We start from the raw sequence: 144,179 nt of genomic DNA, 5'->3' as shown, positions 1-144,179 counted from the left end.
ATTTACTTGTGGTGGTTCAAAATGTCGAATAGGTTGGACGTAATTTCAAAAAAAGTTGAATGTCTTATATCATCGAAAGTATGCGAAATACAAATAAAGGTTTTATATAAAAGTTACTGTCTTTGATACGCCTGATTTAGAATTGATGTCAATAAAATTCAAGATGGCTACTTTTGAGAAACATTTACCAACTTCCTAAAGTTAAATAGGCGCCATCATATTAGTAACAAATCGATTTCGAAAATTAAATTTAAATAAAGTTTCAATTACCTCAGGTCAAATAATCCTTATCATCCGGTCATAAATGTGCTTCTCAGCAAACAGACACATACCACGAACACCAAGCTGAGTGATGCTTCGGAACCTCACTTCTTTGTCTTTACTTAAAACTCATTTTAGACGTCACTGCCTTCTTTGTAATTCCAATTATACTTCTGGCCCTTTGATGGTGGACAAAACTCCCTTTAACGAGTACTGGGAATCTTCTTCGTAACGTAAAACTCGCTGCCGTCTACGCACAACTAACGTTCATCTATAAAACTTTATAACTGGGAATGCGCTTAAATATACGGCTACGTTTCAACGTGCAAAAAACTCGATTCACGCCTTCCCCCAAAAAGAGTCACGATGTACGTCCGGTTCTCTTATTTAAAACTTATTCCCTTCCCTAACTTCCACTTCTCTAATAAAATACTATGTATTCCAAAGAATTAACATCTGTTTACGATAACAGGTGCGTATATTGAAACTAATTAGCTTACGCAGCGATAACGCCTCTTATCGCAGACGACGGGCAAAAATATGAGATAAACTTTCACAAATACTACGCAAATAATTCCAGATGAATTTCATAATTTCTTTGCAATTAAATAATACCGATGCAAAATAAAATTTTTGATCTAAAATTCGAATTGCGCTTAATTCCAATTTTACCAACCTATAACATCAAAAATAAATAATTGAAATTAGACATACAAGGTGACCCAACATTGTAATAGATTTGCAATATTGTTATAGAACTTAGGATAAAATGAGAGCTCCAATGGAACACATATCACATTTTCATCCGGATGACAAATTTGCTTTGCGCCTCCCGTTGAGGAGTAGGTACTTCATAAAGGAGTAGAACTTTGGGAACATTTTTACAAAATTTCAAAGAGCATAGGTACTCATAAATCAAGCCAACGGTTAATTCCTTTTTCCTTTCAATTCTGCACGCTGAGAAGTAATATAAATAAATAAACGTGTAAACAAATATAGAAAACGAGCTCCTGAGTATGGCTATAGCATGTGCAAAACCAAATGTTGAAACTGGCGTTAAATTTGCTTTTATTCCAAGTTACTATGTAATGCTTTCTTATATAAGAAAAGTTGCAATCCGGTTTGTAAATGGTCGAGATGCGAAAAGGGCACTGTGAATGTTGATCGATTAGGCTCAACTTTTGGAATTGCGGAATGGCTAAAGCTATACGCATATTGAATTTCATGCAATTCGGTTCATTACTCACAGAGATGTTAAAACGGGCCTTCCTTATTTTTTTGGGCTATATTGCCAATTCATGAACTCAGATCTACAAATTTGATAAAGAATCCAGCTAAATTTGAAATTGATTTTATTGAGTGCATGTACTTAAATAATACCAAACATAAATATCACAGGACTTCAAATTGCTAGTTCCTCAACCTTGTAAGTTTCTTTTTAAAGGTACCAGCAAGGACAGCAAAAAGTATGCAGGAAGAAGTATTGCAGCACAATTATGCATAATCCTATGTGTCGTACTGGGCGCCATGGTATGTTCTATAATAATACTTGTGGTAGTAAATAGTAAGTTGATTCGTTATGAATTGATCGATTTCTCATTAATTTGTCATTTGCAGACTCGGGATTGAAGACGCGTGTCCCACTCGAAATCAGCACCATTTCAAATATTGACTCGTTGGCATCCTCAAGCGCTTCAGTTGCTAACTTACGTTTCAAAGAAGCGGTTGCAAATGGTACTGTAAATACAACAACTGAAACAGACACTAACATTTTAGATTACAAAATAGTCAATGATACATTTAACCTAAATAATTTAACTATTTTGCACATTTGGAATGCAAAACGACAAAAAAGGGAGTCTGTTGGAAAGAAATATGTCGACTCTAATGTAACTAACAGGAGTGACATTACAACTTCAAAAACTATTGCTGAAAGCTTAAAAACGCCACAGAATAAGCAAAACATTTGTCCCACGTTTGGTTTGAAAATTTACCAGTCGCCCATTATGCCCCATATCTTTGATTCACATCCTATCACACAAGGAGTCTCATCTATTCAAAACAATCCTCAACCTCTATTACCGTATTATTTTCACCCACGCGACAGGTTTCAAAGTATGCTACAGCACTACGACCAACCATCCGTTACGAGTCGACCCATCATGTGTACTCCTGCAAGGCAAATTCCAGAAAGCATTTTGGGGACTGTGAAAGATAAAGAGGAAGCACCTCCCTTAGATAAGCGGTAAGTTCTAGTCCACTTGGACAGGGCCAATAGATTTACCATGTTTCAGAAACAACACGCGCTCGGCCAATCAGTGTCCGTATGGCGAAATCAGTTGCGAAGACGACTCCAAATGTATCAAAGTTCGGCAAACGTGCGATGGTGAGGTGAATTGCAGCGATGGTAGCGACGAAGAGTTTTGTCCGTGTAAAAGGAGATTATTAAAATCGCGAATCTGTGACGGTTACTTAGATTGTCCTAATGGTGAAGATGAAATGCATTGTTTCGGTAATATTTTCCAACGTCTACGTTTTTTGAGCTCACAGGTACGTTTAGGTTGCGAATCTGGAACATTTAGTTGTGACGATTGGTCACCTAGAGAGCGATTCTCTACATGTATACCAATTGAACAACGATGTGATGGAATTGTACAATGTGCTACTGAAAAGGACGAATTAGATTGCAGTATTATCGTTGATCACTTAGGGACTAAGGTATGGAAGTTTTTGCTAGTACGGTTTGTGATCGTTTTAATTCACAGGACTTCATGGTGACTAAATCTGTTGGTTTCCTGTACAGAAATTTTAAAGGCGGTTGGTACCCTACATGCAGAAATCCAGAAATATGGGCGAACGATGCTTGCCAATCTGAAATGGGACTTAGCGCAGTGTATAGTTAACTTTATTGCCTCGGTGATGTACTCTCATATTACTTTTCTAGTGCTCCTCTAACTCACCTAGTTCCGCTTGAAGTAGATTATGGTGGCTTCTACGTGAGTGCGACACATTCCGGTACCATAGAATTGGTAGATACATGTGAGAGAAATGCCGCTATTTATGTTGAATGTCCGCCACCGATATGTGGAATGCGTGTGCAAGAAATAAACCCCTTCAGGCGAGAAGAAGTAGATACAAGCGCAGAGAGGATTTTGGGAGAGCCCTACTACGCACGGGTTTCCGAGAGTCACCAGAACGAGAGTGACCCACTGTTAGGAAGTGGAAGGGTTGTTGGCGGTCTTCCGAGTCAACCAAAAGCTTGGCCATGGATTGTTTCTGTATACAGAAATGGGATGTTTCACTGCGGTGGTGCATTGATAAATGAAATTTGGATAGTGACAGCCGCGCATTGCGTCGACAAGTAATTGTCTTCTATCATAATAACCTTTTTGATGGGGTAGTTCATAGGTATTCTCGCTACTACTACGAAATCCAAGCAGGTGTGCTTCGAAGGTATTCGTATTCGCCAATGGTACAAAATCGAGTCGTAGATCACATAATATCTCACGAATTTTACGATCGTCACAAACTAAAAAATGACATCGCTCTGATGAAAATTTCCAAACCGCTCGAATTTAATAGATACGTTAGACCCATTTGTTTACCTTCCGAAATTACAGCTGGCAAAAACTATTTGTGGGGCCCAGAGCCGGGAACGCTCTGTACGGCGGTTGGATGGGGAGCAACTGTAGAGCACGGAACTGATCGTAAGCGGAAGTACTCGAAATTTTTACTCACTTACTGATTTTAGCGGACCATCTTCGGGAGGTCAAAGTTCCTGTTCATAAGAAGTGCAAGCATAGAGAAGACGAAGAAGGTCACGAGATATGCGCCGGTTTGAGGGAGGGTGGCAAAGATGCCTGCCAAGGAGATAGTGGAGGACCGTTTATGTGCAGGAACCCAAATTTACCAAACCAATGGTACTTAGCTGGTATTGTCAGTCACGGAGAAGGCTGCGCGAGGCCGGACGAGCCAGGCGTTTATACAAGGGTGAGCCTATTTGTAGGATGGATATCGGAACACATAGGTACGTGTGGAGAACTGTCCGCGAATGTCGATCACACGTTTGTCATTTTAGGTGCTGAGGTGTTTTCTGTGAGAAGGCCATTACGGCACTGCCCCGGATATGCTTGTGAAGCAAGTAAAAGATGTATAGGAAACAAAAGGCGATGCGATAAAGCTGTAGATTGTTTGGAAGCCGATGACGAAATGCACTGCGGAAGAAATACGTTTCCGGAGATTTTTAAAAACGCGATGAGACATATGTTTTTGCGGACCGGAGAAGAAAACCTGTCAATTGCACCCAACTTTACTACAAATGCAAGTGAATCTCATGGTACTAAGAAAATTACAAAAAGATCCAGTGATACCGCTGATGGAAGCATAATAGAATTTGCAAAAAATATTTTGACACCTGGCAATGATCCAGACACATCTACTATTTCCCAAGACAAAAGTGTTTCGGAAGATACACATTTAGCACAAATAGCAATTCCACCTCAACTTGGTGGGCTAACTGAACCAAACTTTCTCCCAGATCATCAAACAAGCTCCAACCTAATAACACAATCTTCTATTACAGAACCTATTTCGAGTTTCGAAAACACTTCTAACAATTTTACAATCAATCCAGTAGCAACTACGCAATTAAATGAACAGAAAACTGCGCATTCACAACTCCACGAATTAACCGCCCCCGCAACAACGTCGAGCCACGACGCTTCTGGAGAATCGATCAGTACAGAAACCGGATGGAATCTCCACCCTACTACAGTTTCAACAACACAATTGAATGAAAATCTTTTCAATGTTACGCATTTAGCAAAAACAGAAACCGCGTTTCAATCTACTGGTGAGACAACTGCGACTTCTTTCCTTCCAGAAGCAAAAGCTATCCCAGCGACAATAAATTCCGAAAATACTGAACAATGGTCCAGTACAGAAGTCATACCTAATTACGAAATCATAACTTCAGAGTTGTCGCTTGATATTACTGTAAATGCGAGTGAAAGCACAACTGTAACGATAGTAAATCGACTTCCAATCGGTACAGAACGAGACCAAGCAACCCAGGCTATTGAAATTTCCACACCAATTCCAAACATTTCAGTAAGCAATTCCACCACATCAATGAATCCTACACCAGCCCGTCCTACATGGAAGATTCCTACAGTACTTGAGTTTCATTGTAAATTGTAAGCGGGAATCAACAGCTATATGTTCTCAATTCACGAAAGGTTTTAGAATCAAACAGACCATTGACATAACTAAGCTTTGCGACCGCCACGCTGACTGCGAGGATGCCACCGATGAGCAAAACTGTCGATGTGCAGATTATCTAAGACACACGTTTCCCAGCACATTGTGTGATGGTATTACACATTGTTTGGATAAATCGGACGAAGAGGACTGCCGTACGTAGCCTTTTTGTAAAGATAATTAAATAGAGAATTCTTTCAGATAACTGCGACGAAAATCAGTATCACTGTCGAAAGAGTAGAACTTGTATTAGTATTACCAAAAGATGCGATAATAATCCTGATTGCCCTTTGGAGGATGACGAAATAGATTGCCGTAAGTAAATACCACGCATGAATTTGTTGTCACACTCGGTGATCAGTGCAGCCGGTTATTTTTCATGTTGGTGGATTCTCCATCAGATTTCGAATTATTATTATTTAAAATAAGAAAGGATTTCTCCACATCTGGTAAAACCGGAAGTGAAACGATCATGAGTAACCATTGTTGCATGGTAAGCTCGTGAGGGCTCTTAGGACTTTTAGAGTCCAAAAGTCTCCAAAACACCAGGGACCATAAGAACCGACAGATCAAAGGTCCTCAAGTCTTCCATTACTCAGTTACTGTGGTTCCAAACTTTCACTCCAGTATGATGTTCCAAACAGTCCAAAATCAATTCATCCAAGTAAAAGATGAAAAGGGTACGTGGTAAATTTTGATCTACCATTCCCTACCCTCATAACTACCATTTGGTCCAGATACAGCCTACTTGCCTATCAATCTCTTCCCGTTCCAGTCAACGCCTTTTCTCTTCAGTATGCTCATCAGTTTGTCCCACTTGACACAATAAAATGTTTTCATGGCATCTATAAAACTAAGGTACACTTTTTTCTATCTCTCCATTTGCCTCTGCACCAGGGATCTCGCAACACCTACTGTATCACCAGCTCCAACCCCTCCTGAATACGATCTATTTTTCTGCCAATCTCTACACCATCACATAGTACGGTGCTCTCTGCATTTCATTGCTCCCACTCTTTTATCCAGTGCAATAATTTCCGTCTTCAAGAACTCATCTGGCCATTCCCCGCTCTCATAAACTGCAATCTTACAAACCACCTTCTGTCAAACCACTTTACTGGTATCTCATCTACCTCGGCTGCCTTTTCGTTCTTCATTTCTTCAATTGCCAGCCTTCTTCCCCTATTTCAACCTCAAGATTTTGTGGTTAGCCCTTTGTTTTATACATATCTTCCATATACTCTTTCCATCTATCTAGTATATCTTTTTCATCTTACCACATTACTTCACTCACTCCTATCAGATCCACATCATTCTTAATCATTTCCCTTATTAGGTTTCCCAGTTTTTCTTTTTTGAGCATGCTTCTTACGTTCCAAGTTGCAACTCTTAGTTTCCACTTATCGATTCTCCTCTTGCTGCTGACTTTCTCCCTTTTGCTTCCAAAAGACATATAATTCTTTTCAAAATGTTTCCCCCCAGGTATCCGATTGAGAAACTCGCCCAGAATACAGAGAAAAATTTCGAATTTTCTTTGTTATCTCCTGCGCCTTTGCAAATTGCCTTTAATGACGCAGTTTCCATTTGCTTTTCTCATCCTTGTTTCTTTACGTGGTATTTGTTAGGTAAAGAATAATACTTCCTTTAAGACTTGTTTAATTTGCCTCTACGAAACGCTACTTACATTGTGCATCTAACCACTAGTTCTCAATATTGTTGCCAACTTAACTCTAACTAACTTAAACCTATACAAGGTACTACAACAATCCTCTTGTCGTTAATCTTGGTAGACTCCTCCGCGTTTGGGGGCCATTTACAACTCCCTGGATAACAGAGTTCCTAGCTGTCCACTCGCTCATCTGAAGTCCAAAGAGGCCGTTGGCACGTGGTAAAGATTTAACTTCTTATCCCGGATCTTTCGGTCGCCATATCCTCGTCAGTAAAAACAGGATGTACGCATCCCAACACCATGTAAATCATACAAACTAAACGATTAATGCAAAAACCAATCCAACGCAACTTTTAATTCAATCAAATTGACGTGTTTTGGGAATTTGTGTTTATGACAACCCTATTTCTTTTGTTTCTGGTTCAATCGCCACCCTATATTATATATAGAAAATGATATGTGTGTGCAGCGGGTCCTACGTTGGTTGAGACAGCAGTGTATCTCAGCTAATAGAGACGCGACCCTGTGTCACTTTTTTGTGAACCTTATGATACCACAAACCGCAGCCTATGTATGTGCACACCTGATGTTTAAAATATGCGATATGTTAGCCTTTACTAGAAGAACCTTTTCAAAAAAATCTCTACAATTAAGAAAGTCGATATTGCGCAGGTTGCGCATGCACATATATAATTTTTAAAATATACGATATGCTTTTCAAAAAAACATCTCCATAAATAAGAAAGATGACATTGCACAGTTTTCGCATACGCACATTAACCGTCAAGATTTTTCTTGGTCGAGGTTCCAGAGCTGTAAGCTACCGAATGCAAAAAGAAAGAATTAAATATCTTGAAAACTGTAGGAGTAGTTAAGGCCTCGGACGAACGGAGAAAGTGGCCACAATAGCGCCTTCCAACATGAGTTGAAAAATCCGCAAAAAAGTACAAACTGCCTATTTTAGATATTTCACGTAGAAACCAGTGACGTAGGCAAAACAACTTGTTTGGGCCACAGTTCCCGAGATTGCATTCAATGTTGATATTTTTTAAATGCATCACCCTGTATATCTTAACATCAATTCTTTTTCATTCTTTTCCTTGTTTTGATGTATCACAACCTATATTTTAGGGTATTTTTAAAGAAAAAAATTGTTTGTGTTGTGTCTGTTCGTCCGTCCGCATCCACTTCTGCGCTTTTGAACTACTTTTAGGGAAATTGTCTCAGAGGTCTGTATTTTTGTTGCAATACATAGGGCCCCCCCCCCCCCCATTAATTATAACTCGAGATTTTGTTTGTGAAAGGAAAACGTCCATAACTTTTACATGAGACAACCAATTTGTCTCAGATTTTGCATACTCATGCTTCTAGTGGTTCAATGTAAAACTTTTAAAAATGGGGAGAGGGGAAGGAGGTTATGTTTTTCATGGTACTCTAATGAAAGGTCTTATCGAAAGGAATCGGTTTCTACAAACTATAACTGTCTTCCGCGATTTCTTTTCGAGATTCATGGGATTGAAAGGACGATTGGGACATCTGGAAGAAATATATCCATTGGTGAGGTCAAAACTTTAAGAGCGAATATCTCGAAAACGGTTTGTCGGAGCGGATTACTCACAAAGGCAAAATGAATCGTCTGGACAAGCTATATAATGCAGTTCATGTGAATATCTTGAAAACGAAGTATCGGAAGAGAGTACTCATAAACGGCAAGTGGAACGTCTGCACGAGACACATCTACTGGTGATGTCAAAACTTTCAGTGCAAATATCTGCCAAACGGAACACGATGGTGGAAAGATCGTTTAGACGAGAAACTTTGTTTTTTACTGTTATTAAACGGTAGACCATGGATTCATGGAGATTTTGTTTTATTTATTGTATCCATGGTAATTAAAGCAGCTGATATGATGTCAGGTTGTGATCAACAAAAAAAATACTTTTTGTTCTAACATTATAAGTAGTACTTAGCTAGTGCTTGTGTCAGCTAAAACCAAACTATATCTCAAGTTTCATTGTTGTTCTTAGAAGGTCGTCAATTTATATCCTTCCTCTTAACCTCTTAATCGCATCTCGGGGACTGCAAGTAAATGTAACTCGTATGATGTGCACGGTATGCCATTTCTCTCTCCCATTTACCCACGGCCCACCAGATGTCAAGCGATTTTTCTGATTAACAAACTCGTCCGAGCTATCTTTTACTGAAAACAGAATTCCAATATTCGCTTGCATTCTCGATTTATCACGCGGACGGACGGACGGACGAACACACAAACACAACGAAACCAAAAGCATAGTATGGTGTATGCTAAAATTGCTATTGCTCAGCATGCTAATAATCTCATTGACGTAATAATCATTGTCTGTTGCAGTGGCTCTCACAAATGGTAAGACAATTTCACTGGATGAGGACTTCCGGCCACTCATTAATAGAAATGGTGTTGTATCCATAAACCGAAAAGGTGTATGGCGCGTGTTGTGTACGGACCAAACTACCCAGAAGGCAAGCATTGCCGCCGACAGTTGTTTTTATCTGGGATTTAGTGATTACGATAACTACATGAGCTCAAATATTAACGATGTCGCGCTCTCAGTGCAGCACAACAATATGCCCGTTTTACCTCAGGCCATGAGCAACCATAAAATAGAAAAATGTATGGGAATATTTGTCAAGTGCTCCAATAATATCGACATACAACATCACCCCCATTACCTTCCTTTCAATTCGAGCAAAATTTTAGAAACACCATGGAATGCCGAAATTTACATGGAAGGAACTTACAAGTGTTCTGGAACTTTGATAGAGACCGAATGGGTGATTACTTCATCTTCTTGCCTTGACACGCAGTTTCGGTAAGATCTATGACCACTTTTTCCTCACCATCAGCAATAATTTTAAATTCATCAGCTTGCACAACCACTATATCACCGTTTTGGTGGGTGGCACCGGTCACCTACCCGTTATCAGCCCCTACGAGCAAGTTCGGCAAGTCGCAGACGTGCTACAAGTAGAAAATTCAACCATAGTGCTCTTGCGGCTTAACAAACCTGTTAAGATAACTCGATACGTACGACCAATTAGTTTAGATGTTAAGTAAGACACCCTTCACTTTTAAGTGCGCATCTGATTGACTAATGTGATAGGAAACATACCGTCAGTGAAACAAGAATATGCTTAGCTCAACGCGCAAATTCCCCAGACAATTCCAATATTATTTATTTGAAACCACTGCTGGATTGCGCATATGGACTTCGATGTTTTCGAAAAGGGCAGAGTTTTCTTAACTGTCACGTATGATTCCCTTATCTAAATATTGTAGTACTAACCATGTACTTTAGGGTAAGCGTAAACGCTTGTTTTGGAGCGGATCGATAGTGTGTCGGTCTATTCATGGATGGTACCCAGCTGCGGTATATTACGCGCCATTGGGTGGTTGTGATTTTCCAGATAGAATTTCGGTGGATAGTGTTCAGTATTGGAAATCAACAATATTGAGATTAATGAGTAAGGTTGGCGTCTTAGCAGGCTTGGGGTTAACGAATTTTATTGCAGAACAAGCTCACTTTCACATTATCCCTCCAATTTGTAAACAGATTCGCTGTGGTTTAGGTCAGTGCGTTCCGGAAAAATCCGTTTGTGACGGAGTTCAAAATTGCCTGGATGGCGCCGATGAGGACCCTAAAATCTGCTCCAAATTTCTAAATTACTGCTCCCGAAACAGTAGTTGCCGTAATTATCGATTTTAATTGGTGCATTTTGGTTTAGTCCGTTTTTAGAGTGCTCCAAGTCGGAATTGAAATGCCGCAATGGAAAATGTGTACCCAAAGTTGCGTTTTGCGATAAAAAGGACGATTGCGGTGATCAGTCGGATGAGCCAGCTATTTGTAACTGCAGAGCGTATCTAACTTTGGCCAATCCGCTTAAAGTTTGCGATGGAGTGAGAAATTGCCTGGATCGTTCAGATGAAGACCCTGAGGATTGTAAATGTACACACAGTAACTTTGCTTGTGGCCGGTAAGTATCTGCACCCATTTTTCTAATCTAATTCCGTCCGAGTTTAGTAGCGGTAAGTGCGTTTCCCATGATGTCGTTTGTGATGGATTTCGTGACTGTCCTAGTGGCGAAGATGAAATGCACTGCATTGCCTTAATTTCATCCCAAATAAGGTAGGTGTACACAGCAAAATACAGTAAAAACGAAGTGTTCTTTCCCATAGCTCACTTACCGAAGTACAGGAACGGACATCCGGCGTATGGCATCCTGTATGTTTCTCTAGAACCGTCACAACCTTACAATTGGAGGAGATTTGTAAACAAATTGGTTATACAGGAAGGAGCGCTAAAAGACTAATTCCTGGTGAAAATGTTGTAAGACACGGCGTGCGTGCAATAACTCACAACTTCGAAAATATTTGGATCAGACCCAATGAAAAAAACAAGTTTTTATTAGCCTTTAGGTACGGAAATGAACCGTATGTTACATTAAAGGCAGACGTAAAGTGTTATAGACTGTTTCTGCAATGTTTATGATGATTGTTAATTTAATTTGATAATTAAACCAGAAATTTTTAATTTGTCTTCCACGTAAAATGTACGTCTACATCTATTGACAGTTTCATGCAATTGCAATTCGGTTCTACACCGGTTAAAAAAGAAAGGTTAAATCGATTTTCTCTTGCACTGTAACCGAAGCACATTGAAGTGTATGTTAACGGTGAGAGATGGCGCGGCATACTTTATTCTGAATCATTCCATTACCACATAAAAGCATAAAACTCTTCCTGACGTCGCTTCGCGTCGGGAAACAACACAACCTCGAGCTAAAATCTAATACTTTTTTCCCTTGTATAATAAATAACTATTTTCAAAGCAATTGGAACCGCTTATTTAATACACAACATTTGGCGACGAGTTGTAAACAGAGGAATACAAGCCACATAAAAAGAAAAATCGCTAAATATGGATGGAGCACAGTTTGAACAATTAATGAGATTATTTAACGAAACGCAGACAAGATTAGGTAATCGATTCCTATAAAGTAACATCAGGCAACACAACACATAGCGCAACAAATAGCATTATGCGAGCCACTCTGTAATTGGGCGCATGCCTGTTGAGGGCCCAAAACAAGAGAGGGATAATAAAATAAAAAAAATAAAAATAAAATAAAAAAACAAACCATGGGAACAATAGTTCCTTTTGAAATTCAATTGTTATATGCAAATGAAAATATAACTAGAATCTCCTATTTAAATAGGTTTGATCTTTTTTAATACGCGTTTCGGATCATAGCACCATTAGCCATTTGAGACATATCAGAATCGGTAATGCTGGCCACGGTGACACCTTCCACGCTACCTTCTCTTGACTGTGTAAGTGTTGCAGGCAGCGGCCAGCGGTGACAGTGAAGCAGGCAACTGTGAAACCTGCAGAACCTCTTGTGGACGATGACGCTTGACGTTTCTGGGGAGCGAGGATGAGCGTAAGGAGGTATAGAGGTTTGTGTCCGCGACTTTTATTGACAGAACTGCGTGCAGTGACAGCCGCAGACGTCAAATTCAGCTGTAAGGTGATCCTATCCTATGGGTGAACAATCGAACCTGGAGAACCCTACGCTATGAATGAAAATTAGGACCTGGGGCACCTACGCTACGGGCAAACAGTCATACTTTATAGGTAAACAGTAGGACCTAGGAGAATCTTCTTCGCTATGGGTGAACAGAAGTTGACTGTATTCTTATGCGTTAGTAAAGTAGTAACTTGTAGGTACAAGTACCTAATACTTGCGCCAGTAAATAGGATTGTTTTCTATTCACTCGACTCGCATTGGTACTTGAGTGGCAATTTAGTACTACTGTAATGGAATAAGAATATTAAGTTTTTAAGTCATCTTCAAGAGTGGTTCTTTTCCCTAAATGTCCTCTCCACCAGAGAGAACATTACACTACGTTTTAGCAACTCGTACGAGTTACTAGTGCCGTGTAAAGCAGCCTTGTGATGTCATCGACGTGGTCGGGTATGTCACTGTCAGCTGATCGAATTTTCACATTGCAGTCTAGTGCAGTATTGGCCCGTATGAATAAAAGTAAGCAAATGCTTATACTTGCAAAATTCAAAGTAAATACTCGTAAGTGCCCCTTCATACTGGTCTGTTTAGCATGGTTTAGCAGCGCTGCACTGCGTCTTGTCCTTCTGCTTAGAAGCGCTGCTAAGTCGCCCAGTACGAAGGAGCACTTACGAGTATTTACTTTGAATTTTGCAAGTATAAGCATTTACTTATTTTTATTCATACGGGCCAATTATCTAGGCGATTGGGTATCTGCCAGTTGATCATAAACAGTTACAGTACCCCCCTTCTAGTGACGGAGTTACAAAATCGGACAACTTTCTTCACTTGTCTTCCGCTTCTTGCTGTCTTGGTAACTGGGGTTACTATCTGTGGTACTGTATTGTTGATTTGAGGTGCTAATTGCTTGGTTGATTTCGGTTTCACTCGTGAGTTTCTACGAATGCGGGATTAGCTCTGTCTATGGTGACTTCTTTGGTTGCTTTCTGTATGGTAATGAGTTTCCTCCTTTCGCCTTCCGTAACGTGGTTGCGGCGAACGTTTTACCTTGTCTGTTCGAACGAATACATCAAAATCTATATCTAAATCTTTGAATTGAAATGCTGTTTGTGAGTCATGCTACGTAATTGTCTGGTTAGTTCAACATCTTGATTTCCGGTGTGTGTGGCTAGGAATTCTCCGGGTAGAGCTGTACCGTAGAAGAATTTTGCACTTGTGGTTTTGAGATCCTCTTTCCCTGCTATCCGGATCGCTAGAACTTATGTCCATTTCCGTTTGTTGTGGCACAGGAGGGCTTTGGTTCCACCATTCCATTAACTTTTGGGTGATATGCTGTTGTGTGGGCCTGCTATATTTGTCACCGTTAAAACAAGCGAGATTCAATTTGTCTTCTTTGGTCCGTGGTTACTCGAAGCGGTGTCCCAAATCGTGCGATCCAGTACAGTAGGAACACTTGGGCAACGATGTCAGCCTCAATGTCTTCTAATGGTATAGCGGATAGCCGCTGGCCACCGTGTGTGCTGGTTGATACATGTCCAGGATCTTTTTCCTTGTGATACTGGAAGCGGTCCTACCAGGTCGATGTGGACGTGTTCGAACCTGAAGGTTGTACGTGGGAATGTGCCTACGGCGTCGTGGTGGTGTCGTGTTATCTTTGCTCGTTGGCATTGCATGCATTGTTTGACCCATGCTCTGCAATCCTTATCACTTTTGGCCACACGAATTTGTGTTTGACTGTTTTGGTAGTTGCTTGTGCGCCTGGGTGTGAGAGTTGGGCTTCCGAAATCTCTCTGTGACGTAGAGTCTGGGAATCGTGAGATTGCGTCGGCCACGACGTTTTCTTTTTCTACATGTTGTATGACCGGCTTTATGGTTCAGTGGTAGAGCGTTGGACTATAAATCCGGAGGTCGGGTGTTCGAACCTGGGTTGAGGTGAATTTTTCATCTGTGGCAGAGATGGGAATTACTATAGACCAGTTTCGAGCATTCTGCCGGCTACTCCGAATTAGGTTTTCCTGCAGTTTTCCTAATTCGTAAGGTAAATACCGGAGCAGTGTAGAACAACTTAAGACCTTTTGCAGAGGCACCTTGTAACGCCACTTCTATTATTCGAGGGCAGTTGTTCCCCTAGGAGCCAAAGTCGTGGCAGAAGGCATGGCCACGTTCCCGCCAACTACGACAGGCGTCCCATATTGTTATGTTTTGTTTTTAGAGAGTTGTCAAATAATTAAGAATGCGTCGCCATTAATAAGTATGTAAAAGTGTTGTTCAAAACAAATTATTATAACGTGGTTATTTTTAATATCAGCGTTATAAGTGGCGCCCAACTTAGTGCCATTTTTTTTCAAAATCCAAAATGACTGGAACTGTTAAAAAAGTGTACCGAACCTCTAATAAAACCTTAGTGAAAACTATAATTAAACCTAAGTGTAGTGCATAAATTAGAACTGTAAGTACCACAACTCTAATTTCTATTGTATTGCTGCATGCATCACGGCATTACTTCGCGCCTTACGTATAATTACTTGCCCACGTGATTTACACACGTGCTCCTGGATCTTCATCAAACGTGCTCACACTCCCGGAAGTGCTTAATCTCACTTTGATGCCGCGTAAGCTACGCAATCGCGAATATACGCCACAAGAAGTCGCAGAAACTTCCGTTGATCAATCAAATACGCAACAAACAATGAATCCAACTACGGTTACCATGACGAACGAACAGTTGCAGCAACTCCTTGCTACTATCACTAATACAAATCGAGAAGTCGCAAGCCCTTCACCTGCACCAGGACTCGGTGGGAATTTTTCAAAATGCGCGTCTCGGTTTTCGGGTAACAAAGGCGACGATTGCGATGCATTCATTAATGCGATATCGGTTTACAAGGAATGCGTAATGATTACTGAGGACAATGCTCTTAAGGGCTTGTCAATGCTTCTTGATGGCCAAGCCGCTACTTGGTGGCATGGAGTTCGAGATACAGTCTCTACGTGGGAAGACGCATAAAAATCTCTTCGCCACGCGTTCGGGTTCAATAAACCTCCACACAAAATCCATCGCGAACTATTTTCTAAAGAGCTGGGGGAACAGGAACAAACCGATATATTCGTAGCAAATGCTCGCTCACTGTTAGCACGTCTCGACGCGCTAATTAATAAAGTTCGGTCGATAGAAGAGAACTTTCTGAGTATCTCTGGCTCTTTGATTAAGACATCGAACCCGTCTGTTATTCCTGAGGAAAAACCAAATAAACCTCGGCCTAAATGTGAATTTTGTCATAACTTTGGGCATTTAAAAAACCAATGCAGGAAGTTTGCTACCAATACACGTCCGTCGGCCCCACCTGTGGAAGACGACGCTTATAACTCGATCACCACTCGGATCCTAAATTGGTATGTTTTGGCTGCGGCAGTCCCGGTTACCTTCGTAGCGGCTGCCCCAAGTGTACGTCCAAAACAAGAGTCATCACATTCTTCAACGTCCTCAATGATGACATTCAATATGCTCAACGTTTCTTCAACTACTGACCAGGAACGGCCAATGTTACCCATCAGAATTCATCAATTTCATGGGTCAGCATGTTTGGACACTGGTTCTAAAACCAGTATTGCTGGAGCACAATTGTATAAACTGTTAATCACATGTGGAGAGCCATTCATAGACAAATATGTCACGATTAAGCTTACGGACGGAAATGAACGACGCGTGATCGCCAAACAGTTTAACATTGCCATTCACCTCCAGTCAAAGAAAATTCAAACATCCATGTTAGCTATCCCTGAATTTGTTAATAGTCGGACATTGTTAGGCGCAGATTTTATCAAGGCCGCGGGTATGATTCTGGACTTCGCCCAGAATAATTGGTTCTTTTCGAATAACCCGGAAACCCGGCATGGTTTTCTAACCAAGGAAATCGCGAATTCCGTGCCCATAGGCGCAATACAAGGTTCCGATTTATCGCTTAGAGCGCACGAGGGAGAAACGCTACACAACAACGAACACGATCGTATAAATCCATTGTTGAATGAATTCGCGGATACATTATCCCGTCCTCCGCGCCAATCGGATTCCACAGACATTTGCACGGACGCAGTCGATCTCTCGGTAACAGATGGCAGTAAAATTAGATCTCTACAATTGGAAGATGCAGACCTGCGTAAGATCATCAAAGCTTTGGAGTCTACAGATGATCCCTTGAATACTACAAACTGGTCTGAACGTGGTTACGTTATGGTGAAGGTATTCTTTTTCGTTACTCTCCGGATAGCGACGATGAAGAAACTCAACAACTCGTTCCACAATCTCAAATCGCTAAGGTTCTGTACGAGTATCACGACTCGCCGCTTGCAGGACATTATGGAGTAGAGAAAACTCTTCAGAAGATAATGAGTCGATACTATTGGCCTGGAATACGCCGGACAATTACTCACCACGTTAAAGGATGCACCGAGTGCCAGCGCTTCAAGCCTAGCAATCATAAACCGTCGGGATTGCTGCAGACGCCAATACAAAATCAACGATTCGAAACCTTGTCCATTGATCTTTTTGGGCCTCTACCAGAAACGCCCGAGGGTTTCAAGTGTATTTTAGTGGTTGAAGATACCAGTACCCGTTGGTTGGAATTATTTCCGTTACGTAACGCAACTGCGGAAACATGTGCTCGGATGCTCGTTGATGAGGTAATTTTGCGCTACGGCACCCCCAACCGCGTAATAAGTGATAATGGTCCTCAATTTGTGGGAGAAGTTATGCAAGCCGTATCGTACTGTCTTGGGTTTAAGCAAGTTCTGACTCCCCCTTATCATCCTGAGGCCAAACCTGTTGAGCGCAAGAATCGCGATATTAAGACGCAACTTGCCATACTCACGACCAACTCCCACACTGGGTGGAAAGACCATTTGCCCAGCATACGATTTGCGATGAACTGGATATACACCAGCCTTTTTAACCTTTGGAAGGGAATTACGTACTCCGGATGATGTGCAACGAGATCTTCGAGGAATCATTCTGAATGCTCCTTTTGTACCACAAATTACCCCATATTTAAAAACCTTTTCGGAAGTACTAGCTCGTGTTCGAGACCACGTTATAACGTGAGGTTAGTTCGGCGCTGTAAAACTCAAACCCCGCCGCATAAACGGCCAGCTAGCTCAGATTCTTAATTAAAAGAAGGGCTCGAGATGAGAATCTTCCACAGCGGTTTGTTCGTTTGGGCATATAACATAAGTTTTTGATCTTTGGTAGTTACTAGAAATGATTAGTTGAGCGCCACCCAATTTTGCACAAATTCTGACCTCTCCTGTATAGAAATTGGGAAAACACAAGAGAGCCAAATAATAAATTCACTACGAGCAATTCTGATTTATTAATCCTGACAAAACGGTGCAGGATCGGCAAATAAAATGTATCTTCAATACGACAATAACAAATACTTTAAATGACAAAAATAATCCCCAAATAAATTCATGAACACTTCCCTAATAATTACGTTACCAGCCCCTACAACAATGATCGAGCAAAAATGTAGTTAAGATTTCAATGGATTCAAAGATTGAATTAAGTTAACCCGAATAACAACTCATATAGGCAACACTGGGTACAAGTAAATTAAAAATCTTACCTTGAATAACACATAAGCTGTCTTCTCCGAAAAAGAGCTCTCCTTCGAAGTTCCAGTTCTGTAACACAAAAACAAACCCCAAGCTACAACGCTCGGAACGATTATATGAGCCAGAAGGGCCAAAAAAAAAGCTTACTCGTAGCCGGCTCGTTTACCCATACGTTAAATACAGGTGCGTTGCTCTTGAAGAGAGTCACGACCTCAAACACTTGATGCGAACAAAATACAAAGCTCCGATCATAAATCGTCGGAAGGTTACACTAGATTAACGGTACTATTAAAGCAAATAAAAAAAAGCGTAAAAATTCGTATCTTCCGAAAATTCCACCATCAGCTGGTCGCTCCCGGTATCGTTTAGGTGTTAACGCTTATCTACTCGGTGGTACGCCGGATAGCTGCCGACAATCAACAGGTGTTCGTACTCCAGAATATTCGCAAGATGCAAATTCATTTACATACAAGAATTCATCTACTACATGGATTGATCGGTACAAGAATTCATCTACTACATGGATTGATCGGTACAAGAATTCATCTACTACATGGATTGACCCCTCTACTACATGGACCCCCTAAAAGTAATGAAGATGTAAAACTCCCTTAACGAGATTTTTAATAACATACCTGAAATCGTCAGGAGGGTAATGAAAAATACTTAAATCAATGAAATATGGAAATTATCCAAGAGGTTGTGAATCTGAAAGAATTTTAGATAACATAACGTAAAAGAAAGCCAACGCCATTTCACTTACATGTAGGTAGGGCGATGAACTTCCACCAGATAATAGCCTCACAATGGAGAAAACGGCTTCTGAGTTACTCTACTCGACAACGCCAATAAAACAGGTAAAATTGCCAGAGATTTTACGTGAATGATGGCAAATATTACCCACTGGTTTTAGAAGAATTCACAATGCCACGCTCTACAAGTACAACCTCGTTGGCTTTAAAACGGAAATGAAGTGAAAAAATTACGCGATTCTGCGCGAGGAAAGAAGCACGCGTACAAGTGACGCCATCTCACCTATATCCTGCCTAACGTAGCAAGCGGTAATTTTGAAATTTGAATATAAATAAACTAAACTGTTACAACGTCTACAAGGAACAAGACCACGCAAAATCTTATGCGGATACGAAACGAATCCCTGGTCCAAATTACAAAGTTGGAGATAAGGTACTGGTGGCCACCCATGCACTGAGCAATGTGAAACAAGGATACACCGCAAAGTTTGCTCCTCGTCGAGATGGGCCGTATGTGATCATGAAGAAGGTCTCTCCTTCCGCGTTCCAAATATCCTCCCTTGAGAGTCCAGATGTTCCTTTGGGAACTTACCACACTTCCTCACTTACACCATTTACTAATAACTCCGTCAATTCGGACCCCGCACCAGTTCAACCTATTCGTAAAAAAGGTCGCCCAAAAAGAATTTAATGATTTAGGATGTCGTCCGGGACGGTTCACGCCATCCTAAGGGGGAGGGTGTAACGCCACTTCTATTGTCGCACTGGGAATCAAAGTCGTCGCAGAAGGCATGGCCGCGTTCCCGCCAACTACGACAGTTGTCCCATATTGTTATGTTTTGTTTTTAGAGAATTGTCAAATAATTAAGAATGCGTCGCCATTAATAAGTATGTAAAAGTGTTGTTCAATAGTACATTATATATCAAGGTAGAGAAGTACAGTATTATTGCCTTAGCACCAAGATTACATCTCGAGGCGCTTGCGCCGAGGGGTGTAAGGTGCGAAGGCAATAATAGACTTCTCTACCGTGGTATATATACTATTTTTTTCACTACTAGCACTTGAAGTCCTCTAAATTAACATATTATATTGATAAGAAAGTGAACGGTTGGACAGAATTTTTTGTTTATTAATTTAACATGTCAATCAAGTACGTGGAAGTACAAGTCTTACAGGCCGTATTTTGTTCTGTCATTGAGTTATTTTTAAAGAGTAATTTCGTTGAAAATTTTTTCAAAATGTGATAATTTTAGGTATGTAATTTCTCTGGAAATGGCGGATGGTGGCAATTATTCATTTTAGAGAACTTGTCTAAACGTTTATTGAGCGAAATTTCGGGTTGTGTTTTCTAAAAGTGACAGCGTGACAGTTCTCATTATTGACCACTAGTTAATAATGTCCACATTATTAGCCACTTTGAACAAATGCCGAGAAAGCCTACTTTACAAGTGGAAAAAAGGTTAATAATCATGTCATCAGACGCTAGTAGTGAAAAAAATAAATTATTATAACGTGGTTATTTTTAATATCACCGTTATAACCTCTGAAAAGCATTATGCGGGTCACTCTGTAATTGGGCGCAAGCCTGTTGAGGGCCCAGGACAAGAGAGGGATAATTAATAAATAAATAAATGTCGGTTGTATACTGTGATATAAAATCCAGGTGGCGTGATTGTTTAGATTCTAAGCGTACTTTTCTCTGGCTTTTGCTGGAAAGCGTACGTTAGTGGTTTGTGATCTGTATAAATCGTGAATTGTGTAAACTCACGGTCGTACATGCGATATTTCTGTTCCGCTAAGGACAGTTTTGTTGAGAAAAATGCTAGGTGTTTCCATTGCTTGTACTCGTGTTGCTGGATGGCACCTTGGATAGCTAGTGAGACTCCCTGCTTGGGATGTACGGGTTGTGTTACTTTGGCCAGTTGGGCCTTGCATTCTTTAAAGCCTTCCTCTGCGGACGGGGTGATTCACTTTTGGATATCCTTATAAAAGATCATGTATCGGTGCCTGAATTCGCGCTGCTGCTGGAATGATTGAAGGGCCTTTTTTGTTATGTCGGCGAGTATAAGGTTTCGGATTGCTTCAGTTTTATCATTTAGTGGACGGATTCCGTCTCTCAACACCTGATATCCTTGCCTTGAGATGTTCTGTGAACAGCAGTTCGTCACTCTCCGACGCGACTAGTATGTCGTCGATCTATGCGTAGCAGAATGGTAGATTTCTAAGAGTGAAGTCGATAAATCTTTGGAAGGTGTGGGCTTCATTCCTTAGTCCAAACGTCATGTACGGAAACTCGTAGAATCAGAAAGGTTTGGTTATCGCCGTTGGATGGATGTCGTCGTCTGCCACTGGGATCTGGTAGTAGGCTCTGACGAGGTCGATTGTGGAAAATATTTACCGTACCGGATATCAGGAACGGTCCTTGCGTTGAGTGCGCGGTAATCGCTGCATGGTCTCCATTCCTGTGATTGTTTAGGTACCATATGTAGCGGAGCTCCCCAAGGACTGCTGGGTGGACGTGGTATTCCTTGTTGAATGATGATTTGCTTGGCGATTTGTTTAGAGTTAAACGCAGAGGTATATGTGCTACCGGCCGGCCGTCCGTTGTTTTTATGAAGTGCTTGGTATTATGTATGCGGAGTTGTGGGCTGGTATGGTTATCCCTGGGAAATGTTTCAGAAGCTCGTGCCACTTTATTTTCCAGTGCTCGTGTGGATATAGGTGTGGATACTCCCTTGGCGGAATTTAATTTTATTCCCATTGGTATGCAATTGAGTCTGCGGGTGTATTAGGGTTCTGCACGTGATGTCCACAATTAGTCCATAATAGGAAATCTGGTGCAATGATTGGTTTTTGTTGACGTCTACTATGATGAATCTTCAAGAGAACTGCTTTCATATAAGTTGAGATTCATGTTTAATATTCCATATGTCTTGAGGCAGGTACGTATAGTACTGGAGAAATGTTGAGCTCACTGTGGGCTGTTTTACTCGTCGAGAATGTGCAAACATCGTTTTCGGTGTCTATTAAAAATTCTATTTTTGATTAGCGTGTGCGTTCATTTCATCTATGGCCGTTAACGACGGACTTGTTCGTTCCCCTGACTCTTCTTGCACGGTGCCTCACATTTGCAGGCCTTGTTGCCGAATTTCATATGATACCGGCAGGTATGTTGGTTCCGACTGCGTTACCTGCCCCTCTCGTGCACCTTCAGTTTCAAGCCTGTCCCCTCTTGTGCTAATTTTCGTAGGGTTTCCTGGAGGTTGGAGTCTGCTGTGATTAGTGAACATGTGTAGTTTGGATTGTATTGGATATTACGTCCGTAAGCTCGGGTGTGTCGTCCAGGATGGCTGCCTTTTGTGTGACGAGGATGGCCTAGATGTTTGTTGGCAGTTGACTGGGCCAAATGGATCGTGACCGCTCATTTGAGACTATCGCTTCAGCTATAGGTTCTATAAGTGCCGAAGATACTGTGATGGTTTGCGATCGCTTAGTTCGTCGCGTTCTACTTGTACTCCTATTATAGGTAGCCGTGAGCGCGTCGCTCTTTGACATTTTAGACGTCTGTCTATTGGCAGCGTATAAAAAGTACTCGTTGCTATTGACACTGAGTTGAGAAGTGTCATGTTTTGTTGACATTTGAAGAAAATAGCTATTTATACAGGGTGGTGACTTGCGTAACGCATCATAGGGATTTCAATGTAAAATTCATAACATGCGATTATTGGCTCCCCAAATTACTTTGGAGCAAAAATGTATTAAAGTTTTTTGTAGACAACATTTTTTTATGGCACTCAACCGTATTAGTATTTTCAATTTTTTTCATATAAAGACGGAAAATTGAAAAAATAAAACTCGCATCTTTTTCAATAATCTGCGATGCCATGGAATTTTCTAAAACAAAAAGATATCCAGTTATCAATTAGCAGCAACTCGAAATGGATTTTATGATCGACTTGGTTACTGTCTTGCAGTTAATGGTGACTTATTCGAACATTTATTGTAAATTGTTATATTAGGAAACCGTTTTTAGTAATTTGGTCTTTCTTTATGTTGAATTCGCTGGATAGAATTTGATTTGTTTTATAGCAGACATTCCATGGCATGACGGATATTGGCGTAGTTTTTGTATTATAAAATTTCATGGCATCACAGATTATTGAAAAGATGGGGGTTTTATTTTTCCAATTTTCCGTCTTTATTATGCACAAAATTGAAAACTAATACGGTTGATTGACGTAAAAAATTTTTTTCTACAAAAACTATAAATACATTTTTGCTCTAAAATAATTTGGGGAGCGAATAATCGCATGTTATGAATTTTACATTGAAATCCCTATGATGCGTTACGCAAGTCACCACCCTGTATATCAAGTAAGTACATAAACTGGGTCTTTATGGACGAGCCGTTTATTTAGCCGAGCGAGCTTGCGAGCGAGGCACAAATAAACCAGGTGAGTTCCCATAAAGCTTATTTATGTACGCGATATATACAAAGCTTTATGTACGACTGCAACAACGCTTAAAGAAGAAAATTTCATGGAATTCAAAAAATGATAAAATCTATATATCATTGACAACAGATGTCAAGCATTTGTCAAGTATTTCTAAATGCTTGCATGTACCTTGGATCGACACCTGACTACGACTGTCACATTGACAGGCGGCCTTTTTACTTTATCATTATGGACTAGGCCATAATATTGCAAATTATAACCGCTAATTGCGACTTTAATCACCGTATTATCAAGCAGTCCTACATAAAGTACTTTTCGAGTAATATTAATTAGCAACAGAGGCAAGGTTATCTTGAGTTAAAAATTTGTCCAATGCTGCAGCTTTTGGTTCCATTTCCTACAATTTAGCTCCCCCAGTTAACCGATAACCTACTACTGTCAACAAAAATGTATCCCCAGTCAAATAAACTTTTAATTTTGAGGGGGATGGGAAGTGAATTAAAAACTTGAATCCACCGATTCCTGGGTGACAAGACGACATAAATGAACGGGTGCATTATCGTGATGAAACTAGACTTTCTTTTTCGCTAATCCTGAAAACAGTTCAAAAAAATGTTCCCTTGATTGTTTTACCCCATTCAAGGTAGTAGAGCAGTAGAAAATCCTTTGCGTCCCTAAAAACAGATGCAGTATACTTCAGCTTTTCACACTTGAACATGTTTCGGCTCCAAGACATCTCGGCTCTGAGACCACTCGTACATTTCTGCTACTTGCCTCGAAACTAAAGCGCAATGGAAAAATTCGTATTCATCAGCGAAAGAGTACTTCTAGATCTTTATTATTCATTGAAACTGGAAATTTATAAACCTACAATACATTTAATAAATTTGTAGACCTGTTCTTCTGAATGTTCTATGAAAGTAATAGCTTTTTATATGTTTTTTATTGTGATAGAAAATATAAACAATATAGAATAATACTAGATGGCACTAGCGGCCTTCGCCCAGCTTTAGAAATTCAATACTCATGAATCCAATCAACACCTAGTCTTAATTGAAATTTTCCGGCGCAACAACTGTTGCCGTTACCTACACCCCGGTATCTCTGCAAGACTGATAACTTATAAACAACTAGTTTCTATCCTGGTTTTTGCTTATTATGGGAATCTAAAATGCTTAATAATTAATTAACGGCGTTGAAATATCAAAATATTAATTATTTCTCTTCTTCTCTGGCTCGAGAGCTTCCGGTGATTTATTAAATGTTCCTACCGGAACGGTGGAAAAACTGTTGATTACAAAACTTACGTGCTGAGACTACTGAGATAACAGAAATACAGGAGTTACCTACCCTATTATGCCATAATATAATTATGAGAAAGGGTACGCAGGTAGGTACTTTACCATCGTGATACTTTCTTTGGTTAAGGATTAAACTCCCTCACCACCTAAAAAGTAGTATTACTGCATGTTAAAAGCATCGTCTCGTGATGTGAGTCAATTCATCAAGTCATTCAGAACGGATAAGTTTCGCTATCCAGCAGCCGAATCCCTAATTCCAAACTGTTTCGCCAAACCATCGTATCTGAAACGGATATTTCCCTCATCATATAAAATATTCCATTTCTTCATTTTTTTTATCTCTAGTCAAATACCAAAATGAATCCAACTTTATTAGCCAGCTAAATGAGTGGTTCTAAACTTCTGTTTATATTAAATAACAATAGTCTTTGTAAAAATATACAATTCCGAATGGGTTGATAATGTCGAAAATATGACCAATTAATACTTATTATAACGAAATTGCTTTCTAGTAGTAACCACTTAAGTATGCCTCTTGCAGAACATGCATTCTTGGTCCTGACTGTTGAAGAACGGTTTTTCTTGGGTCAACGGCCGCCCAATACTCGCAACGCTAAATCGCCGTTTAAATAAGTGTTAAATAAAATAATAGAGATTTTCAGAACATACACCTGACTGGTTGTCGTAAATGGAAGTAGGTAAATGTGGTATTCTAATTTTTAGCTATACAAAAATACGTCATGAAGTTATTGACAATACCGGATAATTGAAATAATGAAAGAGTGTAATTTCCTATTAGTGAATTCTTAGTAAATCCTGTTTTAAATAAGTGGTTTTAACGAGGCAATTCTTAAGAATTTAAAGACTCATTCCTTTCTAAAATATTTAATGAATCGTAGCTATTTGTGTAATGGTCTTCTTTGCTGGTAATGGTATAGAATAAAATGCTCTTTTAAGAAGAAATTAGGTGCGTCATTAGTTTAATAATATTCAAACATTTTCACAGATTATATGCTGTTTATCATCATAGGTGGTTTGGGAAAAAGTAAGAAATTATTATATCAACAGTCAGAGCATAGCATAACTAAACGTATCACAAATTGCCTTGATGTGCTTATAATGGGAAGACACACAGCCAGCATCTCCCGAAATTAGTGGGTATCCACGATCCTAATGTAGTGTAGGTACTTCTAACTTTCGTAGATAACAAAGAACTTAATGATATGTCAATTTGGAGCAAATTTAGAAATTTCACTCGATTGTACCACCTTGTTTACAAGCAAAGTTGCGACATTTGTAATGCTTTTTAGTGTTTGGCCGAAATGGCAAGAATGGGCGAATGAGAAAAAATAAGTACAATTAACTCGTTAAACGTATAACATATTCTAGCTAGAAAGTGAGAATGTCTAAAAACTGCTGCACATGAAAACAACAAGAAAGCTACTGAAATGGGTTAAACAATGGTACTGATAGCTAGGTGGGATATTTATAGTGACTATGTTCTTTAATTGGCAGAGTTGGAAATAAAATTGAAAAGGATGAAAGTCGCAAAAAGGGTAAAGGAGTTGGATCTGGTAAACTTAAGGGAGATGGATAAGGAATATAATAGTAAGGGCAATGGGAATTGAAATGCAAAGGAACGTTGCAATGATGACACATGAAACTACAGAAGTGACTGCGATGGAGGTGGGGGGGGGTATAGGAGAGGAAAAAGACGCAAAGAAGCCATGGATAACATTTGAAATGATTGAAAATATGGAGGAAACGGGGAAGTATACGCGGCAAAATGCAGCAAAGGAAAGAAAGAAATACCGACGATCGAATAATATCTAAAAGGAAGCAATATGTAGATGCTAAATGAATGCAAGGAGATGAAGAGCTCAATCGAACAGGAAGGCATACTACATCGTGTTCAATAAAGTAAGAAACATGGTGTGGGATAAAGGAAAAACTCAAAGCAAGATACCTATTGGGATCGAAAGCGAGAACGGAAAGGTGGTAACAGAGGATAACCAAGTACTGAATAGATGGAAAGAATACATACCAAAATTATACAAAGCAAATAAAAAACCTGAACACTTAAAAATAGAGGAAGGATCGAAAGTAATAGAGGAAGATAAGGATGGGAGTATTTTGAGATCAGAAATAAAGGCGGGATAAGAGATATGAAAAATGGTACGGCTACTGGGATAGACGGGATACCGGTAGAGTTAATAACGTGTTTAGAAGGGGGTTCAGAGGAAGAGAGAATGAGGATACTGAGTATTTGTGTGGGATTTACAAGATTGTGATCCGAAGAACAGTTATGATACCGCTTCAGAAAATCAGGGAAGAAAGAAAAGCGAGAACACAGAACCATCAGTGTTATAGCTCATGTTGGAAAGATTTGGTGCGAGTATTAGATAGGAGGTTGAGGAGGATGATGGAGAAGACAGAAAGATATATAGAACGAGGAAGAACTGTAAGTCTGTGCCTATAGCGCATTCGTACCTCCAGATGCAATATGGGGTCTTGTGGACTAAATGCCTCTTTTACCACTTTGCATCATTCTTCGCTAACGCTATTCTTGTTGCTCAACGCAATGATGCCAAACTGACTTGTGCTGTCATTGTCACGTTTGTTAATAATTTTGGCAAGCATATACGATATGTCCATAATCACCACACTGCATCGGGAAGTATGAACCGAGGCGTTCGAGATATACAGGCCTAGATCCACTACCTCCCTAGTACAACTCAGTAAAATCGCTCGTATACAGCTACAAATTCGCTATTCCACTATTATAATATTGCTGTGGCCCCACGTTGGGCGCCAAATAAAAAATGCTGTGTGCACCGGTCCGTAGGCCAAAAAGACCGTACACAAAACACCTAAACAGACCTAGCTACCTCAAACCTTTATCTTCCTCGGACAAAACTTCTCCCCAGCACAGAGGAGGAATTCGACTCTTTTCTCAGTTCTACCAGATAGTGGGTTAGACCAAATACCTTAAATTCCAAATCAATCTTAAGAATTTTGATTAAATAAAATGGACCTTGGGCAAGTATCCAAAGAAAACAGTAAATTAAAGGAAATGAAATCGTTCGAAAGACAAACACAGAAATTAATGTGAGAATTACAAATTTCAGTTTTAATGGTTACACAAATAAAAAAAACAACAAGGAAAACAAACAATTATTACAAAGAAAAAAACTAAAATTAAAACTTAACCTTACTTACATTCGGTACATGTCCAAAACTGCTAATCCCAAATACGGTACACAAAAAAAACAACATTCAAAATTACACAAAAAAACACTCAAGTCGGCGCCGACCACACCTTAGTGACGCACTTTACTGAAGGTCCAAACTTCCAAAACTGCCGCAACACAAACCTGCCGCAACTCGGCTTGCCACTCCGTAAAACGGAAACTCCACCAACTTCCAAAACTGGCTGGCCTCTACACAATCCAAACTACTGCGGTAACTCGCCGAAGCGAAATAAACAACTTCACTCAACTCAAAAACTGCCCTGACTGGCAACAAACTGACGATTAAAACTTCAAAACTCCCAAAACAAACTTCAAACTTCTGCAAATGTGGATCTGCTCTCAACTTGGCAAAAAGCGAATGAAAACTTCAAAGAAACGTAGTTCTGCGTTAACTGTGGCAAAAAGCGAATCAACACTTCAAAGAAACGTAGTTCTGCGTATGAACTGTGGCAAAAAGCCCTTCCTCTTCTCAGTCCGTTCTAGTTAAGAATCCCAAAATTTCGTCCTGCCAGACAAAATAACACAGCAATATTTATAACAATTTTACTTAATAATACTGTTAGATTGTGTTATATGGTGATGTGCTTCTTTTATTGTTGATCGGTTAGTATTCTCAGAGTAGGTTAGTAAACATAGGTGGCAAAAATGTAAGGGTGGTATCAGGTTTGCTGATGATATGCTCATATGTGTGGAAAGCACGCGGAAAAACGAAAATTAATCACAAGAAGTCGAGGGGAAAAAAATTGGAACAAGCAAAAACAAGTAAATACTTAGGCATGGTAATATCACACGATTGGTTGTCTAAAAAGGAGATAATAAGACGGCGTATATGAAAAATAAAGTTGTGCTTATATGGATGGATTTAGAATTGAGAAAAAGGGTAGTGAAATGTCTTGTTTGAAGTGTCTGTTGTATGGGTGTGAGGTATGTACCTTAAATAAATAAGACTGCCCGCTTTCGATATGTGGACTTGGTGGAGGTTGTTAAAAGTAAAATGGCGTGATAAGGTTAGAAATGAGGAAGCCATAGGTATACCGCTCATAGGTAATTCGACTACGGCAAGTTCTGATGTAACACGAAAAATTCCATTCGTTCCGCAAAGTTGTCCCATACCATTATCCAAGAAAGAAGCTGGGCAGGAAGAAATCAAGAGTTTGTAGGAAAATAACGTAAGCGAACGTTCAGATTCTCCATTTTCAAATTCCATGGTTGCAGTCACCAAAGCCGATGAATCGGTCCGATTGTGTTTGGATACGAGGAGGTTTAACAAAATCATCGAAGAAAATAGGAATGCAGCACCGTTATTAGAAGAGAAGAGACCCTAGAAAAATGTGGAAATCCTAAATATTTGAGTTCAATTCATTTTACAGCGGACTATTGACAGGTGCTACTTCACCCCAATTCACGAAATATACCGGTTTTTTTTCGATGGACGAAGTTGCCATTTTAAGGTGCTTTCTTTCGGATTAAACATTTCTGTAGCAGTTTTCAATCAGTGTTTAGACTACGTTTTGGGGCCCGAAGTGTTGGCTTTTGCTACTGCCTATATGGACGACATCCTTACAGCATCGAATACCTTAGAAGAATATGAAGAACAACTCCATAAATTATTCTCCAGCAAACATGACCGTTAATTACAAGAAATGAAAATTTTTGCAGCAGCAACTGAAATATTGAAGAATTAATAATATTAAGAATTGTACACCGCCAATGAATAGAAAAGAATTGCAGTCATTTTTGGGAGTTTGTAATTTTTACAGCAGATTTAGAAATCACTATTCCGAAACAGTCAATAGATTTTCCGAAGAAGAAGAATACTCCATGGACTCGGAACCACAGTCACTAGGGGAAGCCTTTGAAATAACATTCATTCAAATATATAATGTTCCGAAATTTACACGAAACAAAAATGATTTAGGTAATTCCTGTACTTTCACCGTTATTTAGGAAAGAAGTTCTTAAAAAACTCCCATATAAAATATATATCTTTCATTTTTATCACACACTGATAATAATTTGTTATCAAAATTCATTCACAAGCTTAAACCTTTAGCAACCATCGGTCATTAACAGAAGTTCATTTTTTTACCTCGAAACAAAGTTATTGAGGAAATCGAAAGGCAACTTTTGCACTTTTTGTAAACGCCAGCTTACGTTTACAAAAAGTGCAAAAGTTGCCTTGCGATTTCCTCAATAACTTTGTTTCGAGGTAAAAAAATGAACTTCTGTTAACGACCGATGGTTGCTAAAGGTTTAAGCTTGTGAATGAATTGTGATAACAAATTATTATCAGTGTGTGATAAAAATGAAAGATATATATTTTATATGGGAGTTTTTTAAGAACTTCTTTCCTAAATAACGGTGAAAGTACAGGAATTACCTAAATCATTTTTGTTTCGTGTAAATTTCGGAACATTATATATTTGAATGAATGTTATTTCAAGCAAAACTGTATACCCACAAGGAAGTTATTGTGGAAACAAATTTCCACTTTTTCAGTGTAAACGCCACAATGTTTATTAAACCGTTGTGAAAACACATGATTCGACCTGTAGGTAGCTAGCCTACTACAAATTCGTTATTCCGTGTTTATTGCTATTAAATGATAAAAAATTACTATAAATTGTATATCTGCCTACTAAAAATAAAACTGATCAAAAATTAACCGAAGAACTACTCTAGCTGCATTGTAGGTCCAAAGTAATTAAGTTTATTTATTGCTGTTTGTTGCTTCATGTTCATACTTCAGCTTATCGTAAACCGCAATCATCTTAAATTATTTAAAAAATGTTAATGATTTATTTCTATGTAGTTTTTATTGCGTCATTACTTTCACTCTCTTTAAATGTAATACTGTTTAAACGTTTTGCCTACAAAACGAGTTAATTTAACGTTTAATTGAGAATATAAACATTTTCTAATAGCTAGCTAGCATCACAGAAAGGTCGCGTTCAATAAACAGGCTTGTTTTCTAGAAGTGAGTGTTATTAGCATATATGTATAAAAGACTATACATATATGGTTATTAGTTACCTTCGCATACCAATTACACACACTACTTACGTCGTAACTCAATTATTTCAGTCCTTGGAAGTTTTGCATCTCTTTACATTATGATTGACGCTTATTAAGTTATTACCTACGTTTTAACTTCCAATACCATGCGGTAAAAGTAAAAATGTTTCCTTCGTGGCAGGGTGAATCAACATGTATATTGTATAGAATACCTATTCCGTTTCTCATGATTAGATTAATAACTATGAGGGGCGAAAATTGAGCTTTTTTTTAAATGTGAGTTTCAATTATAAAAATTGCCAAATTTATGGCATTCTGCATGGAAAATTTTAATGGTTCTGAAAGAATACTTTTACACAAAATATACCTACTTTATCTAACCAAACAAAAACCGTATGATTTTACCTAAAAAATGTTTTAAAGCGTAATTTCGAAACATCTCCATGGGTTGAAGAAAGATTCGAGGTAGAAAATTTGACTACTCTTCAGTTTTCAAGATATTGACTTGTGTTGATGTGTTTCTTAGTGGGAAGCTCATAGCTGTGATACGTAAGGGGACTTGATCGCCTTCTTTTATTTATATTTTTAAATATTTTGAAGGATAATTTATAGGGATTAGTCAATTTAGTGCAACATTCTGTACAGCTACTAACAAGAATGCATGTCTCAATTTCCAGCGCAATTTTCCAATTTCTTTCTTCAAATCTAGAACTGCGATTTTTGATTACAGAAACCCCAACCTCAACCGTATATTTTCGAATATTGAAACTGACAGTCTACTTTAAAAAGTCTCATTTCTACTTTTTGTTTCCGTTTCCTGTGCCTACAATCTCTACTCTCTAGTTTCATAATAAAAAACTCGAATCCAAAAACCTGAATATCGGAGCTTTATTTTTTAACCTCAGGGCAATACCCAGTTCAAACAACAAAGTAAAAGAATTTGGAATCATCAACAGTTATTCCAACCAAAAAAAACAACACATGCCATAGTTTACTTCGAGGTTTACTTACAGCTGAATTTTTTCGTGACGGCATCAAGGCAAATTTTGAAGGTTTGCCCACCAATACACAATTTCAATTATATTAATACCATTTATCCTGATAATGTTATCTTTAACTTCAAAGAAGTTTCATTTATTGAAGCAAGAGACCTAGTTCAAACTACCAAAAACTAAATCTAAAGACATACATGGTCTTCGTTCTATGATTATATAAAAAAAAATGTATCGAGTTTAATCATTCCTATGACCAAATTAATCAATTTGTGTATTACTGAAGGTACATTTCCTGATGGTCTCAATGTGGCCTCAATTCTTCCTTTACATAAAAAGGTGATATCAACGCTCCTTCGAACTATAGACCACTGCGATCTTACCAGCAATATCAAAGTTTGAAAAAGCTCTGGCCAATCAAATAATTACACACTTTGAAACAAACTACTTATTTAATGATACACAGTTTGGCAAGAGTTGGCATCTCCTTCGAATTACCAGATAAAGTGTAGATTTCAAGATTAAATCTGTAAATTAACAAAAAATAAATTGTCTATCCCTCCTAGTCTTCTATACGAAGTATCTAGGCCACTGTTCGTGGTTATCAAGGCTTTTGAAAATACTGGAAAGCACTCTGAGGCTTTTCCTAACTTTTCCGGCGGTTTCCAGTGCTCAATAGTACTTTATTGATGTTCTAGAACTTTTCGGTTCCTTCATAGAGTTTTAAAGGCCACGCTAGAATGTTTAGATTCTATACAGAGCTTTCGACGTTCATTCCTGAACTTTCTAAGCACTTTGTAGGCTTTGCCAAGTCTTCCTGTGTTTTTTGAGAGCATTAGAATTTTTGGGACGTATACAGGGTGGTGACTTGCGTAACACATTGTAAAATTCATAACATGCGATTATTGGCTCCCCAAATTATTTTAGAACAAAAATGTATTAAGGTTTTTGTAGAAAAAATTTTTTTATGTCAATCAACCGTATTAGTTTTCAATTTTTTGCATAATAAAGACGGAAAATTGGAAAAACAAAACCTCCATCTTTATCAATAATCTGCCATGGAATTTTATAATGCAAGCCAATAATCGCATGTTATGAATTTTACATTGAAATCCCTATGATGCGTTACGCAAGTCCACCCTGTATATTTATATAATTCTGAAGAGTACCTACACACAATATTCTTGAGAGCTTACGCTGAAATGTACTTTCGATTTTCTGATGGATGGCCAATCTTTATAGGAGCATTCTAGGGCCTTTACAGAACTCGTTAGCCATGCCTAGCAACCGGGAAAGTCAAATAAAGTTTTGTGTAAGGAGCATTTAAGGGACGCTTTCTCGTGCTATTGGTGCTATTTAGGCCCTTACTAGAGCAGTCTAGCCGGTGTAGCGGCTTTTGAGGGCTTTCGGGGCATTTACCGTTATGGCACTTTCTACTTTCGTTCAATGCTTTTTATACGCATCTATTTATGGTGTATGTAAGTATTCAAAGTGCGCTTGCAAAAAAATAAAAGCAGTCCTGCAAAATCATAGAGAGCAGGATACAGTGCAGTGTTCGAAAACTTTCTTTCGAACTTATTTTTCTAGGGTTTCTATACCCTTTTGCCTCTACGTCTTTCTAGAGGTTTACTAAGAAACTGGAAGATCATTAAATTAATAATAAACCAGTTGCCAAATTCTTGACTGAACAGCTTCTTAGCTGGAAGCAAATATATAAAAAAAAAACTTTTTTAACATTCTTACATCCTTTATGCCTAATATACACTGCCTGCAGTCACATTAATTTGCTGTATCTACCGTTTTATTACTAAAAACTAAATTGTTCAAATTCTCACAGGAAAATTGTTGTTAATCTCTTACAGAAGTCAAGGTAAACGATTATTAATTCCGGTCAATTTTTATTGGTTTGGTGAAAATTGTTTTGTTTTGGATTCATTCTATTGTTTTGTGCATCTTTTTCTTAACACAGGGCTCAGTTAGTTTTGGCGAAAAAAAATTTTAGTTTTTAACTGTGACTTTTTTTTCTCAGTTTTTTTTGTTTGAAACCTGCCACATTTTGTGTAGGTTGTACACAGCATCATAATGGTTATTTATCATACAAGGGAAAAAAGTAACATTTTTCCCGTGTGTAATACATTATTTTTTTCTGTGACGGGGAAAACGATATATTGAAGTTTGAAGTTTTAAACTGCAGATAGGCTGTTGTACTTCTCGCGACAATACGAACTGCGTTGCTAAGGAAACCTTTACTCAAATATCTGTCAATTCAGTTTTGTCATTTGATTTAAACATTTCGAATTTACTAATTGTTTAGTAGTTATATTGAAGGATACAAACTTAAAATTCGTTAAGCCGCTTGTGAGCAAGAGGCGAAGAGTGGACTTTCAAATTTGTTTTTTCGTTTTAAATAGCCCTTATGGACATTTCATGCCTTCACAAGAATACAAACATGAAATTATTTTTAATTTAGTCGAATGACACACCAATACCAAGTCTGTAAATGGTGTAGTTCCGAAACCTATGTGACTCAGACCGACAGACAGACAGGCAGACATCAAGAGCGAAAAGTATACTTTTTATTTTTTTTAAGTGAAAGTGCACCCAAAATGTCTGATTCTGAATTTTCTCTGACGTCACCTGAGTTAGTAGAGGCAGTGAAAGTAGCTTCACAAAAATTGAATATCTATCTGTACTTATGTGTATATGCGAGTATATCCGGGAAAAAATTATGAAAGTCCTCGTGTGAGATCGAAGGGACTTCAGCGCATTTTTGTGTGGCAGATCAGTATTCTATTAGCCACTTTTGACTCAACCATGAATAAAAGATCTTGTCGAAGGCTACCACATACCCTTTGACGGTACCCACTTCCGACGTCCCATTCACCCGCAATTCGCGTTTGAAGATTTGACTCCACCATCAGTGAGATCGTGACGGGGGCTACCACATTCCCTTTGACGGTACCCACTTCCGACGTCCCGTTCACCCGCAATTCGCGTTTGAAGATTTGACTCCACCATCAGTGAGATCGTGTCGGGGGCTACCACATTCCCTTTGACGGTACCCCCTTCCGACGTCCCGTTCACCCGCAATTCGCGTTTGAAGATTTGACTCCACCATCAGTAAGATCGTGTCGGGGGCTACCACATTCCCTTTGACGGCACCCACTTCCGACGCCCCGTTCACCCGCAATTCGCGTTTGAAGATTTGACTCCACCATCAGTAAGATCGTGTCGGGGGCTACCACATTTCCTTTTTCGGTGCATACTTATATTACACCCACATTTTGGTGGATTTCGCTAAAAACCTTCCACAAGATATATACTTATACTTAATTTTTGGGGGGCACTTCTCATTGCTCGAGCTTCTATTGGCGACACGAGAAAGAGAGACAGCCATTCGAGATTTACGAAACGTTAAAACGCGTGACAGAATTCGCAACGGAAGGTAAAAGGTGCCCGAAGTTGACTACCTCTCGAAGACGCGCGCGCGCGCGCCTTGCAAAAGGTCGTTAATTTCGCCCCTAGGACAAAAAACAAAATTCCACCACGTAGGAGTTTTGCGCGTTTACAACATCTTTCCGACGACACCAATTTGGAAAGAATCGGACCAAAACTGTAGTAGAAGATAAGAAAAAAACTGAAAAACCTTCACGTTAGTATACTACGCTCGAGGATGACGCCCAGATGTCGCCAACCCCACATCATGTACCCCTGTCCCTAAGGTTGTAAAATTACACGGCCTTGTAGATACACGTACACCCGTTGCCTTTCTACAAGAGTTCTTCTACGCGCCCCCATTCGCTGCCAGCCAGCCAGCCAGCCAGCCAGCCAAAGTGAGATTAAAAGCTACTTTTTACAAATAAATTTGCAAAAATGCGCTAAAAAGTACTCACTTTTTTCCCCGGAAAAGAAGTAATTTCGTAAAAAGTGACATTTTGTTACCTATCAACAGAGATAAAATGTCAAATGTTTTTCCCGTCGCAGAAAAAACAATATTTTTTATCTTGAAACGTCAGTTTATAATAGTTTAAGGATGTCATTATCATCTGGTTTTTTACACGTCGGTAGTTGATTATGATCATAATTATAGTTAAACCACTCACAGTAGGTACCCCTTGATTTTACATTCTGAACATATTTATCATGACATGATCATGATGCATGACAATTGTCTCAAATCTGTCATCGAAGATCGATCTCTCAGATTTCTCTGCGAACTCAAAATGATATACCTACCATATACCTACTATTATTACATGAGCGTATCGTAAGCATACACAAATGCGATCCCTTTGACCAGTGTTGCAAGTATTTGTAAAGTATTTGTTAAATGACGTCGTCTGAGTTCGTTTTTAGACAGAACCATTCCATCCATTGACTTTTGTTACGGCGCGGCGGTTACAGTTGAAAAATCCAAAGTTTCTACCTCCGTTCATTTATAAAATGCAGATACATATTTACTGTATTAGTGGGCACTACGCGAAATAGATCTTCGGCCATTGTATGTTCAAACTGAAATATGCTCTATTACCCCATTTGGAGATTTTTAGTTTTTTACTGCTACTTAGAACCTAAAAGCCTATCTAAAATCGCTCTAGACCTTCCAAAATATAATTACCGGTAATTTGGAATTTACTTTTGACAGCTCATTTACAACAAAATATCTGATTGCGATAACTGATAATATTTAAATGTTGTATGCATAGCAAACGAGAGTTTTCACGCCTATTGGTATAAAAATGACATAATAGATTTCCTTTTCATGCACGCACATCTATATAAATACAAATACCAACGAGGAGGTCTAATCAGTATGATCCAATGGAGGATTTACCAAAACGTTAAATCGTGCATTTTTCTATGTTGTACAATGTACATACATATTTCGTTGATGAGTTTAATGTCTAAGGTTAAGAGATTGTGTAATGAAGAAGGAACAAGTACTTCGTCGCACCTATCGTTGAAATCTCTACTATACGGCGCTCGTTATATGATTTAAGTATAGCACCTAAAAGATGATTAAATGGACCACACTGACTAGTTTCAGCACCATCCTTAATCTTGAAATTATTTGGTTTATACCAAAAGGTTCAGGAGAGTTATTTTGATGATTGAAGAATACAAAATAGGGACCTATACCGAGCGTACCCAAACCGAATCAGTATTTTGCATAAAACCTTTTACCTATCGGCAATTAATACAAATGTTACATAAAGAATTCGCATTCTTGGGGTGAATTAATATAGGAAATGTATTTCTCGACCTTAAAACTAAAAGAAAAAGTAGTAGCTCAATGACTCGCGATACAGAAATAGACAAAACTTGTTTCTCCCACTTACCTGTACCGGTAGACAAGATGCCCACCTGAAACCCCAGTATTGAGTTAAGGTGCCGAAGCTTAAGAACTGCCGCGAGTGTGTGTTTTCTTTAGCATTTTGTGCGTTAAATAACAAAAGTACATGGGACTACCAGTTTAATCACTTTGTGCGAATAATAGGATTTCAATTAGCCATACATTTTCAATAATAAACGGTGAGTTATTTTGCAAAGAAATTGGAAAAACCTTTCCTTCAAGTAGTCGTAACTGACCTCAATAACTCAAAATTCTGACAACCGAGCCTTGCGTTAACAAGAAACGTTAGATTAATTATAAGGCTTGCCGATTAATAATTACTTTATACGTCAATTAGATCGCCAATTATTTTAAAACGCCAATTTGCCATGCTTATTGATTGCTTAATGCAGGTCAGTTTAACAGTTGTCAGTCTTGTCCATAAAGAGAAATTTCACCACTATTCGTCAGAATTCGTTCGATCTTCCACGATAATTTCGATCGAAATTGTATCGCCATCCCTTGGGGCAAAGACTAATTCAACGGTCAGGCCTTTAAAATACAACCCAAAGGTGTTATTTGCTTGAATGAAAGTTCTACCTGCAAATCCCAAGTTAACAAGTTTTAGTAATCCGTTTACAATTCGGTTTTCTTGTTGAAGGTAGTTTTGTACAAATTTATGAGACGGTTGAAATGAACCATGTTGCAAATCCATAATTTTGTTGAGCATCTCTGACTCATGGGGTAAACGCAATTAATTCTTGAGAGATTTTTGTTTCTAAGCTCTTTTTAATCATCAAAATTTTGAAGCACCTGGTGATAATATGCAATAAGAAAGAACAGTTCTTGAAGCGTAATAAAATTGAAAATACTGTCACGAAAAGTAGGCGTTTAAAAAACGGACATTGCTCTTCCTTGGTCTTCCGTTTTCAACGGTATTCGAAGTAAAACTTCCATATGGGGACCGGAAGGTAATTGTTTTTAAACGACAACTTCCATTTCAAATAGAAGGAATGGCGATAGAATCACGTTCCTTGAAGCTTCCTGTTTTATAAGACTTCCACGGCACTTTGCGGCTTTCGATAATATCGGCTGTCACTTTGACCTCTTTCTGTGAAACTGTTACCAGGGTCAACGTGGTGTTTTTTCGAGACAAGGAATTTCCATAAATTATTCAAAGTGGCCAGGTTAATCTTTTAACCAACCGGTTATCTAACTGATCGTACAAACGTTCTAATTTCTCGAATGTCTACACAAATTGTCAATTACATTAAAAAGTAACATTATTTTCAGGTTGTCCTTTTAAATGGTTAATTACGAACGGTAACATGTATTTTCGCTTAGCCAAGAAATTATACTTTCGCACAAAAGAATTGGGGGAATGTAGTGCGAGTAACGTAAACTTGGTTTAACTGTGTTTTGCTTAGTAAAAAATTGGACTATAATTAGAACAAATTACTACTTTTTTGTGGACTCGTGTATCCTCACGTGAAACTTATACCTATAGGTACCAATTTTCTACATCTAATCTAATTGTTCCCCGCCTTTTTTTCGCTAGGAAAATTTAGCGTCCATTGATCCTTAATATTTGCATATAATTATGTGCACAATGGATTGCAAGCTTAGCTCAATCGATCTCTCGACTTGACCATCCACTAGGCACAATGGCAGACGTCAATCGGAGAACGTTCAAAATTTCTAAAATCGTCATATAAACATTTCACTTTTCACAATAAAAATTACACCATTGGCAATGCCGTCGAAATCGGTATTTGCGATTTCTATGAAATTTACTCGGAAATTTATAACATTGCTTTCTCCAATTGTAAATGAGTAATTAATATTCTTGACAGAAAAACCGTTAATGCGAACTGCTTTCATTCGATACACATTTACAAATGTGAAAAATTTGTTTTTCAAGCTGCGTTTCGGCCCAAGAATGCGGCTAAAATGTCAACATTGGCGTGATACGATTTCTTTTGCAGTTCATTTAACTTGATTCAGGGTTTTTTACTTCTTGTATGTCTTGCAAGACATACATGCCTTATTTCTTTGAATATAAAATTTTATATTCAAAGCTTATTTTCAGTATTATAAGGTTGGCCAAAAACGATCTCAATTTTTTGTACTGCAACATAACCCTTTTCTGAATGCCAACATCTATCGGTACAAGGTACAACAATTATTACCACATTACCACCAAACAAAACAGATATTCTAAATTAGCTGTTTCAGAATGCAACAAACTTTGCCAGATTCCGTTGAGGACAATCCCGTATTGTAATAGTAATTTAAGTGATATGACCCATATGACACCATTTAGGTGTGCTATAAACAATTCTACTGAAGTGTTATATGTTGAGGTAATTACGAGAGCGTATTTTAAATAAACTGCCCTTAATTGTTTGTAAGTGCAACTCAAAAGGAACAAAATTTGAATTGGAATCCAAACAATAATTTGGAGTGTTTTCCCTTGTGTATCAACAAATGATGGTACTAGACTGATATAGTACCTAACCTTGAGTAAAACTAATCCTTTTTAGTTAAAGGTACAATGCTCCATTATAATTTTGTCTATCTTTGTCACCTATCACTTCGACAGTACGTGAGAGGGAATTATTTTAAAACTTGCGTGTAGATTTCTATTATGTTATATCCCATTATTAAAAATTAATACCCTTGCGTGATCGAAAAAAGCCATGTTTCACCTTCTGACGAGCAGGTACAAAAATCTGCAATTTCAATTTCAAAAAATTTCAAACCAGCGAATAGGCTTTTCCGGGGCTTTCCATTAGTGATGATAGCAAGACACTAGTGTGATAATAAATAAACGTGTAAACAAATATAGAAAACGAGCTCCTGAGTATGGCTATACCATGTGCATAACCAAATTTTGAAACTGGCGTTAAATTTGCTTTTATTCCAAGTGGCTATGTATCAAATTTCATTTAAATACCTTCATAAATAAGAAAGTTTTCATTTTTGCAAATGGTCGAGATGAGAAGAGGGCACTGTGAATGATGTTCGATTAGGCTCAACTTTTGGAATTGCGTTTTATATGGCTAAAGCTATGCGTATATTAAATTTAATGCGATTCGGTTCATAACTAACGGAGATGTCAAAAGGGCTTTCTTATTTTTTGGCCTACAATACCAATTCACAAATTGCGATCTACAAATTTGATAAAGAATCCACCTGCATAATTTCATCGTAATCGGTCCATTTGTTTATGAGATATCGTGGTCATGCTAACCGACGGACGGGTGGGCAGACGGACAGACAGACGAACAGACACCGCAAAATTATAAACTCGCTAGGAGCTCGTTAATAATGAGCAGAAACACGAAATTCAAAGACAACTCAGGGTTAAGGTTATTACCTAAAACAAATTTTAATGACACACGGTAAATAAAAATTCCCACTACAAATAAAAATTGTGTAAACGAAGACTCCGCGTATTAATTCATCAGATGTTCATCTCGATGTTCATGTTAGCTTTGCATTTTAGAAAAGATATTTGCTCGGATATTTTGATCCAAAGACTACGCATTAAGGCTACGACAGATACGGCGGTAATGCCGATACGGCGGTAATGCCGTGTCTGAACGCAGCCTAATTAATAACTAATGGAATATAATTAATGTTTCTCAACTTCCTCGTAATTGCACACGAAAATTGTACTGACTGGCTTATGGTTAACGTTTTCTTATAATCTTAAACAAGTTCGCAATACATATTTTAGTTAGGTAATTGTTTAATTTAAGTAGAGTTGACACATTAAGTTTAAAACGGCAGACCCTGTTAGACAAATTTTAATTTAACTTAAATTTACAAGCCAGATTAAACCACAAACTAAGTAAAAAATGGCAAATGGCGTACATTTTGTTGAAATAACGTTTATATTTCTTCATAAAACCTTTCCCGTAAACGATCTTCATAATTTTTTCCCCAATACAATGCAGGGTCCCCTGATGCTCTGCAACAACACAACAGCAATAAGTTAGTGTCTCAGTAATTCCTTCCATTGTCTTTCGATCTTGTGGATACGTATTAACATGTTACATCATGGAAAAGAGACAAAAAATTCTATAAAATGAGGGTAATGAAAGGGTGCATTCCTATTTAAAAAAATTTAATTGTCGTTCGTTACTCATTTGTTTTCTGAAATCAAAATAACTGAATGCTGCCTTATTATGAGAAATAAAATGGTAAACAACTTTTGTATAGAAAATATTGTATGCAGTCGATGTTTACGGAGATATATACTATATTCCATACATCATGGGACCTGTATAGTGTATATACAACAGCTGACTCATTCGTAAGATTAGTCTGTAAGCTCATCCGCCATTTTGGAGCCTATTGACAATGAAAGCTTGCAAAACATTGCATGTCCTGCATGTATTGTCTATAATCTATATCATTTATCTACAAAAATCGAGACAAAAATGCATCAAATTCATGAGTATTGAAATAATACTTTTGGTCTTCTTCTCAAGGGTCTTCAAACAACGGCAAAAATGCAAATTCATGTCTTGAACATTGAAATAATGCATCTTTGAATCAATCATACACGGTTATCAAATGGGCATGTGATACAGTCTCTCGGCATCAATATAATGCGATTAATGGATTTGAAAGCTCCAAATTCATGTGAAAAGAATAATTTTGAGTACATTTTACTCTAAAACTGTTGCCTTAGACGACAGAAAGGAGTTATGTTGAATTGTTACACATCTAAGAGTCATAGGGTATAATTTAGCGAAAGTCCGAACCCGATACATGACTTAGGGTGAAATAGTTGATTTCTACTATATTGAACCCACAGTTTTTCCTGTTCCCGATTCTCTCGAAGTCATAACTTTTGTTCCTGTTAGCCAGCTTCCTGAAAATTAATAGCGTCCTACCATAATTTCCCAAGTAGATACCCGCAAATCAAATCGGACGGACTATACAAAACTATAAATGCTCTGAGGATCCTTTATAAAAGCACGAGGCGAATGCTGGAGCAGTACCCTTCTCCCTCAGCACCCTCCCTCCGTTCCATCCGTTCCCAACCAACATATGCCTCTCACATCGGGCTACCACAGTTGCTTCCCGGAGGAGATACTTTAATTTGTTGGTTCGCATTTCCAAATTGCGAAATATATTCAAATGTTGGTTACGTATGCTGCAGAATTTACCTATACGGCGATCATTACTTTTGTCAATGACTGTACTTACGTAAGAGCTACTAATGAGCTCGTAATTCGCGCATAAAATTGAAATGGATAAAAGTTATGCAGAAAGGGGGTTCGACGAAATAAACTTAGCTTATGTATAAAGCTTAATTTGAAATGGGTAAATCTAATTGTATTGTTGTTGAAGGGAGCACTAAAATTTTATTTTCCCGATAACAAATGGCCCAATATAGCATGAAATTTTTAATGGCATCCTATAGTGCTTATTTCTTACTTTCGCCATTGAATTCTTTCGCTTAACCCCCAGACATGAGTTTCGATAACAAGACGACAGAAGCAAGTCAGTCAAATTCAGCTAGTGCTGAAGTGAGGGATCTTTGTTTCTTTTCTGTCAATGTTTACTAAGCGGTTGCATTTCAATGAGCGGTCTTGTCGTGGTAAAGCAAAATTTCTTTCTTTGGTATTTAGCGCGGGCATAAGATGTAACAAGTAAAAAGGTTTTCGCCCTAAGGCAAGTAACTTGAGCGGATTTTCCATGAATTCACCAGTATCCCCAAAAAGCAATACCTATGTGAGCTATGTTTCTGTTTACGAGAAGTATCTATGGTTAAAATTTCAAAGAAATGTCTCCATAAATTAGAAAGTTGGCATTGCGCAATCTGCCCATGCGCACGTCTGATTTTTGGAATATGCGATAGTTACCTGCCTTTACTACCTATGGTTAAAATTTCAAACAAGTAGAAAGCATCTATGGCCAAAATTTCAAAAAAAATATCTTCATAAATAAGTTGGAACTGCGCAGAATGTGCATGTACTGCGCATGCGAACACCTAATGTTTACAATACGAGATATCTTTGCCTTTAACAGAAGCTGTGATTAAAATTTCAAAACGATATCTCGATAAATGAGACAGTTGATATTGCGCATGCGTACATTAATCCGATGTTTACAATATGCGATACGTTTGCTTTTACTAAAAGCATCTTTTGTTAAAACTTCAAAAAATATTTCCATAAATAAGAAAGTTGGCATTGCACACTGCACAGACTGCCCATGTCTAGGCCCATGTGCACATCTGATTTTTATATATGTTTGCCTTTACTAGAAGTATCTGTGGTTACCATCTGTATCAAGTGATAAAGTCACTTGAAATAACTTTACATGACGTCTGAAAAATCAACTCAATTATTAAGTTTTTTGGATTAAGGAGTTTTCAAGTCACGTATTATTTTAACTAATAAGAGGTAACTCTATATCAGATTAATAGGAGGTTTCCTTACTTATTATTCAAGATACTCAATTAGCAAGATGCGTCTGAAAAACCGATTCCACTACATTTCCAGTATAAGCGCATTCAATACACTGATTTGACTGCATCTTTGTTTCTAGTACCTATATAGTACCGCATCCATATTCCATTGATCACTAATTGTCTCTTGAAATTTGTTAGATTCACCTTAAACACGTACAAATGTTCGAACTCGAAGGCGTTTTCACTGAGAAGTAACAATGTGCGGTAAAGCTTGTTCTAACTCAATCCCGCACGTAAAATATGATCTTCCGGTTTCCACTGGCGAGATGACCATTTTTGGAGATATTCACACTTTTCTGCATACGGCCAATCGCAAATCCAAAAACCTTACACGGAAGAGTAATAATAGCACAGTATCCCATTGCAGATAATATCTAATCTATATCTAATAATGCATTTCCGCGTTTTCATTACCGATCCTCGATCGTTTATAATTTTATATTGCTGTCTGTCTCTCCGCCTGTCTGTGTGCACAATAACGATAACGGTATTGTAGACTACCGAGCCAAAAAATTACAGCCCAAAAACGATCTTGAGTATAAGTTCGGTATCGAGTTGCATATTTTTTTCACTCCACACTTTGTTACCGTAACACTGTTATTTCTACTGCTGCAATAAGCGTTCAGAATTCTCTAGTAATGAAATAATAAAACCGGTCAATTTTATTTTCCTAGCGGATTCAAAAGCAGCTGGTTATGTGGTTTATGGTACATCGTGCAAATCTTCAAAGAATTTCTTTAATCTCACTTACGAGACTTTTCGGTTTAATCCATGATCACACTCAACTGGACCTGTTCTTCCTCCGATGACTCAAATCGAATGCAAAAACTTTCTCATTGCACATAAATGTAAGATTTATTTTTAACTATTACTAGCGACGACCATACAGTTTGACGCAGCTGTTGATGATTCGATTATTAAATCACAGGTAAAAAGCGCTCGAGGGAAATTCTTTTAATTTTTAAGTCCAACAAGTTGTTGACTTCTTGAGTCATGTTTACGGTACGGGTGCGCGGCAAACCAGAATTGAGCGAATGTCAGTGGGTCATGTGATTAAACATTTTACTCTTCCCGGATCTTGCCTTCGTAGACCGATCGTTTCGCCCAAAACAAGATCTCTTTTTTATTCGTGTTCGAAACGGACGACTGCCTTGCCTTGCTCTCGCCATTTTTCGGAGAACACATTGCAGCCGCATATCAATTTGCGAGGATGCCTAAGGCGGCGAACAGGTAGTGAAAAATGAAAGAATACCAGAGGAATGTTTTGACCTACATACTTTTACTCAAAGCTAACGTGTAATTTATAAACCAGAGTCGTAAATAATTATCAGACGGGCAGTTTTTTAAGTTTACGAAATCGGGGGGACGGCGGTAATGTCTTTTTATATTTGTTTTGTATCGTTACACTGAATTCTAACAAGAACTATTCCCTTCTAAGAAATTGATAGATGTAAGGTACTCAGTGTATTGCCATTTATCCTCATCTTCAACATTCGTCATCCATTTGCAAATTTTTGTAAGTAGTGTTAGGTAGATTTTGGAGGGACATGTAACGTTGGGTCGGTATTTAATTAATAGGGAACGCATTATAATAGGTCAGATATCAGCCTCTAAATCTAAACTCATGATATAATTATTAATCTATATCGAGATAACGTATTCGCTTTAGGGGACACGAATGGGTATCTCGGACAGTAACAACCATGCACCATTACCTACAATGAATTAAGTATCTAACCGGGGCCTCTTCGGGTCCTGGTCATCTACGACGGGGTTCACACCTGTTGCAATTAGAAGAATCATAATAGTTCGACTATGTGAGAATACACCGAAAAAGTTTGGTGCATGCTGTATCGGTATTTTGTATACAAGCCCGCCCTGAATCCCAGGAAAGACCAAGAGGCACACTCTCACTCCTCAGCTTGGGCAGCACCAGGGCATCAAAATGAAACTCTCGCTACCCATTTACCATTAAATAGAAACATTACATAGTGACCGTCGCCCTTATAGCACCAATCAAGCCATTTTCGCACGACCAGCAAAAACTGACGACGTAAACAAATCACAACCTTCCTTACACCATTAACGCTACATCAACGGCTGCTTCATTTGACCAAAATACATCTTTTCGTATTGGTTTAAACCGAATAAATGGACCTTGATAATTCAAGAATCCGCGTATAATAAAACTCCAAGGTTGTGAATTCGAGCGTTGAGTCTGGGGTTGGATTCTCCGCCAAACACATTCATTATAAGAACTTGTGTGGTTCCGCTATTTACGTTCCATTCTACTGATCAAATTCATACACACGAAAGTCTGCCTATAATTATCATTTTATTTCAAGCCTCGATTTAATGAACTGTCCTCATACCCCTCTAATTTGTTAATAGGCGCTAAGCATGCATGCCACATAACAGAGTAACATATTAAAAAAGCTACTCGCGATCCAATTCTTCTGCAATGACCTCGTGAACATGCAGCATGCAGAACGAAAATACACCATGTGGAACTGTTCTAACTAGCCATCAGAATTCTACATATAAGGAAGAATGGGCATTCTATTCTTTATGAATAGACTACCTGTCTTTGTATAAGGTTATTGTATGGAGGACTTAACGGATATAATATCGTAGTTAACTTCTGAGCTATTTAGATGCAATTCAAAGTGTAAGTATAATTCTAAGTTACTAAAAAAAATAGAAAGTGTTCAGCTATTCTAATTAGGTATCTTTCGGGCCACTAAGAGAGTCCACTTTTCTTTTATTATTGCGTAATTTCAATGCAACTAATTAGTGAATCCCAAGTTTTGCTGTAATTACATAATTACTTGTACTCAGCTGCTAGGTAATCCTTTCCTTCACGTTTTGTCCCATTCGGCTTTCACGTTCTAACTAAAAGATTCTTCTAGGTCGCCTGTGTCTCCACTATCGAGTTCGTGTAGTTTTATTTTAACTTTGACTTTGACTCGTGTACCTGCAAATACAAGTGTCGAGAAATTAGCAATGGCGTCTCCATTCCTGGAATTATGACGCAAGCTTTAGCATTAATCTATCTACTTGACCGGCTAGCCAGGGAAGATTTGGGCCTCCGAGTAAAACAATCCTGAGCAAACCCGTACGGCGGGGTGGCGCCAGACAAAATCCTGCCAAACTGAAACTAAAAATTATTAAAGTGTCCGTATCTTAGTAATATCAATACTATAATCAGAACAGCTGTTCCTGTAAGACTTTGTTTCCAGAGAACCATTACAGTAACGGAATTGGCTTTGGAATATAATCGATAAAAAGAAAGATAATATAATCTAGAATAGATGATATATTAATCAACTTCGAATTTGCCAGGAACATGTGATATTTAAATATTTAAATTGTGTTATATCTAAAAAGGAAAAATCAACTCTATAAAATAGCAAATCAGAAAACTTAATTCCGGTTTCAATATGATAAACATGAATTTGCTTCATATGTTTACCGCGTCTTAAATGTTTTCCATCCCTCTAATCGCAGAGTTCAAATTGCCGGGACGACCGAAGCCAGGATTGCTCATCGCTGGGTTTAGAGCGCCGGAATAACCGAAGCCGAGAAGTGAATGGTCGCCGGGAAATCGGTGCCGGGATGGTCATCGCCGGGATGACCATGGCCGTGAAAAATATGCTTACCTAGATTAAGGTTAATTATTAGAAAGTGAACACAAAAAATAATAGATTAAGGTTAGCAAAATCCATTCACGTAAATACGTTTAGATAAATAATTTCGACAATTTTAGCTTGATGCCTCAGAAAATTCATAAGATTTAAACATCTTTCGCAAAGTACCTGTCATTGCAGCAACAAAAACCAAAGTAAAGTTTTCCGCAATCCCAATAGTACCAACTCACACTCTCTATTAGCACGAAACGTTACAATACACCTTAATGAAACAAAAAAGGTGGCAACATTCATCCTCCCTCCACAACAACGTACAAATGCTTCAATGTGCGTATCAGGATAAAAGACATCCTTCCTACCAGGGATTTTACGGAAGTTGCTACATCGGAACCGAATTCGAAAGCGGAGTTTTTAAATCGTGTTTATCGGAATCGGAACCGGAATGGGAAGCAGGAGAGAGATGTCAAATCTTAAACAGTAGGTGCTAGTAGTCAATTAAATCAAATGAAGTGACTTCAAAAGAAGAAAATTCTATTTAAGGAACAAAACAACAAGTTAAAGAGTAGTCGACTCACTAATTGCGCTCGCACCCCCGCTGTGCATCAACCTCCGATATAACTTTCGATTAAAATTTGCCGGAACCAAAACCGAAATCGAAAGTGCAAAATCAATCAGAAACTCCGAACTTTCGGAATCGGAATCGAACCTCCTTAGCATCTCTACTTCCTACACATCCCTCACCAAAGAACTTACAGCCGACAAATTTGGGATCAACCCTAAAACCACCTTACTGCTTAAACGTCCACTATCAGTCACGTTATAGAGTGATTCTTTCCTATGCTTACAAAGGTAAATGCCAAACAAAAAAGAGAGTGACGGATAAACAAGTAGTTTAAAATCTCTAGATTCCCTAAAGGGTCCCCGTTATAGCTGCGCATTCTAATAGAACATGGAACGTAGTAACGATGCTAATTTAAAAATATTATCAACCACTATTCTAATTACTTTCAAATACAAACCGTATTTTAATTTGCAGGGATTGATTAATTATGTGTTGAAATAGGCAGCAAAGGCGCATTTCCATTTATTATAGATTATTCAACTCATTTTACGACAAAATTAAACATTCACAGATCTCGCAATTCTTGCAACTATCGGAAGGTGTAGGAAACAAACACACTATTACATAATATAATGAACAAGACGTTAAAAAATGAGAATGAATATGCCAATAACTAATACAAAAATTCACAGAATTCGCAATGCATAAGAGTATAACGCCATAATATGTGAACCACAAATAACCATCAACCATTCAAGATGATAACATTCGAGCGCTTCATGATTTCGTTACAAATAAACTTCGAAACTAACATCATATAAGTGTTTTGAACACTAAAAGATCGCCATGCGATAGAAAATCTGGGATCTTATGAACCTGTGTGCCCTGACGATGATAGTTTACTGTCGAAACGTTATTTTCGTAAAGCTTTGTGATGTGAGTGTTGGTTTTTTTTCTGATCGTGTTGCACTGAATAGATTCTGTGGAATTCTACAGGCAACTTCATTAGAATTTAATCTACAATATTCTAGAGATGGATATTCCACTTCAACTTTTACCACTGCATTTTCACCAACATACTTTTTTTACCGCTATTCTGTTTCACTACTAATAAATTTTACCATTTTTGATTAGGTTATAGATTAGTAAACACGTTGGTGGTAAAAAGAATTGATGGTAAAAATGGGGGCGAATCGAAGGGTGGCATATGTTGTTCTCCTAAACACAGTAATCGAAAACCTTCGACGCCTTCATGTGTGCATCACTTGGGGGAGAGATGTTGAATCCTTGATCTAGGACCTGATCTAGGATTACCAGCTATTGTCTTTTGTACCAACATGAATGAAATCGATCTCGAGTACTTACTTATTCACAAAAATCAAAATCAAAATTTTCATCATTCTACACAACTTGTGGTTGGAATTTTGTAAAAAAAAAGTAGTAGCCTAGGTAGGATCTCTACAAATATGGTTTTTCTTTATAGTATAGCGTGCCTTAGTCCTCTATTAGGGATGCTGATGCCGCCCGAAATTATATTATTTTACATGTAGTTTTTGGAGGACTCACCTGTACAGAGTTAATTGGGCGCCATGTTGAACATTATCTATTATTATTTTGTGCATTTATGAGAGGGGGGGGGGCGCATGGTCCTGCCCAATTCTCGCTACGCCTCTGAAGCAAATGTATCGATTTTTTCTTAATCCGTATAGATGTCTTCAGTAATTACGTTAATAACTAGATAAGTAGTAGTTCCACAAACACATCTAAGGCGGCTGGAGGTATATGTTGCGTTACAATTCGCAAAAGTTCCAATTTCAGGAGGTTCTCCTGAAGTATGTAGGTATTTCCTGTGCCCATAACCCCATACTCTCGAAACAAAAAACAGCAATTGTTCAAAATATTCTTGAAATACATTGGCGTGCATATTCTCGTGGTAGTAGCCCCATAACCCCCACTCCCGCTTATCCTTTTTTTTGGGATTTCATTCGAAAAATTAAATGAGTGTACAATTCTTTGAAGTAGCACTTTAATGTCCCCCGGTTTTGATGTGGCTTTCAAGTTTCGGGTTTTATATTTGGGCTTTCTCAAATATTTAAAAGACATAAGACGATCAAAACTTCTCATACGGGGAATTCATCCAACGGTATCACCGAATCGTATCGTGTCATTAGCAACGGAGACATGACGTATTTTGGAGAACGAGATACAGACTTACAGAGTACTCACAAATTGTTCTTTGCTCAGATAAGCTTTCATCGAAAAATTCCCCTCCGGAAAAAGGTACATTTAATTTTTAGTGCAAAATAGTGATGTATTATTCGCACTTACAAGTTTCTATTTAATAATACAGTGGGTTAGTTAAAATACATTAAATCTCAATAAATCATTGATGTAATTATTTAGTAATTAAGTTTGGAAAACCATTTTGGTGTTCAATGCTTTGGACTAAAATAAATTAGGCAAAGTTTTAATTTTCATTAGTAAGCTCTGTAATTCCAATGGTATAATAGTAAATACATTCATAATATTTATATTTAATTCCATATACATAAAATGTTATGACGTTTTTTTAAAAATACATTTCAAGTTACTCGAAGATGACTAGCAAAAAAGTAATTTTTCGTATCTATCCATAGATATTTTATTAAAATCATTTTATTAATTAAAAAGACCCAAGAAACTAGACCAAGAACAATCGAAAATTCTAATCTTACGAATCCAGGTCCTCGCATCTCTACATATAGAATTCTGAATTTCACATGGAATCTCATGGTAATTCATAGTGTTTGTTTGTTAAATGTGGTTTCTCGAGGTCAAGCTAAATTTGAAAATGATGATCAAAAACAAAAATAGGATTATAGTGAAGTGCCTACTACTGGAGTGGGGTGGTTTTGATGCTGCTATTCGAAAATCATACGATCACGACTTTTTATCTACCTGTTTCATAATTTTATTTGTCAATTTTTAACACAGAAACATGGCTACACTTTGTCAAATTTTTTGGTTTTAGGACGTTCGTAGTCTAGATTCTCTTCATTTCTCTTCCGTTTCCCCGTCATGGATCGTTTGCAATCGTAATTTCCAACGCCGTGTAAGATTAATACGAATGGAGAAAATGATGTCTCTTGAGATGAATGTGACAATACAGTTTTCACTTCTCGTTACAAATCACTTTAAAGCATCACTTTCGTTTTGCCATTTGTCATCTTAAGAATTACCGTAACCTTATTTATTGGACATGAAATTGTCGCGTTTTGATGTCAACTATTTACCATTAAAACTTTCCTGATATTATAACCAATCATTAGAACAGCCATACAAGCCAGTTGTTGCGAAAATTTTGAGCGGCATGAAACGAATTAGCCAAAGTGTGTAAAGTGAATCACATGACTACACTGATTACCATTATTGTACCAAACCAATTGTCTGCTGGTTCACATGATGTTCATTTATATGTTGTGCATTCTTACGTTTGTCTTTGTCTAGATGTTAATCCCATTGACTGCCAGTTGTGACTTGTAAGTTCCATTACACAACGCTGGATTAGAAGTTTTACATTGCACGTTGCTTGGATATCTACATAATCTGGACAACACACACCTATGTATGTCATTTTGCGACACGAATGTTATTATTTATGGGTAGTCATTTAAAAGCGAAACAAAACTTACATCATACTTGTGATGATCTTTACCTTTCGTGTTCAAAGTAATCGGTTTTCCTAAAAAATTAATTTACATTTAAATAACAAACACATTTTGCTGGCCGATGGATATTGAGATGCCAACGTTTTTACAAAATTTCTTGTGTAACATTATTAAAAGTTAACCAAACAGGTATAGCTATTTTACAAAGTAGGGTGTAAGTTAAGTATTTCTAGTTTGATTTCTATTTGTCTTATAACTTTCACGTTAGCCAAATATGTCATTCTTTACTAGTCGGTGAATATTCCAAGTAGAAACATAATACGCTTTGTACTTCCCCCTTTCGTTTAAAGTACCCATCCGCACCCTATTTTAGAGAAAGTTATCATTAACAGATTCACGTAGCATCATTATTCCTTATATTTCTGATATAATGACAGTAGTGTGCATACGTATTTACCGTATTATTATTTATTTTGCATACAAGTTTGATCTTGAACAATAGTAACTTATACCGACCAATCGACAAAGAGAGGTCATTGCGTGTGTTTCCCACGCAACAAAATCGAGTGGGACAGGACAAATTTGGTTCTTTTGAAGTGTGACATAATACCTACAGCTTTAAGCGCTTCGTAGGAAGAATTCAACAATTAGGAACACCCCAACAGTACTTAAACAATGCCCCAACCTAGATGAAGCCCAAGGTTCATCATAGTTTAACACTGTCAAGGTGATGAATACTGGCAAAAACCTTCAAATTGCATCAAATTACGAGGGCGTTTTATTTTTATTTTCTACTATGAAGAAACCGTACAATGTTTAAAACAATGTGTATCTCTACGTAACTATACTAACATTTAGCCTAGCATTTTCCCATATGCTTCAGTCCATAAAAAAATCATTTATTTGTACTTCAAAAAGTGACGCCACTGCGCTATCAGGTGATCATTTGAAGCAAATTTGTGGTCCCTTAAGTATTTGAAGAAAAAGAAGTCGCATGGTGCTAAATTTGAACTGTAGCGTGAATCTGGTAATTCTGTAAAGCCACCGTTTGCCATAATGGCTTGAACATGGCGAGCCTTGTGGACTCTGCAGTTGTCATTGAGTTTGTCATTCAACAGAGCAGTTTTGTTCGGCCAGGTCGTTTTGCTTTACAGGCGCGCTTCAGCATTCAATCGTGCGCCATAATCACCATACATCTTCTAGACTAGACGAAGGGTTTATGCCTTTTTTGGGAGGGGAGAGCAGACTGCATTGATTTCTGTTTTGTGAGGGGATCCCAGTGAAACCCCCATGTTTCGTCCCCCGTGACAGTCAGTTAAAAATAACTATCGTCGTTCTTCCAAAGCGTTTTCTTGACAAATTTGAGTTTCTGCTCTGGCGTTACCGCGAATTATACCTAACAGGGGGTTCAGCTAGCACTGCTTTAGCTCAAACCGGCGTCATAAACGACCAGCTAGCTCAGGGATGGTAAAACACAAAGACTTTCACTTCGGTTGATTCGCCCTGGGCGTGTACTTCGTTGCAGTGTACTAGGGTTGAGCTTCACTCCGTTTCTAACTTAACTCCCCCTGTATAAAACTGAGGAGATATGAGGGAAGTAATAATAAAATTGGCTAAGGAAATGCTGGTTTATTTTTCCTTAACAACCAACGAACCTTGCTTAAATAAACTGAAATTAAATTTCTCCAAAATAATACATACGTCGAGACATACGTTAAACTTCAAACTTCCCCCAAATTATGAATCCCTTAATCCAATAATGATCGCATAAATTGATTGCCGAATCTCACAACGATTCCCAACAAGTAAAATGAAATTCCGAGCAAAAATTCTCACCGATAATCCCAAATGCACTAACAATATATAGTCCAGGTTAAATAGCTCTAAAATAATTTATTTTCAAAAAAAATTAGTTACCTGGCGAAACCGGGTTTTTCAGGTAGATAAAATGAATAGAAATTGGGAAAAAATAATTAAAAGAGCGAAATTTCTCCGCGGGTAAAATCCCGGGGGTTGAAAGGGGTGGAAAGTGGTGTTTTGCAAATTGTGGCAAAACTATTAATTTTAGACGAAAATGTTTAATGTAAAAGTTGTAGAGATGAAAAAAATGAGCAACTTTTGTATCTACACTATTTTCACATAACCTCCAATTTTTCTAGAAAAACCGGAAAAACTGTTTTTTTCGTTGTTTATTCTTATTTTTGCGAAAAAAAGTCGTAGGCGTATGAAATTTGGAGGAAACAGCTTGTTTTATGATAAAAAAGAAGAAACTTTTTTGGGCCTATAAAGTTGAACCGTTTCCAAGATCTCACGATTTCTGAAAAAAACCACCTCTTTTTCAAGGGGATGAAAAATTTATTTTTTTTCATCGTAAAGAGGTGCGCGGAGTAGCAAAATTTTCGGGAAGACTTACATTTTAATAATCAAAAATAAAAAATATTATTCCAATAGAAAAATTTTAAGAAAAGCAGCAAAAACTGGGGGAACAGTTTTAAGATATACCGTTTTTGACAGTAGGTAAATAGCTTTTGTTGCAACTTAACGTATTGGATCCGCGCCAATAAAAAGTTTTTGAAGTCTGTCTTCTCTCTCCTCTTTAATGCTGCTAAAATATTTTCTTTTGTTTCCCAGTTCTCAACTGCCTTAATTAAAAGATCTTTATTATTTCTTTTTTCTGCATTTTTACTGCAATAAAAGCAATTCGAAGTAAAATCGAATTCTTTTGCTTCCTGAACAATTTGTTTTTGTTCACTAACTCTTCTTCCTGCCTGTTTTACAGCTGATGGGATTAAGCTGGGCCTGTTGATCGTTAATTTACAGGAATGATGAATAAAATCCTCATAAAGTTTATTCCAGGTTTTACATCTCAAATCATTTGCTTTGGCCGGTAAAACTAACGTTCTTATTGCAGATTTTGCAAGTTTATCAACAGGCCCAACACAATTGCATCAGCTATAAAACAGGCAGGAAGAAGAGTCAGTGAACAAAAAGAAATTGTTCAGGAATCATCAGGAAGCAAGATAATCCGATTTTATTTCGAATTGCTTTTATTGTGGTAAAAATGCAGAAAAAAGAAATAATAAAGATGTTTTAACTAAACCAGTTGAGCATAAGATAACAAAAGAGATAATTTAAGCAAACATTAAAGAGAAGCAAGAAGACAGATTTCGAAAAAATCTTTATTAACATCCAACATGTTGATTTATCATGACAAAAACCATGTATATCTTAAAACTGTTTTTTCAGTTTATGGCGATTTTCTCGAATTTTTGCTATGGGAATATTTTTTTATTTTTGTTTATTAAAATATGTCTTCCCGAAAATTTTGCTACCCCGCGCACCTCTTTACGATGAAAAAAAATAAGTTTTTCATCCCCTTGAAAAAGAGGTGGTTTTTTTCAGAAATCGTGAGATCTTGGAAACGGTTCAACTTTACGGGCTCAAACAATTATCTTCTTTTTTATCATAAAACAAGCTGTTTCTTCCAAATTTCAAACCCCTACGACTTTTTTTCGGAAAAATAAGAATACGAAAAAAACAGTTTTTCCGGTTTTTCTAGGAAAATTGGAGGATATGTGAAAATAAATTATATACTATCAATGTATTTATAAACGAAATACAATGATACTATACAGTATAGATACAAAAGTTGCTCATTTTTTAAATCTCTATAACTTTTACATTTTACATTTTCGTCTAAAATTAATAGTTTTGCCACAATTTGCAAAACACCACTTTCCCCCTTTTCAACCCCCGTGATTTCACCCGCGAAAAAATTCAGCTGTTTTAATTATTTTTTCCCAATTTCTATTCATTTGGCCATTTTGCCTGCCTGAAAAACCCGGTTTTGCCCGGTAAGTAATTTTTTTTGTAAAAAAATATATAGCCTGGACTAATAAGAACAAGTCTTACCTTCAGGACGCTGACGCCGGAAGTGAGCCCAATTCCAACGTTCTGCACGGGAAAGCTAATACATATAAATCATCCTTGTCCGGCACGTTCTTTTGTAAAACGAATAAACGCCACTTGAGTGAATCTACCTCTACCCATTTCTCTCATCACGGTGCTCTTGCAACCATTGTGTACGGGTGATGCCACTCCAGTTAGGAATATGTATTATAAATGTGTTACCCAAGAAATCCAATCTGTTTTTTGTGTATATCTAGTGGTGGCAACATTCAAATGAGCTTGAGTTGTGATACATTTTTTAAGGTTATTTGGAAATAGCACCACAGTTTTACTATCTACTGTCCAAGTATTTTTGAAACATAAATGTAGCTTTAGCAGCCTTCAGTATCGCATATCTACAGGCACTTACGGATTCTGATGATTAACATAGAAGACCCTTTGGGCAGGTTTTTCCCGCTCCAAACACTCGCGCGATCCTTATAAGAAAGAAATTGAACAATCATTGTCCTGGGGCGTTTTTTGTCAGCTTGACTCAAACAGTGACATTTTTCAATTAGATGATGCAAAATGTAGATGTTTAAAACATACATTTGATGAAAGCTACGGAAACGATTTCTTTCATCTACCCCATGGAAAAGGAGGCTATACCAAAGAGAGTAATTTTCCAGGTGGTCCATTCGGTAATCTATTGAATGCAGATGTGTTTGCATATGGACAATCAGTTTCAAGAGGTCCTACTTAAATGGCTCAAAATGCATTTACCCTATGCTCTAACTTCGAATTCGGACATTCTTGACGTAAACCAATCACAAATCATTTTCATTTCAGAAGCACTCATTTTCGTTTCGCAGCATTTTTCTCTTGAAAGAACATTACCTGATCACGATCAAGTTGACCATTAAGTATTGATAATATAATAATTAGCTTCAAATTTGTACAAGCAGCTCCATTGCGACTTCACAAGACAATCGCCATAATTTCAGTTCATAAAATGAAACCATCACCCACGGTGCCAAAGGAAACGAGGCTTATGATAACCAAGCAATTATAATCCTAGTTGAACGCGAAACGTCATTATTATTATAGAATACTAGCAGACCCCGCGAAGTTTGTACCGCCTTTGGGAAATTTCGTATTCTAGGATGGGAGATATTCTCGGTTTGCGGAGGCCGCATCGCCCCATTCAACCCAATATCCCACACCCGGATGGGGCAGAAACTCAGTCCCGCTCCCTGATGAACCATAAACTCGGTTTAGGCGGTTGCGCCGCCTCACCTCGCCCAATATTTATTATAAGCTTTATGAAATGTGCGTTACGACCTATTCTCATACCTCGCTCCAGGATGGGACATAACCTTGAGGCACCTCGTCCACTGTTATTATTAGCCGTATGAAATATACTTTGCGACCTATTCTCATATGTACCAAATATACAAAAAATTCATAAAAATCGGTCTAGCGGTTTCGGAGGTTGTGACCACAAAAACCGTGACTCAAGATTTTTATATATTGGGTTGGTTAAACATTTTTACGAAAATGTATTTGTCTAATTTGTTTATATAAGCCATAGTAGCCAATTTAACTGCTTCTGGCTCAATCTTATCTCATTCAGCACAATTATCTGAATTAATTCATTTTTTCAGTACGGTGCAGCTATTATTATGATTAATTTGTGACCATTAAGTTTACTTTCTAATGTTTAAAAACTCTAACAAAAAACCATTTTATCATAATAAGGCGGTTAAAAATTAAATTTACCGCAATGGTGCATAACGCATTATTAAAACTTTCGCTTTTATTTTGATCTGTTGTCGTCTGCAGTAATAGAAACAGTTCCAGAATTGATTGCGTTTATATAATAAGTAATCGCAGCTATAATACTCTATTGTTGGGGTACTCACCTATTGGTGAGAATTGCTTACAAAAGTAGTTCCTTTTTACAATATAGAAAGCCACTATATTACACCACAAATTCGGTTTGGGAAAAATATTTAGTAATATTATACAATTAATGTTTTGTTCCCATGTGTGAATGCCGTGATCTGTATTCCATATGGTGTAACAATAATTAGCGATTATTGTTACAGATCTCAGGTAAAGATGAAAAAGACCTATAAACAAAAACCGCTACAGTGTTGGGTTAATTATATGCAAATGTTCACTGATATAACCAATACGCTTTATAGCATTCGATTATTAAAATAAATTCTTGTTTCGTAACTGTTAATCTTAAGGTGTGTAGCCGCATGAACATACATGTGTGCCTTGCAGTTAGAAATTCCGACATATTTACTACCTACTACTTACATACCAATACATACCTAATTAAACTTTTATGTGTACATACCTATTTAATAGTTACTAAACTTACGATATTGTTTCAGGGAATGTTGATACGGTTACAGGCGACCCTTGCGGTCGCCATTCTTGGCTTCATTAAGGTTACCTTAGCTCAGGTAAGTAATTTAAACTGTAATTATGCAATAAGTTAGATGAAAGATTAACATGTGTTCAATTTCTTAATTGCTCGTATTTAAAAAATTGCACTTCGCGTTATTAGCGCAGCAGTTAGAGCAAGTAAACCATCACCATAGCGGAATAGGTTACGGTGAAGAATCTTTTATGTTATGATTCCAAACAGCTTCCATGTTATCTCACATTATTTCTAAGTGAACATTTTACCATGCACACGAAGGTGGTAATCTTTTTAGAGAGTGTAATGCAATTCTCTCCTTCTTTAACCTTGGGAATGAGAAGTATCCCTTACCTTCCGAAGAAAATGTATACCTTTGTATAATTTAACACTTTCTTTTTCTTTTTCTTCTTTACAAAAAGGTCAGTAATGAGTTACCATTACGTGCCTAATCACAAACGTACATGAAGTTCTGTAAACTTCCCAGTAGCTGTACTACTGGGTTAATAATAATATTGTTTACAAAACAACAAAAATTTAGAAACGGAACAATTCAAAATTCTTCTGTACCCGAGTGTTTTGATACGCGGGTAAATTGTCACATTGTTTGATTCTTAACCTCCTCTGCTAGTGTCTTATTTGAGCACCTCCAAAATATATATAAATATTAATATATTTTGTATTTTTTTTCAAGTTGTTTACACGAGGTAACACTTTCCATTCAAAATTGAATGTAAAGTTTGTAATTTGTTGTAATTGTAAGACGGGTGCACAACGTTGTAAACCTCAAATGTTGCCTTATTAATTATTGTTGAATATGAGCTCAAAAATTATTAAAAATGTTTTATTGCCATTCTCAATTTAGCACACAAAGTGGCGCTCTGGGCATAACTCGGGGCGTGTACCAACCCGCTCATACAAATAGTGAAGAAATGGCCTATTAAATTCGATTATTTATGCAATCTCATTTAGTTTGAATGAACATGAACCCTACGCGTCCGCTATAAATGTGCGCTGGGGTAAACTTAAAATTTAATGGTCTCCAAAATGCCACCAGTGTTTCAAAGTCTCTTTGCATATAGGTACAGATAGTGGTGATAAGTAATCTATTTTGAAATAAATATTAAATAACAATGATGCAGACGTAGTCCCCCGAGGCTCAACCGCAACACACTTTCAGTCAACGCTTCAAACTCCACGATCCCCGTCCGAAAGTGCTGGTCCTCGGTCTCCGGAAAAGGTATTCACCCGCCTCCAGTCAGTCCATAAACTTTTACTGTTGGGAACAGTTGGAAGTCTGGCGGGACCAAATGAGGCGAATAGAAAAGGGGAAGGGGGTCACTTGGAACTTGGATAAAACAAGATTTTCTTATTCCATACAGGGTGGTGACTTGCGTCGCGCATCATAAGGATTTCAATGTAAAATTCATAACATGCCATTATTGGCTCCCCAAATTATTTTAGAGCAAAAATGTATTAAGGATTTTTATAGACAAAAATTTTTTACGTCAATCAACCGCGTTAGTTTCCAATTTTTTACATAATGAAGACAGAATATTGGAAAAATAAAACCTGCATCTTTTTCAATAATCTGTGATGCCATGGAATTTTATAATACAAAAACTACAATATCCGTCATGCCATGGAATGTCTGCTATAAAACAAATCAAATTCTATCAAAAAGTATTATATTTAGAACAGCGAATTCAACATAAAGAAAGACCAAATTACTAAAAACGGTTTCCTAATACAACAATTGACAGTAAATGTTCGAATAAGGCACCATTAACTGCAAGACAGTAACCAAGTCGATCATAAAATCCAGCTGCTAAGTGACAACTTGACATCTTTTTATTTTAGAAAATTCCATGGCATCGCAGATTATTCAAAAAGATGCGGGTTTTATTTTCTCAAATTTCCGTCTTTACTATGTAAAAAATTGAAAACTAATACGGTTTATTGACGTAAAATAGTATATTTCATTAGGAGTCCGGAAAGCAGGCTTTTTCCGTGCGCGCGTGGCAAATTCCCGTGTGAGGCGTAGCCGAACACGGGAAGTCATGCAAGCACGGAAAAAGCATTTCTGGACGTGTAATGAACGATATTTTTTATTATACTTCTTTTAAATCGATAACATAAAAAACAACAAACTCGCTAACATTTTTATTTTGTAACAGTTATAGAAAATGCGTTTTCATGGTTACTCTCAAATCATTTCAAAGGCGATTTGTTTAATTAGTTTATTTCAGATAAGGTTGACGAAACGTCAAAAAATGTCACAAATTCTCAAAGAAGTTTATCTAAATATTCAAACATCTACGAATTAAAACACAAAATACTTACATATGAAACATTACAACGCATATAGAGTTTCTGAAAATTAGTTTCCTTCCCTGTAAATTTGTATTTTAAAGCAATATTTTGGGTATTTATATTCAGCGCACGGAAAGAATCAAAGGGACCGGGAAAAGTTTTTCCGTGCGCTAGCCTGGAAAAGGACAGATACCATTATTTCTAATACAGGTGTAAATAAGGTGATTTCAATGAAGTATAATAAAAAAATTTTTTCTACAAAAAACCTTCATACATTTTTGCTTTAAAATAATTTGGGGAGCCAATAATCGCATGTTATGAATTTTACATTGAAATCCCTATGATGCGTGACGCAAGTCACCACCCTGTATAGGCAGTTGAGTAGCAGACCGCCTTTTTCCTCCCAGAAAACTGCCATCAGCTTCCCGGCGGACACAACCGTCTTCGCCTTATTCGCAACCGGTTTGCTTACCTTAGCCCATTGCTTTGACTGCTGCTTTGGTTTAGAAGTGTAGTAGTGAAACCAAATAAGATAATACCAAAAGCCGGGATCAGCAATTGTAGCGCACCCATCGCACGCAAAGCTTTTACTTCTGCAATTTATACTGGAATGGTGGATTCTGGAATATCAGCGTAAATCGATGCTTCGGGACGCGGCGCGTTGGTAATTTTCATTCTGCCCATTTTAAACTCGTTCAACTGTTTCGTAGGAAGAGGTTGATTGGCAAAAAAAAGCGGATATCCTTTCGCAAATGTCCTTCAATGCAAAAAAATGTGTGTACAAACGAAATTATTAAGAATACCTCTATATTAGATTAATAAAATTCATAGTATATGTATATACTTAATATGTACCTAGTTTAATTATTAAAATATTAAAAGTTCCACATTATGCCGACAGAAAAGTGACACTAGTGAAAAACACACCCTAACAAGTTTTAAACATACGTATCGGTATGTGGCAGCAGATGTTACATAACACATAAACGGTACCACGTATATCTGTGACGGTACTTTAAGTGATCAAAGTGGGCACAGGAAATAGACCGTATCCTATTAACTAGCAACCACTTGTTTTCCTAAGAATAAAACTGTGAAACAGTTTCCTGACACTACCTTTAAAAAAAGTTGTTAGGCGCGTTTTATCGCCGATTAGAATAATGGAATACATTTTTGGTGCTACCTAGCGAATCCCTAGCGAACTTCGTCGACATCGGCGTGTACACCTTAATTGTTACAACCTGTATATACATGGTCTTTTACGACGAACGTCAGTTATGCGTTTTTGAGAAACCATTCAAGATAATTTTTTTAAGATTTTCCGATCGAACGAAAGTTTCCGCTTAGATCGAAAGTGTAACACATTAGATATCTAAAATACAACTTGGAAGTTTACACTGTTTTATTAGAAAACCTTCATTCATCATTTCTGTAGGTATCTGATCTGATGTTGGAATATTTAGGGTAGAGGCAACGCTTAGCAATGACCCAATTACAAAAACAACGATTTTTTTTAACACTTCCCCTCGAGTCGATTGTTACCAAGTCATGACAAATCGATACAGCAAACATTTAGTCCAAAAATCTGCAGCTTGCTCCACGGTAGGAACATAGACTAATCTTAGCTCCTCTCGCAGAAAGTGAGGGCGAATATCAATGTGATCCTTACTTATGGAATAATGATAGGTTTGATTCCCTGCTACAGCCAAGAACCATAATTATCACCGTGGCTAATCAAATCGTATGTTGAATCCTAGTTGGGCAAGGAATTTCTCAAAATTATAGCATCTTTGACACCTTCAGATAAGGCCATATATTTAGCTTCAATCGTTGACAGGGCAACGGTTCATTGCTTCCGAGAATCCCAGGCCACCGACCCACCGTGTCAGCATGAATAAGTAACCAGTGTAGGATTTTCTATCCTTAGAACAATTCCCCATCATCATCAGGCCTCATGTTAATCCCATGTTAATAAAACCTTTCAGGTACCGTAGGACCCGCTTGGTAGTCTTGCAATGATCGGCACCAAAATTGCTTGAAGCTTGAAGCCTGGATACCTTCGATTGTTCGAACTCTATCCCGAGGCAATATTTGAGGTGCTCTAAATCCTTAATTTTAAAATTGCTAGCCAGTCCATTAATAAGTTCAGTTACCTTCTTTCCGTTTCGTGACGCTAGAATACCATGGTATTGTGCCATTCATTCTCGTCAGGCCCGCTCAAAACTTCTTTCATGGAAATTTCCGAATGATGCACTAGTGGGAAGATGATTTCTCAGATAATTTACGGTGTTCACTGCCTCTGCCCAAAAAGAGTAAAGTACATAGAATTCCCTAAGAACGCACCTAGCGAAATTATCAAGGTTCGATTATTTCGCTCCGCCGCACCGGATCATTCAGTTCTGTCAATCTTCTGACAATTCCTCGTTTGTTCAGACAATCGCTGAACTCGTTGCTGGTATACTCGCTGCCATTTATCGGATTGCAAACATTTTACAGTTGGCTGTCTCTTGCTTTCGACTTCAAGAATTTTACCTTAAACCAATACGAACAATCGTCGATGAACTCGATAAAATATTTTGCCCCTGCAAAGCTGCCGTCTTCATTGGACCGCAGTACACTAACTCCAAGATCTTCGTCAGAAGCTCTGATTTGTCGCGGAAGGGCGTTCATCATCTTCCTCTGGACAGGTGTCACAGTTCCATTTTTCAATGTCATCTATCAGTTTAGCTTCTTTTACGATACCTTTACGAATACTATCTTGGATATCTCGTACGTTGGCGTGAGCCAGGCGTCTGTGTAAAGTCTCGAGCGATACCTTACCTTCTTTCGAAACGGATGTAGCGAATCTCACGTCGCGACTGAATTTCATCGAACTACTGCGGTGATCGCACCACTATCCAGGCACCATTTTCTGCTCGGGTCATTTATCTTCAGTGTTGACGTTGAAACAGACATCATCCACGACCACTTGCACGTTTGCTTTGTGTGCTGGATTTTTACATTTAAAACAACGAATCGTTCCCTTTTTGTCCTTTTGTTTATCGTCGTTACGCGAAAAAATTCAAATTTGACACGGGATCTGTTTCTCTGGCAAGAAAACCAGGGTTTTTGTGACCGATAAGACCATGAATTCGAAGGTATATAAAAGGGAGTGCCTCAACAAACGGATTTGGCCCTTGATTAAGTCCCATGATGGTCCAGTTATGGTTTGGATCTAGCCAGCTGCCATTACAGCAAGGAGGTGCTACAATGGTACAACGACAGTCCAGTTCATCACAAAAGAGACGAATCAACCAAATTGTCCGCAGTTTGGTCCAATAGAGAAGAATTGGGCGCTAAAGAAGTGGAAGCTCAGAATGAAGGGATTCGTTACACAACTTTTTCGAAATATTTGACTACAGTTAACCTAGAAATTTGCTCGTTCCATTTGAAGTGTCCAGCAGTTTATAATACGAAATTTCGTACGATATAAATGATAAAAATATAAAATTTAAAAAAACGGCATCACATCATTGTCTGTTACGTACCTGCACTGCACATGGATAATTAGCCATTCTTTCAACTTCTAATATTTACCATCTTGAAAACCATCGAGAAACCTTTCGTAGAAATTAGTTTGAGGTTTTGTCGAATTTTTGCCTTATTTTACTGCACTAAATAGGCATAAACAAAATAAGTGAGATGCTACAAATGCGAAGTATTTCAATTTAGAACGTTTTTGTCAATATTACGGACATTGCTTTCGACATTTATCGGCATCATATTTAGCAAACGGTGGTGCGTATTATTTAATTACAATCACGTAGCCCGTGGATGGAAGACTGCTGTTGCAAAGGGATATGTGGAGCAATCTAAAAAGAAAAAATAGAAGTGGAGAGGACGAACCTCAAACAGGACTATCCACAAGACCATTTAATGTTACCATTGGAAAAAACACCATTGTTATAAATTCTCTTCAAAATGTACCGGGAATCCTTCGGCTGGGCACTTCAGATATATTACACGGTTTGGCACTTGGGGTCTTTTAAGACCCCTGCGCATTTCTGTCTTCTATATACGTTTTTAGGCAAATATAACAAATATAAAAAAGATTATTTATTTAATAAGGCTATATTGGACATATAACAAGTTTACAGTTATAGTTTACCCTCACAAGAATTACAAGAAATAAGTTTATCGCTGTGAGCTCCGCAAATATGTACACCACAATTATTGCACTGTGTTTTTATTTTTTTGTCGACACTTCGAGGGCACAATTGACATCTACTTCTCTTCAAGGTGTTCACTTTTTCTGGCTGATGTTGCTTTGGAGTGTCAAGATTGTACCCTAAAGCAAGCAATCCACTTTTTGCCCCTTTTTGTATGCACCGCTTGTTTTGTAAACGTCGCTGAATATAAGTTTCTACCAATTCACGTCCTAAATCTAGTAAGAAAAAGCGTCTTTTCTGAGCCTTTCGTCCAAAGCTTTCGGGATTATGGCACAGCCAAATTACCATTGCAGCTATGCCGGCTACGTCGAGCATGTTAAAAAATAGTACCAAAGGCTTTTGGTATTTCTCTTGCAGCTATATGTAGCAACCATTTTGTCTATTGTATCCACTGCTCCCTTGTTCGAATTATAATGCAAAATTACTTCTGGTTTTTTTTCTTCACCAATAACTGTGGCATCTTGATGCATTGTCGAAAGCATAATAACCGCATTTGATTTTTTTGGCACATAAGATACCACCGTTAACTCTCCTGAAAACCCGAACAAAGAAGAAAATACTTCACGGGAACGATGAGGTTGCATTTCCTTAGGAATTTCGACTTTATTTTTCCTCAAAGTTCCCACGTATGTTGTTCTCATTGATAATAGATCCTGCACGAGTGGTATACTTGAGAAAAAATTGTCAGCAACTACATTGCGCCCTTTTTTGGTCCACGTAGCCATCAAATCCTTTACTACCCTTGCACCCTGATTAACTTCTCTCTGATTTTGTGGCTGCTTTCCCAAATATACTTGACCTTTCAAAGGAAATGCTGTAACAGAGTCACATATCCAAAAGATCTTGATGCCGTATTTTGAGGGCTTGCTCTTGATGTACTGACGAAAAGGACAGTTTCCACGGAAGCCTAGTTGCTCATCTATAGTCATATCTAACCCTGGAGTGTAACTATTAGATAGTTGTTGAACAAACATATCCCAAATGTCGCGAATCGCTGCCAATTTATCGATGGATTTTCGTTCTGCCCTTGTGCATCTATTATCGAAACGGATAAATCGCATAATTGCCTGGAAGCGTTTGAGAGGCATAGTTGCTCTAAATAGAGGCCTTCCATGCACCTCAGACCATAGCTCACTTAGGTCTTCTCGTCCTGATCGATAAGCCCCTGCACTTATAAGCAATCCAAGAAACGCTTCGATTTCCGTTTGGTCCGTTTCTTGCCAAGTTTTCCTTGGTTTATCCTTGTTGAAGCTGTTCCATTCCGCATAAACCCTTTTAGCTTCCCTATTGGTTTCCCTAATTACAATATCCATAATTTGCTCAGTGATGAATATTTTTATAGAATCCTTTAGTGAATTAGGACGATTTCCTTTTGGGCCCGCTTTTTCTCGTACAATATTACGTGCAGGAGTTTGTCGTTTTGTTGGTGGATGTTTATGCCATTTCATCCCATTCTTTGCAGTAAAATACTCATCACAGCAATTATCATCGTCTTGAATTTCGTCGGAATCGCTATTCGCAATCACGTCATCGTAAAGTATCTCCTCTTCGACCACGTCTTCATCACTGTCATCCTCTTCTATCGAAGGAACATAATCTTCGTCGTCGCCAGTATCGCCAAGGTTTTCATGAACAGATTCTGTTTCATCCCCTATTTCAATTTCTTGATCCGATACCTCATCTATCATGCTTTCCAATATCTGCCTCGCCTGCTCGACGCTGTATTTCCTTCCATCACTAAATATAAACAAAAAGATGTAACTTACATTCACGGAACATGCTGTTTGTCTTCCATATTCAATAAATATAAATAATCCCGCCAATAAAAAGAAGCACAAAATGTATACTTACATAGTATAATCTATTTTGATAGAATTTACAAAAAACACACTATCTCCACTGCCGTCTTACCTAACACGCGCAACAAGTGTTACTGAAGTCAGTTGCACCCCCCTGCAAGTAAACCTACTCCCACCACCTTGAAATGAAAAGCAAATAGGCGGGGTCGTAAAAGACCCCAAGTGCCTATGCGCGTAAATTTTTACTTTTTTATTTTTTTTTCGAGTTACTTTTTCATTCTGTGGAACTAAACAGTAATAGATACATTTTATAGATCATTTGGGAAGACATTTAAAAGTATTGGCCCGAAATAGCTTGTTATCTTAATCATATGCAGACAAATATAGGGAAGGGGTCCCAAAAGACCCCACGTGCTCAGCCGAAGGTTATGTAAATGCTACTGACAACTCTACGGTGCTGTACAAACTTATAATAATTGTGCGTTTAATTACAGCCGTCTATAATTACAAGCCATGTTGAGAAGTTTGGCAGCATTGTCCGAAAGTCAATCGGTGCGCTGATGAAAGTTTTAATGGCGTCTTGTTGCTCTTGAAAAATTGCATTTTTCCTTTCTTTTGTGTTTCGCCTTGGTGGTTTTAATACCGAAGAAAGATACTTAGGCAGCTTACAATTGCACATATATTTTATTCATTTACAAAAATGGATAATAACATTTTTATTTGACTTTAAAATTTGGAACGCTGTAAATTAGTAACTGCATCATATTGCTCTTCCGTCGAGATCCCCGAAATTGGTGAACTTCTTGTAATATCCCTTGTATTTACTATACCTCAGGTATCTAATTTGACAGAAAATAATCGGTGAACAAAATGACCCTATCGAAGTAAAAATAAAATAAATTCAACTTCCACTGCACTCACAATTAAACTTTTTTCTTTTTAATATGAATCAAAAAATTACAACTATCCTGAATATGAATACGATTTAAATTTACTTAATCTACTACTTAATTAAATATCTACAGCCATGAATATAATGGTTACTAACTTAAACTAGCCTACCTATATAAATCCATTCGCCGAAAACAATTATAAAATGACAAATCAAAAATTGAATATAAATCAGTTCCTATAGTTAACTAACTTTTGAGAAAAATTACTTGCAATTTATACATTGGTATTCCTCTCCTTTTGAGATGGGGTGCTTAGTAGTGGATGATGATTTAGATTATGTTGCCTCAGATAGGTGACTTCTGAATATAGTTGATAGGAACCGTTTTATCGTATAACAAAGGCAGTTCGTTTTCCCACACTCGTAATGGACATCAAATAAAAAACTGCCGTGAATTAAAAGTGGCTCCGACACGTTAGTCTATTTTTAGACAAGCACAATTACTCAGTTTCTAACGCCCATTTCGCACGCAATTACATATTCGCCTTTTCACTATTTCAGAGACCTAGGTTTGTCTCGGGTCAAAATACATTAACTCAAAATCAAAACGCGCGACAATTCTATTTAGTTTAATTCGACCTTTTTACTTCAGTAGTTCGTAGCCGCGTTTTCCGCAGCGACATTCGCCCGTGCGAATATCTGCAAACAAGTCTATAAGTGGCCCGTAGCCGCGTTTTCCGCGGCGATATACACGCTCCACGTGAATATCTACGAAAAAAGCCCTCAAATTTCTGATCATTTTGTTTTTATATCGCGAGTAAACCAACGCCCGTAATTAACACTCCCAACGAGTTACTGGAAATAAACAAACTCATAATTTTTTAGCCTGTCTGTTTTATTACATCGATTGCGTCTTTTAACCGGTGACCTTTTTTAAATCACCTACTAATCGTTAACTAGCCCAAAATAGGAATATTACACCCAAAATACACCTGAAATTTGTCAAGTTGATTTCGGAAATCGGCACTACCTGCAGTGTTACCATAATTCTCAGCACGGCTTGTAAATATAGAGCTTATATAGATGGTTGTGGTTTAATAAAGCTTTAAGGTTAGGTTTAAATTATGACAGTCGGTAATTCCATGTGGTGCAATAAAAGAGGTGAATTCATTACTGTTGAAAAAATCGAGACGACGAGAGACAATGAGATATTCAAGATGATTTTAATAAAAAATAAACGTACAGTTTTTTATAAGAGTCAATAATCTTGAATATCTCATCGTCTCTCGTCGTCTCGATTTTTTCAACATGGTAGCAGAGCGTGGTTTTTCTTACTAGCCATAAGTGCAACTAACTCATCTTGTTTTTCAATTCGCTGTCTTTGTCGCTTGTCTTCCGTTGTCAAAAGTTCCACTAGATTGTTGAAAGTTTGCTGGTTTTCTGACCTTGCCCACCAAGCTTGTCGTAAACCTTCGTGCAGTATTTAATACAGAGCGAGAAATACAAAAAAAAAATGTTTAGTGTGTTTGTGTGTAATGTATAATTAATATTTACATAATATTACCATTGTTTAGTTACGTTTATTCGTTTAATAAGTAATGCTAAATCTGGAAATGAAAACACCTCCTTTAGTAGATACCTTGCATCACTGTTTTGTATGATCAATCCGGTATAGCAAATATACCAATCCATGACTCCTCATCGTAAAAGAATGAAATAAGTTATACCAAAAATAATGCGGGAATGAAACTCATTCCAGCATCAAAATCGTTCCCAGAAGAACGACTTTCTATAATTATGCGAAACATAGAAAAATTATTCTACTAATCGTTCAAAAATGTCACATCATGTGAGTTGATTAAGATAAAAATATGAAAAATAACCACAGCGCCGCGTGTATTTTATGTAAATTGCTCAAGAAGAAGAGGTCTTAGCTAAAGCATTGTTATGTATTAATGGTGAAAGAGAGGTTTTTGGGTCATCAGTTAACCTTTACTAGTTATAACATAAGAAAAAGTAAATAAGCTGACAAACCTATTAGTCGAGTATAAAAGATTAATAAAAACGAGAAAAACCCGTTACAATAAACGCGGAGAATGTTAAAATGGTGAATCATAAGAATATTTTTATTATAGAATAGCCGTTAACACTTACCTTGAAAACTGAAATGCTTAGTATGTATAAGTAAACCTTATACGTAACAAGTGGTTAACCACTGTATCGAATATTAAATTATAAAAAAAATTGATATCATAGATAATTGTACTTACTAACTGTATACCAGCTTGCATCGAAAAATCTCTGTAAACAAAAACCATGGTAATTGGATATAAATTATTAGGTGGGAAACCGCTTTAAGTTGAAGATCGATTAGCTACATTTTAGTTTAATTAAATACTAGTTTTTCGGCGATTAATTAAATTAGATTTGGTTAAAGGCGACTATGACGATCCTTCATTTTAAGGAGCTACAAGCGTTGATTTTTTCTTTTCCGGGAACTGGAATTTTTGAGAATCACTGTTACAAATGTGGCAAACACCATTTGGTATACAAATATGTTGAAACTAGCTGAACTGATGCATACTGTTCACTGTTCCACAAGCTTGATTAAAATCCTCAATCTAATTGATGTTTTTGTGTGTTCTCATTCACATTGTGTTTTATGAGTGGCTTAATAATAATTAATAAATAATATTGAGAAGAAAACGAATTTTATTAACTTTAGAGCGAGTTCATAAAACAGTTTTTGGCATCACCAGGTCCATCAATCAAAAACAATTCAGCTCCAGATCCGTCAACCTCAAGTTTCCTTTTTAACAATGACATGGACGAAAGTCCTCAATTTTTGTGAGCAATTTAAATAAATCTAATTTTTTTCAAACACTCTCGCTCCGTAATAACGTCTCAAAAAATTATAATTAGGTTGGATATTGCGATCTCGAAATCTAAGGTAGAAAAGTCGCGACCCGCCGCACCGCCCTTCTAAAATACCTTCACAACCTCTTTTCGAATTACATCGAGTTACATTACTGGACTAGGCATGAAAACCAAAGACATACCAACAACATTTAATTTTTTAATGTAGTTCCCCTGCTTTTGAATACAGGTATAACGCTGTTTGAATAACATGTTTAATCCAGTTCCTCATAATGGCCCTCATCAGCTGCTATAACTGCGTCATTGTCCCAAAATTTTGTTTCTTTTGAGATTTGGGACCAAAAAATTATCACTGGATGCTAGATCCGGACTATGAAGCGGATGTTCATTTTCTTCGAAGCTACAGTAGCTTTTGAAAGTCTGAACTTGTGCACTGGATGCATTGCGGTAGAGCAGCAAGACACCTTGCGTCAGTTTTCCGGAGGAAACCAGATTCACGCAGCATACTCAAGCTTGGATCTATAATAAACGCATTATATAAGGTTAGCATGGTCTGTATGTTCGTGAAATTGAGTGTATTTCTGATAACGAAACCAAGAAGTTTGTAAAAATCATTTGTTAGGTATTCAATGTGTAAGTTGGTATTGAAAAACACGCCCAGGTCCTTAACGGAGGTGACTCTTAGTAAGACCTTTCCATTCATCTTCTAGTCAAAAAGTAAGGGATTTTTCGATCTAGTAAAAGTTAGGACTTTACACTTATCGATATTTAGTTTCGGTTTATTTTTGATACACCACTTAATTACTGAGTTAATATGCCCTCTTGAATATTTAAACAGTCACTTGCGGATTGCACTTTATTAAAAAGTTTTAGGTTGTCCGCAAATAGTAGTGCTTCCGAGTTTTTTATCACTCGGGGTAAATCATTTATGTATAAGAGAAACAGAAAAGGACCAAGAACTGTTCCCTGGGGAACGCCTGATGAGGGATAAAATTCGGCTGAATTCACACCATTGAATTTCACTCTTGTTTTACGGAGAGATAAATATGATTTCAGGAATTTGACGGTCGGATTTAAGAAGTCAAATTCTAAACCTCTGGCTTCTGGATTCCCCCCTTAAATCTGAAGTATACAGAATCAGGTAGCTGATATACTGTATTCGCAAATCTTAAAAATTCGAAAAATGTATTTATGGCAAATTTGCTCAGTTTAGTTTTTAAAAAAAGTGTTTACTTTAAAACAGCGCCTGGAGACATTCGTGTACCATCAGTTGGTATGATGGCAGTGCAGAAACACTACACCGATGATGTGGAGAAACTGGAGCATCACTTTATTTTCCACCCTCCACGCCCACTGACAAACAAACTGCTATCCATCGGTAGTAGCCCTGAGATTAGCTGCTACATGACTATAGAAATAGAAATTTAAAAAATCACGGCAACTCATTTGGTGAAGTTTCTGTAAAGCGAAAAAACAAAATGCAAACATTGGCATCAATGAGCACTTCCATCAAAGTGAGAAACAAGTTGTAAATCAGTATATGCATGATGAAAGCGCATTTTTGGTAATGCAGATCAGTATTTCATTAGCAAAGTTTAAAATTATCGATCTCACGAGTAATCTAACTCAAAATAGACTAGAGCCTGCACTACACTGCACTACGCAATAACAGAAAGCTTTTAGTGAAAATTTAAAATCTCTAGCAATTGTAATTGCTGAGATCTCAGCCAGGCAGTCAGCCATAACGAATATAATAGCGTATTTTTTTCCAAAAATGCGTTAAAAACGCGCGGATATAATCAGTGCCAATATTCCAGCGCTTCTTTTGCATTTTCAAACAGTCACATTTACAAAAAAATTCGCCAAAAATTTACAAATTTTTAAATCCGCACTGGCCTCTTATTCCGATAATCTACAATCTACATAACATCTACCATCTTACCTACAACAAACCTTATTCGTAGCTTTCAACATTTTTAGTTTGGTTTGATGATTCCCAAGAGGCTAACGAGACGAGCCTTTGCGAAAGTTTCGTCGAGTTTTGCACAGTACCAAACGATTTCGTCCCGCAGCAGTCTCAACTAAGAAAATGTTGGTATATATTGAGATTTCAGTTATTTAGTTCCCATTCAACAATGAAATGCAATGCAATGGATTCGTCAAAATATTCTAGGCGTATTTGATCCACTATACCTATTTTAGGTCCGTGAAGATGATCTGAAAGTTGAGCCAATTGTGTTATTTTACAATGTACCTGTTTGTTTTTAGTTGGTTTAGTTTAGTTTTGACAAGATTAACGTTAGTTTCTATTTGTCACTGATGTTATCTCAAAATCAAAAATTTCCCGGGCGTGCTTCACGTAACATTTGCTTGAATTGTTAGTTCAGAGGTGATTTTCCATAAAGTTGTGTAAGTTTCTGTAAGTTTTCATTAAACCGTAGTTTGGCTTCCTTGTGAAAAAAATTAAATCTTCCCTGGCATTTCGTTGAATACACTATTTGCAATTGAATGGTGTTAAGTTTTCTTAAAATCGTCGTTTGTTTCCCCCTCATTGGTAAAAAAATTGAGGTTTGTCCGGGAAAAGCCGCCAAAATTTACTGAACTACTAGAAAACAACGAAATGGTATCAATATTTTTTTCGAATAAATTCTTATCAACTGGATTGAGAGGAATTTTGTTCATAACCATTTGAAGATTGAATAAACCAGCGACTTTATACCCAAACACAAACTGTTAGGTGACTAATGAACCATGATTTGATTCCAAATGAAGTGTTACTAATGGTTATTTATAGCTGTAAAAAATTACTAATGTAGAGAAATTGTTTTATTGCACTATATGGTCAGGTCACAATAATACACGGGTCAGTGGTTTACAGTGCATAAATACTCGCTTAACCACGTTCAAAAGTAGAACGTTATTAAAATGTAAATAGCTCTCTTTGCATGTAACCTATTTCTACGTGATGATGGAGACTTCAAATTTCATAAAACATTTAATTACAAAGTAATTAGCTAATGTGATTATTATTTCCTCTACTTGACAAATAGGTTGTAGTTATAGGCAAGTAGGCAGCACTTTGGCCGATATAATTAAATTCTTTAATTGCGTATGCAGTAAGCATGAAATAATAAGACCATGCGTCGCATAAGATGAAGGTACCAAAAAATATTCGCTGTTTACTTAATCATTTTTGAAGATATTGAAGTATTTGTTACTCGGTAAAAACTACTTTTCCAAAAGCTTTATTTACCAACTAAGCGAGAATATGAGCACCATTTCATTTTTCCTAACCTTACAAATTACAATTGTCGTTTATGGTAATGTAGTGTGCGATCTTACAAAAGACGAACAGTTTAATTTCTGGTAATTGAAAAAGTATGTAACCAACAACTCAGAACTCAAAATTTGTACAAATGCATGATGCATTAATGTAGGACACCGCACTTCATTACCACAAATCTGGTCTATTCACTTGTTAACATGCTGTTTTTAATTTCAGGATCCAAATAGTTTATTCACATGTCCAAATGGTAAGTACATAATTTACATAACGTTACAAAATAAAAAGCTTACGTTACTTTCTATTTCTTCGGAGGAAGTTATATTGACACATTTCCTGGCTGTATGTACAATCTTTAATGTTCTAACTTGTTATATTATGTTATATTTAGGTTAAATAAGTAATTAATGTAGTCAGTTGGATAATCTCGTACACATCTTTTAATCTCAACATTTGCACTTTTAATAACTCGATCATGGGCACGCATAACCTTATTTTCTTTTACGGTACAGAACCTATTGCTGAATCATCTAATGACACTTGTAACACTATAGTAATATTAATCTAGATCATTTTTTGGTAATGTTTACGCACTACTTGGTCATAACCTTAATTTTAGTAGGTATGTTGCGTAATAACTGTAAAATATTAATAATAGTGTCTGATAGAAATGAAAGAAAAATTAAGGAAGAAATGATCTATGAAGTAACATATGGTATTTATTATGTTTATATTGAGTGGAAACAACAATTTTGTTTTGATCGCTGTGGGAACTGGGTTAAGTAGTTTCAATTCATTCAGCCAACATTAATATTCATGTCTGTGCAAAACTAGTGCGTAGCCTTTAATTTAAGTATGGATCTCCAACCATCAACAGATGCTTCTGAAAGGTATAGGGATTAATTCCACTAATTTACGACTTTTTTAAAAGAACAGGACTACAAAGCATAGCTTACGTGTTATTTATTGTAAGCGAATTCTGAAATGGTGCGTTTCATTATCCAGCTTGAGAAGCTTTGTGATACTTTGTAGATCTTATACTTAAATTATCAGTGTATATATACACAGCACCCCATGGGGTAAGGAATAATGGACCTGCAGGCTTAATTAGCCGTTATATAAAAAAAAGTTACTTGACAATTTTTTTCACCTATCGACTGAATAATGAAATAGTATTTGTATACGCGGGCTGCGAAAAGATTATTGATGGACATCTCCATTGTCGATAAACGTTTTGAGTAGAATAAGTAATAAAATCGAAGTTGTATAACGTTTATTTTTAAATTTTTCTGTGGCTATCCATTTCGGCAAAATGGCATCATCAGGCCTAGCTATAATATATCCATCCACAGGATATATAAAATATCTATATATATATATATATAAACGTTATACAACTTCGATTTTATTACTAATTCTGCGAAAAGATTGTTTGGTGTACTGAGAGAACAAGTTTTGGGCGAGGCGTAAGCCGAGGCAAAACTTCTCTCGAACTGCCCATTTCGCAGCCGATTACACAAAAAGGATTTTCTCTATACGCATACTTGCACACAGAAGTGTTGTGAGCTACTGGACTATAAAATGCATTTACTTACGTGATTATCAAATTACTGAGTCGGTAAATTTTGGATTCATACGATTCGATCGTATTGTATCATAATCAGCTTTGTTTTTATGAACCTTTCCTTTCCTTCCACTAGAAACTCGTGTACTTTTATTTCCTTGTTTTGAGAGGTTTTGTAAGATTTTGTGATAATTTTTGTCGAAACCTCAATTGGCAAAGAAAAATGATTTGCAAACTTTTTTACTTTGGTCAAATTGCCACTAAACTCCATAAGGCGACACACCACACGCTTGCATTTAAGTAAAGGCAACCTAACAGACAATATAACCGGATGTTACGTGTTCTAAATTATCGTGATAGTAACTCACCTGAGTACCTGAAACCGTCTTAGGTTTCGTCGAACGTAGACAATGGTTTTCTGTAACTTATTTAGGTAGGTGCCTATACTGCTCACACCAGCTTGATATATTAACCCGCCGACCGTACCGACCGCAACGACATCGAACTCTCCATGTTTAGGGCCAGATTTTATTGACTTTGTTTGCCATTTTATGTTTCTCGGGCGGTGTGGAGCCCTTAATTTTAGGTCTCCTTACGTACGAGCGATAAATTACAGTACTCGAGACCGAAAGTCCACGGGAACGTGTAACTGGTATTAGGGGATGTAATCTCCTGCGTTTTACAGAACCAAAAATATGAAGGCTCATTTTTGACCACACCAACAGTACGAAATCTTGTCGACTGTCTCCCCCCCCCCCCTTCCAGGGTCTTTCTGTACAAGTTAAATATCCATTCCTTAAGAACAACAACAACAATAATTGTTTACGTTTCTAGCATGACTAATTATTAGTCATGCTAGAAACGTAAATTAGTCGCCTTTAGTCTTGTTAAGATTTGTACCTATCATATTAGCGTAATTTAAAGTAATTTAGTATCAATTCTTGCTTAAATTTTTACTTAGTATCATTTAGGTTACATTCTCGCATACAATATCATAAAAACATCTACTTTTTCCGAAAAAAATCGGAAAAACACTTCGCCATGTAATATTTTAACAAGAACTATGCGTGCTGGTCCGAGTCGAAGACGAAATTAAAGCCTAGCTAAGATCGGTAGTTCCCTTATTATATGCGTCATGGGTGCAGAGAATCATTCATTAAAAAACAATTTAATATGAGAGAAATAAAATTAATTGAGAAACGCAATATTTGGGACTTTAAATTTAATGTAAGATTAATTTAACTAGTATTATAAAGGGTGCTCCTAATATGATGTACATACTAAAGGGACTAATTTTTTGGCTTACATTAGAATTAGAACGTTTCGTTGCCGATCTACAGGGTGTTATAGTTTCACCGTACACTTTACAAGTTAAACCTCTAATTTATAAACACATGCAAACACAAGATATATCAAATCCGAACTATCAAAACAAATATAAACAAAAGATTATCCAAATATAGCCAGGGCCTACTGGACCTTTTTAAAATGTTACTTTCATTGAGCTACCTAAGTAAAATTAATTTTAATATTTTTTCTTGATAACGGTCGCAAATACGAAAAAATTACAAGGGACCCAAAAGTTTCTAAATAAACCAGAAGAAAAATTTTTACAATCTACCATCGGTGTACACAAAAAAAAGTCCAGGGGTAGAAAATGAAACATCAACATGGCCTCTGAAAAAACCATCACCCTGTAGATTCTTACTACCATTGACATGACCAATCCAATGATGTAAGCCCTTCGGTGTAACATATTGTAAATCTGAGATACATATTCCAAGAACTACAGGAGGTATAAAGAAAAAATTTAAAAATCGCGAAGCGTTTGCGGACCTATGTTTATATCTCATAAAATGAGCCAACGAATTATCCCCCTCCATAGGTACAATAGGTACCTATTCTATCAATACTAGGTATGCACGAGTACAAACATTCTAAATTGCATATGACCTCACTGCTCAAGAATGGGACACGTTGAACTATAGAATCCCCCAAGGAAATCTCTTGTAATGATGAATAACATTAATAGTTTAATCAATCACTTAATTAAAACTTACCAACAAAATTCATACAAAGGGGATCGATTGTAATGCAAATCAAACACCCTCCTAAGTGTACTATATGGAGTCACTACTGTAGTTAATAACATTCTTCAATCCTCAAGGTATCTGCAAGGATTCCTGCTTATTTTAAGATAGCAGTGTTGGTGCGCTTAAAATTTTGAATGGCAAATTAAATTCAAGTGTGTGGATGAGAATTTTTACAACCCACCACTACACTTCCCAAACGGTCGTGTCAACAATGACAATGAAGAAACCTTTTGCAATGTTGCAATCGTGACTCATTCGTTTCTTATTTTTTGCCATTTAATAATCGATGATAGGTACCATCGTACGAATGGGCTACGAAGACATTGTTAACCGAAGAGAATTGCTAAGCGAGGATTTGTTACCTGCACCAAGTTACACTATTCTCATACCGAATCTAGGACTACGAAGGAGATCGTGTTAATTAACTAATATAACCAGAAGATTATACTAAAAAATTATTTACATTTGGAATGTGAGAATGAAAGCTAATGAAGAAATCATTTAACCGCTCCCTAAAATATCTAAATAACTGCGCCTTTCTTTGAAACGATTGAACTTGAAAGCATAAGAGAAACCCATAGTAGAATCTTTGATCATATGCATGATCTACCAAACCAACCCAACAGTCTTAGTTTTAAGTAACAATTCTCTTTTTTGGAATTTGTTTCTTTGTCCACATAGAAAGTTAACCGCATTGACATAATGACTATTGAACTTGAAAGTTTTATAAATTATTCTGCTATGAATCACTTTTATTAGCATATATGAGTATGTACCTAATGCAGGAAAAATGTTTATTCGATAATGGATTTTTACTTATGGCTATGGATGAGACCTTGGGTTTATTTTATTTTAAAGGAATAGAATTTTAGAACACGTTGTGACAAACGTGGGTTAATGATAATTCTTGATATTTTAAACATAGTGAAGAATTCAAGTGAAAGGTAAGCGTCCATGTATACTTGACCTTTTCAATTACGAGACAGTAATCTGGATATTCAAATTTGTCTATGCTTAGAAAAAACTTTGTTTGTGTCGTTTTAATGACAATTACGAATTAAAAGGTGCAGTTCAAATGCATAAATTTCCAATATGGTTCTGTCACCACCATTTTTCCTTCTTTTATGAAAAAATCAAATCTAACCCATTGCGAAATGTTTGTCCTCTATAACGGTTCCAATGTGATGGGACGTCGAATGCTAGTGCGTTCATTAGTCAATAATTTTTTGCCGCAGGCATCCTTTTCAAAGGCCACGCCACAAAGAAATTACTTTCGCAGTAAGTATATGAAAGGCCACATTTTCTATGAAATAACATCATCAAATGAGTTTAGGGAACTATAACCATTAATAGAAAAGTTATATTTTTTCTACATTCTTTTCATACGATGAAGGCAAAAACCTTACTTAGAATAACAGTAATTCTTTTGATGGATCATTTGGAACAAATTCTTGGCACATTCATCACATGATTACTTTTTTTTATATTCATAAAAAAAGCCGTCATATTGGATTGTAATTTAATTTACACTTGCTTCGATATTTAGCAGAAAACGACACCTAAAAAAATTGCTATTTTACCAGCTGAAGTTAATCGGCTTTTCCCTTTTTGAATTTGAATATATAGCTAACTATACAGTATGGGCCATTAGTGTATGGGTGGAAGATTGTGAGTTTATTAACGCGCATATTTAAAATTCATGGTGGGGGAAAGTTGAAGGGCTCTACAACCTAAAAATATTTTCAACGAAATTGCAATTGTTATACAGGGTGATTTATATCAAAGTTGCATTTTTTTAATGGAGCCCCTTGTATATTGTTACATATTTCGATTCCTTGGTCAATTTTAGTGTGACTATGTATTACACGTGATATCTAAAATGAGCCGTTTAGCCGCAATTTTTTCAAAAAGTAGATGTCCAGTAAAAAATGAATATCGCAGTTATCATAAAACTTAGAAGGCCGTGCCCGTTACTTTGCAGTGGTACTAATCATGAAATGCACAACATACGCCGAACGGCTAAAGTTAAACTTTATTTTATTTGTGTTCAAGAAATCATTCCGCAAATTTTCAAAATTTTGATCAAAGGCAACTTGATTTTTTTATATCATGTGTAATACATAAAGTGACACTAGAATTGACCAAGTAATCGAAATATGCAATAATATAGGGAGGTTCTATTTAAAACAAGTTAAAAAGTAATCGTAAACGATTTACATAAAGCGCATTTCCACTTGCATTCATTTCCCATTTGTAAGATGCAACTTCTATTAAAATCGTAAAAATCCGGCCAGAAATATGAAAGATAGCGTTGCACATGGGCAATCCATTTTTGACGTGCTACTTCAATTTCAGTTTATGAGAAGAATTTCATTTCAATGTTTTTCTAAACAAGGAAGTTGGAACTGCGCATGCGCAAACCTAAATTTTAAAACTAATGTTAGATTTTCCTTTGTTCCAAGCGCCTAAGTATCAAATTTCACTTAAATGCTTCCATAGATAAAAAAGTTGGCTCTGTGCATGCGCAAAATAAAATTTTGAAACTGGCGCTAGATTTTCCTTTATTCCAAGTGCCTATGTATCACATTTCATTTAAATTCTTCCATAAATAAAACAGTTGGCACTGCGCATGCGCAAAACCAAATTTTGAAATTGGCGGTTGATTTTCCTTTATTCCAAGTGCCTATGTATCAAATTTCATTCAAATACTTTTATAAGTAAAAAAGTTTGCAATTCGGTTTATAAATGCTCGAGATGCGAAAAGGGCACTGTGAATTTTGAATCGATTCGATTCAACTTTTGGCATTGCGTATTATATGGCTAAAGCTATGCCCATATTGAATTGCATGCAATTCAGTTCATAACTAACGGAGATGTAAAAGCGATCGAACATTTCTAAACAAAGTTATCGTTCACACGGACAGATAGATGGACAGACAGACAAAGGAACAGACGGACAGACCAACAGGCAAACGACAGATAGCAATGCAAAATTATAAACGATCTCTAGGATCGTTAATAAACGGCAAAAGTGTAAAATTATGGAACATGTAAAAAATGGTTTTTTTGTTTTTTTTACAATAACTTTTTTTGTAAGCGGTACAGAAAAAATGCCTTCCTTGGTACAAGACTCGACACCATAACGAACCAAATAGCGAAAAAAGTAGAACAATAGCTCTTAAGATAAAGAACTAGTAGCGTCGCAAAACGAGCGGACGGACCGACGGACGGACGGACAGCCGGACGGACGGACGGACAAAGTGGCCACAATAGCACATTTTTTTTTAAATTTTTGTTGAAATGCGCTAAAAATATAGCTGATATAAATCACTCTGTATAACAATTGCAATTTCGTTGAAGTTGTTTACGTTGTAGCCTTAAGGGTCCTTCAACATTCCCCCACTATGAATTTTACATATGCTCGTTAATAAACCCACAATCTTTCACCCACACACTAATGGCCCACCCTGTATATGTTTAAAAAGCAATTTTATCGTTTAGTGCCTATAGTTCTATTATTATTGACTTTAGCAAAAATGTGTAAAGAAAAAAGTTGGGGATAATTATGGGCTCAATAATGCAGTATAATCAAACTTTTTATTGAAGCTCTAGTTTTTCAGTTATGACATAAACCTGCGTTTTTTTTCTAATGGAAACCGTATTTGGCCATGACTTTATAAAAAAGGCTTTTTAGCGATTATAATAACATGTCACCTCACATACTTATTTTCATAAACATAGAATTATGGGCTTTTTTCGTTTGTAATGTTTAAATAGTGGGTTTATAGAAACAATGAAGAAATGTGCATAGTGTTTAATAATATAATTTAAGTTGTAAAATAAATTGTTGTAATCACGAAACTATGAACATGTTTATATTTGCATATTACAATATAGCTACAATTATTATTATTATAAAAATACAAACTTTATGCAGAAAATGACAAACGAAAACAAAGAATATTAAAACGTAAATAAAGTGGTGTTTCAAAAACACGAATTGCAGCATTGTTTAATATTAAGAATGTTCAAAAGGTTCTCCATGATGATAAATGCACAAACGGAATTCATTACTTGTCAGAATGAACGTCCATCAATATTAGCAAAAGTTTCTCGCACAGCTTCTCTAAGGTTTTTAAGTATGTCATACGATTTTTTTACAACTTGTTTTTAACCATTCTCAATAAATAAAAATCCAAAACAGAAAGACAGAAAGATCGGGAATCGAGCTGGCTAAGCAACAAGCGCGTTCCTTCCTATCCATCAATTAGGAAATACTTCGTTTAACTGATTTAGTACTGTCATTTGATTATGTGATGGTGCCCCATCGTGTTGAAACAATTTGAGTATATCATATTTTCAAAATCGTTCTGCGGAAAGTGAAGATAGAGATCGCCAGTTGTATCCTTAAAAATGTGTTGTCCAAGTATTGTTGAACCAATGATTCCGCGCTACACATTTCACACATTTCTTTGTTCAGCATGATGGGGATTTTCTTGGGGTCTGTTGGGTTGAGTTTTAGGTTTTTGTTTCTATTTGATCCAAATTAGCATCATAAAAGCTATCTCCACATAATCCCACACTATAGGGTTCGACCAGGGGTTCGACAGATACCTCATATGGATTCCCACTTCCCAGTAATGATTGACTTTCCACCCAACCACATGGCATTGCTACGCACTCTTCGGCCTGGATTTCCCTTCAACCTTGAACATTTGGGTCTTTGTTGACTAGCCAAAACCCCGGTTGTAGACTGCACAACTTTCCAGAGCCACGTCCTGCTAGAGTCATTGAAGTACAGACTTCAGTAACGGTATTAGGGAGCACCTAACGCCCAGTCGTCTCCAACTAGGACGTCCCTTGCTTCCAGTGATGGTTTTATAGGCCACGAACAGAAGTAGGTGCACAACTGGAGGAGCATAGGAAGAAACAGAAAAAGTGGAAAGAGTTGGCAAAAAGAATGGAAACCAAGCACCACCAAGGCACTACGAGCTGAAATCATAGAATGTAAATACTCCAATCAATGAACGCTCAACAATGCTTCAAACCCGAACATTCTAAGGTGATTCCTTGGAGAGTTATATTTAAAAAACCTATGCAGCCGACCGACCAACACCCTAAGCGTTACTTTTTTCTCAAAAACGCTCTAAAAAGATGTTACAGAACCGCATGAAAGAATACATTTCTTCCGAACTATAGGTTTTTAATCAATATATTAATGCAAAACTGAGGAAAGATACAATCAACCACACATAAAACGTAATCTAGAGCCAATGAGCTTTTCTTCTCATGTCCCTTTGAGGTGAAGATATCGTAGATTTTTTGTTAAAAAAACACAAATAGAGGGCACCACAACAAACACAGTCAAGGCATCTCCTTCTTTATTTTTTATCTCACCCAAACCCTACCTGGGTTTTTTCTATATTTCTTTCCGATGTTGCATACAGCTTTTTCAAATTCTTTTCAGACACGGAGATATTTCGGAATGGACATAACAATAACGAATATAAGATTTTGAAAACAAATCGTTTCAATTCTTGATCGACCAGTATAATAGACAAGTGTAAGATTCCAAATTGAGCTGCAATGCAGTATTTAATGTGCATCACGTCATCTCCTACGATCAATTATTCCGACTTTGTTTTAGTACGCACAATAGGCGATGAATATGTGACGAGATGAATACTGTTAAATTTTATGTGCAAAGGCTTACTGTTAGGCTATCAGCCACTATATCCTTACAGCTGAGATATAGAAGAAGTTGCTATAGCATCATCTGCTTGCTTGCGTCCCAAAATTGCAGGAGTGCCTTTTCCAACAAGATTATTCTGCCTTCTTACATTTTTTAATTTCTTTAACAAGCCCTGTTTCAAACTTAGTATCGTATTGTATTTCGTATTTGTATTTCCAAAGTCAAAGAGTGAATTAATAAAAAAAACTTCAGTTAACAATTGTGTATTTAATATTTATACTTTTTTATCTTATATAAATTATACATCAGACTCAAAGTACTTTAATTTCTAATTTATTCAACCGAACGAGAGAACTACCTACTTATGCAATATTGTTTAAAACATTCATGTAATCGAAACGGAATCAATCTATTCCATTACCTGCATACCTTCACAGTTTATTCATCCGTTGGTTAATGTTCATTTTCAAACGGAGTTAATATAGCTTTCCTATAACAGTTTACCTATATATAATATATGGGTCAAAGACATGCTTTTGGAAATTCATTCAAGATGATACACCGGCGATTAAAATACCATTTTGAAGGTTTCTTAAAAAAAGACTTAGGGAAACGTGTGTAGGCCGATAAATGTTGATTTTGTAATCTTATATAGTTTTCGTTTAAACCAGTTTGCATTCTTTTGTGCATTTTAACCAGTTTTTCATTACCTACTGCATAAGTAGGTTAAGAATTTGCAAATACGTTAAACACTAATTTATGTGTAAGTAGCATTAATACCGTTTTATTTAATCAACAAAATATGCCGTTATGGTTTAGTGTGCCAATCCTAGTCATTGTAAAATTTTTACGCGCATATTTTAACGTGTATGCACACGTCTTACATGGTTCTGCGATAAATTGATTCACCTACAAAGTGAAACTTAAATTGTTCAGGTATCCGCTTTATTACCTTGTCGCAAACTGGCAACTGATGTAATTCCGGCTGTAATTTAATTTTACTATTATTGAGGTTTCGATGTCCGAAAATGCCTGGACGGGTTGTGGTCTAAATTAGTTCACAAAAAATGCTAGTTTTCTCACACTGCTTTGAAATAGATACTTTTTCTGTATCCCACTAACTTATAAAATGCACCTAGGTTTAGGTTATGGGGACGAATTGTTTGGAAACTCGACTACAAACTGAGAGGATGAGAGATCCATTCCCGGTCCCGTCAGGCCATGTTAGACACCTTCTCGTCCGTGGGGTCCACCCTCTTAAATTGAGTACCTTGAGGTAACAGTAGGTGACTAAGAAGCGTAGGGGTAGACACACTGCATCCCTGGAATTCATTCCAGATACGGCCGGGCGAGGGTAAAATAAACCACTAAAGAGCATCTAAAAAAGCGACAGAGCACTTCGTTGTGACCCTACGGGGTCATTGGATTTGACCCATTTTCAATAGGCTTATTACATGTGGCATATACCTAGGTCAACTGTGCAAAGTTTGAACCAAATCGGTCCAAGCGTTTGACAGTTATCGTGTTCACGGACAGACGGACACCATCGACTCCCCTATCAAGCATGCATCGTTTCGCTCTGCCGCTTAATAAGTGGCCCTGACATACTTACACCGCACAAAGGCGGGTATTTTAAGGCTTATTTACTGATTACTGACTGATGTTTGCACCAGTGTCTCTATACCCACTATCTCCTAGTGCCCTCCAGAGGTTCCCAGTACCTTTTGTTATAGGTTTATGTCCTTTTTGGAACTTTGAAAACCCTGAGCGTTTTAGTTTGTCTTAAGGCTTTTCTCGAGCTTTGTAATCGATTGGTTATGGAAATGGCGACTAATGTGTGATTTTTACAGCAATGGAATATAGAACATTCAAAAGCTTTATAGAACATTTTAAGAGCCCCTTCTTAAGTACCATTTTTGATGCGCTGTAGATTAGCGAAACATTGTTTTATATCGACGACTTCACACGGAGCGGTGCTGTTGTACGTCTGCGCTACTATTAGCGAACTGGTAGCGCGACCCCATCACACGGCGCGATTCTGAAGCGCCACCATACAAGGCAAGACAAATTTTGCGCGGAAAGCTCACACAGGCGTTCTTTTAAAAAATGGCGTCTTAGCAGTTGTGCCCGTGAGTAGCGCAGCAAAGACGTGCCACACAATCGCGTACCCTGAAACTCGGCCGCGTTGTACAAAGACAAAGACAGTGATTATAGTCGTTTTTTTTGGTAACTCATCTCTTAAGTTGGCAGTTACTAGATAGTACAAGTAGGTACTTCGTTGGGTACTTCCATGTTTGAACTTCAAAATGTCAGTCTTACTACGCTGCCAACCTAAAACTTAACGGCATAAAAAGTGTTTCCAACATAAAACATGTTAGTTCTAATGTTCCCTATAGTTTCTGATAATGATTTTTTTAATTAAATTAAAGCACCGAAATAGAAAAAATAGTATGAAAAACGCGTGTTACAATGCTTTATTGTAATACTCCTATCTTGCGGACAATCGTGGCTACGCTTCGCGTCGCCACTCGTGCCACAATAGGTCGCATTGTAACACTTGTCTTTCAATATACTATTATTTTGGCCTAGAGATGACACAATGTTCTTTGTGCATCCGTTTGCGCTTATAGCTGTAATGTCTGAACTAAAAAAAATGTTTCTTACTCCATTTTGCCTTGCCAAAACAAAACTGTGCGTTTGTTTGTTGCGCAATGGTGCAGGTAGCAAGATAATTTGTCCTACTCGCTCGGATTATAATTGGTACTGTCTTTTCGAGTCATCAAGAAAAGAAGAGTATTGATTGATTGATCTACCCACTTCCGTAACATCTTTTAGCAAATCTTCAACTGCTGAAGTTTAGGATTACACCATCAGCACACTTGATGTGAACAAAACAAACACATGGATGGACAAACAGTAAGGTCTCGAAATAGACCCTTTTCTAAGTTTTGCTTCCTACTAAAAAATCCTTCTAAAAATGTGTCTTCTGCCTCAATAGCTCACTTGCACCAGAAAATGGAGGACAATGAAGCCTGGTTCATATTTAGCAACTCTGCCCCAATTTAACCAATAATTATCCTTACATATAAAAATGAACACCCTACCGATAAAGTTCACACTTCCAAACTTAGACGGTCGGATAGAGGTAGACCATTTCGCAAGGCAAAAAGACTGGCAAAGCTAAATATCTGGAGAGCGAGGCGCCTATAAAGACCAGGTAGAATTCGAAAGCTGGTTATTTTTACATTGGGACTTTAAAAATCCCTTGTTTTGAGTAAAATAAGAAGTACGCATTGCAAAATAATGAAATGCATTAGATCTTTGAATATAAAATTAGGTTATATTCAAAGATTAGATTTACAAGATCACTTGACCAATCAATTATTTATTAATCTTCAGAGGAAAATCCCCGATAACTACGAATTTTGAGATTGAAGAACTTAATCACGACTATAATAGTATTGTAACATAACGGCGCCATTATGGCATATTATGTATGTCGAAATAGTATATTAAGATACAAGTGTATAATCAAGTCTTTAAAGCACGCGCAACGAGTTTAAGGGCACGACGCAAAGCGGAGTGCCTTTAACGTTGCAAGTGCTTTAAAGACCAATTATACACGTGTATCTTATAGTATTTTTTATTATACCTGCAGTATAATTTAAAAATAGGAAATACAATGAAGTCATATTGACGTTATACTCGAATACATGTCTAATTAAGTGGGCTGGGTGTTCGTAATTTCACGATTGCCATGGAAATGTCACTTGACGTTTGCTTATAAAAATCATCGTCTTTGTGAATTAAAACGATTTCCGTTGAAAAAGATAATACACCGTCCATTAAATCGATTGTTGTAAAATCTAAACAAACGTTGGTAGGTGTAAAATCCAACTCCAGTAAAGCCTATTATAAAGAATATGAAAAGTTGTTTCCATGGATGAATAGGAAGTTACTTACGAATACAGTCTTAAATGCATCCATAATGCTGGCATATATGAAGGAAATGTCAAAGGTATTTAAATCTTCTATATTTTGGTGCATTCATTCAAAACTTTAAAGCAATGCTGCGATTAAAAAGTGGAACAGATTTGGAAGCATACCCTAAATTACGCGCGTTTGTGAAAGCTTCAACCAAAGGATAGGTACAAAAGCCAAAGAAATGTTCTGCATTTACAGAAAGCGACCTAAGAGGATTTTTTATTTCATCCAGATGACAGTTTCAAAAGTCATACTTGAAGTATCGTTACTTAGCAACTTTAAAGCACGTGTGTTTTAAAGGCCCTTTTTCGCACGCATTTGAGTGTTTAAAACGGAGATTGTGATTCAGGTATAATAAAAACGAAATTATTCTACATAGCTCTGCCATATACCGTTTATCGCCCTATTTAAACTCGAGAAATGCGCCAAGTAGTCTCGGTTTTTCATTATTGACATTATTGTTGTTAGTTATTTTAATTGTGTGATTGCTGATTTTTAGTTTAATAAGCAATAACAAAATCGTATCATGTGTTATAACAGTAACTCTTTTATATACAAAGTTCCGATCTCTGTTTCTATTATGATGATCAGCCTGGGTTACACGTACCTATTTACTATAAACTGAATTGGATGATACACTATCCCATTCATATATAATCGTAATTACATAACTCACATTCGTGGCACATTTGAATACATGAATACCTTGGATTTTGGGTCAATGAGTTGTAATAATTCCATAGTTAGTTATTAACGATTCTCCCAAATTATTTTTATCCTCTATCTAAAATTGTGTCTTTTTGTTTCAGGTTGGGAACTTAGAGAACTACATTGTTATAAATTTTTTAATATTAGGCATTCATGGGAAAAGGCGGCGGAATTGTGCAGAAGGTCAGTGTTACAATTTATACTAAAATTTTATGACACGACATTACCGGTAATAATTTAAATTACCTATGTTTGTTGAGATCAAGAAACCGTAAATAATACATAACCGGCTAATTTTCTTTTATTATTCATTACGACAAGTTCATTGACGATTTTAATTGCGATTGCTTAATACATGCTAGAAACGGACTTGGTCTGTGAGGTATTTGTTAACCAAATTATTTAATCCATCGAACAGGTAAGTTGTATTATACGATTTTACCGTTAATTTCTGATCAATTTGTCATACTCATAACCTACTTACGAAATTCAACTCACGTGGAATGCCATTTTTACTTTTAGAAAGTCGAAATGATGTCATCGCTAGTTCTTTTCAAAAATGTGAGCTTTACGTTTATCAGAGCTTCATGACTAATCTTTACAGATTAAGTAAAACGCAACAGACAGAAACTAATACTTGCATAGGTACGTTTATAAAGGTCAAGAACTTCAGTACTGGTTTCAGAAATGAGGTTAACACTCTTACCAAGTACCTATCTATATCGCAAATACACAACCACCAACAGGCAACAGGCGTACTACACTAATACCTGTAGTTTGAGTAAAATCCGTTAAGAAAAATTTTGGTTTTCATTTGCAGATATGGAAGTGACTTAATAGTAGTGGAATCTTACACGGAAAACAATTTAACGTCGTTGATAGCGTCCTCATCAGTACCATTAGATCGGAGAGGAAGCAATCACTATTGGTTAGGGTTAGCATCACTCGATGATCTTAGAACAAACACGTTAGAATCCGCGGCTGGTACCTTGGTGTCGCAATATTCAGGTAAGACAGGAGTAAACATTTCCAAACTTCACCGCGATATCAAAATTATTCACGTTGGAACGATTTCACTTAACTATTCCGTTAAGAAGATCACTACCACTATGGAATTTTAATTAGATATCGATTGTTTGGTTAAACTATTCTACCGTTAAGTGCCTTCCCAAATTGGTTAGGTTTGCGAAGGAATTATACGTGACTTCTGCAATTTTAGGCTTCTGGTCCCTTAATCAGCCAAATCCAAAAGCTGGCGAATGCGTCAACGTCGCTATTTCCGACGAAGCTCAATCATGGGAGCTGACAACCTGCGAGAGTTTAATGCCATTTATGTGCAAGACGAAAGCGTGTCCTTTAGGAAGTTTTCATTGTTCAAACGGAAACTGTATAAACCAAGCCTTTCGATGCGACAAACAGGACGATTGCGGAGATTCGTCGGATGAAATCGACTGTACGTCAAACTGTAACTTTTATATGGCGAGCAGCGGCGATGTAGTGGAAAGTCCCTATTATCCACATAAATATTCACCCTTAACGAACTGCAAGTGGACTTTAGAAGGTCCCCAAGGTCACAATATACTACTACAGGTAAATCCGCGCCTTTTACTCGTGCAGCAACTCCAACCTGTGTTTTCAGTTCCAAGAATTTGAAACAGAAAAAAGTTTCGATACCGTTCAAATCCTTGTGGGCGGACGGACCGAAGATACCTCCGTGAACTTAGCCACACTTTCCGGCAAACAGGATCTAACCAATCGATCATTTGTCTCCGCATCCAACTTTATGATAATTAAGTTCAGCACCGATGCTTCGGTTGAAAGGAAGGGATTTAGAGCTTCATGGAAAACTGAACCTCAGGCGTGTGGGGGCATGTTAAGAGCCGCTACCCAACCGAATGTGCTAACATCTCCAGGTTACCCCGAGCAATATCCTGGGGGCTTAGAATGTCTATACATAATCACGGCTCAGGTTGGAAGAATAATTACGTTGGAGGTAACGGACCATTAGAAAATGGAAGAAAAATCAAACATTGCATTTTTAGGTCGACGATCTAGACTTAGATTTGGGTCGGGATTACATCTTGGTCAGAGATGGGGAATCGCCAAAGAATCAACCAATTGCTCGACTAACCGGTGACTTGAAGAGTAACAATAGGGTTATAATTTCGACAAAGAATCATTTATACGTTTACTTTAAAACTAGCCTGGGCGATTCAAAGAGAGGATTTAGAATTCGATACGCACAAGGTTTGACGGTCCCAGTTTACACAATACACTAAGATCTTATTAGGTTGCAGAGCCACAATAGTCGCCAGAAATGGAACTGTGACATCTCCAGCTTTCGGTTTAACCAATTACCCAAACAATCAAGAATGTTTGTATAAAGTTAAGAATCCGTCAGGTGGCCCTTTGTCTTTAAATTTCAACAATTTTAACGTTGATAAATCCGATTTTGTTCAAGTGCGTATTTTACATCAAAATTTTGTGAGTTATTAACGCATTCTGATCAGGTGTACGATGGATCAACAACCAGTGGTTTAAGATTGCATTCGGGCGAAGGCTTTTCCCAAAACTCTCTTCCAAAGATTACTTTAACCGCATCAAGTGGCGAAATGCTGATTCGTTTCGCGACAGATGCCCTGCACAGCGATAAAGGATGGAGCGCCACGTTTTCAGCAGACTGTCCATCACTGCAACCTGGGAAGAGCGCGCTAGCTTCAAGTAGGGATACAGCTTTTGGTACCATCATCACTTTCAATTGTCCCGCCGGCCAAGAATTTGCAACCGGGCGATCGCGATTAACCACCCAATGTTTACCCGGAGGCAATTGGTCCATCAGTTACATTCCAAATTGTCAGGAGGTGTACTGTGGTCCCGTACCGCAGATTGATAACGGTTTTTCTATCGGATCCAGTAATGTGACCTACAAAGGAGAAGCCATGTATCAATGTTACGCCGGTTTCGCATTCCCAACTGGTCATCCCATTGAAAAAATCTCTTGTCTCGCTGATGGCCGTTGGGAAAAGAAACCACTGTGCCTAGGTTAGTGTATATATCACTTTTTCCCCGTTTGACATCAACTTAAATTGTAGCGTCTCAATGTGCTGCGCTGCCCGAGGTACCCCACGCTAATATCACAGTACTCAACGGATTAGGGCGAAGTTATGGTACGATCGTTAGGTATGAATGCGAACCAGGGTATATTCGTACCGGACATCCGGTTATTCTTTGCATGAGTAATGGAACGTGGTCTGGTGATGTTCCCACTTGTTCCCGTAAGTGATTTCAATACTCATGCTTCCATCATAACGTATGTCCCACTTAGGCTCAAGATGTCCTACATTCCCAGAAATAAAGAACGGGTTTATTACCGACACGTCTAGAAATTACTTCTTTAACGACGAGGCAAGAGTTCAATGTTTTAAAGGCTACAAATTAATTGGAAACGGTGTAATCCGTTGCGACGAAAATCAGCAATTTAATAGCCCTCCAAAATGTGAAGATATCAATGAGTGCGTAAACAGTCAGTGCGATGTTGCTTCAACAGAATGCGCAAACACAGCGGGGTCTTTTTCCTGCAAATGTCGTAAAGGGTTTACACCTACCGTTGAATGCAGGCCTGTAGGCGATTTGGGTCTAATTAACGGTGGAATTCCTGACGATTCCATAACGGTGTCGGGTTCCGAAAGTGGATATAATAAAGGGGTACGTATAAACTTATGTTTGTTTGTCAGTCGTTAACGTGACATTACAGATGGTAAGATTAAACAGTGGGAGTGGTTGGTGCGGTAGTACCGCAGAGCCTGGTACTAACTGGGTTTTAGTGGATTTGAGGGCGCCAATGATTATTAGGGGTTTCCGTACAATGAGCGTACAACGTTCCGATGGAACGCTAGCGTTTACTTCTGCTGTAAGAATTCAATATACGGACGATCTAACCGACATTTTCAAAGACTATCGAAATCCAGATGGAACTGCTGTTGAATTTAGAATATTAGAACCCACTCTGTCCGTATTAAATTTACCGGTGCCCATCGAAGCGCAATACATTCGGTTTAAGATTCAGGATTACGTCGGAGCACCGTGCGTGAAGTTGGAAATTATGGGTTGCAGCAGATTAGAGTGTGCAGATATAAACGAATGCACGGATAACAATGGAGGGTGTGACCAAAAATGTTCTAACACACCCGGTGACTTTTCTTGCAGTTGCAATGTTGGCTACGAATTGTATACACAAAACGGTACAGCCGGCTACAGCATTGAGTCCTCTGAGAATGGATTACGCGATGGAGATGTATTCCAAGTAAAAAAATCTTGCGTGCCAGTAATGTGCCCCAGTCTGAGCGCGCCCGAAAATGGATTACTACTGTCAACTAAGGTGAACATCGCAAACTTCATCATTCCTGGTTAACATTACAAATTTTTAGGATAATTATCACTTTGGAGACTTGGTCAGGTTCCAATGCAACTTTGGATACATAATGTCAGGCTCATCTTCCTTACTTTGTACTTCAACAGGCGCCTGGAATGGATCTGCACCAGAATGTCACTGTACGAATTCTCTCTTTCGCTGTTAGACCCACTTTGTTAATTAAACAATTTTTAGATGCGCAATGCGTCTCATTGCCAGACCTGAAAAACGAAGGGTTAGCGGTAATTCGAGCCGATGAATCTAGCGTCTTAGTTCCATTTCGTGATAATGTAACGCTCATTTGTGGAAGCAGTGGACGCTATCTTCGTAAAACTACAACAGCCGGGTTCAGACAGTGTGTCTATGATCCTAAACCAGTAAGGGATGTCCTTAACAAAGCAGTTTTTATCAAACAAGTTTTAGGGACTGCCAGACTATTGGCTCAGTGGTGCTCAACCTTCATGCCCCAAAGTTAATTGTGGCGTTCCTCAACCAACCCCAGGAGCTGAATATGGCCAATATGCCGATACCAGATACCAAAGCTCCTTCTATTTCGGTTGCCAAAATACATTTAAGTTAGCTGGGCAAAGTAGCAAACATGACAATATCGTTCGCTGCCAGGCAAATGGAGTCTGGGACTTTGGAGATCTACGGTGCGAAGGACCGGTTTGCGATGACCCAGGTCGTCCTAGTGACGGTCACCAAATTGCCCGGAGTTATGAGCAAGGTTCAGAGGTTTACTTCGGTTGCAACAGGCCGGGATATATTCTCATAAATCCACGCCCACTAACATGTATTCGTGAGCCAGAATGTAAAGTCGTCAGGCCGTTGGGTCTTGCGTCTGGAAAAATTCCAGATTCAGCTATTAACGCAACTACAGAGAGGTATGCGCTCAGTAAATAAATTGTGAACGTATTTCTATCCGCAATTATTTTGCAGGCGCAATTACGAAGCCCGCAATGTAAGGTTAAACTCGGTAACTGGTTGGTGCGGTAAACAAGAAGCATTCACTTACGTTAGTGTCGATTTGGGAAAAGTGTATCGCGTCAAAGCCATTCTTGTAAAAGGAGTAGTGACCAACGATATTGTTGGGCGACCCACTGAAATCAGATTCTTCTATAAACAGGCCGAAAATGAGAATTATGTCGTTTATTTCCCCAATTTTAACTTGACAATGAGAGATCCTGGAAATTATGGAGAGCTAGCTATGATCTCCCTACCAAAATATGTTCAAGCTCGCTTTGTTATATTGGGAATTGTGAGCTACATGGATAACGCTTGCCTAAAATTTGAACTGATGGGTTGTGATGAACCGTCAGTGGAGCCACTTTTGGGATATGATAACGGATACTCTCCGTGTGTTGGTGAGTACTAAGGGAAGCTATTTGGTTACGGAATACTTAATTTGATTTCAGATAACGAAACACCCGTATTCCAAAACTGTCCCCTGCAACCTATTTTGGTGCAAAAAGACGCTAATGGAGGTTTACTTCCTGTAAACTTCACCGAACCCAGCGCTGTTGACAATTCTGGAACAATAGCTCGGTTGGAAGTGAAACCTCAAAATTTCCATACACCTTCCTATGTCTTTGAAGATCTTGTAGTTAAATACGTAGCATTTGACTATGACGGGAATGTCGCAATCTGCGAAATAAACATAACTGTACCTGGTAAGATTCTTTATTTAGGTATGCTTAAAGCTAATGATTGCTTTGCAGATAACACACCGCCTATGTTGAGTTGTCCTCAAAGCTACGTTATCGAATTAGTCGATCAGCAGGAAAGTTATTCGGTGAACTTTAATGAAACACGTAGAAGAATTGAAGCTTCCGACGCGTCTGGGGAGGTGCACTTGCAGTTTAAACCCGACAGGGCCACTATCGCTGTTGGATCATTTGAAAATGTTACGGTTATTGCCAGTGACAAATATGGAAATCGTGCAACTTGTCACTTTCAAGTAAGTCGTTTTCATGTGTGCAAGCTCAGGGCGCTACTTGCAAAACAATCAAGCTGTGGTTCTTTCTACCTCATGAGTTGATATTAAGAGTCGAGATGTCCACTTCCTAATAAATTTATTCCCTAAATGAATAACTTTGTCAGTAATAGTATCCTCAGTATTTATGCGGTGAGTGAGTGAGTTTCAAGGGTATCTACAAAGTTAGCACATGATTATTGACATAAGTAATTGCAGCTCACATCTAAAGACATTTTTTAATAGGGTAACCTGATAAAAATTACTTTCAAAAATCACGACCATTTCATTTTCAAAAGTTGGTGGTTAGTGCGCTATTTATAACTCCGATTAATTCCAAATTAACATTTTCCAAAAAAATTTTTGTTTGTTCCCTATGCACCCATAATAGGCTACGCTACGGTTCTAGAGAGTCTTTTCGCTTGAAATGATCACAGTGCAAAATATGCGCCCACTTCTTGCAACACTTGCTTTAAAGATCTATACGGATTTGAAAAAATCATCATCACATAAAAACGATCAATATTTGAATAGATACTGTAACTGTGCTTAAGAATCTAGAGTACTTTTGGCGTCAATTTCGTTTCCAAAACGCGAAAGATCTGTTCAGGGGTTAATTGTGTTACTTTCAGGTTCTAATACAACCATCTCCTTGTGTGGATTGGGAATTATCACCTCCTGTTAACGGCGCCTTAAACTGCTTGCCAGGAGATAAGGGATTACAATGTATAGCAACGTGTAACCCTGGGTACCGATTTACCGATGGAGAGCCGGTAAAAACATTCACATGTACAAAGTTGCACTGGAAACCCACAGCGGTTGTTCCTGACTGCGTCTCTGAAAGTAAGATACGTAACAATGACACAAGAGTGCCTCACAACTCATTTTTTAGATACCGAACAGGCTGACTATCACGTAACTGCCACTGTCAATTACCGAGCTAATGGCGCTGTGGCGAGAGCCTGTCTAACTCAATACGCCGATTTAGTCACGCAGTATTACACCAACTTAAATGCGATTTTATCCCAACGGTGCTCAGCGGTAAACGTCGACATGAGCGTTTCATTTATAAAATCCGTTCCATCACTCATTGAAGAAAATGTTGTTAAGATCGACTATATTGTCGCTATTTTACCTGCTATTCGTCAGCCTCAGCTATACGACTTGTGTGGTTCAACATTGAACCTAATCTTCGATTTATCTGTTCCTTATGCTAGCGCGGTTATTGAACCTTTACTGAACATATCGTCCATTGGCAATCAATGTCCACCATTAAAAGCACTAAAATCCACAATCGCTCGTGGGTTCACTTGCAATATAGGCGAAGTACTAAATATGGACACAAACGATGTACCTAGATGCTGTAAGTATATTGATAAACGTTTACTTGATACCTACAATTGATTTTTATAGTGCACTGTCCTGCTGGAACATTTGCCGGAGAGAAGCAAAAAGAATGCACATACTGTCCTCGAGGTTTCTATCAAAATCAAGATCGTCAAGGCTCTTGCATACAGTGTCCAACTGGTCGATACACAAGAGAAGAAGGTTCCAAAAGCGTTCATGATTGCATACCGGTTTGTGGTTATGGCACTTACTCACCAACTGGCTTGGTACCATGTTTGGAGTGTCCTCGGAACAGCTTTACGGGCGAACCTCCGGCTGGCGGGTTTAAAGATTGCCAAGCTTGTCCCGCCAATAGCTATACTTACCAACCGTCTTCTCCACGAAAAGATCTTTGCCGACCAAAGTGCAATCCCGGTTATTATTCGCCAACCGGTTTGGCCCCTTGCACTTTGTGTCCCAGAAATTTCTACCAATCCCAAAGCGGGCAAACGACATGCTCAGAATGTCCAACAAACATGTTGACTGAAGCACCAGGAGCAACTGGTCGGGAGGAGTGTGGAACTGTGCAGTGTACAGAAACCGCTTGTCAACATGGCGGATTATGCGTTCCTTTAGGTATTTAAAAAAGATTTGTCATCATTTTGCTAGCTAGCTCTTACAGGTCACGACATACAATGTTTCTGCCCTGCCGGATTTTCTGGACGACGATGTGAGATCGACATAGATGAGTGCTCGTCACAACCCTGCTACAACGGCGGTTCCTGTATTGATCTGCCACAAGGTTACAGATGCCAATGCGCTCCCGGTTATTCAGGAATAAACTGCCAGGAAGAAAGGTCAGACTGTAGAAACAACACATGTCCAGAAAGAGCAATGTGCAAAGACGAACCTGGTTATAACAACTACACATGCTTATGCAGATCTGGCTATACGGGAATAGATTGTGATGTTACGGTGGGTTGGTAACTGTCTAACTTATTTATTTACGCGGCTTTACAGATAGATCCATGTACCGCGAATGGTAACCCATGCAACAATGGTGCAACTTGCATTGCCTTACAACAAGGTAGGTATATGTGCGAATGCTTACCAGGATGGGAAGGGCAGCATTGCGAAATAAACACCGATGATTGTTCGGAAAAACCGTGCCTTTTGGGTTCCAATTGTACAGATCTCGTCGCCGATTTTAACTGTAATTGCCCATCCGGGTTTACCGGAAAACGATGTCAACAGAAAATTGATCTTTGTAGTCGCAAGCCATGTAAAAATGGCATATGTGCTGATAAACTATTTTACCACGAATGCGTGTGCTACCCTGGATGGACCGGTAAGCTATAGAAGAATTTGATTTAGACGGTAGGTAATTTTTGTATATTTTAGGCGAAAATTGCGAGTCTAACATTAACGACTGTGTAAACGAACCGTGCGAAAACGATGGACAATGTATTGACCTTATAGATGATTTTACTTGTAAATGTGAACCAGGCTACACCGGTAAGCGTTGCCAACATACAATTGACTACTGCTCTTCCGAACCGTGCCAAAATGGTGCAACATGCAAAGACCAAGTCGATGGTTTCGCTTGCAAATGCAGGCCTGGATTCGTAGGTCTTCAATGTGAAGCCGAAATTGATGAGTGCCTAAGCGACCCTTGCAATCCGGTTGGAACTGAAAAATGTATTGATATGGACAACAAGTTCATGTGTATGTGTAGGGAAGGTTTTTCAGGCACAGTTTGTGAGGTAAGCTCGATTATTTAAAGAATAAATCTCTTTGTAACAAGACTTATAGGAAAATATTGACGATTGCAAATCGCAACCTTGTTTGAACGGTGGCTCGTGCATGGATGAGGTGGGATCTTACCATTGCGTTTGTCCACCTGGCTGGACAGGGGAAAATTGCGAGCACGATATAGGAACATGTCAAAATCGCCCTTGCCAGAATGACGCCAAGTGTATTAATCTTTTCTTAGACTATTTTTGCGTGTAAGTATCCCTTCAATGTTTCAGTTTTTAAGTGAATGGTGTTTTTGCCGCTGCTGATACGAATGCATCTCGCATACTTATCATTCCTATATGATATACAGGCCGTTTCACGCAAACCTTTACCTAAAAGTATTCAATTCAGGCTCTCATTAATAAATTTAAATCTGAAAATATGAACATAGTTTTTCATGGTGTATCGAATATTATCAAGCAACTTTGATGATTTAAATTTCGCCCTTCTATACAGAATGTTTTAAAAGTAATGGTCAATTTTAATGACTTCAATCGTTAAAGAGTTGATTTTTTCAAATGGAAACTGCTTTATTTTTTGTACTTTCAAATGTCGAAAAATTGTACATCGATCAATTTTCAACTAATGCCTAAATAGTGGAGCGAAATCGGGCAAAAAAGTCGTCTAGAAATGGGAAAAAATTTTTTGAAGGTATAACAAGATCAGACCTAGTAGAGTATGTAGATATTGTAATTCTGCATCCGAAATGGTGTTTTACGACATTTTCCGGTGGTCATGACATTTTTTATAGTCAAAAAACCACTCAAAAGTGTCTTCATAAAAATTTATGTTTTTAGAGATTTACCCCGGAATATCTCGGCTCCCGCACGAGATATTGTTACAATTGTTTCAGTTCTATAATGCCAAATAGTAAGCGCTTCTAACTATGCCTATTACATCGAAAACATGCTCATAATTGCCATCAAAGTCGATAAATCGATTATTGAGAAGCGTAAACTTCACTCTGCGAGAAACTTTTTTATGGAATGTCTATACATGTATCGTACGAATTGTAGCTGATAGTCACCAAAAGTTTTTGGTGAAAGAATTTTAGTGATAGGTCTTACCGTTTTCGAGTAAATGATATTTCTATATGCAGCTCATGCGCGTCCGCGGTCCGCCTAGCAGCGCACTTGCTTGGCTGCTATCTGCGCCGGCCGGATAGCCGGCTTGTCACCTGTAGTGGAGCGAAATCATGCCAAAAACTATAATGCCAAATGGAAAGCGCAGCTGTTCTGCATATTATATTGAAAACATAATGTAACTACATTACCTATCAGAAAAAAATACGAAAGTCGATAAATCAATTATTGTGCAACATAAACTTCACTCTGCGGGAAAATTTTTTGAATTATTGTTGGCAGTACTTCTAGTGTTACAGTTTCTGTGAGCACAGTAAGATGGACAGGTATCCAAATATTACTTTATATGGACCATCCAACATCTTCGATGTTGTCGAGTGTTAGTTTGCATTGTTTCCTGCGGTACCACACGTTTAATTGGTAAAAGTATGTGTTACGGTGAAAGTAATTAATGTCATTGTGATAAATTTAGGGTTCATTTCCTTTTTAAACTTTAGGGGAAGGGAAACTACTGCCATTTAGGAAACTACGAAGATATTGAATTTAAAAAAAAATCATTCTGGAGGCTGTTCAACAAATTTTCCTACTTCAATTATCACAGTCACCGGTTATTATGAATAACTCCCGCATTCATTTTCACCGTACCATGTACATCTAGAATTTTATTGAATGAAATTTTGAACCGCCTGCCTGTTGGGAATTCATGGCCAACCGGGTTGTGACACAACGAATGTCCTTATTCAAAATACGCGAGAAAATTGCGGTTGATGTACAACATCCAATATTGCTACTTCAAAAGACTTATGCCCAAATTAGTTGAACTGTTACAAAAAGAAGCCTTAGAATTAGTAATACGATATATACTCGTATCAAAGAGTACTCTTTGCTCGTACTATACTGGTTTACCGGAATAAAAATAAAAATATTACAACATTGAATCACCTAAGATTGCATTTAGCAAAAACAACTAATAAACAATCGTCGGAACTTCGGAACTTCTGTAATGGTGCTTTCTTACATTATTTTTTTAAGGTGTGTACTTGTAAACTTTCGATTTAGACAAATGTGTTATGTCAACAATACACTCAGTAAAGTTCTAGATCCATATACCAATTAAATGTGTGGTACCACTGCAAACAATGCAAACCAATACTAGATAAAATGGGAGGTTTTGGGTCCATGGAAAAGAATATTTGGATATCATTTTACTGTGGAAGCAGTCCCGAAGCAAAAAAACGAACTTCCAATAATTCAAAAAAATTTCCCGCAGTTTCCCGTAGTGAAGTTTATGTTGCACAATAATTGATTTATCGACTTTCGTATTTTTTTCTGATAATGAAGTTACATTATGTTTTCAATATAATATGCAGAACATCTGCGCTTTCCATTTGGCATTATAGTTTTTGGCATGATTTCGCTCCACTACAGGTGACAAGCCCGCTATCCGGCCGGCGCCGATAGCAGCCAAGCAAGTGCGCTGCTAGGCGGACCACGGGCGCGCACGAGCTGCATATAGAAATATCATTTACTCGAAAACGGTAAGGCCTATCACTAAAATTCTTCCACCAAAAACTTTTGGTGACTATCAGCATTGACTAATACTCCCCCCATAGACAGCTACTTCAAACATAATAACGTCGTCAGTAAAATTTATTATTGATATAAGTAACAGGTGTCGCCGCGATACAATTATTCTTTTAGATACCACAACTAAAGTTGCCCAATGCAACATAGAACCTAATTGTATATTATTATTTTGAAGGTCAACTTATTTCTTCGGCGCGTTATCTCAATAGGTATCATATGTCGGTGTTTGCAAGTCGAGTGATGTGCAGTCGGTAAATAAAACAAGTGAAAGAAATTTATGCATTTTTATTTCATTCATGGCGTAAAATTGTTAATTTGCCGGGTCTTTTCATACGTTTCTTCCTATCTGCTTCCATCCGAATTTCTCTAGATTTCCACAGTTTTCTTGTGCAAAAACAATAAAATTGCAAATTGCACAATAAAATTTCTGTGGACCTGCATTATGTATCAATCGGTGTTTCGATTCATTGACAAAGCTATTTCTTGAAAAATGTTCTTCACACAAAAATTTCGATTTTAATTCCCCTGGTTCAAAGTTCAACAGTTCTGGGTTTCCTATAGACACATTAAGTCTTGAATTTTGTAGTTATTTCAGAAATTATAGTATCCCGCCAACTTCAGAGAATCACGGACTTTTTCATAAATGAAGTTTATCATGCAGAAATTAAGCCGTTAGAACCGTTAAAATAACATTTTGTATACTTACCGTGAGAGAAAATGAGTTATTTCAAAACTACACGCGATATCAACTCACGTAGAGCGGCGAATATTTCTTATATAAAAATCGTTTATGAAAAAGTTCGCCACTGCGTGAAGTTGGCCGAGTACAATAATTTTTGAAACAATTAATTTTTTATAAGGGTGGAACATTTTATTTAGACGAATAAAACTTAATTTTTTAAAAATGGCCAATACCATTGAATAAGTAATCATAGGACTTATTCAATGCCAATACGGAATACCAAAAAAACTCCCGCGGTTCCAATAAAAGGAAAGAAAATATATCGTTGTCGGGCGTTTTAGCTCACCTGTTCTTAATTTCCACTTTTCACATCTTTCAGTGTCTTTATATGGGAACGAATACATTTAGCATATACACATTTATTTCCTGACATTGTAATTCAAATCAGTCACAACGAAATAGCATACAGCTGGTTGAAAGATTGAGACTAAACCTAAACTAGGAATAGAGTTCAAGAGAAATTTATAATTTCGCAAAATAAAAAAAAGTCCGCCTTTAAAATAATAAAAAAGAAGCCGACAAATACTGCCGACAATAAATCTCTAATTCGCGATTATCTTATCTCTTCCATACAGTCAATGTATAGCTTATTGTGTTAATCAAAGACCTACCGTTTTACGTATTCGACAAAGAAGTAAAATTTAAATTCTCAACGTGTGCCTAGTATTATACACAATTTATTCGTCATTGGCGCACTCTGGTGCTTATATCAAAAAACACCATTTTATTTGTCTACATTGATGAGCTGTCTATGGGGGGAGTATTAGTCAATGCTATCAGCTACAATTCGTACGACATAGACATTCCTCAAATAATAAAAAAGTTTCTCGCAGAGTGAAGTTTACGCTTCTCAATAATCGATTTATCGACTTTGATGGCAATTATGAGCATGTTGTTATATCATGTTTTCGGTGTAATAGGCATAGTTAGAAGCGCTTACTATTTGGCATTATAGAACTGAAACAATTATAACAATATCTCATGCGGGAGCCGAGATATTCCGGGGTAAATCTCTAAAAACATAAATTTTTATGAAGACACTTTTGAGTGGTTTTTTGACTATAAAAAATGTCATGACCACCGGAAAATGTCGTAAAACGCCATTTCGGATGCAGAATTACAATATCTACATACTCTACTAGGTCTGATCTTGTTATACCTCGAAAAAAATTTTTGTCACATTTTTGGCCCGATTTCGCTCCACTAAAACGGCTCATCAGAAACAAACCTTATGCCGTAAAATTTATAGGAAATTTCATGAATCTTTATTTTGAGTATGCAAGTTTTTTACGTAAAGCGGATAGTTTCTCAGTATATGCAGAAAATTACCAAATACGGGATTTTTACTTATTTTATTATTATTATATCACGGAATGCTGGTATCTAACCCCAGATTTTAGCACCCCAAAAAAATTCAGAATATAAATCATTCAAAATTCCTTTACTATTTTTTCCCGCATGGGATAAATTGACATAAATTGACTAGATTTTGTATTTAGATGCCCATCTGGAACGGATGGAAAGCAGTGTGAAACAGCACCCGAACGTTGCATTGGCAACCCTTGTATGCACGGAGGAAAATGTCAAGATTTTGGTTCGGGTCTTAATTGCTCGTGCCCTACAACTTTCACTGGGGTCGGATGTCAGTACGAGTATGACGCCTGCTCCCTTGGAGCTTGCAAGAATGGCGCCACATGCACCGACCACGGCGCAGGTTTTAAGTGTGTGTGCCCTGCTGGCTATACAGGAAAGTATTGCGAAGAAGATATCATTGATTGCAAGGAAAATTCCTGTCCACCAAGTGCCACCTGCATCGATTTAATTGGCAAATTTTATTGTCAATGTCCGTTCAATTTAACTGGAGAAGACTGTCGAAAAAGTAAAAGGAGCTTTTAAAGAAAATTAGTTATGTTAATTTTGTATTTCAGCAATTACTGTTGATTACGATTTGTACTTCAGCGACGCCACGCGGAGTTCGGCAGCTCAAATTATTCCATTTTACAGCGGAGGTAAATCTAGCTTAACTATTGCAATGTGGGTCCAATTTACCCAACGAGATGACAATGGAATATTCTTTACATTATACAGCACTGGGTATGTATAGAGGAAATCTTACACTGGGATTCTGACGAACATATTTTAGTACCAAGCACATACCAACTAATCGACGGGTCATGGTTCAAGCACATTCTAATGGTGTTCAAATCTCTCTTTTCCCAGAGTTACAGGATGTTTACTTAAGCTACAGGGAGTACACCACGATTAATGACGCGCAATGGCATCACATTGCAATCGTCTGGGATGGCGATAATGGTGGCGAATTGAAATTGATTACTGAAGGCTTAATTGCTAGTAAAGTTGATGGATATGGAGGTGGTAGAAAATTGCCAGACTAGTAATACAATCTTATTCTTTTGATTTTGTCATAAACTAAAATTTTAGCGCATGGGTCACGTTAGGAAAACCGCGAACGGAAAATTCGAAGACATACACAGAGTCAGGTTTTCAAGGTCACCTTACAAAAGTGCAGGTTTGGAATCGCGCACTGGATGTCACCAACGAAGTTCAAAAACAAGTCCGTGACTGTCGCACTGAACCTGTATTATATCGGGACCTAATTCTCACTTGGGCAGGTTATGAAGATACAGTAGGGGGCGTGGAGCGTATTGTTCCGTCGCATTGCGGACAACGTAATTGTCCTCCTGGTTATTCCGGTGCAAAATGTGAAGAGTTATCTACTGACAAAGTAAACTTAAAATCCAGGAAGAAAATTCTAATTCTCTTATTTTAGATTCCTCCAAGAGTGGAGTATTGTCCTGGGGACTTATGGGTAATCGCGAAGAACGGATCTGCTATTGTTTCCTGGGATGAACCTCATTTCAGCGATAACGTTGATGTGGTAAAAGTCCAGGAGAAGAATGGCCACCGGCCGGGACAAACCCTTTTGTGGGGTATTTACCAAATTGCCTATGTCGCCTACGACGCTGCTGGTAACACCGCAACGTGCGCATTTAAAGTATCTTTATTATGTAAGTTTTCACTGGTGTTATCTTTGTCATTTCTATTTCTAATCCGCATCAGCCGAATTCTGTCCGGAATTGGAAGACCCAATTGGAGGTGTTCAAACTTGCAAAGACTGGGGCGCGGGGGGACAATTTAAAGTGTGCGAAATCTCTTGCAACCAAGGCCTTCGATTTTCACAGGATGTACCTAAATTTTACACATGCGGAGCTGAGGGATTCTGGCGACCCACAACTAACCCACTACTACCGATGGTTTACCCGGCATGCGCTGGTACGAATTGCTCTTTGAAATAAACCGATTGCCATTATTAACTTTTTCAGTCTCTAAACCTGCTCAAAGGGTATTTAAAATAGCTATGCTCTTCCCCACGTCGGTACTCTGTAATGAAGCAGGCCAAGGCGTTCTGAAGCAGAAAGTCCGAAACGCGATCAATGCTCTGAACAGAGATTGGAATTTCTGCTCGTTTTCGGTCGAGGGCACTCGAGAATGTAAGGAGCTTAATATTGACGTCAAATGCGACCACAGGATGAGTAGATCAACCAGGCAAGCTCCAAAGGTGGAAGAGGGTGGAAAATATGTTGTTAATGCCAGAGTTCCGATTGAAAGGTAAATTTTAACTATATTTTGTGGCACAATTTCTGCTTTACTATCACTAATCTTAGTTTAAAAAAAGAGTATTTACATAGCTTAGAGAGTAGACAAGATTTGGTTTAGGTATCTTAGGCTCTTATTCTGATTTGGTTATTTGCATGATAGTAGATAGTGTTACTTAGATAGCATGATACCTTCGTACTATGTATTGTAGAACTGCACGCCAAGGACACCAACAGTCAAGTGACACCTACAACGTAGAGATCTCCTTCCCGTCTATCAAGTAAGAAATACCTTTTGCATGATTCCTAAAAAATAACTTTCCTAGAAACTTATCAACGTCGCACTAAATTCTAACAATAATTTCAGTGATCCTATCTTAAATTCAAATACAAATGAAAGATCTTATGTAAAACGATTGTTGGAGAAATTAATATTGGAAGACGATCAATTTGATGTTCATGAAATTTTACCTAACACAGTACCTGATCCGGCTTCACTCTCATTGGAATCAGATTATGCGTGTCCTTTGGGACAAGTTGTAATAGCACCCGATTGTGGTAAGTAATGCGGTGGACGATTAAATAGTTTTGGTTTACAATAAACTCTTAGTGCCCTGTGCTCTTGGTACCTACTACGATCGCGGATCTAAAACGTGTATCTCCTGTCCATTGGGAACGTACCAAAGTGAAACCGGTCAATCGCAGTGTTCCTCGTGTCCGGTTATAGCGGGTCGACCTGGAGTCACTGTCGGAACCGGAGCACGAAGTGCGGCAGATTGCAAAGAACGTTGTCCTGCCGGGAAATATTTTGACCATGACTCTGGGTTATGTCGAAGTTGTGGTCATGGTTTTTATCAGTCTGACGAAGGAGCGTTTTCGTGCAAAATCTGCGGACTTGGAAAAACAACGCGTACTGGCGAAGCAGTATCCCTTAAGGAGTGCAGAGATGAATGCGGCAGTGGAATGCAACTTGGTTTGGAAGGTAAATGTGAACCTTGCCCCCGTGGAACGTACAGAATGCAAGGTGTCCAACCGATTTGTCAAAGCTGTCCTGTAACCAGAACTACGCCAAAAGTTGGTTCATCTACTATTGAAGAGTGTTCCTTGCCAGTTTGTGCACCTGGTAAATAACGAATTCCCATTATCCACACTTATTTTACTAAATAATATTATAGGTCACTACTTAAATGGCACCATTAATAGTTGCATTCCGTGCAAGAAGGGCTGGTACCAACCCAATTCTCAACAAACGCAATGCTTGCCATGTCCTCCCAATCAAAGCACGAAAGGGATTGCATCCGTATGTATTAACCCTTATTGACCAAATCTTCTAGTAAACGTATTTTTCAGACTTCCAAAGATGAATGCACTAATCCCTGTGAAATGCACGGTACCGAAATGCACTGCGATGCCAATGCTTACTGTTTGCTTATCCCAGAAACAAGCGACTTCAAATGTGAGTGTAAGCCTGGATTTAATGGTACTGGTAAAACATGTACGGACGTGTGCGACAATTATTGTCTTAATGAGGGATCGTGCATTAAGGATCCGCGTGGACAACCGACATGTCGATGCGTTGGAAGCTTTACTGGCAAACATTGTGCTGAAAAATCAGAGTTTGCGTACATTGCCGGTGGAATTGCTGCAACAGTTATCTTAATTATATTTATTGTATTACTAATATGGATGATTTGTGCAAGGTAAGTTTATAAGACCAACTTACTTTTACAAAAAAATTACACAATTTGACGCAGGGCAAACCACAGAAAGGAACCGAAAAAACTGTTAACACCCGCTACCGACCAGAATGGCTCGCAAGTGAACTTCTACTATGGTGCTCCGACACCCTACGCTGAAAGCATAGCACCCAGCCATCATTCCACCTACGCCCATTACTATGATGATGAAGAAGACGGATGGGAAATGCCGAACTTTTACAATGAAACGTACATGAAAGAAGGTCTTCACAATGGTGTTAATGGGAAAATGAATAGTTTGGCCAGATCGAATGCCAGTATTTATGGAACCAAAGATGACTTATATGATAGATTAAAACGACATGCGTACACAGGAAAAAAAGGTATTTATCAATTATTTTAGGCAGTACCTTACCTCTTCATTTCAGATAAAAGCGATAGTGACAGTGAAGGTCAATAGATGATATTATTCTGGTCAGAAACAATAGTTAATGCTCAAATAGTGCAAGGATCGTTACTTAGTGTGGGAGACATTGTGTGCCGCGAATTATTCAATATAATTAGGACGATATAGGTACGTAATAATAAAATTGATATTTTAAACACGCAAAACAGCATTAACAGCAATGTATTACAACCATAACACATACCCTGTAAGTAGAACTTTTATTTATTAACTTATTACACGGCTGCACTATTTGCAATTGTTAATATAATAATACGAATGTACTGTTTGGCGTTAACATTGACCGAAACCCGTGCGCTTGAGTAGTATGTTTAGGATCAATCACTTTTGTAATAATTTTACATACTATTTATATCGCTCAAATTTATCCGGCAAGTCAAGTAATTTTTAAGTGTAGTGTATTAGTTATGTAAATTTAGTAAATATACGAATCTTGTATTTATACTGTAATAATTTTGTAGTGTAAATTATATTGATTGCGTGTGAAATGAATATCTTATAAGAGACTGAGTGAAATACTTCTTTTAATTACAATAAAAGTTGAATTTGAATATTTTGTAATTTGCAGTTTAAACATGTACAGTTAACTGATATCAATTTTTGTATTAAATGTTAATTTCATTTTTATTTAAGTGTATCCTTAACACCCCACAATAAACCATATAGTCCAGTGGATAATACCAAATTATTATTACTACAGATAAAATGATTTCAGTATTTTACTTTCATGCAATGCTTCCTTATACCTCCACTGTGAGTTAGCCACCGGATTTTCACGTGCAAACATTTATTTGCACAATCTTCCTAGTTACTACACAGGATTTGAGAGCTACTAGCTCTAGATGATTCATAATAAGGTAAATATTTATTGTGTACCGTTATGTATCATTAATAATTATTTTATATGTACGATATAAATGCTTAATCGGTGAACTATATCTACTGGTATCTTTACGAGTCGTTGTTCTACAAGCGCCATTATGAACAGAAACTAAACAAGTTAAAAAAGTAATCGTATACGAATTACGATTTACAAAAAGCGCATTAACAGTTTTTGTTCGAAAAAATTAGTTAGTCCAGCTAAGTTCGTTTTCAACATCCTTCCACACATTTTGTACTGCGAATGCACAACCTATATTCGGTGACACGTCATTCCAATTTGATTTTATTAGAAGCATCTGAGCGTATAAAATTTATACAAGCTCAATGCCTATTGAATAAATTTATTCATACGGGCCATGGTCTTAGGGATATAAGAAAGGTCCCTATTGTTTTTAAGTTACGTAGACTATCGGGTCAAAAAGTTTCACTCCAGGATCGTTCGGTATTCAGTTGTATCGGATTTTTGTATTTGATTTTGTGACAATGGAAACTTTCCCTAAACATTTCTAAATTGTTCTCAAATATTTGAATAACTTAAAAGTACTGCCTTTTTTTGAGGCCGGAAAAAAAATTGTCTGAGATCGACCGGGAAAAAACATTTTCTTATAGAATGTGGCCTGTAGAATCCATAATTTCAAACAGTTCCAAGATTGGGCTACTAGTTCAAAAGTTACAGCCCTTTGAATTTTCTTTCGAAATTTGTTTCTAGTCTGTAACTTTTGATTGAGAAGTCTAATCGAAAAAGTACGAATTGTTGTGGATTCTACGCACCAAAATTAATAAGAAAAAGTGTTTTCCCGAGAAATTTTGGTGTAGTCGATTTTTGGTAAAAAAGGAAGGTTGTACACTGCCTTTTTTGAGGCCCGAAAAAAAAATTGTCTCTGAATGACCCGGAAAAAATTTTCTTATAGAATGTGGCCTGTAGAATCCATAATTTCAAACAGTTCCAAGATTGGGCTACTAGTTCAAAAGTTACAGCCCTTTGAATTTCCTTTCGAAATTGGTTTCTAGGCCATAACTTTTGATTGAGAAGTCCAATCGAAAAAGTACGAATTGTTTTGGATTCTACGCACCAAAATTAATAAGAAAAAGTGTTTTCCCGAGAAATTTTGGTGTAGTCCATTTTTGGTAAAAAAGGAAGGTTATACACTGCCTTTTTTTGAGCCCCGAAAAAAAAATTGTCTCAGATCGACCCGGAAAAAATTTTTTCTTATAGAATGTGGCCTGTAGAATCCATAATTTCAAACAGTTCCAAGATTGGGCTACTAGTTCAAAAGTTACAGCCCTTTGAATTTTCTTTCGAAATTGGTTTCTGGTCCATAACTTTTGATTGAGAAGTCTGATCGAAAAAGTACGAATTGTTTTGGATTCTACGCACCAAAATTAATAAGAGAAAGTGTTTTCCCGAGAAATTTTGGTGTAGTCGATTTTTGGTAAAAAAGGAAGGTTATACACTGCCTTTTTTTGAGGCCCGAAAAAAAAATTGTCTCAGATCGACCCGGAAAACAAATTTTCTTATAGAATGAGGCCTGTAGAATCCATAATTTCAAACAGTTCCAAGATTGGGCTACTATGGGAAGGATAGTGGATTGCATGACTTTGGAAAGACTCTGTTGGTCCAGATCAGGTTATAGAGTTCCAATGGTTTGTTGACACTATTGGTAGATTTTTGAAGAATATGGAGGGAATATCATCAGGATCTGCGCCAGAATCTTTAATAGACGATAGAGCTTCAGATAGTTCTTGGAAAGAGAAAGCAGCGTTCTTATTTGGCGTTAGGTGCCTGGGAACAGCAAGAGATGTTGGTGTATGAGGATATATAGACTTTGTGTTTTTAGATTTATCTTGAAAGAAAGAAGCTAGGAGCTAGAATCTGTTTGAGATGATTGTTGAACAATTTCTGTGAAGAACCAAAAGGTTCCCTTGCATTTGCTGGATTTTGGTCCAAACTTGATGAGGAGGACTTTCGGAAGTTATGGAAGAGTTGTAGTTATTCCACCTGTCTCTTTTGCTCTGCTTTACCGTTCTCCTGGCCTTGGCTCTATACTTTTTAAACTCAATGAAATCATGTTCGTTTGTTGTTCTGCTCACTTCTGTATCTGTTTAAGGCCCTTTTGCCCTCTCGTACCTATAGCCAATTTGCAACTCTCTTTTCACCAAGGGACAATTTTCCGAGAAGGAGATATTGTAGTTTACCCCACGAATTGCTCAGCAGCAGGAATGATACAGGAAGTAAATCCGAAGACGGCTGCGTCGATGTTTTTTGGAAAATTTAGTTGATCGGTTTGATTTTCTACCTTGGATTCAAAAGCGTCCCAGTTGGCATTGGCTGTTCGCTCCAGTTCGTTACATTTTTAGTTGGTTTCTCGGCTTTGTCAGTTATAATCAGTGCTGTATTGGAGGGTAGGTATACGCAGGTATATTGTGTAGGTATATGTTTAAGAGTAGTTTTTATTCGGCGTATTAGCGTATATAGAAATTACAATTTGATAATTAAATACGCACATATACGGGCGTATACGTTACCTTAGTGTAAAGAATAGAATAGACACTATGACGTTACGTAACTTTAAAAACATTGCTGAAAATCTTGTACTGATAATTGCGTTTTATTCTTTACGCTGATTGCATTAGAACGTATTTTTACCGTTACGGAACCTTCTTTTTGAAAATCTAAGGGGTTTTATGTAAGTCGGGAGCCATTTGCAGATAGCAGAGGCTGAGATCAATCGCACAGAATCTTCGGCATGAGATGTTAAAGTGTGTGTCAACCCCGCCGACAAAGGTCGAAGTGTTTATATATACATTTTCAATGATTTTCGCGAACCCCATAGAGAGTTGTGAGCGTTGAATTATGAAAGGAGGGGTTAGTTGAGAGATGAGGTTGGAAAGTTCGGCTTCGTGACCAGAGGGATTGCGAGGGATATAAAACTGTATTTTGAATGAGCACCATGCAGTAGCTGCTACTGCTTCTAGAGGTGTATTTAAAGTAGGATGTTGAAAATAGGTCCTTAGATATTCCACCACTGGCTCTCTCGCATCTAATGGTAACCTTAAAAGCCTTAAGGTGACGTTTGTGAGATTTGGTAAAATTAGTTTCCTGTAGGTATATGATATAGGTAAGCATTTGAGGTGCAGATCAAGTATAACAACAATAAATATTTTATAGTCTACAGTCTAAACTCTACAGCATGATTCTACTCGAAGTTGATATTATTGCGCTTGACAGTTTTTATTATATCGTTATGGATTTTCGGATTTGCATTTGGCACCGGTTGATACATGTCATTTCTCGGATTTTTCGCAGCCCAAAAATCAAGAGTCTGGTAAGGTAATGATTGCCCTAAAACAGAAACGCGCATTATGACGCTAAATTCTGCATAGTAAATTATTTCTAGTGATCGAAAAATTGAAGATTAAAAAATTATTTGTGAAGGATCCTTACCTTCGCCGATTTCTTCATAAACGTGCCCCTTCGCGTATGTGCGCACTATAAGTTAAATAAACATTAAAAAAGTTGCTATATGTATATTTACATACTATGGTAGTAATTAGGTTCAGATTCCTTGTTTCTACTAAACGTTTGGTCAATATTATTCGGAAAACCATACAAGTTGTTCAATTGATACTCTAATTCAGGGGCGTTTTTAGTTTTTCTTCGGCGCTTGATTATAACGATGACACACACCATGAGCAATGCTGTCATTAACACGAAACCTGTCAAGCCCCCACTTACTAACAGTATTATAGTATCGGTGCTAGGTGTAATGTCACAATTAGCACCTCCATATCCATCCTTACAAACGCATTCTTTTGATTCATTACAGATGAAGTTTTCATGGGAGCAGGTACAGACGCCCTGTCGATCCAAATATTCCAAAGATTCTATTTTATAATAATATGAGTAGGTAATGATTGATTTTAGCTTACCACAAATTCTTCTACATTCCTCTTGAGTAAAAATATTATAACAATGTGGTTGGTCATCCATCAAGCTACAAATATCAATATCACAATTGACGCCAGTCCATTTTTCAGGGCAATTACATTTTCCATCTATAGGCGAACATAAACCCCCATTATTGCAATCACATTTCCTATTGCAATTCATTCCATACCTTCCTCTCGGGCAAATATTGCGACACTAAACAAATCGAAGTGGTAATTATCCCTTGGCTTAGTCAATTTACCCTGTGTCCCGTAAAGCCAGGTTTGCAAATACATTTACCCGAAATATGATGACAGTATGCATCGTTGTAACAATGACAACTTGTGGTGCAATTTGTACCCCAATGACCGTTAGTGCAAGGATTTTCACATAAATCTCCTTCCCACCCTGCGGTACACGAGCAGACATTGGTTTTTTCATCACATGTTCCACCATTTTGACAGTAACAGGGTATTTTTTGCGTCACATTCTCAGTGTTACATCTGCAGCAAGCAATCAGCACATAATTCGGAACACTTAACTTACAAATCTGCACCACCACTACAAATACATTGCCCTGATATATGATCGCATTCGTCAGTTTTGCAGTTACATCGTTGGGTACATTGTTTTCCAAACCTCCCGGGCCTACATTTGAGATCACAGTGTGGCCCTCTCCATCCATCCAAACAGCTGCACTTTCCATTCGATACATCGCATGTGGAATTGTTTTTGCATTCACAGTCGTATTGGCATTGATCTCCCCAGAGGTTTAAAGGACATGCTAAAAAGGCGACAAAAGTTTTAAATTTAGTCGTCGATTTACCATTTACAGTGTTCGCAAGAAGTTCCTCCGTAACCAGATTCACACTGACAAACGTTCGGAGCTACGCACACGCCGTGCGTGCAGAGTGAACAAACTGGTATACAAGTTTCTCCGTCGGAACTTTTCTTGTATCCCGTACAGCACTCTTCCACGGGTCTAAACTTGTATAAATACCCTTCATGCACCCTCATTCTGTGTTTTACTGTATTCTTTGTACATCGAGGTGGGACATGGAAACACCACACATATTCTCGAGCGACATATTCTTCTAAATACGACACATTAATTTTTTCTGTGTATCTGCAAAAAGACTCACACATCAATATTTCCAGATTCGTATAAATTAGTTGAGGCACTCTTTGCGAGTTCTCAAACGGGTTCTAAAAGTTCTTTCGTAGACACTTTTTGAAAATAACAACTTGTCTCGGTATGAACGGGATGCTTACACACATTTTGACCTGAAGAACCTATAATGGCCATAGTTTTCATGATTGAATCATTACATTAAACACTTTAGACTATGGAATTTAAATCAGCAGTTCTGCGCGCCCAGAGGTATCGGCAAAAAAACGCGATTATCTAAAAAAAAACGCCTCCAAGTTCCGCCGAAAAGATGACTTTTATCATATAGAGCGGGAATCAAATTGTTCTTATAAATTTCGCCGTTACTATAAATATTAACTTTCGGTTTCTACTTGCCGTCCCACTTTTTGACAAAGGAGAAGAATCCGATGTTAAATTTGCCATGGCTACCTTTAGTTTTTGTTCTACAAGTCGAGTTTGAAAATATTTAATTTTCAGTCTCTCCACGTATTTTGGTTATATCATTGAATATTAAATCTGAATTATTATTCAATGGTTATATAAAACGTATTGATAAGGTGAAACTTGATCTTGATATATTTCAGTGGCGTAGGCAGTTTTTTCCAACTATTTTTTGAAATAATAACCAAACTTATTATTTAAAAAAACAAAAACAGTTGTATATTTTTTCAAAAGCTTAAATTACGCTTATTAGACATAATAGTACATTATATATCAAGGTAGAGAAGTCCACTATTATTGCCTGAGCACCAAGATTACATCTCGAGGCGCTTGTGCCGAGGGGTGTAAGGTGCGAAGGCAATAATAGACTTCTCTACCGTGGTATATATACTATTTTTTTCACTACTAGCACTTGAAATCCTCTAAATTAACATATTATATTGATAAGAGAGTTAACGGTTGGACAGAATTGTTTGTTTCTTAATTTAACATGTCAATCAAGTACGTGGAAGTACAAGTCAAACAGGCCGTATTTTGTTCTGTCATTGAGATTTTTCAAAGAGTAATTTCGTTCGAATTTTTTCAAAATGTGATAATTTTAGGTATGTAATTTCTCTGGAAATTGCGAATGGTGGCAATTATTCGTTTTAGAGAACTTGTCTAAACGTTCATTGAGCGAAATTTCGGGTTGTGTTTTCTAAAAGTGACAGCGTGACAGTTCTCATTATTGACTACTAGTTAATAATAAAAAATTATTAACCACTTTAAACAAATGCCGAGAAAGCCTACTTTACAAGTGGAAAAAAGGTTAATAATCATGTCATCAGACGCTAGTAATGAAAAAAATGGTATACCTACATCAGGGTTTCCTTTGACAAAATCAGTTTGGTTTAACATCGGTTTTCGGATTTTAGTAAGCTTCCTCGCCACGTCATTACCGTATTATTGTTATTTTGACCGATAAGTTTTATCTCATGCAACTATTTTGCAAGAACACTATCTAAAAAACTCGTTCTTGTGAATTGACAACATATTAAGTAAACCTTCATATCTAAAATCTGAAAATACGCAACAACAATTCAAACATTTCTTATGATTGATGTGACCCAATGCTCAGCTTGCGTGTTTCGCCAGGTGTAAAAATGTAAATAATGTTGCTATGAATTTAGGCATCAACAGTTATTATTGTATTCTACTGTAAACATTGCGTTCATTCACAGTGCGTTCCATAATGTTCATACCGCAGTACCTCTAAATTTATACAGCCATATCAGCTATATTTTGCTTAATAGCATTGAATGAATATACTACAACTTGGTACCCACTGTATTCCAGAATGGGTGAAGTAAATAGGTATAGTTCAGTGCGTAAACGTAAACCGTAAAAATAACATGGTAAAGTATATGTTTGCTCAAATAGGTCTACTTCTCACTTTCTCAGTCATTAAGGAAAAACTTAATAAAGCTAACATATTTTGGTAGCACTTACGGCTGTTTTCGTACACACACGTTGGGGCCCGAAAGCGTACAAAAATTAGTGGGAAGTGTCACAAAAAATATTATTATTCTAATTATTGCTTTCATGTCTGAGCAGAAACAAATTAAAAAACCTTTGAGAAATCAATCATACAAAATAATTGCTGACAAATATACTGTTATCATTTGCGATAATATTAATCTAAGAAGGTAAATCGGGGACTGTTTTATATATCCACTTCAGTAATCAATTGCACTATAATATCAGAAATTGTCGCCGAAAAAATATTCATATACCTACCTACGTAGCAACCATATACAACAGTTTTTTTTCTTGTGGTAACTACAATACCATCAGGTAGGTAGGTAAGAGATTTGATCATTTGACGAATACTATTATCATTGAATTTATAAACGAAAAACACACTGCTATTTTCATAGACAAGAGTATTTTAATCTACTTATTACCTATACCTACATCTTTTACATTCCAATATGTGAAATATATTTGCAACGCAAAGATCAACAAAAAGGTCTAATTAAAAAATCCGATACAACTGAATACCGAACGATCCTCGAGATCTTCACACGCATCCATCATTTTAAAACACACCTTAAGGGGTAGATTCTGTCCCACTAGATCAGCAATCTTCGTTCTCGAAGCGCCATTTAAAAAGTTTTCGAAGCGGTAGAAAGAGAAAACTTTTCCGCAGGTATACGTATACCTACGCCGTTTCCGACCCCGAATCGGCGGGTGATAGAGTGACCTCTCGACGAGATCTATGATCGCGCAATTTTACGTTTCGCTCTAACTTTAACGGTTTAGCCGGTAGAAGGCCTCAAAGTTGGAAAATGCGAAAAACGCCAAATTCGAGAGGGGCGCTCCGGGTTGCGCCGTTTCCACACCGGGTGCCGGGGTTTCACTTTTAATCGCACCACTGCAAAAAGACGTTCATCTCAGAAACCGGCTACGAAAGTTCCGGTGCCGTTTCCAAGCTTCGAATTTTTTCCAAGAACGGCGACGTCCTAACTCGAATCGTAGATATATTATGCAGGGTCATTCTTGACGAGCGTCAGTTAGAAAGATATGGAGAACCTTTGAAAATGAAACTAAATTGATGTCCCTTAAGGCAAAGAGTACTCTCTTTGCTTAAGGGTTTTCGCACATGATGAATTGAACTATGTTTTCAAGATAGCGCCACTTTCGCAAAGGAAGTATTAGTCTTCAACTTTGTTATTTTAAATAGAGACAATCTATTTTTTTCTACATTTTCGGATTCTACGTCGAATTTGGAGTACAACGATACCCCATAGTTGACCCTTTGCTCCAAGGGTTTCGTCGATATACAAGTTTTTATGTCAAAAATTGAATTTGCAGAGGTAATCTTAAAAATTTGTTATTGCAAAACAGTTTTCACTGCTTTATTAAAGAAAGATCGAATTTTCGTATAGTATATGCGTAACCATGTAAAAAAGTGAGACCATGTCACTTTGTCAAAGCTCTAAACTTTTAAATTGTTAAATTTCCGTAACAGTAACTCCATTTTTTCAAATAGCACGCCCCATTTTTGTCTTCACTGTTGTTTTCCGTTTTCTGAGACCTTTAATTAACAAAATGTCAAAAGCTGCTTCAAACGGTTTCCGAGACATTCCATGTTTTAATTACTTCTTGTAGCAAACCGATACAAAATTACTTATCAGTTTAGTTTCATCTTCAAAGGCTCTCCATCTCCATATCTTTCTTAACTGACGCCCGTCAAGAATGTTCCTGTATAGATACGTTCATGTACATGCATACAAAAACGTGAATGTGTATTATGCACAAAAACGTCACGGTTTTGAATGCGAAATGCATGCACACCGACAGACGGACGGACAGGCGGTCGGACAGACAGACGGACAGAGAGACAGACAGCAATACAAAATTATAAACGACCACCAGAAGGCTAATTGATGTTAAGAAGTACTTTCATACTTACGCTACTATGTGACATCCAAAATTACTCCAACATAGAAAAACACAACGATAACAAATGCGTATATGTTTTTAGGGCATTTTTTAAGAATTAAAAAAAATGTTCTACCCTTCATGGTATTCTAATGAAAGGTCTCATCGAAATAAATTGGTTTGGGAGGGGGGGGTTACAATTAATTTTATCTCACTGTATTCTAATTAAAGGTCTCAGCGAAAGGAACCGTTTTCTACCAACTACTGCCCTTCTTTCTGTCCTCTTATCAAAGTACATGGTGGAGTGGGAGGGGGGGACTACTTTTACCTGGTAGGTACTCTAATGAAAAGTCCAAACGAAAGGAATTAATTTCTACCAACCATAGCCCTCCTCCTTGACCTCTTATCGTGATCGGGTATATTCGCTTATACCTCAAGAACAGATTGTCGGAAGAGGGTACTCACAAAGGGCAATTGAGACGTTTGCAAGAAATATATCCATTGGTGATGTCAAAACAAAAGCTATTTCGGTTAAAAAAATGCGCTTTATCTGCACAAGAGTTGTGCACAATTTATACTTGTTGTTTTATGTGTATTTTCTTAAAACTTATTTCTAGTTCAACTGAAAATCTGGTAAATCGACAGTCCATTATCCACGCGGTACATTTTTTTCTGTTTCTCTTATTGCTGTCATTTGCATAAGAAAACAAGTGGTACAACCGTCGCTCTCGAGCGAATGGCTAAAGCTAGTTTTTCGTAGGTACATGATCTTTTGTGGAGAGGTTATTTAACCTATGGAGTCGCAACCACCCCAATCCAATCGTTAGCAAGGATCTATAGGCGGCTAACATACAGTATCCAAAGCCAACGGCAAAGAGTAAGGTTATTCTGTTTGCCAAAGGTACATTTCATGCAAAGCTATAAACGTAAAATACTTACCACATTTTCCAGTTTATTCAAAATAAACCCACAGGTAATCATAAAATGCGAGGCCTTTTCACGACGTATAGGATAGGTAGGTACACTACAATGAGATTTTTAACTTTATTTTTTTAATTTTTTTTTTGTAATAAAACAGCATAATATTGTTGTATTCAGAACTGTTATTGGGCTTTGCCTGTGGTTCTGTAAAGTAATGAATAAGTTGAATTTGTCCATTTTGTGGTATTCACCTGACTCTTTTTTTTCCGAAATCAAATGCTTGGATACCATAACTCCACTCCCTTGTTAAATCAGCATTTTTTTAATATGTCACACCAAAACTCAGTCTTAAAATTTATTAATTTTGAGATATGTACAAGAGTAAAATTAATCAGAATAAAACACCATACCACAATACCTTATCACAGAAATACAATTTAAAGGCTTATTCGAACACTTAAGGTATGAATACAATTTGCACTCATATACATCCTACAATTACAATAATAAAATACTCCTAAAGTTACAATGACAATTATGAAGTAACAATAAAACCATAATAGGAAAATAAGAGTGATAAAATCGAGGATAAAATCAGTACTATAAAGATACAAATGATTTCGAAATACATGTACTATGTACAAATAAATAACACTTACAAATTAATTATTGCTTTCGTACACTTGCATCAAAATAATATACAATATAAAATTATAAAATACTCAATTGTACACAATTGTATAATAATTTAAAACATGAATATTTTGCAAAACCTTTTGGAAGAGGAAGACATGTTTGAGCAGTTGCTTGCAGGGTTGGCACATTTCATATTATTGCATCGGGTTTTTAGTACTAAATTAAGGTCACTACATAAAAATTCACTGTTTGGGAATATCAAAGATCAAATAAAGCAACTCCTTTGCACCATACACTTAAAAAGTTCACACCTAATAGCTGCTTTAAAAGAACACAGAACATTTCTTCGTTTTAGAGATTTAAACATCTTCAGGCTCTGTAGCCTCCTTGGGATGTTCCAAATTTAATCTGTTTACCATCCTCTGATATTGAGGCTTCCATGTGCTAACGGGACGACTGTAGTCCAATCGATCATACTCCAATTCTAAAATAGCAATATCCATAGTACCGATTCGAAATGCTTACCAAATATGCTATTAGCTTACCAATATCCTTTACGTCCTTTTGTTTGATTTCGTCATAGACGTGATCTAATTTTTCGATGCTGTGGTATATGTTTGGATTTGTGGCATCAGCATCACGATTTTTCAAAGAATTAAAATCCGCACTATTAATCTCATTGGCACCTTTAAAATCATCTTCAGTCGATGAACCGGGAATTACACTCCTTTGCCTCTCTAGGTTGGTGTTGTTCTGCTTAACCAAATTGTTTCGAATATGATGGGTATTATTTAGTAGGCCAATATCATCGTCCTTCCGTGGCCCTGTTTGGTACGAATACACTGGGTTATCAAAATGATTCCGATCTAGAAATATACATATTTAGCAAAAGCACCGCAGTTATCAAATTGTACCTGGTGATAAAGCTTGAGCGTCTGCAATGTATTGCACGTGCACAATTTGAGTTTTGAGATTAGCCACTCTTCTTCGATAATAAAACAGAAGTGCAACTATAACTCCTACCAACATTAAAGCTACCATGATACCGGCAACAACACTGGCATATCCTGTTTCTTCATGTTGAGTACTTGGTTCATACAAAATGCTTCTATCACAACTGTCGCCAGTATATCCATGCCGACAGACACATCCTTCAATTGCGTGACAGACAAAGTTTTCATTTGGACACTCACAAGGAATCATGCAATGATCACCAAAATACCCTTCAGGACAAACTGCAAATATACATAGTAGAATATTAGGGCACATTAAATGAGGTAACTTACTTTCACTGCACTGCGTTCCAGTCCAGCCTGGTTTACATCTGCATACACCATCATTTCCTCTGCATATTCCATTGTTTAGACATTTGCAATGTTGAGTGCAATTAAAACCATAGTAGCCTTGAGGGCATGGAGTTGAACAGATTTTACCCATCCAGCCAGGCAAACAGTGGCAAGCTCCTACACAAATAAATGCCAATAGTAAGTAATATAGAATTCGCAAAAGAAAAGATATAACAAAAGTTGATTTATGTCATGATAGTATGGTGGACCAAAATCTGTGTAATTACATTGGTTAAAGGTCCTACAGACACTTTGTAGGTGTCTGATGTGCAAATCCACTATGTTGGAAATAGGGGATGTGAGACACCTCTAGAAACCAGAAACACAGAAAAAGAAAATGCACCCATAACTACTATAAGAGAATTTGTCCAAGAAGATTATACACTTTTTCAAAGTAAAGTAAGTTGTTACAGGATGCAATGAATAGAACTTAACAACAGAAGCTGTATGCTTGTCTCTGAATGTTGTCACATGAAAGAAGAGTACTGGAGCAAAAATAGGAGGAAGCAGTTCAACTGGGCAGAGCTACATTATGCGAAACTTGACCGCATGGAGCATCATCAAGTTTGCATTAAGTATGTGGTGCTTCAAATTCACTTTATCTGCCACTATAATGGGATTTAATTGGATTGGTTTGTAAACTGTACCTTTTGGGACCCATCAGAAAGTACTAAGTATGGTAGTGTAGGTTTTCTACAAATACAGCGCATAGAATAAATGATTGACAAAATAGGTTCATGCAGAAGAAACCAATAGAAAAGGAATGGAAAAAATATTTACATTCCTAATTAAGGACCCTGACTAAATTATTTGGCGAAAACTTTGCACACAATGATATAGAATAATTAAATGAATGAATACCACTATAAATATGAATGCTCCAAATGCTAACTGAGGAATATCTCATTACAGAATCACCTTGGATTTTAATTTAATAAATCTATTTTTTTAAGAAAATTGCCAAATTAACTACCTGTGACGTGATGACAATCACCTCCATTCCTGCACACACACTTTTCTTTACAGTTTTTGCCAAATGTGCCTGACGGACAGGGATGCTCACAAGTAAGACCTATATAACCAGGTTGACAAATGTATTCCCCAGTTATATGATCACAAGTGATGTTATCTGCAAAAATGCCCATATAATGAACGATATGCAAAATAAACAACCTCACCAGATGCGACAGGACACACCTCTTTGCAGTCAATTCCATAAAAACCTTTGTCACATGGTTGGCTGCAGTCAATGCCTTGCCATCCACGAGAACAAACACAGTTTCCTGTATCGGGATCGCAGGAACTGTTATTTTTACAATTACAATCCAAATCACAACTTGGACCATATTTTCCAGATGAGCATCGTGTTTCACATTTGATGCCTGCAATGAGCAAATATCACAAATGCCAGTTGATGACAAAAACCAAAAACAAAGAAACAACAATGATTAACACACGAATAAAAACTTACCTTTCCAGCTTAATTTACACACACATTTTCCAGTAACAGGATCACAACCAATAGCATTATCTTCATTGCACTGACAAACCTGTTGACAATTATGACCAAACCAACCATTATCGCAATGATGTTCACATTTTTCACCAGTATATCCAGGACTGCATGTGCAGGTACCTAATAAAGCATGCAAACTACTACATCACACAAGAACATGCATAATACACCATCAAAATCAAGTGTTCCACTTACCATTTTGAGGATTACAAGCTGCTCCATTTAAGCATGTGCACTTTTGATTGCAATGCAAACCGTAGGTTTCGCCGTTACAGGGCCGATCACAATACTGCCCGACCCAACCAGCTGTGCACAAACATTGGCCGGTTTCTGAAGAACAGTTTGCTCCATTTTTACCTATGATTTTTGTTATGTCTAATGATTCTCTAAGAATGAATCATACATACAATCACATTTTTGTGCGCATTCTTCACCGTAACTTCCAGGAGGACAAACTTCGCTGCAATCCAAACCTTTATACCCTGGAGAACAGATACATGTTCCATTAACAGGAAAACATTGAGCATTATTTTTGCAATCACAAGTACCGCTACATCCTTTTCCATAAGTTAAAAGAGGACATTGCCGTGAGCAATCCTTACTATTCCAACCGGCCTTACAAATACATTCTCCTGTCCATGAATGGCACCTGGTAAAACAATGATTGAATTTTTGTTCACACTGATTTTAGGTTGTTACATGTCAGTGTTTTCGATGTTGCATTCACACGGATTTTGGCATGAAGGTCCCCACAGTCCATCTGGACACATCCTCTCACTGCAATTTTGTCCTTTCCAGCCTTGCGAACAAGTGCAATTGCCGTCCACATTTGAGCATTTTGCTCCATTTTCGCAGTTGCAAGTTTGAGTGCAATTATCACCAAAGGTACCTTCAGTGCAAATATCAAGACACTAAAAATTCGAATTAATACAGCGTTTGAATTGAGCCATATTTACCCTATCGCCAGTAAATCCAGGTTGACATTCACATTCACCATTTACATGATGGCATGAAGCCCCGTTATAACAATCACATGTATTATTACAACTTGACCCCCAAAAACCAAACGGACACCTATTGGCGCAAACGGGACCAATCCATCCGGGCTGACAAGAGCACTGTCCAGACTCTGGATCGCACAATCCCCCATTCTGACAACGACATTCCGATTTACATTCGTATCCGTGTTTTCCGCTTGGACACGAAATTTCACAACTAAAAACCGCATTTATTAATCAAAAGTCATTTGAGAACCTATAACAACTTACAGAGCTCCTGTCCAACCTGGATTACACTGACACTCCCCTGATATATGATCACAATCTCCATTTAGACATTTACATTTTTCCATACAACCCTGCCCGTAAGTCCCTGACAAACATTTACTTTCGCAATATTTTCCTGTCCAGCCCCTGTCACAATAGCAGTTCCCGTTAAATGGGTCACAAGTAGAATTGTTTTGACATAAGCAATATACTTGGCAGTCTTTGCCCCACAATCCCACGGGACATGCTGAAAAAAATTTGTCGTTTCTTTGTTTCAATCAACTAGTAACTTACAGATATTACACGATGGTCCACCATATCCTGTTTCGCATTTGCAGGTTTCTGGCGCTACACAACTACCATGCAAACAATTTGCAGAGCATACCGGAATACACCTTTGTTCAGTATTACTTTTAGTATAACCCTTACAGCAGTCTTCTACAGGTCGCGTTTTCGTTAAAGTTTGAGTTTTGTAAACAGTTTTAAACTTTATTTTATATTTCGAGCAACGCGGTGGAAAATTAAAACACCACACGTATTCACGTACTTGGTACGGCTGTTGTTCCGAAATTCTAACTGTAGTTGTATATCTACAAATTCTCATGTAGCAAACATGTTGTTAACTAACATTTACTTACGTCTCTTGCCTCGTGCAAACATTAGGTCCGTGGAGTAAAGTGTATGAAGCAGGTATTGCAGCAATAATGATTAATGCCCCCAGTAATTCCATTTTTAAGATATTTCAAGATTTAGTCACTTGTTCAGGTAGTAATGTAAAGCATTCTATTAGTTTGCTTCCTAGACAAATGTGTATAATGCAAAGTTCATTCTTCAAGGCTATCCTGAAATAAAGAAAATTATTTGAGTTGTTTTTAAAAGCATTCTGTGCTGCTGAGAAAAATATGACCTGAATATCAATGAATCCAGAATAAAATTGAATTACTTTAAGCAGTTGGGTCAAATCTAAACGTACTTAATAAAATAAAAACTCCTAGTTGTTGCACATAACTGCTAACCAAATAATATTAAGTTTTAAGTAAATAATATTTTATTGCTTATAATAAATAATGACCATTGGAAAACAAACACAACAATGGATTTTTGCAACTCTGTTAATTTATAGGCACCTATAATAATGAATATTTATAAATTAAACATCCTTGATTAAAAATTTGAGAATAGATACAGGATTACTAATTTTTTGGAATTTCTCCAAGTATCTTTGGCTACCACGGGTGTATAAAAAGTTGCCTATTTAACACGTTATATCTTTATTAACGAGCTCCTAGCGAGTTTATTAATTTTGCGGTGTCTGTCCGTCTGTCCGTTAGCACATCTCGAAAATGAATGAACCGATTACGATGAAATTTTGCAGGTGAATTATTTATCAAATTTGCAGATCGGAGTTCGTGAATTGGCAATGTAATGTAAGGACATCTCCGTTAGTTATGAACCGAATTAATGAAATTCAATATGGTCATAGATTTACCCATATAATACGCAATGGCAAAAGTTAAGTCTAATCGATTCAACATTCACAGTGCCCTTTTCGCATCTCGACCATTTATCAACCGAATTTAAATGAAATGTTATACATAGGTACTTGGGATAAAAGCAAATCTACCACCACGTTCAAAATTTTGTTTTGCACATGCTATAGTCATACACCGGGGCTCGTTTGCTATGTTTGTTTACACGTTTATTACTGAGATATGGGATATAACAAAAAAATTAAAATGCGCTAGCAGATGTGATACAATTTTTAGCGCATTTTTGCAAAAATTTTTTTTGTAAAAAGTAGCTTTTAATCTCACTTTGGCTGGCTGGCTGGCTGGCTGGCTGGCAGTAAATGCGCGCCCGTAGAAAAACGCTTGTAAAAAGACAAGGAGTGTACATGTAACTATCGGGGCCGTGTAATTAAGAACGTTAGGGATGGGGCTACAAGATTTGGAGTCGACGACATCTGGACGCCATCCCCGAGCGTATTATACTAACCTGGAGATTTTTCAGTTTTTATCTATCTTCTTCTACAGTTTTTCTCCGATTGTTTTCAAATTGGTGTCGTCGGGAAGATCTTGTCAACGCGCACAACTCCTGCGTGGCGGAATTTTGTTTTTTTTCCTAGGGGCGAAATAAACCACCTTTTGCGCGGCGCGCTTCGAGGGGTAGTCGACTTTGGGCGCCCAAAAGTTTCTTACAGCGCGAATCGCGGTCTCTCTTTCTCGTGTCACTAATAGAAGGTCGAGCTATGTGAAGTACCCAAAAGTTGAATACGATTTTATGCCGGGATTTTAGCGAAATCTACCAAAATGTGAATTACGAATGAACGGGACGTCGGAACTGTGTATCGACAAAGGGAATGTGGTAACCCCCGACGAGATCTTACTGATGGTGGAGTCAAAACTTCAAACGCGAATTGCGAGTGCACGGTAAGTGAGAAAATGGTACCGACAAAGTGAACGTGGTAGCTTTCGGCAAGATCTTATTGATGGTGGAGTCAATATTGGCTAATAAAACACTGATCTGCCCCACAAAAATGCGCTGAAGTCCCTTCGATCTCACACGAGGACTTTGATCATTTTTATACTGTAGTCCAATACCCTCTCTGACTAACCTATTAGGTAATTGCTAAGACGATTTAACCACTGGGTGGATTAATCAGATTGTTTAGTTTTGTTGGTTACCAAAAAAATCTCCAGGTTCTACATAGATTTAGTTTAGTCACATTAGACTTCTTAAACGGCACAAATTAAAAAAAAAAAACGATGAAGAAATGTTAGTTTTCCGCTCAAAAAGATATACATACTTAGTTTAGTACTGATAAATGTTTATCCTTCAACGTTTATCAACTATGCTCCCAACCAGCTGCTACCGCATAATGTTATTGCTAACTAGCTTTTTGCCAGTTCGTACGCGCATAAACATTACCTACCCTCTTAATTCAGTTTTTTTTTCCGTTTCCGTGAAAATTTCAGGAAGTGCTTTCGGAGTACACCTTCACACTTTCAAAGAAACCCAAGTTCTATATGTCAAAAGTCTTCCGCACTTACGACTGTAAAACGTAAAAAACTGTTTTTTTTCCATTCCCTTAGGGATCTCCTTTGTACCTACGCTCAATAGTTTCGGCTATGCGTTGTCTGTCAGTCACTCAGTAACGGAAGAGGTTTATATACAAAGTGAACATTTTCTCTGGAACACTGAATATATCTTTAAAACAACGTTTTTTATGGTATCCAAAATATAAAAAGTTTGCTACCAATCTACTTACGTAGTTTAAATCTGTGGTCAGTGGCGTAAGTTTGTACGGTCAAGGGGGGTTTATTTTTTGAATGGCCACCATTAGTTTGCACTAAATATTCTTAAAGAGACACTTTTTTTATATAACAGCTTAAAAAACGTATTATATTACATAATCACATTTAAGAGAAAAACTCAAAGTGAGGAATACCCGAGGGGTGCGCAAGTAGAATGCAAAACGTACACCATAATTAAATATCCTGGTATTTAAAACAATAAATTTGTATTTAAAGTAATTAAATTATATTTAAAGAATATTTAAATATTTAATAAGAATTTAAAATTATTTCTGATATTCAAAGTATTTAAAGGATATTGAAAAGTACTAAATCGTATTTAAGGAAATTAAAAGGTATTTAAATAATTAAAAGTCACTGAAATGGATTTAATATGTACTTAAATGTACATGCTAGGGTATACACTATCTGTAACTTCAAGGAATATTACCATAGTACAACAAGGGTAAACCAATTACAGGGCATTTCGCCAGACACGGCATCAATTTTGACCGAGATTTTGACCGACAACTTTGAAAGTAACTACCTTTTAACATCAAAAGTGTGCGCAAAGTGTTGAAAACTTTAATGTAAAACATTCTTCATCCCACAGTTATGGCATCAAAATGTGCTTAATAAATTGGATTACCTTATTTCATGCTTCGTTGTACCATGCAATATTTAAAATAGAAACATTTTTTAAGTATCGTGATCTACATAACTTACATTTTAGTAAACATTATATCCCGCAAACGATACATTAAAAGTGAAAAACAATAAACGATTATTTTTAAAATTAAAATTTGGTTGGGGAATCTGCTTGATTACATCCTTCTTATTCACAACAGCAATATCTTCCTTCTCTGGCCATTTGAATTTATTATCAGAGTATTTTTTACAAAACTTTATTGTCAGTTCACTTTTATTAATTTTTAAAATCTGTCCAATAAAGTGCTTAAAACATTTTTTGCCTGGCAACTTTACCAGAATCCAGTCACCATTTGTTAATACATTTGTACTTTCTAAATCATCATCGTTGTCGTCATGTTGTTCTTCCCATTGGTCATCGGATGAACCTGACTTAAAGCTTTCTTCATCTTCCGTATCTGTTTCGCTAATAGTTACTGTTTTTTTCTTAGTTCGATTGCTTCTAACTTTTACACCCGAACTTGAACTAACATTCGTTTTTACATCTCTTACTCTTTGTATTCTGTCAGAACTTAGCTTTCTTTCTGGGTTGATTAAAAACCACAACAATGTAGATTTTTTAATTTTAACTTCTTTTTTGTTACTTCCGAGGTTACTTCCCTTTAGGACAACATATTGACTATTTTCTGAAATTACTTCTTCATTATTTCTTATGTAATCAGGTAAGCTTACAAGAAAATTGTCGTCAATATCTATTTGGTCCTTATCATCTTCATACTCGTCTTCAAAACACTGACTACTTTGCTGCTCTATTTGCTTGGTTCCATCATCTTCTAAAATATTAAAAGTTAAATTAGGCTTAAAAGTTGTTTATTAGGTACCTGATGTTTCTTCTACAACTTCTTCCACGAGTTCTTCCATCATCTCTTCGTCGCTTGGGCTCTCCTCGATATATTCACCATCGATATTGGGTACGGAGCAATTATTATTATGATTATGCTTGTACACTGAAATTTCGAATAATGAAGTAAACTTTTGCCGTTCGGGGCGAACAACGTCTTCGCAAAACTTCGTTAGCTCACGCAAAACTTCGTTAGTTCTTTTCATATTGAAATATTGAAAAAGTATTTAAACGCATTTAAAACTATTTAATGATACTCAAAGGTATTCAAAGAACATTTAAAGAATAAATTCTATAATTAATAGAATTAATTCTATAATTAATAGAATTAAAAGTATTTAAACAATTTAAAGTATTTAAGGGTAATTAACAATCCAATTAAGTTGTATTTAAAGGGAAAGTGTACACCATAATTAAAGGTTTGCGCGCCCCTCGGGAATACGAGTGTGGTAATTAATTTAATAATTTCACCAGTTTATGTAAAAAACCGTTATTTTTTGTTAGTTATGCGAAAGTAATTTGAAAATTTAAGTAAATCTACAAGGCCAAAAAATATATACAGAGGCGTGCGTCTACCGAGACGTCTAAGATAGTCACTTTTTTATGGAAAGCTCCATTTTTTGTAAGGTATTAAAAGAATGAACTTATTTTTAATACGAGAACATAAAAAACATGATCAAACTAGTAAAATATGAAATGAATTAACACACTATTTTCCTTAATTTGAGATTATCTCTTAAATTTGATTATCTATTATTATATGAAAACTAGTGGTTGCTATTATAAAAATATATGCCCCATTTTACCATACAGAAGTAACCACTGACCACAAATCCAAAGTAAGTTGGTTGGTAGTAAACTTCTTATAATTTCTTATAGAGCGAGGTGTAGAGTAACCAATGAACTAACATTTTCTTTTCTGGAACACATGTGATGTAAATAATATAAGTAGGAAGTAGGGTAGGAAGACAAAAGTAGTTGTAGTAGAGGTGGCGTAAACAGTGTAAATAAATCTTAAATATTTGAAGCGCACACACACACACTCTCGCACACACTATTTCATATAAAAATTAAGGGCGACCTAAATACTTTGTTCAATGACTGAATAATTGGAAATAAAACAAAATATTTCTAGTTTTTTTATATGCACAAAATGTGACGGGCATTTTTTTCTTATTAGAGCGTTAATGCCCGAGTACCTAAATATTGCCTATACGAATTTTTGTCAGCTGAGGATGTGGTGTGCGAACCAAGCACACGTTTACAGGCGTTACTTTTATTTATAAGATCATATGTTTCCTGTAAACTCTTTTCATACAGTAGGATGTTTGTCAAAGATATTCCTGGATCTGTTGGGTGGTATTCTTCTAAGTAGTGTTTTTTTTAGTTTTTCTCTGGTTCCTAGAGTTATTGTTTTTTATTAACGAGTGACCCAGCTCGTTCATGATTTTGGACTTACGTCCGTCCGTCTGTATCTATACATGGTAACTCGCGAACGGTTTTGAATTTTCCAATTTTGTTTTCAGTAATAGGTATAGATTGGTCAAGAGACTAACTGATTAAATTTTGGCCATTAGGACGTTCTATCTGCCCGTCTCTGTTTGTCGATCATTGTCTACATTGGAATATTGGTTTGAAACAGTTTATTATACCTACGCTTACAGATGCATCTATCGGTAGAAAATTAAACATTCCTGATGACTATCGTTCCTAAATAAACACCACCTTTGTAGCTTTGTTCGAATGTAAAAATATGAAACATTCTGAACAATGCGGATACAATAAAAACTAATTCTTCACCTTACGCAAGTGCACGTGTTAGGAGTAGGATGTAATTAAAAACCGTGACTATAAGTGATAAACTTGTGCTAATTGTTTGGTGGATTGTTGTTGGTTATTTAAATAAACTGTTCAAACCAACAACGAGCGACAAAAACACAGACGGACGAACGGAAAGTCCAAATGACCAAAGTTTAATCAGTTAGTCCCTTGACCATTGTCTACCTATTACAGAAAACAGAATTGGAAAATTCGAAACCGTTCGCGAGTTATCATGTACAGAGTTTTCAAAAGGTAGGTACACCACAATTACCGGGGCAATTTATAAAGAGACTATTAAAGAAACTTTAAAGCTGCCATAGAGAGAAAACACATCAGAATTTTACCAATAGGACCATACTGCAACACGATAATGTGCACGGTTCACGAGGCTCAAAACCTGAATGTAGCTTCCAGAAATTAAGATATCCACCCTCTAGTCCAGGATTTACACCCTGCGATTACTACCGTTTCCCGTTGAAAAAACACTTAGCTACAAGGTTCAATATTTGCTTCTGATGATGATCTAAAAGTTGCTGGTACTGATTATTTTAAAGAGACATCAAAAGAATTTTTTTGAAAGTGTCCGTTTAGTGCAGAAATGGCGGAATACGTGTGGAAAAATAAATTTTGTTTGGGCGTTATTCTTTCATATTACAAAATTTCTCCTCTTACAATCATCCATTTTATAATTTAAATAAGATCTTAAACATTTTCGGTTATTCGCTGATTCTATTCACAATGGAAGATACTTTTTAGTATTGCAATGTTTCGTATGGTAGTATGTCTGTAAAGACACGTACAGTACATACATACCTACTACTGAAATGTAAAATTTGCAACACCGGCGATTTCGTACCTACGTCCTACGACGAAATAACAATACAAAATTCATTTCTCGCGTAACAATGACATGCTAAATCACTCAACCCCTTCAATTTAGAAATTTGTTAGTCACATTTATATCCTTTAACATTCCCCAGAAAATCTAAGTGTTTAACAAGCGGTCGCTAATTGAAAAGAATTATACTACACGAATCGCCCCCAAATGCCATAATTACACGTTAAGTAAATGAGTGTATCACCATTGACCAATTTACGTTGAACTAGTTTTCATAGTTAATTGCACAGTAAAAACGTTCAAAATCGTGTTTTCACGGCTCCCATGCACTTGTAAGTAGCGTGACGTTACACAGGTTAGGTACATATACACTTGTGGAGGTTGAATTTTTGCGAAAAAATATTGCAATCGTTTTAAAATTTTTATGACTTAACGTCGCAATGGTATAATTTTACTGTGATAGTGCGCTATTCGGAAATAACATTTTTAACAATATTTATGATCCGTATGATTGGTGATGTGATACAGGTTTTTTGTGCAATATTCCATATGTCAAAAACATTTCTTTTTTTTATTCACCCCGCATATGTTCAGCATAATATATTGAAAAAGTATAGATATGCAAATGATTCATAGCTTACATTGTATCATTGAATAAAAACACTATTTTTATTCAATGATTGTATCAAACGTACGTACAGTATATAGGCCACATTTCGTCCATTTTTTATACACTTTGCATCTTCTAGTGCGAAACAAATTCCATACTTTATCCTCATGTTGACTTTGACGAGTTTTAATTGTCAAAAAATTAATTTTGGCGATAAACCAACCGATTTCACGACATCGCCCGTACCGGCATTTCCGTTTTGTTACAACATCTTGAATTCTCCATCCCTGGCGACATATCGTAATATAGCAAGGCACGAGCTCCACAAAAATAAAACCACAAAACCGTAAAAAAATCGTATATATAATTTAGCTAGGCAAACATTACGTTACGGTTAGTAACGGTAGTAGAATTATGTCTTCCTCGAAATAATTTCAGCGCAATGAAAGCGTGAATTGAAGACTAGCGACATAGTTCCGTAACGAAATCAAGTCAAAAGAATCGACAGATTATTTTGCAAGTAAAGAATACACGAGGGCCCGACCGGATGTCCGCAGAGTTTATCACTAAAAGTAGGCATCGTAGTTTGAAGATAGATAAACGTTCCGAAGTGTGCAATGTCGGCATAAAAAAAATGACCATTTTAGTAGTACAATTTGCTCGTAGGTATATTGCCTGCAGTGGTTTGTCCGTTCCTCTATCTGTAGTCTTACTGCGCGTTGAGAAATGTTGGTGCAGTTTTTTGCTCACATGATAAGTACAGTTTACGAGCCACATTTTCCGAACACTGATGCAGAAATAACAAATTCTGTACATGTGCGCAAAATCGACTTTATACCTACTACTTTTCATAATAACTGACAAACACGTTAAAACTTCCTACTTCAGTTTGTTAATTTCTTCACACAAAAAATCAGACAAAAACGGACGGACGAACGAATTACAGTATACTTAATTTACCTTGAACAATTGCAATTAACTGCACAACAATAAAACAAGGTACAAAAGCGGTAATTACTTTTGTAGATTTAAAAGAGTTTATCATTTCATAAATGCATAGATAAAGATAAATAAATAAAAAAAAGAACGATCATATCCAACGAACACGCACGAACGCAATCTCAAAAATGAAATCCATTAGCAAACAATTACAAACCAGATTAAAACTCAAGTATGGAAGAATGACAAACATATAATTATAATTATATAAACTATTATAACGGCCGACATAGAACACCGAGACAGTACAATTTAAATTTAAAAAAAAACATACATACATACATAAAATCCAAAATCATAGAAATTTTTTATGAATTCGTGTTTTGAAGGCGCAAACCCAAAAAGACCAGTAGGTACATACATCGGATCATATATCGTCTTCAACTCGGATTTTTGTTGCCACAAGCGTGTTTTTTCGATTTTTTTTCCAAAAATTAGATGCCCTTGTGAAATTGCGTGCGATAATTAATGCACAATTATTAAACAATATTGAATGAAATTAGTGAATGTAGCTTTCCACTACTTTGCTAATCAAAAACATGATGGAATCATTACAAGTGCTCTTAGTAAGTATTTCAGTAACAAAAATGAAAAAATTGAAAACTGTGTCAACTTTTTCATAACCACTTATATTTGCAAAATGAAATCTCACTAAATTTCTTACAAAAACCGTTTTCGAGCGTTAAATTTGGCAAAGTTGCATCTCAAAATGCAGTTCCGACTACTTTCGAAGATATCCGGAAAAAAAGAAATTTTGCGAAACCACCACCGATTTTTGGACGGCCGGTTTTTTACCGACCGTCGAAAATCGGTGTGGGTGTAACTAGCCGTAGAAAAGTGCAACATTTATAACAAATGAGGCAAGGAGCGATATGGTACTTGCTTCCGAAACAGACAGAATAATTTGGAAAAAAACAAAATTCGTTAATTTTTTTTATTTTCTTGTGACTATTTTAAGAGAGTTCTGCAAATAAATGACGCTTTCTTTCCTATAAGCTGGCATGATTAGATTTTAAATCCGGCTTTTTGGTAATTCGAAAAAATCGATGCTCATTAGGTTATATTTGTCTGATTTCATCATCGAGCGATATAGACTGGTTCACTTTTATAAAAAACAGCGTTTTAACAGGTTCTAGGGGCATTTCAGACAACATTTGGCCAAATAGGCGTTTTTTACTAATTTGGACCTGCTGAACACGAATATCGATGTTGGCACCTCGAAATCTGAACAGGAAGTCCAGAATTCAAGATGGCGGTCAATTTCCGAAAATGTTGATATTTTCACTCATGCGACCGATTTTTTCGATCTAAAAACGGATTATAATGTTATTCCTGACGGAGTTACGGCACGATAATAATAGTGAACAAATGTTTAAACAATGATTTCATAGTTTTTCTAAAGCCTAATTTACATTTGGCAAGTTTACTGGCGGAAAGTACTTTCTGCCAGTAAACTTGCTACCCTATTTCTATTTAACTGGCACTTTCCGCGCATTTACACGTGGCAAGTTCACTGACCGACAGTACTTTCCGCCAGTAAACTTGCCAAATGTAAACTAGGCTTAACGTCAAAGTGCGTAAAAGTGGAAACCTTTTTTTCATAGTACTATGGCTAAGTACTGTTTAAATTTCTTCACATCGTGTAATTATTAAATTATTTCTGTTTTGGCAAGCATTTTGGTTCCTGTGCGTCGTGTGAAAGATATCCGCGATGGTCCATGACCTCATATGGAAGAATTTCCTTTTATTAGAGGAAAACAAAAGAAATCTTGTCGCATCACCTTGAAGAGGCCTCATTTGACGGTGTACTGGTGATTGCGAGAGGCTTCAATGATGAAAGAAAAGTTTTCTGTAACCGTCAGACGACACAGATTTCCTCCTTAGAAGCTTTTCACATCAAGGAAGCGAATATTAGAAAAAAGCTACAGATACAGATGCATTCCTGTTGCTTCTTCATCACTTCGAGGTTTCAGGAGCTGCGAAGCTTTAGATCTAACAATTCTGAACTCCACTCTCTTGCGATTCCATCTAATCTTCTATAGCATTTCATCCATTTCCATCATTACGGCATATCAGGTGTAAATCTCAAGATGTACTTTTTTTATCTTATAAACTATGAAATGTCGCTCAGACTACCTTATCTACCCTGAATTGAAAATAGCTACATTCCCATTCTCCCAACGTTAGTTTAATTCCGAAGGCTGCTCTAGATATCGTCCTTTGTCGTTGTAAATAGGATTGCTCGTCAAAACTTTGTAAAAATATCGCAAAGCTCAATTGATTTGTACTACCTAATTGTCAAGAAGACGATTGACCTAACACCATGAGAATAACGAAGGTGTTAATAATAATATATCCTGAGGAACGGTAATTAATACCTAGCAAAATAACAATCTTCCGAAACACCGCAGTATAATTGAACTCCATTCATTTTTTTCATTTAAAAATTAACGTAAAATTCGAAAGATTGTAGTTATCAAAACTGTATAAGGCGAATTATGCAATATAAACGCATGTCGGGAATACTTATATGTGTCAGGATTACTGGAAACAATCGTTTTGCAAGTCCTCCTTTTAGCAAGGAGAACTGGGAATTTCGTACCTACCTAATTCTTAATTTTAGGCATCCTGCATCCTCCTATTACATTATTGTTAAAACAATAGTTAACTATTATTATCGTGAAGTACCTCAGGAATAACATTATAATCTGTTTTTAGATCGAAAAAATTGGTCGTTTCTAAGGAGGAAATCTGTGTCGTCTGATGGTTACAGAAAACGTTTCTTTAATCATTGAAGCCTCCAGCAATCACACGACGCACAGTAACTAAAATGCTTGCCAAAACAGAAATAATTTCATAATTACACGATGTGAAGAAATTTAAACAGTAACCATAGTACTATGAAAACGGGTTTCCACTTTTACGCACTTTCAGGTTAGAAAAACTATGAAATCATTGTTTAAACATTTGGTCACGATTATTATCGTGCCGTACCTTCGTCAGGAATAACATTATAATCCGTTTTTAGATCGAAAAAATCAGTCGCATGAGTGAAAATATCAACATTTTCTGAAATTGACCGCCATCTTGAATTCTGGACTTCCTGTTCAGATTTCGAGGTGCCAACATCGATATTCGTGTTCAGCAGGTACCAATTAGTTAAAAAAGCCTATTTGGCAAAATGTTGTCTGAAATGCCCCTAGGACAGAGAATCTTCGAAAAGTGAACCAGTCTAATATCGGAATAACTACGTCTCGAACTAAATACTACGAATCTAGTGCTGCAACCCGGAAAGTGACGATATTCCGTGCCTCAGAGCTCGAGCGACATAAAGTTTACTCGAACGACAGACAAAACAGACAGTAAAACCAGGGCCGGCCCAGGGGGGGGGGGGGGGCGAGGTTAGGCGATCGCCTTACGGCGCAAAAGAGCAAAGGCGCCTTGAAAAGAGCGCATTGCCGAAAATGTGCATTTGCATTTTATAAACAACATTTCCAAACTATTCACATATTCAGAATATAGTAAGGAGGTTGTTTTTGTTTTATTAACTCAGTAGTGTTATTCACTATCTTATTAAAAGTGTAATAAATAATTATCGTCAGGATTGTTGTGTAAATTACAGGTCAAATAATGTAAAAAAAATACGTAGAAAATGTCCCCACAGAAAAAGAAACCATCCGGTGGGGAAAAACAGAAACGGGGGGGGGGGGGGGGGGTCAGAAAGAGACGAGAAAAAGAAAAAAAACGTTAAGCCGCTTATGAGCAAGAGGCGAAGACTACACTCTCAAATTTTTTTCGATTTTAATAGCCCTTATGGACCTTTCATGCCTAACGAGAATACAAACATGAAATAATTTTTAATTTCTGATCGAATGACACCAATGCCAAGTCTGTAAGTAGTGTAGTTCCGGAACTTTTGTGACTCAGATCTCATTTCTCACTTCTTATTTTTTGAAAGTGAAAGTGCACTAAAAACAAAAAGAAACCAAAAAAATGAATTTGCAAAAATATCTCACTTCATCATCTGCAACGGCTTTGACCGCATCTGGGGAAGGAACATCCGCAGAAGTAGAAATGGGTACACAAAACAATGGTCCATAATGATGATGATAGTGCATGAAAGTTCTGGTGGAAGTTCAAGACAATGAAGATGAAACTTGTAACTTCAATAAGAAGAAGCGGGCTCCATATACCAATCGTCACAATATGACGGGCGGAAGAACATGTTCCCTTAACTGCGCCTCATATGCATGGGCCGGACCTGAGTGAAACTATATAATCCTACTGGCAAAAATGAGCTACAAAGCACAAATGAATAACCTATTCCATACATTTCTTAATTAATCCTCATCAGAAATTCGTTCCCTTTAATTTGCCATAGATTGGTAGAACAGGTTTTGCCATTTCATTCTGCGGGGTACCACTTATTAATTTCTCATTTATTTTGTTTGTTTACAGAATATAGTAATTTACACTCAAATTCAATTTGTCTGCGTATAGGTACATACACTCCTGCAGAACCAATCATATTTCAATCATTGTACCGACTGCAGAGTATTTAAATATTCAAAATATTTAAAGAAGATTGACTCATAATGACAAAAATAAACAGCCGATACCATCATATCTCCATCGAACTTGTGGAGTCGAATAAACACAAAATGTAAATAAATAAATAATCCTAAAAAGGATAGTGCAGTTGGTTATGAGGTAACCCATACTCGCCGAAAATATTTTTAACGATGTTTTCAAGAATGCGAGTATAAACACAACACCACACTTATCTTAAGAAATGAAAGTACTTAACAGATTCTACAAAAACATCACAATTTTGGCACATTGCCGAAATATAAGCACCTAAAATAGTTACACAAGTGTATTTTATTTGTTGTCTGTTCTATACGTCCACCTCGCCTTTGACATTACACTGTCATTTGCAATTTCCATGAAAATTTAGCGTTTCACTTCGTAACGCAATAATTATCGTTCATTCAATTATCATCCGGAATGGTAAATTAATAGCGTTACCGCAAATTTATGTAATTATTTCGCACGCTTTTGCAATTATGAGTTCCAAAAAGAAGCAGTTCAAACGCACCTAATTATCATTCTAATTATCATTAATAAAGATGAAGACGAGCACTTTCTAAAGATATTGTGGCAGATTGATGTTAATTTATCGCACGGTCAAATTGCTTTTATGCTGCGCTGGATCTGATATTATATACTTAAATACAAAGGGTGTTCCAAAGAATATTTGTAGCCCTCAAAAGTGGATAAAATAAGTATTTTGACAAACATCCAAAACCCGGTCGAGTTTTATATCGAGGGGGTCAATTTTTATGCAAAAATAATTCTTGCTATTTAACAATGTGTTAGTAGTCACAAATTTTTAAATAGGGCGTAAGATCAAAGGATTCATAATTTGGAATGGTTTTTCACAACCGTTTTTATTTTTTAAAATCGATCGATTAGTGACCTAGAAATCGCGCTTTGGTTTGGAGGTTTCAAAATTACTAAAAGCACAAAAAGGTTTAAACTAGTAAATGTGACTCGAAATGATCTCCACTAATAACACCCTATAAGGGCCTGAGAGGCCATATTATAGCAACATTAGGATACATTTTTCTTAAACTTACAATAACTTGAACCCACAGGGCACACTTCATTGTGAACCAACCTTCAATTATTTGTAAATTATGTGCATCTGGTATTTTACTAATTTGATCTATTCAATACATATTGCAAATAAGTCCCGAACTCTCCTAAAACTATTCTCACGTTTGTAACAATTTACAATTTGGACCTTCATATCTAAAGTAAGTTTGTTTAAATTAAATTAAACAGCGGTATTTTTAAAAATGTGACAGCTGTCAATTTTATCTACTAATTTAAACTACTCAATAGATTGATGCGTTTTTTTAAATAAATTGAAATAGGAAAATTACATTGCATACAAAATCCTATGTTCGCATTAAAAAAAATCACTGTATATTTTATTTATTTTTGAAATACTATTATGCTTCTATTTATTTATTTATCAATAGTGGCTGCCTTAGTTACCATGGATACAATAAACAAAACAATCTCCACGAATCCATGGCCTACTATTTAAAAACCGTAAAAAATACGGTTTTTTGTTTTTGGTTCATCGCTAAAATTAAAGGAAATATAGGCACCTAAAGAAAAAATAATCCAAAACAATTGACGATATACAGGGTGCTGCATTTAAGAAATACCAACATTGGCTCGTATCTCAGAAACGGTGGTCCCAGCATTTTTTTACTACGCCACTGGATTCTACGTAAAAATACCTAAAACAGGCAGTTTGTCCATAAAAATATCATTAGCCACTCATGTAACCTAAGCAAAAATAATATTACATTGACATCCTGTACTGCATACAGTTTTAATAAACTCCAAACTGTAAACGTTTATCAGTGTCTCTGTAGCTATAAGAGGTAAGCATTTAAAACATCACTGTATATCTTGGAACAGGCTATAATTTCCTTATAAAAAAACCCAGGCGAGAGTGAAGGTGTGACACTATTGCTCAGTATGAATTTACCAAAAACTGTAAGACATAAACTCATAAAATTATTGCTAATGCGACACTCACTGAATCGTTCACAGAAAGGGAGTGAAACCGTGCATGTCAATCAACTACCGGTCGGAGAGTGGTCATAAAAAGTGATAAGTTTGTTACCTGTCAACAGAGATAAAATAAAACTGCATGTGTTTTTCATCATGCATTCCATAAATGTTGAATACACGACCAAGTTTTCATACAATTCCAAATAGTTCAAAATAATCTACGCAGGTAAAATTCTCATCGGGACGAATTAATCCTATTTCTCCCCCGGAAAATGTCGCTTTCTATAGATATATGGAAATAGACCGCTATAATGATACAATGGACTTTTTATATCACCTTGATGGCCACCTTATCCTCATGATAAATGCCCATTTTGAAAAAAGGAAAATTCGTATGAATGGTTAATCCAAACAAACCAACTACAAAATTCGAGAAAATAATACTCGAGTTCGTGGTTATTTATGCACCGAGATAAAAGGTCATCTTTCCACTGTATTGGCAATAAATTTTACTTAATTTATTACTAGGTTTTGATGCCAGCAAGATGCACAAATTATTTGTCTTTAAAATCTTTACCCTATGCCGTCATGCACAAAATTTTATTTCTAGTTCCCGATTTAAGTCGATACTTGACTACTTAAATAGCATTGTCCCACCACCCGCGGCCACGCACAATCTACATCTTGTTGGAACCGAATTTGTAGACTTCAATGCCATGATCGACATACCGAATTTTTTAATGTCATTTAAACATAATATCGACTTTATTATTCTTTTTGTCATTTGTGACATTTTCAATTAGCTACATCCGAAAGTAGATCACTGACTAGATATCCAGATACCAAATTTCGTCGAAATCAGAATTTTTTCGCATCCCCATTTACGAGTGTCCTTTCGTGGTACGAATGTTGAAAATCGGAAAGGGCATACCCGAAAACCCATTCAAAGACCTGCCACCAGTCTTCCTAACTCTTATAGTTGCTCAGAAAAAAATTAAAGAAGAAATGCAAATTTCACCACTGTTTTGGAGATGGCACCCAAACGAAGCACGTTGGACCTCTCATTTTTTACATACTTATGGAACACCCTGGTATACCACAGCTGACTCGTCCGTAAACTTTACAGTCCGTAAGCTCCTCCGCCATTTTGGAGCTCACTGACAATTAATTATTAAAATGTTGCATGTCCTGCACTGCATTATGCTTATCATTTAAAGAAAAACTATTGATTTTTTAACGTTTATCTGACGAGTCTGCTACCTTAATCAAGTACTGTGCACCGTAGGTATACGTATATTGTATACGTATTACGTATATGTAGTACGTAGATCGATTGATGACAACTGATACTTGTGAATTGTGATCTCGCCAACGCCACCGCCCGCATTGTCTGTCCGGATTACCGCGATCACCGAATAAGCAGGGGTCCGGATTAGTGAGGCCCTACTACATTTAAAAAATAAGAGGTTCTAATATGGCGGTTACTGTGATGGGAGAGTCATTGTACCATTATGATATCAGATATCTACCGCTAAATTGTTTAAAAACACAAAACTCCACCTACCATCAAGTTCATTCAATTGTATCGTATTTCTGCGAGGTTTCTTGCTATCTCTGCCTTTTATTTTGAAGAACATTCGTTCCAGGCTACACGCTTAACTTATCGTCTTATCTATTTACAAAAGCATATACTAGCGACATATTTTAATTCAAAGAAAATGGAATTTATTACTAAAGGCATCATTTTCCAGGAAAAATGTAAACGGCGCTAAAATCACACAAAAGGAACGGCAACTGACGACAAAAAAAAACTAAAAGTAAAATTTCCCCCACAGAATTTCATTATAGTAATTGTCGAAACTACCGCCCATTACAATGGATAAACGTTGTACCCCTAGAATGTGTTAACCACTTTATCTAAATATAACCGTTTTATTAAAACGTCTGTGATGATCATAGCTCCATGAAATATAATCTTTCTCTGATCTAAAGGGATGTTTATAATTTCTAGTATCTAATCGCGAGTGGATAACATATACACAATCCTATACAGTATACTTCCTTGTTTAGTATAATGACACCGGTACTCAATTAAAAATAGATATCCTATCCCCTATCATAATATACTTAAAATAAGATCATTTCCGAAAGTGTTTGATAGGAATCCGGACAAGTGCGCATCTATAAATTTTCAAGGTTTCATTGTAGGAAATTATTGACTTTAAATAACCCAAATAAACTAATGAAGTTTTATTTTTTTTAATTTATGGCAGGTTATACATACCCAAAGATTGAAGTCGGGAATTCAAATCTGACAATCATCCACAATTCCCCAAGTTTTCTTCATGGACACATGTTATCCGCGTATCTCCACCTAAAAACAAAACTCGAGTTAACGTTAATTGGTCATTATGTAATTATCTTTAAATGCTTTTAGTTAAGCGTTCTAACAGTTTGTGTCTCGGTTACAATGCAACCTTTCAGCACTTACATTGCAGGAGAAATGATGTGTGAACTATTGACAATGGACGTAAAAGTGGATGCATTATTTAATAATAACGTTGGCAATTTCCTAGAAACTACCTTACTAGTTTTGTAAGAAGACCGTATGCGCAATTTCAGTAGAAACCCGGCATTTCATTAAGGTTTGGATTTAGAGAATATAGGCAACTGGTGATGCACATGTAATTCAATGGGGCGTGCATTGCCTCAGAACTTCATTCACCATTCCATAAGCAAGGGGTGTATATGATCGGAAAAATATGCATTAGGTAGATAGATGTACAGAGCATAGTTTCCATACAATATAAACTGATATTTTGTCCATTAATATATGTTTAAAAAATCTAGAAAACATGCGTCAAAAGAGTTCATAGTTTAGGAATTAATTGCAAAAATTAGGGAGCATTTTAAGCAATACGAATGTATGGGATCGGTAGCGGTGAATACTTATCTATATTTTGGCAATTTATGTGAAGCTCAAAAGTTTTCATAAAAAAAGTGGTGAATGAAGTTCTGAAAAATGGGCATGTAAACTGGAGAAATGGAAATAAACTACGCAGCTGTGACTAATATCGCGGTCAACAGTGTAGCTTCTTTCTCACAGAGGGTGCCACCAAGAGTTTCATGAAGTCGGTAAAAAATACGATAAAGATATGAAATAGGTACCTAAGCGCTTTTATCTTGGGATGGAGTTGTTCTTACTTTTTAACTAGGCTAGTACCGTTGAGCTAGTACTGTGTAATGGGGATAACAAAAGACAAAAATTTACGAGCAAAAAAAAAACTAGCAGGCTATGTAAGTTGCCTATGTTAAATCATTTAGCGATTCTCTTTCAAGGTTAAACAGAGCCTGCTTGTAAAAGAATTTGCTGATAGCAAGAAAAAGATCGTTCACTGGTATATTTTTATTTTGTCAACTACTTGCTTCGAAATTTATTTGGTTTCTCTTTCCTATTCATTGCAAAAGGTAACCTCCTCTATCTATCGTTTTATGAAATAAATAATAGAAATGGGGATAGGTAACATTCCTTTATAACAAATATCAAAATTTTACGTTATTTTTAGAACAAAGGGCTGTTGTATATTGTTGTTGATGTCTGGCAAGTTGCGACCTTGTGTGGGTGTTTGTTTATTTGTAATGCGATTTGTTTGACCGTCTTCCTTATTCTTTATCTTTGCTTATTGCACTTTGCAGATTAAAATACCGTAATTTATAATCCATTCCTTGTTGCAAATTAAATTTTTTGAACTTCAATAGTACCATTGAATAAAGCTCTTTATTCAATGATAGTACCTATTACATATTATTAGTATTAGTTTAGTCAGTTTAAGTGTAATGTGTAATAATTGACCTATACAGGGTGATTCAAATTCAAAGGCCAACATCGGGGATCTCGGGAGAACTGTAAGTGTTTGGTTTTAAAAGCATAATTCAAGAACGGCATTTATTTTCCGGATTTCCCATACCATTCTAATCTGCCAGGGTCGAGTAGATAACTCAACTGGACATTCGCATTAAGTCCGTCGCGAGAGTTAGTTGACTTCGGTTACTGATACAATTACTAAAAGCAATTAAAATTCGCTCTGTGCAATAAATAAAGGACGATCAACGAACTAATAGTTTTGTGAAAAATTCATCCTTGCATTTACCCTTTCCAAGCCGTAACCTTGTCACTTGTCCTTATCCCTTGTGCGGAGAATTTAAATCTAAAGGGTAAGTGCAAAATTTTTGGAATACAGTCCATTTCATTATAAAACATTTGTTGGTCCTATCGAGCGCAGATTCGTTTATCGCGAAATAGATATTACACAGAGCACATTTGTTGCCTTTCCTTTGGTTTTGGTTTTCATTTGTATAGTAGTATTTCAATAGTTTCAATGGCATCGAAAGCGCAACAACTTAGAATTTTAGTTGCAAAAAAGGAGCAATATTTTCAAAGGTTGCAGAGATTGTATGAGAATAGTCGCGATATATCTTCTTCAGAAAAATTGAATAATTTTCGGGTTAGATACGAAACCTTGGCAGATACAAAAACAAAATTTTTAGACACCTTAGATGAAATCAATAAACTTGAATATCAAATTAGCGAAGATCACGTCCCTAATTACCAAGTATTAGAAACATTTGACCAATTAATTTGTCACATAGAATCGGTCGCGAAACGTGCAATTCCCCCTGCTACTGCATCGCCTTACGCTACAGGATCAGAACCACAACGTGATCTAGTCACAGCAAAAACAATTCGGAAGTTACCAGAGTTGCCTCTGCCGAAATTTAATGGTAATATTAAAGATTGGCCTTTGTTCATAGAAATTTACAACAATATGATTCATAACAATAGAGATTTAACCGATGTCGATCGTGTCAATTATTTGGTTGGGTGCTTGAGCGGCAGTGCGCTGTCAGTGTGTTCAGGTATTCCCCCTATTGGCGATAACTATCGAATTATTCTTAAGGCATTGGTCGATAAGTTTGATGATAAACGTTTAATCGCAAATTCATACATAGAGCAGTTACTTAATTTTAAACAGGCTCAAGGAGAAACTTTCGCGTCGCTGAACTTGTTTATAGAAACTTTTCATTCAGCAGTAACGGCATTGCGCAAATTAGAAATTGAGGACTTGGCTGATTACCTTTTGTCTTATCTCGCCTTTTCAAAATTAAATCCAGACACGCAAAGGTTATTTGAAAATACTCGCCGAAAATCTGAAATTCCGTCGTATGACGATATTGTAACATTCGTTAAAGAACAAGCAAAGATATGCGCCCGTACTAATGCTCCTTCAAAAATACCTTCCATGGCTGCTAGTTTTAAACATGCTTCTAGTCGAGATTGTAGTAGTATCAATAAAGCAAAAGCGCCTCATTCGTTCGTAGTTCAAGACAACACCACTGTAAAATGTGGAATTTGTAAATCTGCTGCACATGTAGCTTGCATGTGTCCCACCTTTTTAGAAGTTAGTCCGCAAGAGCGTTATCAATTAACCAAAACTAACAACTTATGCCTGAATTGTTTGGCATTTCATAAGATCGCAAATTGTAAAAGTACGCAATCTTGTAAAGTGTGCAGATCACGACACCATACTTTGCTGCATTTTAGGTCTCCTGGTAAGAATGTATCCGATTCTGTACTGGAAAAAACGGCAGGCAAACCCGTCGAGAATCATAATCCTGCCGAAGCGAACACTAGTATTAGTACCACTTTAAATTATTGTATTGCAGACAATAGGCCTCTTCCACAAGCCATTGTGTTAGCCACCGCAAAGGTTTACGTTTTTAACGGAGATGATGCTTATAGGGAGGTACGTGTTCTTATAGATAGTTGCAGCCAAGGGAATTTTTTGACCTTAGAAATGTGTCGCAAACTAAAATTAAAAATGTCTAAATATATTGGATTAGTACGTGGCATAGGATCTGTAAATAGCAACATCATTGGTTTAGCACAAGTGGTAATTGGATCTAGGTTTGATGCAACAAAACGTTATTCATTGGAGGTATTCATTGTAGATAATATTGCTAACACGTTGCCAAATTCGGAGATTAATATTGATTGTTTAGGATATTTAAAGTCATTACCATTAGCGGACGATAAGCTTCACATACCCGCCAAAGTTGACGGAATAATTGGAGCAGGACTATTTCCTTATTTGTTGACAGACACCCGAATTATAGGTCCACCTAATTTACCCATTGCCGTCGGAACCACTCTTGGATTTGTTGTGATGGGCACTGCCCCAGTCACCGCCCCAGCATTATCGCCGTCTAATTTTTGTGCTGTAGTTGAACATTCCCTTGATAATTTAGTTGAACGGTTTTGGGAATTTGAAGATATTCCAACGATATCGGTGGCTAAACCCGATGATTTAGCTTGCGAAAATATTTATCAATCTACTTATAGCCGTGATAGTAATGGTCGATTCACAGTGGCATTACCTTTTAAATATAACAGTAGTAATTTGGGCGAGTCACGTGCAACTGCGCTTCGCAGATTCCTCACATTAGAAAATAAAATGATAAGGAATGAAGAGTTTAGAAATAAATATTCGGACATTATACGAGACTATATAGCGCAAGGCCACATGTCAAAAGTTTCTCATAGCAATGGCGATAGTAACTACTTTATTCCTCATCACGCAGTACTGAAATCTTGCTCTACTAGTACACCCATTAGGATAGTATTCGATGCTAGTTGTAAAACAGAAAGCAATTATTCTCTTAA

General features: G+C 37.1%; 5 protein-coding genes across 10 annotated transcripts in view; 2 read left to right on the top strand and 3 right to left on the bottom strand.

Moving 5' to 3' along the window:
* LOC116167428 (serine protease nudel) overlaps window positions 1-11,760 on the top strand; it is a 14,155-nt gene extending 2,395 nt beyond the window's left edge. The window contains exons 2-20 of the mRNA XM_031482792.1: window positions 1,706-1,825; window positions 1,879-2,506; window positions 2,556-2,773; window positions 2,822-2,979; window positions 3,027-3,154; window positions 3,206-3,622; window positions 3,670-3,968; window positions 4,013-4,288; window positions 4,340-5,456; window positions 5,506-5,675; window positions 5,722-5,835; window positions 9,561-10,041; window positions 10,097-10,282; window positions 10,333-10,480; window positions 10,528-10,693; window positions 10,742-10,918; window positions 10,966-11,203; window positions 11,251-11,355; window positions 11,406-11,760. Coding sequence (XP_031338652.1) covers window positions 1,706-1,825; window positions 1,879-2,506; window positions 2,556-2,773; window positions 2,822-2,979; window positions 3,027-3,154; window positions 3,206-3,622; window positions 3,670-3,968; window positions 4,013-4,288; window positions 4,340-5,456; window positions 5,506-5,675; window positions 5,722-5,835; window positions 9,561-10,041; window positions 10,097-10,282; window positions 10,333-10,480; window positions 10,528-10,693; window positions 10,742-10,918; window positions 10,966-11,203; window positions 11,251-11,355; window positions 11,406-11,718 — 5,459 coding nt within the window. The 3' untranslated portion in view covers window positions 11,719-11,760. The remainder of the gene's footprint in view (window positions 1-1,705; window positions 1,826-1,878; window positions 2,507-2,555; window positions 2,774-2,821; window positions 2,980-3,026; window positions 3,155-3,205; window positions 3,623-3,669; window positions 3,969-4,012; window positions 4,289-4,339; window positions 5,457-5,505; window positions 5,676-5,721; window positions 5,836-9,560; window positions 10,042-10,096; window positions 10,283-10,332; window positions 10,481-10,527; window positions 10,694-10,741; window positions 10,919-10,965; window positions 11,204-11,250; window positions 11,356-11,405) is intronic.
* A 25,764-nt stretch (window positions 11,761-37,524) lies between these two features.
* LOC116167427 (sushi, von Willebrand factor type A, EGF and pentraxin domain-containing protein 1) lies at window positions 37,525-106,392 on the top strand. 2 transcript variants are annotated; one of them, XM_031482789.1, is made up of 40 exons: window positions 37,525-37,665; window positions 58,108-58,179; window positions 73,728-73,758; window positions 87,651-87,732; window positions 88,370-88,557; window positions 88,769-89,139; window positions 89,189-89,542; window positions 89,592-89,796; window positions 89,840-90,009; window positions 90,060-90,591; window positions 90,642-90,824; window positions 90,875-91,254; window positions 91,304-91,927; window positions 91,977-92,100; window positions 92,156-92,337; window positions 92,384-92,844; window positions 92,900-93,324; window positions 93,376-93,630; window positions 93,679-93,917; window positions 94,565-94,775; window positions 94,825-95,295; window positions 95,346-95,894; window positions 95,941-96,233; window positions 96,279-96,606; window positions 96,660-97,021; window positions 97,071-97,264; window positions 101,966-102,345; window positions 102,395-102,560; window positions 102,610-102,861; window positions 102,909-103,212; window positions 103,258-103,495; window positions 103,548-103,760; window positions 103,811-104,096; window positions 104,296-104,364; window positions 104,451-104,641; window positions 104,694-105,206; window positions 105,259-105,383; window positions 105,434-105,783; window positions 105,838-106,163; window positions 106,209-106,392. In XM_031482789.1, the coding sequence occupies exons 2-40, from the start codon at window positions 58,111-58,113 to the stop codon at window positions 106,238-106,240; spliced, it is 10,728 nt and encodes a 3,575-aa protein (XP_031338649.1). In that variant the 5' UTR covers window positions 37,525-37,665; window positions 58,108-58,110; the 3' UTR covers window positions 106,241-106,392. The 2 variants fall into 2 exon arrangements, with proteins under 2 accessions (XP_031338649.1, XP_031338651.1); XM_031482791.1 differs by lacking the exon at window positions 104,296-104,364.
* Window positions 106,393-110,267: 3,875 nt separating this feature from the next.
* LOC116167497 (protein draper-like) lies at window positions 110,268-114,279 on the bottom strand. Of its 3 annotated transcripts, none has more exons than XM_031482891.1 (8): window positions 114,136-114,279; window positions 111,890-112,182; window positions 111,603-111,840; window positions 111,319-111,559; window positions 111,059-111,272; window positions 110,669-111,013; window positions 110,574-110,618; window positions 110,268-110,471 (listed from the first exon to the last, which is right to left on the bottom strand). In XM_031482891.1, exons 1-8 carry the CDS (start codon window positions 114,228-114,230, stop codon window positions 110,326-110,328), a joined length of 1,617 nt encoding a protein of 538 aa, XP_031338751.1. In that variant the 5' UTR covers window positions 114,231-114,279; the 3' UTR covers window positions 110,268-110,325. The 3 variants fall into 3 exon arrangements, with proteins under 3 accessions (XP_031338751.1, XP_031338752.1, XP_031338753.1); XM_031482892.1 differs by having other exon boundaries at window positions 111,890-112,349; window positions 114,136-114,197; XM_031482893.1 differs by lacking the exon at window positions 114,136-114,279 and adding an exon at window positions 112,199-113,000 and having other exon boundaries at window positions 111,890-112,150.
* A 3,696-nt stretch (window positions 114,280-117,975) lies between these two features.
* LOC116166305 (protein draper-like) lies at window positions 117,976-139,860 on the bottom strand. Its single transcript, XM_031481227.1, has 15 exons — window positions 139,743-139,860; window positions 122,393-122,596; window positions 122,049-122,344; window positions 121,758-122,001; window positions 121,446-121,704; window positions 121,189-121,400; window positions 120,897-121,138; window positions 120,685-120,846; window positions 120,445-120,609; window positions 120,152-120,355; window positions 119,947-120,102; window positions 118,914-119,090; window positions 118,542-118,862; window positions 118,173-118,493; window positions 117,976-118,111 (listed from the first exon to the last, which is right to left on the bottom strand). The coding sequence occupies exons 2-15, from the start codon at window positions 122,482-122,484 to the stop codon at window positions 117,987-117,989; spliced, it is 2,976 nt and encodes a 991-aa protein (XP_031337087.1). The 5' UTR covers window positions 122,485-122,596; window positions 139,743-139,860; the 3' UTR covers window positions 117,976-117,986.
* On the bottom strand, window positions 125,423-127,318 carry LOC116166306. Of its 3 annotated transcripts, XM_031481230.1 has the most exons (3): window positions 126,577-127,318; window positions 126,428-126,528; window positions 125,423-126,381 (listed from the first exon to the last, which is right to left on the bottom strand). In XM_031481230.1, the coding sequence occupies exons 1-3, from the start codon at window positions 126,800-126,802 to the stop codon at window positions 126,358-126,360; spliced, it is 351 nt and encodes a 116-aa protein (XP_031337090.1). In that variant the 5' UTR covers window positions 126,803-127,318; the 3' UTR covers window positions 125,423-126,357. The 3 variants fall into 3 exon arrangements, with proteins under 3 accessions (XP_031337090.1, XP_031337089.1, XP_031337088.1); XM_031481229.1 differs by having other exon boundaries at window positions 125,423-126,525; XM_031481228.1 differs by having other exon boundaries at window positions 125,423-126,528; window positions 126,577-127,315.
* Window positions 139,861-144,179: the final 4,319 nt, after the last annotated feature.

The sequence above is a fragment of the Photinus pyralis genome, unplaced genomic scaffold (assembly GCF_008802855.1).
Source record: "Photinus pyralis isolate 1611_PpyrPB1 unplaced genomic scaffold, Ppyr1.3 Ppyr1.4_LG3b, whole genome shotgun sequence".
NCBI lineage: Eukaryota > Metazoa > Arthropoda > Insecta > Coleoptera > Lampyridae > Photinus > Photinus pyralis.
This window is presented reverse-complemented; position numbering and strand designations above follow the sequence as displayed.

Coding starts and splice junctions, on each gene's coding strand:
- LOC116166305 (XM_031481227.1), bottom strand. CDS start 122,484: ATGGAATTACTGGGGGCATTAATCATTATTGCTGCAATACCTGCTTCA. Junction 122,002..122,048: donor TGGACCATCGTGTAATATCT/GTAAGTTACTAG, acceptor AATTTTTTTCAG/CATGTCCCGTGGGATTGTGG. Junction 118,494..118,541: donor CGCTCAAGCTTTATCACCAG/GTACAATTTGAT, acceptor GTATATTTCTAG/ATCGGAATCATTTTGATAAC.
- LOC116167427 (XM_031482789.1), top strand. CDS start 58,111: ATGTTGATACGGTTACAGGCGACCCTTGCGGTCGCCATTCTTGGCTTC. Junction 102,561..102,609: donor TTTACATTATACAGCACTGG/GTATGTATAGAG, acceptor AACATATTTTAG/TACCAAGCACATACCAACTA. Junction 104,365..104,450: donor ATCTCCTTCCCGTCTATCAA/GTAAGAAATACC, acceptor CAATAATTTCAG/TGATCCTATCTTAAATTCAA.
- LOC116166306 (XM_031481228.1), bottom strand. CDS start 126,802: ATGAAAAGAACTAACGAAGTTTTGCGTGAGCTAACGAAGTTTTGCGAA. Junction 126,529..126,576: donor AGTTGTAGAAGAAACATCAG/GTACCTAATAAA, acceptor TTAATATTTTAG/AAGATGATGGAACCAAGCAA.
- LOC116167497 (XM_031482891.1), bottom strand. CDS start 114,230: ATGAAAGCAATAATTAGAATAATAATATTTTTTGTGACACTTCCCACT. Junction 112,183..114,135: donor GTGTGTGTACGAAAACAGCC/GTAAGTGCTACC, acceptor GTCTTTTTGCAG/ATACACAGAAAAAATTAATG. Junction 110,619..110,668: donor TGAACCTAATTACTACCATA/GTATGTAAATAT, acceptor TTTAACTTATAG/TGCGCACATACGCGAAGGGG.